The sequence below is a fragment of the Mustelus asterias genome, chromosome 4 (genome assembly GCF_964213995.1).
Source record: "Mustelus asterias chromosome 4, sMusAst1.hap1.1, whole genome shotgun sequence".
NCBI classification, from domain to species: Eukaryota; Metazoa; Chordata; class Chondrichthyes; order Carcharhiniformes; family Triakidae; genus Mustelus; species Mustelus asterias.
This window is the reverse complement of record NC_135804.1, coordinates 49,362,910-49,484,805: the sequence shown is the minus strand read 5'-3', so window position 1 is coordinate 49,484,805 and position 121,896 is coordinate 49,362,910. Positions and strand designations below refer to the sequence as shown.

The 121,896-nt window shown below is 42.3% G+C and overlaps 2 protein-coding genes across 12 annotated transcripts; both read right to left on the bottom strand.

Annotated features, from left to right (window-relative positions):
• Window positions 1-908: 908 nt before the first annotated feature.
• On the bottom strand, window positions 909-57,387 carry nutf2 (nuclear transport factor 2). Of its 11 annotated transcripts, none has more exons than XM_078210975.1 (8): window positions 57,259-57,381; window positions 39,056-39,180; window positions 37,548-37,625; window positions 36,397-36,515; window positions 35,069-35,140; window positions 28,713-28,811; window positions 23,924-24,077; window positions 5,059-5,568 (listed from the first exon to the last, which is right to left on the bottom strand). In XM_078210975.1, exons 4-7 carry the CDS (start codon window positions 36,493-36,495, stop codon window positions 23,967-23,969), a joined length of 381 nt encoding a protein of 126 aa, XP_078067101.1. In that variant the 5' UTR covers window positions 36,496-36,515; window positions 37,548-37,625; window positions 39,056-39,180; window positions 57,259-57,381; the 3' UTR covers window positions 5,059-5,568; window positions 23,924-23,966. The 11 variants fall into 11 exon arrangements, with proteins under 11 accessions (XP_078067095.1, XP_078067101.1, XP_078067103.1 ...); XM_078210977.1 differs by lacking the exon at window positions 57,259-57,381 and adding an exon at window positions 40,044-40,166; XM_078210976.1 differs by lacking the exon at window positions 37,548-37,625 and having other exon boundaries at window positions 57,259-57,340.
• Window positions 57,388-114,073: 56,686 nt separating this feature from the next.
• thap11 (THAP domain containing 11) lies at window positions 114,074-118,441 on the bottom strand. Its single transcript, XM_078210950.1, has one exon. It carries the CDS (start codon window positions 116,970-116,972, stop codon window positions 116,304-116,306), a length of 669 nt encoding a protein of 222 aa, XP_078067076.1. The 5' UTR covers window positions 116,973-118,441; the 3' UTR covers window positions 114,074-116,303.
• Between the last annotated feature and the right edge of the window lie 3,455 nt (window positions 118,442-121,896).

Here is a 121,896-nt window from a genome sequence, read left to right as displayed (position 1 = left end):
TAGATGTTAAGAAAACTCTATAAACAGAAAGTGTACCTTGTTTATTTCTGTATCAGAAACTGTGATAATCAGCACTTTTACAAAAATACACAATATTTGTGGGGTAGTCGGTGCGGCATACAATATTTACTTATCAAAATACTTTCTGGAAGGGACAAAGCAAGATTACTCGAGTGGGAGAGGCAGATAAAAGAAGTCCTAATTCTCTTCTGCTGCAAATCAAATAGAACTATTTAATTTCACCCATAGTCCTTTGCATCCTATCCTATATTGCACATGTGACATATTACCACCATTCGGATTTTGGAAACATTTGGATGTTTGGAAAAATAATTTAGATTTCTTCCCCTTGCAAAAGTTTCTCCTCTTCTGTGGGCTATTGTTCTCATGGGTAATTATAATTCAGGTGCATGTTTGAACAATAAATTTCAGTAGGCTATTTAATCATGGGGAGAATAATCTGGGTCACTAGAGAGCAATATTTCCATTATCCAGACATTGTACATCACAAACAAACAACTGAACTTGTATATTTAAAGAAAATACATTTCACTTTCTGCTTCAGATTTCATCTTGAAATGTTCGCAATTACTGTCAATTTTTGTAAGCTTGGTTTAATCTAAACTGCACCACAAATTCTAGCCTCTTTGTCAAACTAATCATCATAATGCAATATATACCATAATTAAAAATCAATTTTACACATTTACTTATTAGATTGGGACAAATGACAGATTCCACAAAACCAAAAGTATGTATTATGATAATTAAAAATACCCCTTCAAGTGAATGGGAAATCTTTAAATGCCATCAATATTCAACATGTCGGTGCTCTATCCTGAAACTACCAGCTACAATGCCGTAATCCATTTTCAACTGAAGCAATAACGTTAAGTACAATGAGAAAGCTGTTTGATAAAGTTTATTTTAGAAACCAACAAAACAATGATTTTACACCGCAATAAAATCAATGTGTACCAGTTATTACTGAAAGCAGAGCTTTCACTTTGCTAAAATAGGTCATCAGAAGTTAGATTCTGCATACATAAGCCTGAAAAAGCATCACAGCTTCAGGAACATCAAATGGCCCAAGATTCTTAGTTATGCCTGGGACTGCGACAGCACCTGAAAGCTGTGTTCCTGTCGACCTACACCACAGCAAAGGAAAAAAAGACTAAATGGATATCTAAGAAAATACTTTTAGATCAAGATTATTTTTTTCAAACAGCAAAATATCTAAGGCAAAACAACATATCCTTAGTATGGCACAAAGTAACATAGTTAAATAATTTCCAAATGTAAGTCCTTTGACACAAATTCACAGTACAATAGGTGTAAGCTGCACACGGTGCTTTACAGTTGCCAAGAATTCTGCTGAAGGCAGCTTTTTGAGTTACATCCAGATGAAAGGCAAGATCAACTAATTCATCCAACTGTCAATTTTTTTTGCATGTTTGCTTTTGATATACTAGTTCAAACTATTATTTTCATATCTTTCATTATTTTTTCAGCAACTCCAAAACATTCCAAAATGTTTTTGATACTTTTGATTTATATAAATGTTAAGCTTCATGTTTTATAGTTCATTAAATTTTACAATGCAGTTATAATTCCAGTAAGGTATCCTTATAAATTACCATTTTGATTGGCAGCCGGTTTTTCACTCATTAAATGCTTATACTTAAATTGTCAGCTTTTTATGCATCATTGTAGCAGTGTTTCCAAAAAATGGTTGAAATAATGAGTTATTTTGTCATATCATAAAAAGGTTACACACCTTTACGTATTCTTAAATTTTCCTAAGTACAACAATGAAAGACCAGAAAGGAAACAAGCTTACATTAAAGCATAAGACAAACAAAAACCTAGGAAATATTTTCCCCAAACTGACTGAATACATTCCATAGCCAGATTGGAAATTAATAACTTTCAATTATGTTTTAATTCAAACAGGAACTCAATTGAGTTCTCGACTCTGAATAGAATCGATCGTATTAAGCATCATGGAGTTTATGACTATTTAAACTTCAGGGGCCATGTTATGAATACTGATATAGAAGCACCAATGATGAAGCCACCAGCAATCTCCCAAAAAGTTTACAAAAAATCTTATGGTTCAGCATTGCAGCAACAACCACGCGCAAATCTTCAGTGAACTACTTGAATCTGTCAACCTTAATCGTGGGGAAGTTCTTAGTCAAATTGTCACATACAAGAAACTGATATTCGGCATTGGGAAATTTATATGTACCACCAGCCAATCATGGAGTCATTTTGGTTTTGATCATTGTAAAACCAATGACCTCCATTGCACACCTATAGCTGAAACAGAATGGCACGGAACAGCCAGCAGAATGCAAAATAAGCTAATACAACTCTTCTCTTTCCAGTTCCTCAAGCGGAAATGGATCCTACAAATTAGAGAAAAACACGGTTACATCAGAATAGGTCTATAAGAAGTCTATTAAATGAGTCCTGGATTTACTTGCAGGTTGAGTTACTATTTTCAGCAGTGTCCTTTTATATTTACATTAGAAAATATTCTATCCACAGAATTAACTGTGCGACTACTGTGAGGATAAAAGCAACACTTCTATGGAACATATGTAATGTACCATGTTTTGACCATTTAAGAAATGTAAATAGACACAATTGAATCACAAATAGATTGCAAAAGAAACTGTTCCTTGATAAATAGTGACTCAATTACATCACTGCACATATGCCTTTTTAAAAAAACATTCACAATATGGAGACACAAAGTTCTCAGCTGAGTTAGACAATATTTGCTTTGTCACAAACTTTCCCCAGTACTCAACATGGTTAATTTCAGCTTGCACATTCATTATTGCAACATGTACCCAAATTGATTCAACCTAGGACAAGGCACAGAGTTGAGTTTTAAACTGTGATAGCCATAATCTTTAATTGGAATAAAACATCAACGAACTAGAAGCTATCAAATTAGAATTAACTGACTTTATTCATATTTTAGAAACTTTACATGCAATTAGGAAAACCAAACAACTTCTTATGGGACACTAAAGACTTCAAATTATTGTCCACAAAATATTAGATACCTCTGGATATCTAAATTTAGAATTATGTTTGGGATAGTCCCCTATATACTTCATTGTGTGTATCAAATTCAAATTTTAAAAAACTCTAATTCAGCACGTTGCTCTGTATAACATATTTGGTTAATGTAACTGCATTTTCTAACCTATGTTGTACAGTTGCCTTCATCATGTGAATGCTCACTTCTTAAAACGACAAACAAGAGGTTTAATACTTTACAGTCCAACTGCCAACATTACCAAATTGCACAAGAATGTTCAAGCTGTAGGAACAATCTGTAAATTTTATATTAATTTTCAGAAATGACTATGTCACTGTGTCATGACTCAAGATTTTTACTCTCTAAACATTTTCCTGGTGTTATCTATTAAACTGTTGCTTTTATGTTTTCAGTTCTGGATAAAAGAAATTGTGTCATCTAACAGGGTTTTGCACCACTTTGAATTTATTAGACATTAATCCTGTAAGTTCAGGAGAAAAGATATTGCCCCCAAAACAAATCTGCATTCTGACTTTCAAAAATAACACATTCTCAGAAAAGTCACACTGCCCTGTTAAAATCAAGAAGAGATTTCTCAAATTATTCAGATTCTATATCGGTGCAAATTGTCTCACACAAATGCAATTCCCATAAAACCCATAATGTAAATAAATCCAGTGTCAAAAGTTATTTTATAAATATTGTATTTAAAAGAAAAGCTTTCATTGTGAAACATACAGACCAAAAAGGTGCAGGCTCAAACCATGGCATGACTGAGAATGGAAATTCCTACTCCTTATAACTATTCAATTGTTGTTTTTGAAAATTAACTATTTCTAGAATTTAGGTGGGAAGAAAAATGGGTTGGGCTGGTGACACAATGCATGGCTACGTGGTGAGATGCCAGTGCCCCGGTGATCATGGAACTGTACTTCCAACATGCATCCCTACTCAAGAAAAAACAAAATCTGCAACACCAAACCTATGCATACTAAATAGAAGAAAGAAATCTAGCACTTTTAAAGACAACTGTACCAGTAACATTCACATAATTCTTTAAGATAAATGTGAGTTTTTATTTTGTTCACAAATGCTTATTGCATTACTAGTATTTTTTGCATTATACAGTAATCTATAGCTCTGGTACCAAGTGATAGTCTAATATGAATGAATGGCCTCCATTTTCCTTTTCAAATTGTGACAATTTACTTGGATCTATTTCAATCGTAAAATCCATAAAAGAAATAGATGATGCAATATTCTAACAGATCTAGTACAAGTTTTCCAATTTTATGATCATAAGATTAAATATTAGAGGAACGTGGTACTGGAAGCCACAACTGTGAAGAATTTCCAAGACATTCTTAATCCACTTCTAGCTCAACCGACAACTGACCACTGTGCAGCACTAGCAGCAGCAGCCATTGAAAAGGCCAGTTAACACTGCTTCATCCTTCAAGCTGAACGGAAATCACATGGTTACGAGAATAGAGAATGAGGGAGAATTAAAAAACAATGCACGAGTATCTCCAAAAAAATGAAAATCTAATGTTCCAATTACTGGCTTGTTTAATTGAAATCTTCAAAATTTGAAAAGTATAAGCAATGTGACTTTCAAGCTCAAAAACAGATAAATGTGTTGCTTTAAACCAATTCAACGTTAACACATCACGTTGAATATTGTAGGTCACAGCTATAAAAGACTTATGTCACTATCTTACTCTTTTATAGCTTCAATTTGCCAAGCAGAAGACAAAAATAGTCTTCAGTAGAACCAAACAAGTTAGATCATGATCTACAAGGTAGAACCCAAATAACTATGTTTGAGCTCGCTTATATTATGACTGTCCTTTGATAGGATAAGTGACTAAACCTTCGCACCAGCACAAACAACACCCAATATCAATGTTCTCCTTCAATTGGATTATATGGTCAGATGCATTTTTAATAAAAGAAACATCCTTAAACTTGCCAGGAAACTAAATGAAACAATTTCCATCTTAAGAAATACATGGTTTATTGTATCATGAGTCAACAAAAGGTATGAACAAATCAAAAAGTTGGACAGGTAGTTGCTGTTACTTATTTCGATTCTTTGGATTGCTATAGCAACTTACCAGTACACAGAGGAAAAAAATAAAGTGTGGTATGACTTATCTTCTAAGGCATGCTGGTACAACACACACTGGGGTACTGTCTTGCCCATGTCAGCTAAAGTAACATTTTTCCAAACATCATGCACAAATAGCTCAATTCAAGCAAACTGTGATTAGATACTACGCAGGTTGCAGACTTTACTGTTGCGTACACACTTGTGTATGATATTTGGAATCCAGTTATTGTGATTAATAGCAGATTAGAAGAGTGGATGTAGGGATGTGCTTGAGGCAGAAGTCTCAGCCAAAGTTATGCAGTGCTAGCCTGAAGACATCATTGGTGCAGACCCAAGAGTCGTTTATGTTTTTCAGTAGAAATATCTGGTGAAATCCCATAACGGGGTCTTCATCAGCCTGAAAGGAAACAAAAGAGATTTAGGTTCTGAACAAATGTTTCCTTTATTCGTTTGTACTTGCAATGTGAACAGCTAAAATCATTAGCGTAAAGCTCTGAACATCCCAACTGAGTCATATAAGTAAATTCATTACACTGGTCCTCTGAAGTTCCTGGTTGAACCTACCAGAAAACATTAGGAACCCAAACTGCGACTTCCCAAGGATAATGGCCTCAATGCTGGCACAAAGGAGTCATGTAGAGAGAGAAGCAGCCTGGACTCCAGAAAACTACCTTGTCAAACAATCCTCACCCTCCATTACAGGCAGGCAGGAATCAGAGATGTGATCGTAGTGCTGTAAGAGCCAACAGATCATATAAATTAAGAAACCTCCTGCTGACTCCACTAGAATTGTGGCCTGCAGGTCTTTTGGCCACCTACATTACCTAAATTGCTGATACGTTTAGAGCGCAAGGAACAATACTTTTTACTGTATACTAATACATGTGACAATAATAAATCAAATCAAATCGAATGAAGTCCAGTCCATCATTCAAACCAGCTTCCCACCCGTTGACACTGTCTACACTTCTGCTGCCTCAGAAAAGCAGCCAGCATAATTAAGGACTTCACGCACCCCAATTAATTTTCATCCAATCCATTATCTCTACTCTTGCTGATATTTTGGCAGCATCTTTTTCCTTCATATACACAGATAAAAAGTACTTGTTAAGGATTCCAGCCTTGCCCTGCACCTGATTTGATTTGATTTATTATTGTCACATGTATGGTTATACAGTGAAAACTATTGTTTCTTGCACACTATACAGACAAAGCATACCGTTCATAGAGAAGGAAAGGAGGGAGTGCAGAATGTAGTGTTACAGTTATAGCTAGGGTGTAGAGAAAGATCAACTTAATATGAGGTAGGTCCATTCAAAAGTTTGATGGCAGCAGGGAAAAGTCCTCAGACTTTCGACACCCCCACTTACTCAGCAGCCCCTCTTCCCAAACATCCTCCCTTCCAACTCACTCACTCAGCAGCTTGGCCTTTCCAACAGCCTCGCAGCAACAGCGAGTGGCTCTGGAACCCCACAGGTCCCTTCATGACTAGACACAGACTGAAAAATGGTGCAGCCAGACTCTGCTGCACCCTCCTGTATAGCTAGTTGCACTGTGTCAAAGCACATTGCTTAACATGTCAGTTCTATCCTATTTTAGCTCTTGTTTGAACTTAATTCAACCAAAAACTAAATTTCTCAGCAAGAAATTATAAGTCTGAATTATCAGCAGGGCAAGTTGTCAAATTAATTCTAGAATACTAATTAATCTAACAAGGTTGTTCCAAGTCAATTTCCTAAAAGTACATTGGTTAATAAATATCACTTTTCACAATAACTGTATGTTTAAGACCATAAGACCATAAGACATAGGAGCGGAAGTAAGGCCATTCGGCCCATCGAGTCCACTCCACCATTCAATCATGGTTGATTTCAACTCCATTTACCCGCTCTCTCCCCATAGCCCTTAATTCCTCGAGAAATCAAGAATTTGATTCTCAATATGCTGGTGTTGCATTAAGATACATTCTTCGATCTTGAAAAGTTTTCTTTTTTTTGCCATGGACAATTATTACAACATATTGTATTTTAAAGCTAACTACATTACAACATCTCGCTAAATTAAGAAAATAATGTTAGTGGCTTGAGCCTTTGTGAGCAATGATTGTCATTTATAGTTTTTGCTGGAGACCAGAAGTCCATAGAGCCTGAAATCCCCACAGTGCAGAAAGAGGTCATTCGGTCCATTGAGTTTGCACCAACTTTCTGAAAGAACATCCCACCGAGACTCTCCCCTCCACCCTATCCCTGTAATCCCGCACATCTACCATGGCCAATCCACACACCCTACACATCGTTGGACTGTGGGAGAAAACCGGAGTATCTGGAGAAAACCAACACAGACACAGGGAGAATGTGCAAGCTTCACAGTCACCCAAGGCTGGAATTGAACCCGGGTCCCTGACGCTATGAGGCAGCAGTGCAAACCACTGTGCCACCATCACCAATCTTCACAATTTCCCTTCCACAGCACAAGCTTAAATATCTCAATTCTTTTGACATGATAAATCAATAAATAACACTGCAGAATCTACCTCAGTAACTTCGGGAATTTCTACTTTTGAAATACCTTCATTTACATCTCTGCAGCTACTGTTTCCAAGTCTTCCAAAGATAAAAGAATTCTGCACCACGCTTGGCTCCTCTGCTCCCTTCCCACCTGCCAACCCCCACAGAGACTCAGGCTCTGCTGCTGACCAATCCCCCCCACTTCCTCTGAACCCCATGGAGACTCGGGCTCCACGACTCACCACCACCCCTTGCTTGCTAACCCTGTGGAGACTTGGACTCTGCTGCTCCCTCCCTGAGATAAGGTAGCCAAAGAAAAATGTTCCAATTAGCTAATGACAGAGGAACTAGCAGACATTAGTTTAAGATTTTGGCCAAGAGATACAAGGGATGGCATTTGAGGAAGAACATTTTTTTAATGCAGTAAGTGGTAATAACCTGGAACTCACAATCCTGAAGGTGGTAGAAGTGGAGATAACGAATGATTTTGAAAGGGAGTGGGATGGGCACTTAATAGAATTAAATTTACAGAACTGTGGGTAGAACCAGAGAATGGAACTGACCAAACTGTTCTACAGAGAGCCAAATGGCTTCCTCCAATATCACTATGAATAGAGAAAATCAAAATGTTAATTCTTTAATATCTAGCCCATAAGCAGCAGTGGATTTCTCATCAAAAATTAATGTCATGTAATAATGCATTAAATCAGTGTCAGTGAGATCTATGACCAGACTGCAAATTTTCTCAGTTCAATTAAAAAGCATGGTGACTTTCAGGACAGCAATTGATGTTGCAGTTAGTTACTAGTCAGACTCAGAAAAAGTGAGAGTTAATTTTTTTAACTTTGTACTGAGGATGCCTCAAAATGCTCTAATCATCATTGTGCATAAACAAGGTTTTACGCAGGTCAATAATGCCCAGTTAGCTTCTGAAGTAGCCACCACGACCTCACTATGAAAGGGTACTAATCAAACCTCAAATGAACTTATTACCTTGTAATGCTTTATCATTTGATGCGAAAACATAGTGGGTTATATGACTTTTATTCAGTTTCCTTTCAGCATTGTTCACGCTCTGATTTTTGAAATACCGCGGCAATCTGCTCGACAATAACATCAGAACCAACTTTTAAAAATTTACTCAAACAATTTTTTACATCCTTGAAGTAAACTTGATATGTTACCCTATCATCCACTTTAAAATAGCATGTTTCAGTCATTTTAGATATCTAATTTCAGATAACATGATGATGTAACAAGATCAGTGAGAAAGGTCTGAAAGAAAGACTTATTGTATTAAATCATACATTATGAATTGCACCAAAATTATCAATTGTTCAATCATTAATCATATCTGGCCATCTAATATCATTATAAAATTATACTTGGCAAATTTTCTTATTTCTAACATATGGCTTCACCTATGATTTTAGACACCTTATTAGAGACGTCTCAGCTAATTTGCCAGCAGATGGAGTAAAGTGACCTGAAAGCAATTCACCTTCTTTCAGGCATGGCCCAAGAATGTCAGCTTTGACCCATGAGGTAGCACTCTCACTTCTGAGTCACATGGTTCGGGACTTGGTTCCACTCCAGAGGCACGAGCACAAAAATCACAGCTGACACTCAAATACTGCTCCATCTATGCAAAAGATCGAATGGCACTATTTCAAAGAACTGCAAGAGGGGGATTATTCCCAATATCATGACCAATATTTATCACTCAATTAACATCACAAGCAGATCATTTGGTCATTATCTATTTGCTGTTTATCAGAGTTTGTCGTACACAAGTTGGTTGCCACAGTTCCTACACTGCAAAACGAACAAGAGAATAAAAGAGTGAGAGACTAGCAGCTAACATAAAAGGAAATCCAAAAGTCTTCTTTTGGCATATAAATAGAATATGCATATAAAAGGGTGATAAAAGACAATTATGGGCCTAAAAAGGGTTTTGCATATGGAGGTGAGGACATGTCTGAGAAATTAAATAAGTATTTTGCATCTGTCTTTACCAAGGTGGAAGAAGCTGCCCAGGCCATAGTGAAAGAGGAAGTAACACTAGAAGGTTTTAAATTTATAAGGGGTGGTATTGGTTGTCTGTACTTAAGGCTGACAAGGCACCAGGATTGGAAGCAATGTATCCAAGGGTTCGGAGGGAAGAGAGGGTGGCAATTCTGGAGGCACTGGCCAAAAGCTTCCTATCTTCCTTAAACTCAGGAATGGTTCCAGGGGACTGGAGAATTGCAAATGTTACATCATTGTTCAGAAAAGGGTGGAAAGATAAGCCCAGCAAGTACAGGCCAGTCAGTTTAACCTTGATGATGAAGAAACTTCTCAAAACAATAATTCAGGATACAATTAAGAGTCACATGGTCAAATGCAAGTTAGTTAAGGAAAGCCAGCACAGGTTTGTTCAGGGAAAATCATGTTTAACTAACTTGGAGGTTTTTTTGAAGAGATAACATTGATGGGTTAATGAAGGCAATGCTGTTGATGGACTACCAAAAGGCATTTGGTGCAGTGGTGCACAACACACTTACGAGCGAAGCTCAAGATCATAAAATAAAAGGGACAGTGGCAACACGGATATGAAATTGCCTGAGTGACCAGAAATAAAGTCGTGTTTTTCAGGACAGAGGAAGCTTCATTGTGGAGTTCCCCAAAGGTCCTGATATATATTAATGGTCTAGACCTTGGCGTGCAGGGACAATTTCAAAATTTTCCAAATGATACAAAGCCCGGAAGCATTGTGAACTGTGAGGAGGATAGTGTAAAACTTCAAAGGAGCACAGACAAATTAGTGGTATGGGTGGACAAATGGAAAATGAAGTTCAATGTAGAGAAATGTGAAGCGATTCATTATGGTCAGAAGAACATGAGCGACAATACAAAACAAAGGGTACAACTCTGTATATGCACATAAATCACCAAAGGTGGTAGGAAAAGCTGAGAGATCTGTTAATAAAGTATACAGAATCCTAGGCTTCATTAATAGGAGTACAAAGTAACAAAGAGCAAGAAGGATATATTGAACTTCTACAAGACACTAGTTTGGCCTCAGCTGGAGTGCTGCTTCCAGTTCTTAGGTGTCGTCGTTTGGGAAAGATGTGAGGCCTAGGGAGAGTGCAGAAAAGATTCAAGAGAACGTTCTATGGGATGAAGTCAGTTGCATGGATAGATTAGAGGGGGTCAGGTTGTCTTCCTTGAAGAGAGGATTAAGAGATGATCTGATAGAGGTGCTCAAAATCATGAAGGGTCTGTACAAAGTAAATAGGGACAAACTGTTCCCATTGGAGGAAGAACCTAGAACCATAGGACATTGACTTATGGCAACTGACAAAAGCAATGTCAACATGAGGATTTTTAAAAATGTAGCAACTGGTTATGATCTAGAATGCACTGCTCAAGTGGGTGGAGGCGGATTCAAATAAGGTCTTCAAAGGAGAACTGGATAACTATCTGAAGAGAAAAGATTTGAAGAGCTACAGGAAAAAGGCAGGAGAGTGGGATCAGGTGAGTTGCTCCTGCAGAGAGCCAGAACAAACATGGGCTGAATGGTTACATTATGGAAGGAAGCCAGTCTATTAAATAATGATTACAGTAATGGCAATATTTCAAAGGTACTTCATTGGCTGTAAAATGTTTTGAGGTATCTGACAGTCATGAAAAATGCTGCATCAATGCACATTTTTCTTTCTTTAATTTGAGAATGTTAAACTTAGGGCACTATTTATTGGATTATATTTAGCACATTAAGTTTGGAAAGCATGCAGTGTAGTCATATTCCATGCACTTACAATCCAAGAAATAGTTTTACTGTTCTATTTCCAATGATTATACTGAAGATGAATACAATTGTGTAAGTGGATATAAAGTGGTCAGGAGTACAATACATTGAAGACAGGTCTTGATATCTACGGTGTTGCACTGTACTCACTGCCTGTTTCTGACTGAAGAACAAATGAATTTGTATTCATATAATCTCATATGCTGTCACTACAGCCAATAAACCATTTCTGAAGTGTTATATTGCCTAACACAGCATCCAATTCGTACACAGCAAAATCCAAATGACAATGAGATAAATGATCAGCTATTCTATTTTGTGAACTTAGTTGAAGGATAAATGTTGGCCAGAACATTTGGAAAATGACCGTATAACTCTGCTCTTCTTCCAATAGTGCAATAGTAGATCTTGCGTCCACCACAACAGACAGTTTCAATTGCTGAGCAAAAAAAAACTGCACCCCTAACAATGCAGCAGCCCCCCACAATTCTCAACTTTCAGCCTAGCTTTTACATTCTAGTTCTGCTGCAGGATTTGAGCCCATTGTCTTACTGAGAAGTGAGAATACCATAACCGAGTCAACCTGCTAACTAAATTAAATCAAACAACATGCATGCCACACACATGCCAGACAATGACTATCACTGACTAGAGAAAATCTAACCATTGCTCCTTGACATTCAATGAGATTACTATTGCTGACTCGCACAATAAACAATCTGGGGGTTACCAGAAATCCAATTGGACTAGCCATATAAATACTGTGACTACAAGAGCAGGTCAAAGGCTGGGAGTTCTGCCCCAAGTAACTCACCTCCTGACTGCCTAAAGCCTGTCCACTTTCTACAAGGCACAAGTCAGGAGTGTGATGGAATACTCCCCACTTGCCTAGATGAGTGCAGCTCCAACAACACGCCAGAAGCTTGGCACCATCCAGGTCCAAGCAGCCCACTTGATGGCATATCCACCATCTTAAATACTCACTCCTTTCACCACCGATGCACAGTAGCAGTAGTGTGCACTGCAGGAACTCATCAAGGCTCCTAAGACAGCACCTTCAAAATCCATGACCACCACCATCCAGAAGGTCAAGAGCAGCAGTTACCTGGGAACACAGCCATCTGGAAGTTCTGCTCCAAGCCACTCAGCGTCCTGACTTGGAAATATTTCGCCATTCCTTCACACTGGGTCAAAATCCCAGAACTCCCTCCCAAATAGCACTGTGGGTGTACCTATACCACATGGACTGCAGTAGTTCAGTTAGGAAAATCATCATCTTTGCAAGGGCAATTAGGGATGGGCAATAAATGCTGGTCTAGCCAGAGAAGCCCACATCAATTGAATGAATAAAAACTAAAAGGTGGAAAGCTCCAATCCTGAACTAATCTGAGGTAATGCTAGGCAAACGTTACATAATTTCTCCCTTATACTTGTCAAAGGCAGTTCAAGCAATTGTATTACCAGAATAATGCTGAGAGGGGAACTTATCATAACAGGGTTAAATTGTGTGGTACATGTGCAAACTTAAAATATATAGACTTCTCTTCTTCCTTCTTTGAGGCAAAGACACCCATGTCCCTGATCTGGGGTGCTTGGATGGGTATGTAGATGACTGCTGAAGCTGATCTGCGCCCAGAAAGCTCTACTGCAAATAGGTGAGGATACTGCAGGCCTTTGAGCTTTGGACAAATTGCTGGCTGGCTGATTTCCTCTCCTTGTGTTTTCTCTCTACCTCTGATATGCACTTGCTTTCAAAAGGAGGCCACATATTTAATTTGGTTGCACCAGGCACAGAAAACCTGGCTGAGCTTCTCCCAGGACTCCCAAAGTTGATATCAAAACTCTTTCCTAAGTGAATGCTTCAGACTGTCCTTGCAGTGCTTCCTTTGACTCCCATGAGAGGTGCATCCCAGACTTGAGCTCTTCATAGAACATTAATTTTTGTAAGCAAGTGTTGGGCATTCTAGCACAGTGGTTAGCACTGCTGCCTCACAGCAGGAGGGACCCGAGTCCAACTCCCAGCTTGGGTCACTGTCTGTGCAGAGTCTGCATGTTCTCCTGCAGGTTTCCTCCGGGTGCTCCGGTTTCCTCCCACAATCCAAAAGACATGTGGTTAGATGGATTGACCTTGTCAAATTCTCCCTCAGTGTGCCCGAGTAGGTGCTGAGTGTGGCGACTAGGCGATTTTCACAGTAACTTCATTGCAGTGTTAATGTAAGCCTACTTGTGAAACTATTAAATAAAATTAAAACTTTGTGACCGCCTCAATATGGCGTGAATGTATGGCATGCCAGCTGGGGTGTCTGGTATGTTGTTCCACCATTCGAAGCTTCCAAAGGCAGGTCAAGTGAGAGTGGTTGAGCTTCTTGTCGTGACGCTGGCACACAATTCAAGTTTCACATGCAGACAGCAGAGAGGGCAGGACCTTTGCTCTAATCTTTCAGTTTGGCAGGCAGATTTATTTCTCTGCTCACAGACCATGTTCGAAGTCTACAAAGGCTACACTTGCTTTGGCAATTCTCATGCATCTTATCATCAATATAGACAACTGAAGAGACAACTTTGGCCTAATGGTCAGCACAAAGAAAACGGAAGTAATGTACCAGCCTGCCCCAGAAATGCTCTATCACAAGCCCAGAGTTTCAGTCCATGACCAAACTTGTCAGCAGTGGACAAGTTCACTTATCTCAGCAGCACACACTCTGGAGCATGCTCTCAGTACACAGTAATCTCACGGTGCCAACTCTATCTGATATCCAATATAATTTGAACTCATCATAATACGAGGGGGCCATGCAGATTTTAGAGGCAGTGCCAAATAAAGCAACAAGACTGATTCCCCATTTTTAAAAAAATTAATTAAAAAGAATGTGTTTCTCTCAACCATAATATTTGCTGCACACATCATTGCACTAACCCTAAACGTATGAAAAAAATGGAGGTTCCACAACAAAACTAAATTTGGTTATCATAGAAATTATACACATAGGGTGTTAATTGCCTGGTCGCAGGTTTTGGTGCCAATTCTTCAAATGGAGTTATGTACACCAATGCCATTTTCCTGTCCTTTCACATTATTCCTCAACAAATTCAACTATAAATGTTGTAACCATTGCTTGAATAGCCATGTCCATTTTCAAATGGTTCAGGTGCTAAGAAAGCATTTAATAAAATTAAGGCATATGGTATTAAAGGGAACACTGCGACAGCCACTACCAAGAGTTTTGTCACAGGGCAGAAACTGTGGTAGACAACGGATGTTTTAGCAATGTTGGAACGACTGCTCTTCTTTATTAACTAATTTACTGGAATTCTTTGAGGACATTACGAGCGTGGTGGACAACAGGGAACTGGTGGATGTGGTGTATCTGGATTTCCAGAAGGCATTCAACAAGGTGCCACACAAAAGGCCGCTGCATAAGATAAAGATGCATGGCGTTACGGGTAATGTTTTAGCATGGATAGAGGATTGGTTAACCAATAGAAAGCAAAGAGTGAAGATAAATGGGTGTCAGTGACTAGTGGTGTGCCTCAGGGATCGGTGTTGGGACTGCAGTTATTACAATTTACATTGATGATTTGGAGTTGGGGACCAAGTGTAGTGTGTACTAAGATGAGTGGTAGAGCAAAGTGTGCAGAGGACACAATGTCTGCAAAGGGACATAGAGAGTTTAAGTGAGTGTGCAAAGGTCTGGGAGATGGAGTACAATGTTGGTAAATGGGAGGTCATTCATTTTGGTAGGAATAACAACAAAATGGACAATTATTTAAATGGTAAAAAAAATGCAGCATGTTGCTGTGCAGAGGGACCTGGATGCCCTTGTGCAAGAATCACGAAAAGTTGGTTTGTAGATGCAGCAGACAATTAAGAGGCAAATGGAATTTTGTCCTTCATTGCTAGAGGGATGAAGTTTAAAAATAGGGAGGTTATGTTGCAGCTGTACAAGGTGCTGGTGAGGCCACACTTGGGAGTACTGTGTACAGTTTTGGTTGCCTTACTTGAGAAAGGATATATGGCACTGGAGGGGTGCAGAGATTATTCACTAGGTTGATTCCAGAGTTGAGAGAGTTGGCTTATGAGGAGAGACTGAGTAGACTGGGACTATACTCATTGGAATTTAGAAGAATGAGGGGGGATCGTATAGAAACATATAAAATTATGAAGGGAATAGATAAGATAGAAGCAGGGAGGTTGTTTCCATTGGCGGATGAAACTAGAACTAGGGGGCATAGCCTCAAAATAAGAGGGAGCAGATTTAGGACTGAATTGAGGAGGTACTTCTTCACCCAAAGGGTTGTGAATCTGGGGAATTGCCTGCCCAGTGAAGCAATTGAGGCGACCTCATTGAATGTTTTTAAGGCACAGATAGATTTTTGAACAGTAAAGGAATTAATTGCGGGGAGAGGGTGTTCTGGATGCCAATCATCGCCCAGAGAAACCATCACTATCTGCTTTTTATTTTATTGTACAAAACCTCAATTAGATTGATCCTTAATCTCTGAAAAGCTCCACATTTAAGATTATGATCCTAACAAAAACTTTACATTGTGGTATAATTTGAATGAATATTTACTTACCAAGGATTCCAATATCAGTGTGCATTGAAGAATCAAGTATAGCACAGAGTGGCCATTTGACTCATCAAGTCTACATGGTCCGAGAGGAACAATCAGTTCCATCCCCCTCCACAATCTTGTAATTTTTCTCTTTTTACTTATCCAACTTCCATTTGAAGACTACTATTGGATATGTACCCACCACCCTATCATGCAGTATATTCCAAATCCTAACCATTAGTTGTGCTAAAATACTTTTCCCCATGTTACCTAATGCAAGCCATATTCTACCAGCTATTCAAAAATTGAGGTAGAGAGAAAACAGGGAACTATAGACCAGTGAGCCTAACGTCAGTACTGGGGAAGTTGCTAGAGTCTATTACCAAGGATTTCATAGCTCAGCATTTGGGAAGCAGTGATATAATCAGACAAAGTCAGCATGGATTTACAAAGGAGAAATCATGCTTGACGAATCTATTGGAATTCTTTGAGGATGTAACTATTAGAGTTGACTGAGAAGAACCAGAGGATGGGGCTTATTGAGACTTTCAGAAGGCTTTCGATAAGGTCTCACATAACAGACTACTATGTAAAGTTAAAGCGCATGGGATTGCAGGTAATGTCTTGAGATGGATAGAAAGCTGGTTAGCAAATAAGAGGCAAAAAGTTAAAGTAAAGTTTATTTATTAGTCACAAGTAGCCTTACATTAACACTGCAATGAAGTTACTGTGAAAATCCCCTAGTCGCCACACTCCGGCGCCTGTTCAGGTCCACCGAGGGAGAATTTGACAAGGTCAATCCATCTAACCGCACGTCTTTTGGACTGTGGGAGAGAACCGGAGCACCCGGAGGAAATCTGCAGGAGAACATGCAAACTCCGCACAGACAGAGAGGGAGAATTTAGCTTGGCCAATCCACCTAACCAGCACATCTTTCTGACTGTAGGAGGAAACCTGAGCACCCAGAGGAAACCCATGCAGACACGGGGAGAATATGCAAATTCCACACAGACAGTGACCTAAGCTAGGATTTCAAACCCGGGTCCCTGGCACTATGAGGCAAAGATGCTAACCATTGTGCCACCGTGCTGCCCAGTGAAAAAGACCCATAAATGGGTCTTTTTCTGACTGGCAGGCAGTGACTTGCGGGATACCATAGGGATCTGTGCTAGGACCCCAACTGTTCACATTATATATTAATGATTTGGAAGAGGGAACTGAATGTTTATATCCAAATTTGCAGATGATACAAAGTTAGGCGGGAAGGTATGCTGTGAGGAGGATGCAGAGATGCTTCAGCAGGATTTGGACAGGCTGAGTGTATGGGCATATGCATGGCAGATTCAGTATAATGTGGATAAATGTGAGGTTATCCACTTTGGTGGCAATAATAGGAAGATAGATTATTACTTAAATGGATGTAAATTGAGAGGGGTGGATACTCAGCGAGACCTTGGTGTCCTCGTGCATCAGTCGCTGAAAGCAAGCGCACAAGTATAGGAGACAATAAAGAAGGCAAATGGTATGTTGGCCTTCATAGTGAGAGGATTTAAGTAAAGGAATAGAGATGTTTTACTGCAATTGTATAGGGCATTGGTGAGACCACACCTGGAATATTGTGTGCAATTTTAGTGTCCTTATCTGAGAAAGGCTGTCCTTGCTATAGGTGAAGTACAGTGAAGGTTTACCAGGCTGATTCCTGGGATGGCAGGTCTGTCAAATGAGGAGAAACTAAATTGGTTAGGATTATATTCACTCGAGAGGATCTCATAGAAACTCATAAGATTCTAACAGGGTTAGACAGGGTAGATTCAGAAAGAATGCTCCCAAAAGTGAGGGAGTCCAGAACTAGAGGTAATAGTTTGAGGATAATTTCTTCACCCAGAGAATGGTGAATGTGTGGAATTCACTAGCACAAAGTAGTTGAGGCCAAAATGTTGTCTGGTTTCAAGAAGAAATTAGATATTGCTCTTGAGGCTAAAGGGATCAAGGGATTTGGTTTTTTTTTTGGGGGGTGGGGGGGGAGAGAGAGAGCGAGAGAGAGATATCAGGATATTGAATTTGATGATTAGCCATGATCATAATGAATGGCGGAGCAAACTCGAAGGGCCGAATGGCCTACTCCTGCTTTTAGCTTCTATGTTTCTACCCACGGCCTAAATATTTGATGTAAATTCAACAAAATGCAGGGGAGTGAGACTAGCTCAGTTGTTCCGAACAGGTGCCAGAGTGTGGCAACTAGGGGATTTTCACAGTAACTTCATTGCAATGTTAATGTAAACCTACTTGTGACTAATAAGTAATAAAAAACTTTGTAGGGAGCCGTCACAGATACAACAGGCTGAGGGATGTCCGTTTCTGCTGTAACCATTCTATAAAAGTCAAGAAGTCTTATTACATTGTACCAAGGATTTGAGAGACCATACATGGAGTACAGTGTTCCATTTTGGTCTTTTTATCTAAAGAAGAACATAGTCTTCCTAGAGCAAATACAACAAAAGTTTCACTAGACTGGTTCCCGGGATGAGGGATTGTCCTATGATCAGGGATTGATTAGAACAGGCCTATTTTCCATTCTTTATTGTTATACTCTAATTCCTTTTGTGATGTGAAAGTGAGAACAAAGATCATAAAAAGTTAATTCACTAGGGTACAGGGAGCTAGTGGAGCTTGGAAAGCACAAGGACAAAGGAGTAATGTATCCAATGTGTGTGTAATGTTTAGAATATTGAGAAAAAAGGTTAAGAGTGCATAGGGCAAGTCAAGGGGGAAAGTAAAAGTTATGATATGGATGTTAAAAACACCATCCACAGGCAAAATCCGGTTTACCTGGCCCAATCAACTCCCAGCAGTTCCTTACTTCTTTATGGGCAAAGTTTATTTCAAAGTCTGTTCATCTTCAACACTTGAAAAATCGGCATTTGGATCAGTGTCAATTAGGAACCCGTACTCTCACCAATCAGGAATTAGCCTTTTTATTTGTTGTCCAAGTCTAGGAAATTACAAAGTTGAAGTTTCCAAGATAGGCAAAGAATGGATAGGAAAACTGGAAAGTGCGCTAGAAGAGGCATGGAAAATCAGCAATTTTTGTATGTGCTCCAGTTTCTCCCACAGTCTAAACATGTGCAGGTTAGGTGGATTAGCTATGGTAAATGCTCGGGGTTACAGGGATAGGGTGGAGGCGAGGACCTGGGTAAGATGCTCTGAGAGTCAGTGCAGACTTGATGGGCCAAATGGCCTCCTTCTGCACTGTAAGGATTCTGAGTCTAAGTGGCAACTCAATGTTGGTCTTGACCCTCGCAATCAAGGTTGGCCAATGTGATTTTGGAGAAATTATGCCATGTTGCCTCTGGAAAGAGAGTGACCTCTGACAATCTTTCTTTCTTCGTAGCTTTCCACTGAGGTAAAATATCACAAAATGAGCAATGAAACATTGAAATTTCAATATTGGATTTACTGATTTCATAATCTAGTGCAATAGATGGCAGTTCGATTATATTTTTTGTACTGGAGGTAATTTTATTGGCCCTTGTTCATAAGCTCTCACACCAACCTGGGCAGTAAGGAGGAAGAATGTTCTGAAGTGCTTCAGAGCCAATGAAGTATTTGAAATGCAGGGAAATATGTCCACAGCGCTAATGACATAATCACCAGATTTTGTTTTATTCACTTTGGAGGACTGAAAATATTGGCCAGGACACCAGGAGAACTGCACTGCACTCCTGTATAGTGCACCTAGGATATTAGACATTTCATATCACACTTCTCTCATAGGAACAAAGAATGAGGATACACTCAACAGAAAATAGGATCTGGGCATCAATTAGATGTAAATTCATTCACAGGTATTATTACTCAACACATTCAAGATCACAAGAATAAAGCGCCACTGCGGGAAATCACAAATCATCAACTGTTAAATTACATCTAATCCAGAGATTAAGTATACAAAAAAATGTAATAAATATTCATTTATTTTGTGCATCCTCTCTTTTGGTCACCATGCATTATTCTCCATGGTGTTTGTGAGCTAGTTGCCGAGAGGCTTCTATAATGATTACGGTGCTCAGCTATTCTCACTTTCTTTTCCTGTAGCATACCAGGAAATAATCACAATCATTCGGTAAATCATACCCCTTCATCTACACTGCAATTTCCCCAATCAGATAGTGAGGAGCATTGTCAGAAGCTACAGAAGGATATAGACAGGCTGGAAATTTGGGCAAAGAAATGGCAGATGGAGTTCAATCCTGATAAATGTGAAGTGATGCATTTTGGTAGAAATAATGTAGGGAGGAGCCATACGATAAATGGCAGAACCATAAAGGGTGTAGATACGCAGAGGGACCTGGTTGTGCAAGTCCACAGATCCTTGAAGGTGACGTCACAGGTGGAGAAGGCATATGGCATGCTTGCCTTTATAGGACAGGGCATAGAGTATAAAAGTTGGGGTCTGATGTTGCAGATGTATAGAACGTTGGTTCGGCCGCATTTGGGATACTGCGTCCAGTTCTGGTCGCCACACTACCAGAAGGACGTGGAGGCTTTGGAGAGAGTACAGAGGAGGTTTACCAGGATGTTGCCTGGTATGGAGGGGCTTAGTTATGAGGAGAGATTGGGGAAACTGGGGTTGTTCTCCCTGGAAAGACGGAGGATGAGGGGAGACTTAATAGAGGTGTATAAAATTATGAAAGGCATAGATAGGGTGAACGGTGGGAAGCTTTTCCCCAGGTCGGTGGTGATGTTCACGAGGGGTCATAGGTTCAAGGTGAAGGGGGGGAGGTTTAACACAGATATCAGAAGGACATATTTTACACAGAGGGTGGTGGGGGCCTGGAATGCGCTGCCAGGCAAGGTGGTGGAGGCGGACACACTGGGAACGTTTAAGACTTATCTAGACAACCATATGAACGGAGTGGGAATGGAGGGATACAAAAGAATGGTCTAGTTTGGACCTGTGCTGTATTGTTCTTTGTTCACAATGATACCATTAGCCTCTACTGATATTTCACTATTAAAAACAGATGATGATGATTGCAAACTTGTTTTTTTAAAAAAACCTTTAGGGGGATCAATAGGTGGATCAGCTCAATGAGAACAAACAAATCTCAGTCTTTCGTCCCTGAAGAAATTGCTTTGCTTTTCCAAATATTTCCCCTCTTACCCTACCCATGAAGTCAAAGCCAGAACATCTGCACTTCAGTTGCTCAGCAATTTTAGCTGGTTGGCAGCCGGAAGATTGCAAACACATACTGAATTGGTTGATGTGAGACAACAGGAGCTTCACAAATGGCTTCAGCCCTCTTTGTTCAACCAGGGCTCTCACTCCATCATGCTGGACTATCCCGACACATGGATAGATAGGACTGCATTCTGCTACATGGATAGATAGGACTGCATTCTGCTACAATGGTCTCTTAAATCAGTCACCTAATTCAACTTCAAAACTTGTACATGAAAATCTTTCCTTCGGTATGTTACTGGAGAACATCTGGCACTCATGGCAAATCTACCCTGGATAATCTGAAGAAATGAGGAGAAATAATTGAAGAAAAACAGATAAACTTTCAGCACTGGACGGGTCTGAAATACATATGACCAACTGGCTTTGAAGTCAACACCATTACATTAATACCAGTAAGTCATTGATATACAAGTCGATACATATGTTAAGTTTTGTAACAACTGGTATCCACTGTCAAGATAAAATTACTGCTGGCACTGCAAATTGCTGTCGATCTTGTGTTTCTTTTACATAGTTAATGCTTTCCAATGTTTCCAAATGGGTAATGATTCCCATGGATGACAAAAGCTTCTACTTCAGACAGGAATGCATAGAAGGCTAATTCGGCATAAATTTTATATACAGCTCTGGTGTTTCCTTTGCATTCTTGCCCAGATCCATAAATTAAAAAAGGGATGCAATAGACTATTTAAGACTGAGATGAGGAGGAATTTCTTCACCCAGAGCGTATGAACCTTTGGCATTCTCTACCCCAAAGGGCTGTGGAAACCCAATAATTTAGCATGTTCAAGATAGGAATCGACAGATTTCTGAAGACCAATGACATCAAAAGATATGGAGATAGTGGCATTGCAGTAGATAATCAGTCAAAACCTAAATGAATGACAGAGCAGGATCGACGGGCTGAATGGCCTACTCCTATGTTCCTATAAATTGGGTACAATCTAATTAAGTGGCTTAAAAGAAATCATGGAATTTTAGGCATTAAAAGGCAAAACATTTGTAATTACAATATGACCAAATCTCCTGTCTTTTATGCCTGTCCATCAAACCTTCCATAGGAACAAATCTCCATCCACAAAACTGACCATGTCCTGGACTAAAATGAGAGTATCTTCCAAACATGCTTGTTTGGGTAATAGTTTCATTACCGAGACCAGTTTTTCAGGTATGGCAAGCAAAATCATTTAATCTCATCTTTTAATTGCAATTTTCAAAGCATTTTAATAAAATGTATCCTCACCTGAAACATTAATTTATTTAAATATACTTTTATCACAAAGAATAAATCACATTAAAAATTGAAAAGCTCCCATTAGGTTTTATAGTTGAAATGAGTTGAAATATTTTAAGAATCAGACTCCAAGGAGAAAGTCTAATCACCTGCCCATGACATTCAATGGCATCATCACTGACCAGAAATTCAACCATAAATAAAGGCTCTAAGAGCAGACAGAGGCTACATGTTCCACAGGAAGTGACTCACCTCCTAACTCCCCAAAGACTCACACGATGTACAAGGGGCAAGTCAGGAGTATATTGGGATTCTTGCCACTTGTCTGGATGAGTACATCTCCAACAACACCCAAGAAGCTCAACACCAGATATCCCTTTGATTGACACCCCATCCACACCTTAACATTCAATTCCTCTACCACCAGCACACCATGGCTGTCATGTGTACCACCTACAAAATGTACTGTATGCAACTCACCCAAGGCTTCCTTAATGGCACTTCTCAAACCTGCACCCACTGCCTCCTTGATGGACAAGGGCAGCAAATGAAAGAGCATACCACTGTGAAGTTCCTGCCCAATTCTCATACAATTTTGTTGTGGAAATATATCGCCATTCCTTAATCACACACTATCAAATTCCACTTCCTGCTTATCAGTACTGTGGGAGTGCCTTCACCACATGAACTACAGTAGTTCACCATTACCTCCAGGACAATTAGAGATGGCAATAAATAAATGTGGAGCTTCCAGTGTTGCCCACAACTCGAGAATAAAAATATGGCTACCAATACGGATTTAAATTCAAAGTTTGCACATATTCTGATGAGATTGAGAGAATATTTATGTGCCCCTTGACATTATCAAAATGGGCACAATTTCAGGTTGCATCATAAAAGACAAACTCAAAGCCATTGTGGACAATATCTGACACTTTACAAACAGCACATCTTTTTACCATTATTTTTTGATTAGTCGACAACTGCACTCTTTTATATATGATTCATATTACATTGTTGCATGTCTGCAAAATCTCCCATCATGCATGAGTAAGTATACTTACACAGCAGTTTATTTAAGAACAAGGTTTAGATTCGTGCAAAATATCACCATTCTAATTAACACAGTCAGCAACCATACACAAAAAAACACTTGCAAGTTAGCTGAACTGGAAAGGATTGAGTGATGCAATGGTATTAAACCGACACAGTACGTATACACATCCCAAGGTTTATATTTTGCACACTGTAGGTCCAAATTATATTCAGTTATATTCAGAGAATTGGGCAAACGATGAAATCATTAAAATTAAATGCAATACGCAAGACAAGAAAAACTCACATGGGTTTATAGCAAGAACATGGTGCAACGTCCTGCAAAGGCCACACACATGCAAAACTGCAAAAAGTAATCCTTACTGGGAAGAAGGAAAGATAGAGAGAGGAGAGAGGTGTTCATTTTTTAAAAGTTGTGAAGTGCTAGCCTGAAGACCTCATTGGTACACACCCAGGTATCACTAAGACATTTCAACAAAAATGTTTGTTGAAAGCCTATAACTTGGTCGTCATCTGCCTGGGCAAAAGATGAAATAACAAATGGTTACCAAGTTTGATTTCATATTCCTGCATTCAATTTCAAAAGCTAACAGGTTTATGACTTTGCCCTCTATAAACCCCAAATATATTTTGAAGTATTATCCATAATATTCACACTGAACTAATACAAATGGCCTATGGATTTGATACTACATGCATACGGTTTTAAGATACTGGTGGGGAGTCGTGACTGAATTTTCCCTGCTGCACCTGGCCAATTCTTTCACTCTGCCCCTGGATTCTTGCTATCTTCTACAATTCCTGCTATTTTAATTGAAAAGGTTAAGTATTTTTTGCAGTGGTGATGAACAAGCACAAGATAAAATTACAGTAAAATATCAGTTGAGTAGCTGGCCTATTGCAAACCTCAAGTCAAAGTAAGACAACATCATTCTATCTATGCAAGTTTGCAATATGTGCAAGAAAAGAACCACCTCTTGGTGTAGATGCAATTTGTTGAAAGGAAATAACACATTTAGAAAAGATCACAAAAAGGCAAAATCATTTGTGTTTTCCATTTGGGTGCATTGAATATAAAAGCAAGGAAATTATATTACATTTCTATAGAACATTGGTTAAATCACAGTTGGGAATAGTGTCTGCAGTTCAGGGCATCTTATTACAAGGATACTACGGTCGAGGAAAGACTGCAGTCAGGATTCATTGGAATAATACCAGGAGTAAGAGATTATACTCTTGAAAAAAAAATTCAAGAAGTTGGGGCTTGTTTTATAACTAGAAGTTTATAAGAAATCTAATAAACTTTTCATATATGAATTACGTGATTTTGAAATGTTTGATGCTGAACACCAAAGGAAGTTTCTACTGGTCAGAAATTAAAAGGAGAAAATAGACCTATTATTATTCCAACAAAAAGAGGTAAATTTAGAACTCTTCTCACACAGAGGATTATTAAACATGACTTTTCCTATCTTTCATTGGATGTAGATGTCACTGGCTTGGCCAGCATTTATTGCCCATTCCCAAGTCCCCTCAAAGTGGTGGTAGTAGCCCACTGCAGTTCATCTGGTGTAGATATACTCAAGTGTCCTTCGGAAAGGAGTTCCAGGAGTTTGACCCAGTGACAGCGAAGGAATGGCAACATAGTTCCAAGTCAAGATGGTGAGTAGTTTGGAGGAAAGCTTGCAAGTGGCGGTGTTCCCATGCATCTGCTGCCCTTGTCCTTTTTGGTGGTAGAGGTTGTGATTTGGAAGATGCTTTTGAAGAAGCCTCCCGTTGCTGCAGCGCATTTTGTAGATGGTACACACTGCTTCTACTGTGCGGCAGTGAAGGGAGTGAATATATAAAATGATGCACGTGTTAATCAAGTGGACGGCTTTGACCTGGATGGTGTCAAGCTTCTTGCATGTTGTTGGAGCTGCACTCACCCAGGCAAGTGGGGAGTATTCCATCACACTCCTAACTTGTGTTTTGTCGTTGCTTTGGGGAGCCAAGGAGTGAGTGACACACAACAAAATTCCCAGCCTCAAGCTGGTCCTGTACAGTTTCAGTTCATGGTACCTGCCAGGATGTTGACAGTGGGAGAATTGAGCATAAACAATGCCACTGAATGTCAAAGGGAATGGTTCAATTATTTTTTGTTGGAGATGGTCATTGCCTGGTACTTATATGGTGCCAAAGTTACTTGCCACGTATCAGCTTAAGTCTGAATGTTATCTAGGTCTTGCTGCATATGGACATAGACTCCTTCAGTATGAGGAGTCACAATTGAATGTTCTACAATTATCAGCAAACAGAAGCTAAGAAGCTCTGGTGGAACTCAGGCTATACCATGAACATGAGCATCTAATGAGGCAGAGATTGGAACCGCATTAAAATTGGTGTTTGAAAAAGGAAGTAGAAGGATACTAACGCAAGAAAATAGGATTAGGGTAGAGTGCAGTAGTTAAAATACACAGGTGTTATCAACCACTCCAAATAGCTCCTGCTCTGTAAGTTCTATGATTATTTACCTACTGAGTTCAAAGTAGCCTGTGCCTAGCCAAGAGACCATGGCATAAAATCAACTTTACTTCACACAAAATTTAAAAACCAAAGCAAAATAATAATAAATTCTTTATTATGAAATGATCCAGAAAGAAACTATTCAAACAGCCTGGTTTGCTATTTTTATCAAGAAACACAAACCACTTCAGAAACAACCCATCAGCAGTTCATTTCTTTGAATTCTACACAACTTAAAAGCTTCACTGGCCAGATCAGAAAATGTACCATGACAAAAACATTATATTTGGCATAGTGCACAAATTAGTAATTCATGGTACAATCTAAATTATTTCCAACATGTAACTTATAGCTGCCCTTGACAGTGACATAGCAATTACAAAAGTCTAATTGAGCCACAAAATTATAATAAATGATTCTGTCCGCGTAGGTTTCCTCCGGGTGCTCCAGTTTCCTCCCACAGTCCAAAGATATGCGGGTTAGGTAGATTGGACATGCTAAATTGCCCATTAGTGTCAGGGGGATTAGTAAGGTAAATAAGTAGGGTCATGGGGATAGGGCCTGGGTGGGATTGTCGTCAGTGTAGACTTGATGGGCCGAATGGCCTCCTTCTGCACTGTAGGGATTCTATGATATCCTATGATTCCTACGAGCAATTTAAAAAGTTACTTTCAGCAGAAATTATCTACATCAAACCAAAACACTACTCAATTCATCTCCTTGGTTATTCAGAGGTTGCATCATTTGCTAATCATCGTTAATAACAATGGTCTGAAAAGATGGCAGTATCTAACTTACTCTAAGTTTACAGTGGAGCATTCTATTCATGCAACTGTACTGAAAATAGCCACTGCTGCCTACTTCCCAAATCCACTCTCTCATACAACCAATTGCTTCTTCCCGTCAGATCTCCTACACCAAGCAAAATTCACTTGCTAAGACAGACTTCCTCAGTTTTGTAGTTGCAAACCATTCGGGTGCTTTGTCCTCCAGTTACCCCAAATACAATTTTCCGTTGATTCTTCCTGGTTTTCCTTATTGCACATTTGTAGGGTATTAAGTTGGGTCATTTCTAACTCATGGCAGTGTTCTGTTCCATGAATTGACAGGCTCCTGTGAAAGTTAAATTTATCTATCCACCCCTACTTGGTTGAATTCAGTTGATTCATCTATGATTTTTGTTTTCAACTCAGTCCTTTCTGGACCTTGTCTACAATGCTCCTGCTCCAACGTGATATGGCTATGTTTGATGCACACTGTACGATCATTGCACAGTTCACTTTAACGCCATTGGTAAGATACACTTCTTCACTCTTTTATTGCAGTTTTTAATTGCATTTTGAAAATAAGACAGTGAGCGAACAACTATTCAAAGGCCTTTATGACAATGGTACATGAATGGAACAGAAGAATCTACCAGACTATGAAAGATCAGTGCATTCCACAGAATTGTTACAGCGCAGAAAGAGCTCATTCAGCCTATTGAGTCAGCACTCCAAACGAGCAATTCACTCAGTACCATTTGCCCATCTTCTCATTGTGACCCTGCACATTCTTCCTTTTCAGATAACAGCCCAATTCCCTTCTGAGTACTTTGATTTAACCTGTCTCCATTGCAATCTCAGCCAATGAATTCCAGACGTTAGCCACTCAGAGTGAAACGTTTTGTCTTATCATTTTTACTTATTTTTGCCAATTATGTTAAATCTATGCCCTCTTGTTCTCAATCCTTTCACTAGTGGGAGCACTTTTTCCCCCGGTCCACTCTGTTTAGACTCCTCTTTATTTTGAATACTATCTCACTGTATCCAGTAGAAATGGCTTCAGAGCACACGGCATCATCCTATTCTGTTTCCCAAACCTCAATTGTCCGGAATATTAAAAAATGGCCAAGTGGGGTTTCTGAAAAAAATAAATTTCACCACCATGATATATTTTAGTTGCACAGGTCCATCATAGCACTCACAGCTACCAGTCCTTTCATACATGCAGAAAGTCCGCAAATCAACTTTTTCAGTACAGCTACATATTCAATTATGGTGCAGAGCAAGTTAATGCAAATCACCTGTCACTTTTAAACACCATTTCTTGCTTGTGCAGAAACATTTGTCACATGAATAAGAGCGGTAACTTGAGTTTGAATCTTCCATTAGACTTTTTGTTAGATTGAAATTTATTGGCACACTAAATACTCCACTACAGAATATCACATTTCTGCGAGGTCACATTTCCTCAAAGTGAGAAAGGAAAAGAAGAGAGTTCCCGAATGGCAATGACAGAGATTTGAAGCAGGCTGTCCATCAGGGGCTAAGAACTCAAACCAAGAGAATTCTAAAACTTATTTCAAAAGATTATTGCAATAACTAACAATTAGCAGCATGAAATTTAATTCAAAGATTGAACGCAGGTTTTATTATTATGCTTTTGGACCTTCCTGCTATTTATGAACGTTTTCAGAAAAGTTGCTTGAATTTCCTAACGTGAATCCATGCAGGTGAATGCAAACTTTTTTTAAAATGGTTTAGGCACCATTCTCTTTGCATAATAGGAAACGGATGTACAAGGCAGAATAAACATTCTCATTGAACATCAATGTGGGTTAAAGATTGAAATAAAACTCAGAGACCATTAACAGAAACACTCTTACCTGAAGTTGTCCTACTACCATACTCAGGATGCAACTATCTGGAGTGGGTTGGTGGTCTTGTGCAGTTATGCTGTGCTGTATTTTACGAAATGGAAGGCCCTGTGTTTAAAAAGATAAAACCTACTGAGAAGAACTCCAATTTAATTAGCTGAAAAATATCATGGTTCATGGCAAACTGTGAACAAATGTCTGAAAGTGCTACTCCTGCAAGCTAGACATTATTTTTAATATGCAAAAACATCAGAAAGCAATGTATTAGTCTGTTTTGTCAACAGTTCAATGCAATCAAAGTGTTTGGCAATTACCCATTGTTTACAACCTTATGGACAGTACTATCTAAACTACAGCAAAAGCATTTTATGTCCAAAATTGCTTGATACTATACAGGAATGTATTCAAGAGAAGTTTCAGAAGAGTTTTCAGCAAATGCTGTGTGTTTTACAACATACAACAAGTACTGTATAATACATAAAGACTAAAATTACATTCAAATGAAAGATTGCACTGATATCACCATTCTAACACTTGAGAAACATATTTTTAAAACTCAAACTAACTGCTACTTTCACATTCAATTAAAAGGGCTTTCCATAATAACAGGTTCAATCTTTTGTTTTGGGATGCAACTACATAGCAAATAATATTTATCACATTAATACATCCCAAAATTTCATTTTAAATGGTATTTAGAAAAAAAATAACCATGTGTCGTCCACCCTCACACGTGCTTTGCATTGATACAGCTAAGTGCAAGATGATCAGATTTTGTCACTTGCTTCAGCCAACAGAAACCCTGCCCTGCTCAAAGGTTTTATCCATGGCTTCAATTAAGATGAATACTGGAAGCCAGTGAGGGCATTGAGGGGTGGAACACTTCAGCACGTGGCCTTAAAAACCTAAAAAGATAATGAAGGCCAGAAGTTACGTTTCAAAAAGTTCCATTTGTTTCTTTTTTAATATTAATTTGGGGGATATGGGTATCACTGGCAAGGCTGGTATTTATTGCCCATCCCTAATTGCCATTAAAGAGGAGGTGGTGAGCTACCTTCTTAAACCGCTGCAAATCCTGTGGTATTGGTACACTCACAGTTCCAATCGGGAGGGAGTTCCAGGATTTTGACCCAGTACAGTGAAGAAACGGTGTTGTATTTCAAAGCCAGGATGGTGAGCAACTTGGAGGGAACCTCCAGGCGGTGGTGTTCCCATGTGTCTGCTGCTCTAGTGCTTCTAGATAGTAGCAGTCATGGATTTGGAAGCGACTGCCGAAGGAATCTTGAGAATTTCTACAGTGTATTTTGTAGATGATAATCACTGCTACCACTGTTTGTCAGTGGTGGAGGGAGTGAATATTTGTGGAAGGGATGCCAATTAAACGGGCTGCTTTGTCCTGAATGATGTTGAGCTTCTTGAATGCTGTTGGAGCTGCATTATTCAGGCAAGTGGAGTACATTCCATCACACTCCTGACTTGTTCCTAGTGGAGGATGGACAGGCTTTGGAGAGTCAGGAAGCGAGTTACTCGCAGCAGGATTTCTAGCCTCTGACCTGCAATGCAGCCACAATATTTATATAGCTAGTTCAGTTCAGTTTCTGGTCAATGGTAATCACCAGGATGTTGAGAGTGGGGATTTCAGTGATGGTAATGCCACTGAATGTCAAGAGGTGATGATCATTGAGATAGTCATTTCCTGGCCCTTGTATGGCACAGATATTACTTACCGCTTGTTAGTCCAAGCCTGCATATTGTCCAGGTCTTACTACATTTGGACATAGAAACTAGAAGCAGGAGTAGCCCACTTAGCTCTTTGAGCCTGCTCTACCATTCATTTTGATCATGGCTGATCATCAAATTCAATATCCTGATCCCCCTTACCCCCTATCCCTTGATCCCGTTAGCCCCCAGAGTTACAAATAATTTCTTATTGAAATCAGACCACATTTTGGCCTCAATTACATTCTGTGGTAGTGAATTCTACACATTCACCACCCTCTGAGTGAAGAAATTTCTCCTCACCTCAGTCCTAAAAGGTTTACCCCTTATCCTCAAACTATGACCTCTAGTTCTGGACCTGGAGATTTATCCACCTTCAATCCCATCAATTTCCCAAAACCATTTCTCTACTAATGCAGATTTCCTTCAGCATTCATTATCTGTGGAGTCACAAATAGTGCTGAACATCACCACTTCTGACCATTGATGAAGCAGCTGAAGATGGTTGGGCCTAGGTCATTACCCTGAGGAGCTCCTGCAGTGATATCCTGGAGCTGAGATGATTGACCTCCAACCACCAAAACCATCTTCCTTTATACCAGGTATGAATCCAACCAGCAGAGAGTTCCCATTGACTCCAGTGTTGCTGGGACTACTTGATACCACACTCAGTCAAATGCTGCTCGATTTCAAGCGCTCACTTTCAACTCAACTCAGCTCTTTTTTCCATGTTTGAACCAAGGCTGTAATGAGGTCAGGAGCTCAGTGACCTCACGGGACCCAAATAGACCACCTTAAGCACATTACTGGCCGCTTGGTAAGCACTGATAATGACCCCTTCCCTCACTTGACTAATGCTTAAGAGTAGACTGGTAGAGCGGTAATTGGCCAAGCTGGATTTGTCATGCATTTTGTGTACAGAACCTACCTGGGCAATTTCCCACATTGTCGGGAGATGCCAGTGTTTTAGTTGCACTTGGGGCACGGCAAGTTCTGGATCACAAGTCTCCAATACTATTGCCGGAATATTGTCAGCACCCATGAACTTTGCGGTATCCAGTGCCTTCAGCTGTTTCTTTATGTAGAGTGAATCAAATTGGCTGAAGATTAGTATCTGTGATGCTAGAGACCTCTAGAGGGATGGATCACTCACTCGGCACGTCTGGCTGAATATTGTTGTGAATGCTTCAGCTTTATCTTTCGCTCTGATGCGCTGCACTGCTCCATTGATGAGGATGGAGATATTTGTAAAGCCTCAGTGAATTGTTTAACTGTCCACCACCATCTACGACTGGAAGAGGCAGGACCGCAGAGCTTAGACCTGATGTGTATGTTGTGCAATAGCTTAACTCTGTCCATTAGTTGCTGCTTATGCTGCTTGGCATGCAAATAGTCCTAAGCTTCATCAGGTTGACACCTCATTTTTAGTATGGCGGCTGCTGCTGCTCCTGGCATGCCCTCCTGCACTCTTCAGTGAACCAGGTTTGATGGTAACGTTAGAGTGGGGGTTATGCCGGGTCATGAGGTTACAGATTGTGTCGAGTACCACTCTGCTGCTGCTGATGGCCACAGTGCCTCATGTCCAGCCTTGAGTTAAGTTGAGTTGATCTGCTCCATCTATCCCATTTAGCACGATGGCCCTTATGTGGTCCATATTAAATTAATAGCTTTTTACTTTTCCATCTTTCATAGCTGAGCATTTAGTATCAGAAGGGATGCATTACAATCAAATAGAAGTGAGGGTAATATGTGCTAATGGGGGAAATCCTTTAGGAATATTCCCAAGCTCTGAAGATCCCTCAATCTGATATGCATCAGCAGAGTATGTCAGTTTCTATTCCACTTGTTTGATAGGTATTTCTTCCTGGCTGTACAGACAAGCCTTTGAATTATAATTTATCAAGTAGAATTTCTGCAGAAATCTTGTTGGCCTAGAAATACATCACATCGTACCTTACAGACAATGTCCCAGTGAGTATTCATCTTAAGCTCAGTGTAAACTACTTGGAGAATTGATGGTCAGAAGTGTGAATTTATCCTGCTAATAGATAACATGGCATGCTTTGTTTTTCTACGTCTTGAGCATTATGAAATAGATTAAAATCACGAAAAAAACTAAATGTCCAATTCTGCTGACTTCAAATAACTAGTGCCTGAAATTTGTAATGGTAAATTGTTTTGTGGTTCAGTTAAAAGAGAATAATTCTATGTAAATTGATTTTTGTTCATTTAGAAGTAATTGATTAATGGCATTTTAAGATGAACACTCACTGCCTGTACCTGACTTCTATTCCAGATTACTGTAAACTGTCTTGCCAGCTTGACAGGAAGCTGAAGATTTGACTGCTGATCTTCCTCCAGCTCTTCTGGATTGGTCAATTAATAAAATAAAATAAGTGTGTGCTGTCCTGGCAGCTCTCTTATTTCGTCCACCTCTTTGCACCCCTGCACCTCACGACGTTCGTATAAACTCGAGCACTTCCAAAACTCAATTTTCTTTCTGGAATGTGTCAAATTAACTTTATTGTCTCAAGCTGAAGTAAAATAGGCTTCAAGTGGAACTCATTTGAATTGCAGAAAGTAGAGATAATCTCTTGTGAACTGATTAAATCTTAATTATCAACATTGGAACAAAAAGTCCTCCAAATTCCTCCAAAGACAAAAAAAATCAAAAATCTGGAAACCTGACAGTCTATATATCATTAATTTTCTTCAAGATCATTTAATTTATGGTCTAGAACTTGCCTGTACAGGTGGGTTCACCTGAAAATGTATACATATTATTCAGTTCAAATTCAATTGTTTGCTCTTCATGTTGTGAAGCGACTATTTCATACTTAAAAAGCACAAGAGAACTAAGCTGCCTGAAGTTCCAACTATCCAACACTGAATATTGTGACAGTGTTTTTAATTCATTAGATTGAATTATTGCCCTAAAGAAGCAATCATTCCCTTACCATCACTAAATTTAATAGTCCAGGCAGAGAGATTATGCCTATGGGATACAATCAAGTGCGACAATTTTTGCTCATAGGTCTTCACGAATCATAATTACATCACTGGACCATAATTTGCTGCCAAAATAATAGTGAGGCTAATGACGCTGGCCATTATTGATGTGCAAATGGTGCAGAAAATTCAGGTGAGAGCAGGTGCAAGGTAATACATGCAAATCCAAAGTTGCTGATTCAAGTGTTTTGTTCGAGCATTAACTTCACAAATAGGGCATCTCACTGTCTGACTCTCCATTGAAATGTACCAAATGCTGTGAAGTTGCAATATTTGTGCAGCAGATACAAACTAAACTCTCCAAAAAAAGTTACATCTTGTCATTTCAGAGCAAGTACGCTTTTAACAATGTAATAAGTACTAACAATCAACTTTGGCACTGAAAATTAATTATTACAAGTGTAGAATCTCATTTCTTGAGCTTCAATTGTTTTGGTGATTTTTTAAAAAGTCAAGCTTACTTTTTTTCCTGCATCTTTCTTCCTCTATCCAATTTTTCTTTGTCTCTATTTCTCTTCTACATCTGATTTGGCACATTGAATTCAAGCACCCTAATTTACATGTCCTTTTCAATCCATGCACTATTAATTTCACAATACTTCAATTGCATTGGTAAGATGTTTGCCTTCCTCATTCTTGTACTAATTGCCCAGTCTTTCACGCTGTGGTACAAAATATATCTGCGGTCAAATAAATAAGGGTAAATCTAACTGATTCATTGTCCTGCTACAGCAAATTATGCCAGTGTTTTTTAGGTTCTAATTTCCTCACCAAATGCACTCAAGAGGGAAGGTTCCACAAGTGCGGCATATTTCTCAGTCTTTTGGCCAAGAAATCAAAGCTCACATGTGAATATTGACAATGGATATCATTAGGCTATTACTGGGGTAATCACTAGCAACCTTGATACTGTCCTCATCTGACATCATGTGTGCAGAATTTGTTTGACAGCAACTAAATGTGGGAATTCAAATGATTTTCTCCTGTCCCCAGTCCAGTATATTTTGGGAAAAACTGAAATTTCAATCATAAAATAATGATCTATGGCACTGACATTCATAAATTTAATCCACGATTTCACCTGGAAAAAGTTATAAAGAGAGCAAATGATTTTAGATAACTCTTCGAAATGACTTTTCTTCATTTAAAAGCCTACCAAGCAAGATAATTAAATTGTGGAGGCAAGCTGATCCTCTTCAAATATCCATACACATGCATTTTTTAGGAGAAATCAAACTGGTAACCTTGTGGTCTATACAGTACAGTTCAACACCAAGAATTGCCTACAACCATTCATCACCTGGGTGCTACAAAGTATTTTTCGTGAAAAATACATCTTGCTCTACGAGAATTTTGGAATAAAATTCAGAAGGAAAATCTGTTAAAAACTAACACTCACCCCTATTATTTTCTGAACTATACTACGTGTAGTTCAATTTTCTGTTCCAATATCAAAGCAGCAACTCAACAATATACCATAGGAAATGAATAAAATGTGTGATTTGCCACTGATAAATCTGAAGCAAAAAAATTGAATTTATCAAATGGTTTAATTCAAATTCACAGACATCCAAATGAGGGATTAGTCAAACATTATTACTGCTATGAACAGAATTATTTGATCACAATATACTTACAATTATTTTTTCCACAATGGCAGTTTTACCTTGGAACTGCTGTCCTTCCCAACTTAGGCATGATGCGTCAATCTAAAGTAAAAATTCACGCAAGAAATTAAATATGTTTATGAATCTCGCTAGAAGTTCTCAAAGTAACATTCGCTCTCAGAGTAGAAAACACTCCATGGAATACTAGAAAATTCCAAAATTTAAGCAAAGGTCTGGGACACCTGCTTTCTAAAGCCCTGCAATATCTGAAAGTCCTTTCAGATAGCCTAGACTTAAATTAGGAAATTAATCTGGTTTAAGTAGCATGGTGATCGGGCAACAATCAAGTTAAACACTTTCCGAAATGTGGCGGCTAGGGGATTTTCACAGTGACTTCATTGCAGTGTTAACGTAAACCTACTTGTGACACTAATAAATAAAGTTTTTCAGTTATTAGTCACATGATTTTAAAATTATATATAGTTACCAAGCTGATATAAGAATCACTTGATTAGATCAATGGCCGGGACACAAAACAGCTAATAGCGCTATTATTATTCACCCCACAGATCAGGTGTTTCAAATATACTGTTTTTCATAATCACATTGTTCTCTTACGTGAACCTGCAATTGATTCAGCATTAAAATATGAATTCACTGAAAGCCCCAGGTCTGGATCAAATTCTAATGGCACTTGCAACCAGGATCTCTTATATGTAGCAAGTAGAGAAATTAACCTTTCTTTGGAAAGAGACACTGTGCTTAAATTGAGATTAAGTTTAGAAAATAAACACACTGCTTGTTACCCAAGAATCAACACTAAACATGCCTAGATTAAGCACAAATTAAGCCAAATATAGAATAAAACTTGCTGTATAATTTGCCAACTATGTAATTTAACCTGAATCTCATTAAATGCAAGGGTCCAGCTGCTGTCCAGTGACAAAAAGTCTTACTTTCCCATATAAAAGTATTCTGTTTAATTCAAGTTGCTTAATTCAAATTATCTGACAATCCGCACTGTGCTAATTACATTACTTACTATATAACCCAAAAGCACAAAAAATGATTTATAATTATCAGGAGTACACTGCTACACACTAAGATCACAAACACAGAAGTAAATCATATGAACATAGGACAGTAACAGTGTTGCAATTGAAAATGTCTGCTAAGAAATGAAGGTTGACTTGAAAATAAATTCCATCAATAAAATCCTTTAATACAGCAGTTTCAATTTTTTATTGCAACGCAACACTTACTTTCCTGGCATCTATGCAGAAGTGTTACATGTGAAAATGCCTCCATTTTTAGAAAATGTAAGGCAAATGAGTAGGTAGGACTCAGTTCATACTTACATATAACGATCCTAGTTGGCTCCTGTCTGTATCAAAAACTTGATAATAATGTTGTACAAAGCCACTTCCAATCTGCTCCCAGAGAGGCTTGTCACCCATTCTGATCACAACCCCAGGCACTAAAAACAAATCAGAACAAAGATTCAGCATGCTATTAACTTAAAATTACTAATGTTCTTTTTTTGTTACTACACTTTTTTACCCAAGAGTCCATGAAAACTATAGGCCACAGGCTTTTCCAGTGTTGCCATTAATGTAATACAATAATCTCCTGAAAAGATGGACTGGGAAATCGACCCTAATAGTCTTCCCTTTACATATGCATAATTCTAAATCCATCACTGCTACAAATAGGACAGGCAAGTTGTAATTGCAAGTAAACACTGCGATCTAAATGCAATTCCCAAACCCGGGAATGAAAAGATACATCCTTACAATTAAATACTCAATATTTATGCGAATTAAGATGTTTACAAATAAAAATTACGTCAAATTGAAAGAATAAAAATGCATGCAAATATCATATCCCCAGGAATGAGCAAAACCAATATGGCACATGCACTTCAGCTTGAAGGGAATATTTAAATTTAGGAGCAGCTAGACGGAAAAATAGTTTTGCCTTCTACTCAAGTTGCATGATACAATGACAACAAAGTTACTGACTAATCACAACGATTAATCTTTGTTAATTAATCTGCAACATATCCAGAGAGGAGGTGAGAAAATCCTCAGTGGTGGAAAACATTTGGAACCATAGGTCGGTCCAACAATAACTTTTTTTATTGTATTTGGATTGGATTGTTATTACATTTTATATGTTGCCTTTAATTTAGTACAACATCCCTCTGCACTGCACAAGAGCATTATCAAACATCTGACATCAAGTCACACAGGGGAATACCAGGGCAGAAACTTGTTCCGATGCAGGATTTAAAGCAGCATCTTAAATAGAGAGAGCAGTCGAGGGATACAGGGAGGAAGTTTCGGTGCTTAAAGCCAAAACAGGTGCCTTGCTGGTGACACCAACATCCCATGAACAAATAGAGAAAAAGGGAAATAAAATCATTGCTCCTAACCTGCTTTGAACAGTTTGCTGTATTAACAACCAAACAAATGGAATACATTTGAGACAAGGAAAAATAATCTCTAACCAGGAATGCTCTTATTCAACTTCTGTTGTGTGGCAAGTATTTGGGACTTCAGACCCAATTTCAAAGGCTTCAAATCTTCTGAAAAATGTAAAAAGTTTCCAAAATTTCCAAAAGTTAAAATCAGATTTGAAGCAAACCATTTCAAACTAAAAGAAACACTGATCATTAAAGGGAGATGTAGGCCTAGACATTAACCTCACGTATCTTCATTAGTAATTTTTATTCTTACTGATTTTTCCCCCTTCCAGTGGAAATGATCCCATTCCCACCTCCCTGTAGGTGCCCCTAACTGGCCATTACTCACATGCGCTCTGACATTACTGACAGAAAATTCAATCACATGGGGCAAGGAGAGGACACAACAGCTAAACTGGATTCCATCTCGAAACACATGCAATTGCAGAAGCTCCTGGGGGATGACCACAAGTAAAACATGATGATGTTTCTCTCCCCCAATTTAGGGACACAGAAAACTAATTCCAGAACCACTACTACTCCAGTGGATGTCAACTATTTCAGCAGACACAATATACAGAACCCCACAGCATAACCACTAAATCATGGAGAAAGCTGCACCCAATTTGGCCCTTCCTCATCTCTGGTCATCTGCATTCAAGGCCAAAAGATAACTAGATGTTTATATTTCCCAATTAAGACTGTCGATTTTGTGGCAAATCATGGGCACTATGCTACATCAAGCTTACCTCCGTACGCCCTCAGAAGCCGCAGATTTGGGATGGAAACAGAGAATGCTGGAAAGGGTGTTTTCTCTGTCTACAGATGCTGCCAGATCGCTTAGTTTTTCAAGCATTCTGTTTTTGTTTCAGATTCCAGCAACCACAGTATTTTGCTTTCATGCTACTGTAGATTTGGGAGGCTTCCCCAAAGCTCGTCACATCCGTGAAGTTGTTTTAAAGTTCACTCATGATTGTAATTTGGAAAATCCAACAATCAATTTTTGTGTAGGAAGCACCCACAAAATGCAATATAATGACCAGATAATGTTTTGGTTTATGTTGATTGAAGGCTAAATATTGGCTTGGACACAAGGATAATTCTTCTCTAAGGGAGTGCGATTGGATCACTTACATGCACTCGAGAGGGCAGACGGTGCCTCAGTTTAACGTGGCATCCTTAAGATTGCATCTTCAATAATGCAACACCACTTGATGCTGTACTGGATTGTCAGCTTAGACAATTGTGCTCAAACGTGTGTTGTGTTAAGTTAACCCCCAACTTCATAGTTCAGTAGTAACAGGCTAGCTAGCCACTGAGTTGTGGTTAACAGCAATAGGATGCTGGAAGCAGCAAATGGTAGTACATTGAAACTCACTTGGAAAAACAGATAAAATGATCTTGAGAATTTTATTTTCAGAGGAGAACTGTGGCATGTGTGTTGAATCAAAACACATATTTTGTCAGTTGGATCTAGATATGGACAAATGACCTGTTGGTCAATCTCAGCCATTTCATTGAAAGATGGTGCAAGAAGAGAAATATTATTTTACCTTAATTTTTTTCGCTGATTTACATCCACAGGGATTGTATTTCTAACATAGGCCAACACTAGGTTGTGCAGCTGTGCAGGATCTTCAATGGCATTCTCAAAGCCCCAGATTGTGAGAGAGAGAGACTGGATAGAAGAGTAGAAGAGAGGGAATGGAATAGGAGTAATAGACAGTTTCTCAGAATGGATGGAGAACAGTAGCAGTATGTCAAAGGATTCAGAGATCAGTTCTATTCACTGCAATAATCACTGATTTAGATACAAGCTAGAGGGAATAGTCTCCAAATTTATAGACAATAAGAAAAGATGCACAATAAGTAATTTTGAGGATCAAAGGAAGCTGCATGAGATGACAGGATGGTGGAATGGACAAAATGCGGCAGTTGAGAATGGAACATTTTGATAGTAAAAATTGAATTGTGAGAGGATGGAAGACGTGGTAAAATGGTAAGATTTAGGGAGTAAGAAGTTTAACAACACCAGGTTAAAGTCCAACAGGTTTATTTGGTAGCAAAAGCCACACAAGCTTTCGGAGCTCTAAGCCCCTTCTTCAGGTGAGCATCTCCACATCAAGATTTAGGGATTCAGGTTTGCAAAGCTATTAATGGTAGCATCTCAAATACTGTCACTAAAGCTGGTAATGGATTTGGAATATACTATCAGAGCCAGTGATCGTATACAAGACCACGTCAACACTGAATAATAGAGAAATGGTTGAAGGAAAGAGAGGTAAAGGAATATGGGAACATGGAAAGCATACAGGGTAAGTATTACAAGATTACACAAGCAGGGGCTGCTTGGGCCATATGGCCTCCTTTATTGTTGCAATTTTCACACAATTCAAATAATTAAATTCTTGATGCAGCAATGACTATGTAAAATAGGTTGCAACCTTGCTGATTTGTAAAGAGAATCCTAGAATAAAAAAAATATCCTAGGCACTATCATTTACAAACCAGGAGATAATTCTGCAGTTCATACTTGCATACCTCTCTATGTCTTGTGCAAGAAATACTTGTACATCAGCTGAACAAAAATGCTTCCAGCCCCAGAGAGTGTTGCCCCAGCTCTGCATGCAGCTGTCTATCCTCGGCTTCTAGCCATTCCCTGTCTGCCGGTTTAATAACAGCATAGAATTTCTTAGTAGTTGTCATGCACAGCTGTGGTAACCTCATCTGAAGTGTGGTCCAGCCACAGTCCCAGCAAAGTTACGAAGATCAGTAAAACCAGTTAGCCACGAGAAAACTGCTAATAAACATTAAATTAAACCATTAGATTAAATTAAACCAAGCTATTAAATGTACAAAAGTACAGCCTGAAAGTTCCGCAACTGGTAAGCAATTTAACTGAAGTCTGGAGGCGTCAGTCTCTACATTACGCAAGATCCAATAACTGTGGATACTGCACTGTTCATTCTTTTTAAATGAACAGTCCAGGGTGCCAAGCAGATTTCTTATTCCTTTTATTATCCTTTTTGTCCTCTTTCAAAATTTTTGAAGTAGCTTTGGACAATGTGTAACTTTCATTTGGAAATATTTTTTACATTTCACAACAATGTTATAAAAGATATGCTTGTACGGCCAAATTAACTGAGTTACAAGTGTCTGCGAATATAGGGTTGCCAACTCTCCCAGACGGTCTGGCATAAAACCATGAGCAAAGATACACAACTGCAGGAATCCAAGTCTTTACAATATAAAAGTAATAATATTTACAAGTTACAGACAATGACCAAACAATCAAATATCATGTGACCAAATGTCACTCAATGGAACACCTCCAGAATTGCTAACGCTACATAGTACATAATGGCTTTCAAAGTTTGAATGAAAAAATATTACTGGTTACTTTTTGCAACAACTGGATCATGCGAAATTCTATTCATCCAAATAAGGCATCGTTAGCTTCAAATAGAAATGGATGTTGAATGATGAAGATTGAATTTAAGATAATTAGCTTCACGTAACTGTCTGTGTGGTTTGCACATTCTCCCCGTGCCTGCATGGGTTTCCTCCGGGTGCTCCTGTTTCCTCCAACACTCCAAAGATGTGCGGGTTGGATTGATTGGCCATGCTCAATTGTCCCTTAGTGTCAGGGAGATTAGCAGGGTAAATACATGGGGTTATGGGAATAGGGCCTGGGTGGGATTGTTGTAGGTGCAGGCGTGATGGGCCGAATGGCCTCGTTCTGCACTGTAGGGATTCTATGACAGATGCTCCAGCGCTGAAAACTGGAGATGCTTCTTGCTCCCATGCAAAATGAGCATTTAATTAGTATCAAATGAAATGAACCTGCCTCAACTTTTTCGAGTGTTAGGATATCTGTATTTCAATTGCTGCACACAACAAATTGGTTGCTGGCATCTTTCAGTTATGGCCACAATCTGCTGTCAGATCCCATGCATCACTATCTTTTCGCTGAGTCAACTCTTCATCCCTCATCCTGACTAACCAGAAGCTGTATGAGCTCCATATTATCGACAGTAGCATGGAGAAAATTGCTACACTGATCAAAAACACTTATTGCGACTAGATTATGCAAACTTCAGTTTGCAAAAATCACGCGAAAAATTTAAGCGAAGCAGCAAATATTAAGAGCTCAAACAAATTTTTTAAATTCTTGAAAACATGGAGACAGGAAAATTAGACTATTAAAAAGGGGGGAAAAAACAGCAAAGGGATAAATAATAGGGCTATTCCAAGCTGTAGACTCAAGGAAGGATGGAAAACACAGATTTTCCCATTATCTGATACCCATGAACAGCTCAGCTTTAGCAACAACAGGATAATGCAAAATCAGAAATGGGCAAACTACATTTCAAATTGTCAGATTAGGTATAATAGTGATATTAACAGTGAAAGCTGCATTTGTTACAAACTCCAATTATTCTTTGCTTAATGCACTGCGCAATGATGTAACTACTGTCATGAATCCTATAAATTTCTCCACCCATGTTTTCTGACCCTCGTCATTCCTAATATCCATCCAAACGGATTCAACTTCATGATCATCTGAGTTAAAATCCTTTCTCACTACTGTAATTATGTCATCCTTTAGAATCAGGTCTCCTCCACCTTTTCTGAAATGTGGTATACCCTGGAATATTTATTTCCCAACCTAGGTTATCATGCAACTATGTCTCTGTAATGAAGATACCCCTCGCAATTCAATTCACCAGGACAAGTACAGCCCATTTTAAGTGGAGCCCATCCCAAAGAAACAGCTCCCTCTTTCCCCAGTCCTGGTGTCAGTGCCCTATAAATCAAAACCCCCTCTTTCTACACAACTCTGAGTCTCATGTTCAATTTCTGATCTGATCGACCCTTTGCCAATTGGTGTATGGCTCAATTTACTTCAAGATATTAGTGAGACACATGCTTCTCAGTGCAAGTCTGTCTGCCTTTGCACACTCCTCTCCAAAGTAAGACAGCGAGCTATATACTGCACTTAAGTGTCCTCATTCCACTCTAGCCTCATTTCATATTCTTTTGCAGACCCCAGGAAAGTCACAGGCCCCAGTTTGAGAACTACTACATTATCAAACAGAATCTGGTATCGATTCATATCAGGACATAATGAAACCAGTGACCATATACTCAAGGCATAGGATTTAAGGAGGAGAGTGTGAGATCAAGAGGCAGAGGGCTTTAGGTATGGAATTCCAGAGATGAGGATCTGGTTAGTGTTATATATTTAAGAAATTGCATAATTGCTTTAAGAGCTGGTCACATGATTTGATGGTGATATCATTCAGAGTTTCACAGACTCCTGCTTTTAGTTCCAATTTGTACTCTGAAGAGGCCACAGCTCTTTCAGTAAAATTATTGTTACTCCCATTGTATCTGTCATGAAACTAGATGGTTCAGTTCGTATTTGTGGTGATTTTAAAACAACCATAAATCCAGTGTCGAGAGATCAATGTCCGCTTCCTTTAATCAAAGATTTCTTTGCTGGGTTATCAGATGGACAGAAATTCAGCAACATTGATCTTTCAGAAGCATATTTACAGATGAATATAGCCACTGAATCTCAAACATTGCTTACCATCGTTACTCATAAAGGTCCTTCTCATTGTAAAAGATTGCTTTTTGGAATAACATCTGCACCAGCACTATTCCAAAGGTTGATGGATCAGATTTTAAGTGTCTCTCAGGTATACAATGTTTCCTGAATGATATTCTAATTACAGGGTCCAGTGAACAGAAGCACTTGAATATTTAGAAGTAGCATTGGAACATCTTTAAGCACATGGTCTGTGTATTAAGAAAAGTGCAACTTTTTCCAGACTTCAGTCCAGTGTCTAGGTCACATCACCGATAGTAAAGGCCTACATATAGCACCTAAAAAGATGGACACTATTTTACAAGCACCAAATCAGAAGAATATGATGCAACTGAGTTCCTTCCTAGGATTGGTAAATTTTTATGGCAAATTTGTTCCTAACTTAGTAAATTTTGCAATGGCTTCAATAATGTAGTTATGTATGAAATAGTTATGGGCCTGGACAACAGCATATGAGAAAGCATACAAGGATGTGCAGTTCTGGTCACCTCACCACAGGAAGGATGTGACTGCACTGAGTGGGTAGAGGAGATTCACCAGGATGTTGCCTGGGATGGAGCATTTGAGCTACAAGAAGAGAATGGATAGGCTTGGATTCTTTTATTTAGAGTAGAGAAGGATGAGGAGAGACATGACTGAGGTGCACATATTATGAAGGGCATGGAAGCAGCTGTCCCCCTTAGCTGAGGGCTCAATCACGAGGGGCATAGTTTTAGGGTGAGAGGCAGGAGATTCAGAGGGGATTTGAGAAAACAAATTTTCATTCAAAGTGGTGAGAATCTGGAATGCACTGCCTGGGAAGGTAATGGAGGCCAGAAACCGTAAAAAGTATTTGGATGAGCACTTGAAATATCATAACATTTAGCAAGTGCTGGAAAATGGGATTAACGCAACTTTAGTGATAGTTATTGTTGGTGCAGTGCTTTTTCTGCACTGTATGGCTCTATGTCAAAGATGCTTTGCCAAAGTCTGAAGTATTGGTTCATTTAAAGCCAAAGTTACCAATACTGCTTGCTTGCAATGCTTCACCTTAAGGAGTAAGGACAGTCGTTTCATATTTTATTCTTCAGGAGAAGAACAACCAATATATTTTGCTTTGCATATTCTGACTAGTGCTGAACCTAACTATGCTCAGCTCGGAACAGATGCACTGAGTATAATTTTTGGCATACAAAAGTTTCATCATTATTTATATGGTCATCATTTCACATTATTGACTAATCACTGAGCCTTAACTACTGCTTTTGGGCTGTTTAAAAGCATGCAATCGTTAGTCACTAGTCAGTTGCAAAGATGGTCACTGATCTTTTCTACAAACTCATACAATATAAAGTATCGTCACCATTGTCTCCTTTACACCCTCAGAGGTGGCCTAAAATGCCAGGGCAACAATTGAATGTAGAGTTTGCTAGTCTGTTTGAGGGTCACATGTTCTTAGTCCTAACTGATGCACACTCAAAGTGGCCAGAAGTCATTATCATGAGATCTAATACATCTGAACAAACCATTGAAAAATGTGACAAAATTTTTGCAAGATTCAGTGAACCAGAACAGATTTTTAGCAATAATGGTTCACAGTTTAGTTCGCAAGAGTTTGAGGATTATCTCAAAGTAAATGATATTCAGCATATAAAATCTGCACCTTATCATCCATCAACCAATGAATTATCTGAAAGATTTGTACCATCCATGAAACATTCTTTAAAAGCTTCAAAAGAGCAAGATCTGTTAGCACAGTGTGAATAGCTTTCTGGCATCTTATAGAAACACTACTCATGCAACTACTCAAAGTTCACCTGCATTACTGATCTTAAAGAGAAAGTTGAGAGGTACATTTAATTTATCAACAGAAACTTCAGAGATAGTAGAGCGCCAACAACATGTTGCTAGGGCAAAACAATGCTCATTTCAACAAGGAGATCGAGCGTCAGCGTGTAATTATGCCACAAGTGAGAAATGGGTACCAGTCATAATTTTAGCAAAAACAAGCCCAATTTCTTACAGGATTCAAACCGAAGATGCTTACCAATTGTTATCATCTTGAAATGATTTCTCAGAATCATCTCCAAAACCACCAACTTCTTTAGGCCCTGGTGTTGTGAACACTACTATGGAAGACTTAGCTGTATCTGGACTGCCTGATGATTGTGCCTCTGCCATTTTATCGAGTGAGAATGACACAGGATTCGTTCCAAGAGAAGAAGCATCTACTGAAGTTCTAATCATACTTCTAGGGTCAAGGACAATCAAATTCCAGAAGTCGTATACACCCAAAGAGGAATAGACTTCCTCCTGACTTTCTTATTGACTGTATATAATGATTAATGATGCAATGATGCATAATACTGGGTCAAGAGGATCACTGATCTTATGTATATCATAATATCATAATTTATCATGACCAAAGGGGGAGGTATTGTCATATATGTAAGTAGTTGCATGATTGCTTTAAGAAGCAGTCATATGATTTGATGGTGATGTCATTTGGGGTGTTTCAGAGGCTCCTGCTTCTCATTTCAGTTTATACGCTGTACAGGCCACAGCTCTTTCAATAAACCTGCTGTGTGTCACTTTGAACCTGTGTGTGCAAACCACATATTTTTATAGTTAGGACAGTACAATAGCTGTATGTACAGTCACCAACAGTGGAGTGATGGAAATAGGAATGCATAATCAGCTAGAATTGTTGGAGCACAGAGATCTGAGGGTTGTAGGCCTGGAGGAGGACATCAAGATAGGGAGGGGCCAAGCCAAAGAGTCACTTTTCTGCCTTATCCCCATAATCTTTTACTTTCTTTTTTAACAACTCCTTATACACCTGTGACTCTGTGGCCAAATTCCCCTCCAACTCGATTTTCAAGTTTGCTGACGACCGTGGTGGGTCGGATCTTAAACAATGACGAGACAGAGTACAGGAATGAGAATCTGGTGAACTGGTGCGGCAACAATAATCTCTCCCTTTATGTCAACAAAACAAAGGAGATTGTCATCGACTTCAGGAAGCGTAAAGGAGAACATGCCCCTGTCTACATCAACGGTTGATGTAGACCCTGTCGAAAGGGTCGATAGCTTCAAGTATTTAGGTGTCCAGATCACCAACAACCTGTCCTGGTCTCCCCATGCCAACACTATAGTTAAGAAAGCCCACCAACATCTCTACTTTCTCAGAAGACTAAGGAAATTTGGTATGTCAGCTACGACTCTCACCAACTTTTACAGATGCACCATAGAAAGCATTTTTTCTGGTTGTATCACAGCTTGGTATGGCTCCTGCTCTGCCCAAGACTGCAAAGAACTACAAAAGGTCGTGAATGTAGCCCAATCCATCACGCAAACCAGGCTCCCATTTACTGACTCTGTCTACACTTCCCACTGCCTCAGCAAAGCAGCCAGCATAATTAAGGACTCCACGCACCCGGTCATTCTCTCTTCCACCTTCTTCCGTCAGGAAAAAGATACAAAAGTCTGAGGTCACGTCGCAACCGACTCAAGGACAGCTTCTTCCCTGCTGCTGTCAGACTTTTGAATGGACTAACCTTGCATTAAGTTGATCTTTCTCTACACCCTAACTATGACTGTAACACTACATTCTGCACTCACTCATTTCCTTCTCTATGAACGGTATGCTTTGTCTGTATAACGCACAATAAACAATACTTTTCACTATGTTAACACGTGACAATAATAATAAATCAAATCTTTATCAGTTAACTTGGCTGAATGCTCCATTCAGTTTAGCAAGAATCCGTTCTTGTGTAAAGTGTTCCAAATTCTGATAACTGCATCAAAATCTTCTAATCTCACGACCTCCTAGAGCAACCTAATGGCCTTTGTGTCCTCTGATCACTATCCAATGATTTCTACTGGGAAAACATTCATATTGGTGACAGATAATAACATGACCATGGTTGGCTGCAATGTCTCTCATTGTAAAGTAGCCCGCATGACATACACCACTGGGTTCACATGACAGGGCAAAGCATTACCAGCCTGCATTGCTGCTGTATCCCTTCAGATGATATTGGAAAAGGGAGGATATTTAAGGAGTGTTTAGGCCCTCCTCCTCTTCTCTCCCATACCAATTATTACCATTTCCCTCCTCAATACAATCAGCGACCCTGCATTTTCAGCAATGGTCTTTATCTCACTTAAAAGCAGAGAGAATATATGTAACTTCATTTTTTGGAAAGTAATTAAGTAAGGAGACAAAAAGAGTGAATAAGAAAATGTTTGAAGAATGTAAGAAGTGTTATATTGTCAGGGGGGAATGTACATCATTTAATTATTTTCTTTAAAAACACCTTCAATACTGTCAATGAAGTTAAGGAGATACAACTGCCGGCTTAGAAACAAGCTAATTCCATAATCATATTCAGGGCATGGACAAAACCTAATCCAAACCATTCCAAATCCATCAATTTAAATCAATATCTGAGAATAACAGAACTGCTCATCAGGAGCAAACCTGATCAGCACCTATGAAAATAATGTAATAATGATCAATGTTTTGAGGAGACAGTACCAACCTCACAAACTTCCTTGACTTTAAGAGAGTGAAATTCCAAACAGACAATGGAAATCATGTAATGTGGTGCATGTCAGATTATCCATTGTCTGATTTCAAGAAGAAATTAGATATACTCTTGGGGCTAAAAGGATCTCAAGGGATATGGGGAGGAAGGGGGGGATCAGGATACTGAATTTAATGATCAGCCATGATCAAAATGAATGGCGGAACAGGCTCGAAGGGCCAAACGGCCTACTCCTGCTTCCAGTTTCTACCATAAAGCTTTTAAATATAAGGCTTGCTACTGAAACCAGTGGGAAATCATCATAAAACCTGCTATTAAGAAACTAAGTGAAAGGAAGACAGCTGCAAGAAACTGTCAACAATGTTGGGGAAGTGGAGCGTTACCCCAAAACATCATGCTGAGGCCACTACTCTAACCTACAAATATAACTTATGAAGAAAGATTTTATTCAATGACCTTTGGATGTCCAAAGCACTTTCTACAGTGGTGCACTGTTGCAATGCAGGAAGGAAATCACAGTGGCCAATTTAAACACAGTATGGTCCAACACACAATAACTCAGATAATCTTTTCAAAAAAGTGTCATTGGATCTTTTATTAGGACAGACAGAAGCCCGATTTAATGTCTCATCTGAAAATCAGCACCTCGAGCTCCCTCTATACTGCAGCATGTCAGCCTAGATTGTGTTGAACTTGAACCCACAACCTTCTGACTGACGGATAAAATCTTCAACAGGCTAAATCAGTGACAGATTCAAGAAGAAAATGCAAGATATTGCACACAAGTAGGAAAACTGCATGTCATGGGAAATAGTAATAGAACAGAAAAGGAATCTGGTTGCAATCGCAAACTTGGCATTTAACATCTCAAATGATTGTGAAATAGCAAAATAAGTGAATAGAATAATTGCAAGGGTGGTTTGGTACAAATTGAAAGACATCATGCAATAATGTTACAATGCTTTGGATAGAATGCACTGACTTATGGGCAGGTTTGGTCACCAAAATAGAAGGAAAACTTTCAAACAATGGAAGCAGTGCAGAGAAGAGTCACACCACTGATGACGTGTGAAAGGATTCAATTACAAAAACCAGACTTAAGAAATTGAGGCTCTTTAGTCTTGAAAGGAGAGTAAATGCGATCCTAAAAATAAACACAATGTTCGAAGTTTGGCCAGGGCATCAATAATGCGGGACATCTATAATGCAGGACATCTTTTTCTCTTACTCAACAGACTCGTGTTGGAATTTTATTAAAATGTTATCCAATTCCTTTTACAGGTGCTTTGCCTGCCTTAAAAATATCCCTTCCCTGTCCAACCAACCAAATCCCAATAGTGCCGTTTGTATTAAACTTTTGTACCATCATTAATATCAGCACAGCAATGATACCAACATCAAATCCTAGAATACTACTTCAAGGTTATCTCATGATCATAAAATCATTAGAGCACAGGAGGAGTTCAGCCCACTGTGCTTGTGCTGGTTCTTTGGTGAACCTATCCAATCAACCTCATTCATTACTTGTTCACCCTGTAGCCCTGTAAAATTGGTCCTTTCATATATTTATCCAGTTCTCTTTTGAATGTTACAACTGAATATACTTCCACCATTGTTTTAGGCAGATTATACGAGACAGATTTCAATTTACAACTCACTGCATTAAAAAAGGGCTCATGTTGCCTCTGACCCTTTGGCCACTGGAAACAGTTAAACTTCATTTATTCAATCAAAACCATTCATGATTTTGATTAAGTCTATAAAACCTCCTCTTAACCTTAATACAAAAGGACAATATTGTGGATGCTAGAAATGTAAAATAAAAACAAAATATTGGAAATCCTCAGCAAATCAGGCAGCATCGTGGAAATAGGGTCAAGAAATTACAAAGGGTCATGAATGTAGCCCAGTCCATCACGCAAACCAGCCTCATATCCATCCATGGAAAAGTAGCCAGCACAATTAAGGACCCCACACATGCCAGGCATACTCTCCTCCACCTTTTTCCATCGGGAAAGGGAAACAAAAGTCTGAGGTCACACACCAACCAACTCAAGAACAGTTTCTTCCCTGCTGCCATCAAACTTTTGAATGGACCTACCTCACACTAAGTTGATCTTTCTCTACACCCTAACTATAACACTACATTCTGCACTCTCTCCTTTCCTTCTCTATAAACAGTATGCTTTGTCTGTATAGCATATAAGAGACAATACTTTTCACTGTATACTAATACATGTGACAATAATAAATCAAATCAGTTAATGTTTCAGGCCTGTGGAAGTCTGATCTTTCCTCTTAATGTTCACTGCTTTAAGCAGAATATTCCCACCTTCTGAAGTCTCCCCATACAACTGAAGTCCCTCATTGCTGGTATCATTCTAGTCATTCTCTTTTACACCTTGGATCTTGTCATCCTTCCAAAAGGTGGTGCCCAGAATTTAACACAACATTCCAGCTGATGCCCAACCAATGTTTTAAAAAGGTTTAGGATATCATTCCTTTTGCATTCCTCTATTAATAAATCCAACAATGTTTTGAAAAAAAATTTATCTTCGCAACTTATCCTTGTATTCATATACTCCAGGTTGCTCTATTCCTGCAACCCCTTTAAAATTGTACCATTTAGTCGTATCGTTTCTCCTCAATGTTCCTACCAAACTGTATCACTTCACACTTCCCTGCATTAAATTTGATCTAAAATGTGTCTTCCCCATTTCACTAGTCCATGCCCTCCTCACTGTTTGCTACATTACCGAATTTCATACATTATTGGTAAACTTCATTATGTTCTGCCTACTCATGTGCAAGTCATTACTGTATCTCAAAGAGAGTAAGAGGTCCTCATACCAACTCCTGGAGAACACTATTGTTAAGTTTCCCTCCCGTCTGAACTAGGTCCAGCACTGCTTCCTTCCTCATTGGCTGGAGACATATTGATCAAGAAAAGTTATTTTGCAGACATTTCAGGAGTTCCCCCATCTCTTCGCCCTTCACATGATTACTATCCTAGTCTATTATAAGATAAATCAAGCCCCTTATTATCACCACTGTGTAGTTCATTCTGCAAATGCCTGCAAATTTTCTCCATTATTTCCTTTGCACTATTTGATGCCTGCAATATATTCCCAGATCAATTCTAAGTAACTAAATTGTGTGCATGTCCCCTCCCCCTTAACTACACCACCCTTCTCCAATGCTATAACAATTTATTGGATTAATTCTGCCATCACCCAAACAACCTTTTATTCCTTCCGTAGCTTCCTTGAAGGCCAGGAATGTTAAGACCTCCTCTAAGACACTGCTACTTTATTACCTCTTTACCATCAGCTCATGAAGGGGCTGGATAGGGTAGAGGTGGAGAGATTCTTTCCACTTAGAAAGGAAGCTAGAGCTAGGGGGCACAGCCTCAAAATAAAGGGGGGTCAGATTAGGACAGAGTTGAGGAGGAACTTCTTCTCTCAAAGGGTGGTGAATCTCTGGAATTCTCTGCCCACTGAAGTGGTGGAGGCTACCTCGTTGAATATGTTTAAATCACGGATAGATGGATTCCTGATCAGTAAGGGAATTAGGGGTTATAGGGATCAGGCGGGTAAGTGGAACTGATCGACTTCAGATCAGCCATGATCTTATTGAATGGCGGGGCAGGCTCGAGGGGCTAGATGGCCTACTCCTGCTCCTATTTCTTATGTTCTTATGTGTTCATATGCGCTTGTGATTCTTCACCCATATTTTTCCTGCATTTGCGCACATACAATCCAAACTCATCTTAGACTAGACTGCTGCGAATTTGCCCATCTGATTCTTCCTATTTTTGAACTATTCTTTGGCTGCATTATTTATTTGCCCCTCCTTATCCTCTGTGTGCACTTTGTTTCCCTCTCTAATATCTCATCCTTGTACATGCAAAACTAAACCTTCTTCCACGGTATTGATTAACATCCCTGCGAGGACTTTAGTTCTAGCTAGATACTGAATCAGGATGGGAGCAAAGGTTAAAACTGGTGAAAGAAAAACGTTCAGCAGGTATCAGAAAAAAACTTCACTTGGAGTAATTAACATGTCCAATGGTCTTCCAGAAATTGGAATCCTTTTCTGATCCCTTTCCATTTCAGTTCTTTCTACATAAAGCACATTCATAACATCAATTTTCCTCCATGCATACATTATTATTATTCAGGAAATAGATGGCATGGGCAAGGAATAATTTAACTTTAATTTAAAATAACTGAATCAAAACAAAAACTCTAATGCTAAAATAAAATCAAAATACTGTGATACTAAATATCTGACATAAAAACAGTGATGGAAAAACTCAACCAGTCTAGCAGCATCTGAGGAGAGGAAAACAGAATTAATGTTTCGAGTCCAATATGACTCTTCTTCACAACTGAGAGGCAAGGATGTGATGGGTTTATGCTATTGGATAAAGGAAGAGGAACAGGCAGAGCGAGAGAGATCAGGGATGGGAGAGGTCAGGGGAGATTGAATGACAAAGATGCCATGGAACACAAGGCAAAGGAGTAATAATGATGGTAATAGAGAAACAAAACATTTGGTCCAAACTAGGTGTTCATAACTGAATAAAGGTCAGCACTTCTCTGAAAGCAAGAACATGAGAAAAATACAGAATGGGACTAGGTGGGGGAGGGGTGAAAAAATTAAAATGGGGGGACATATTTCATAGAATACAAAACCAAAAGAGAAAATGCTGGAAAATCTCAGCAGGTCTGGCATCTGTAAGGAGAAAAGAGCTGATGTTGCGTCCAGATGACCCTTTGTCAAAGCTGAAATGCACAGAAGGTAGGAGATATTTATATTGTAGGGCGAGGGAATGAAAGAAGAATCATAGCCACAAAAGGGGAAAGGCTAAGAGGTGCTGATGGCAGTCCATAGAGAGAATAGATGGTGTGAATGGCCAAACGGCAGAGAAGCTGAAATCAGAAGGTAAACTGAGACAGATGAAGATGTGGGGGAAGGGGAGAGAGAGGTAACATTGAGAATAAGGGGAAAAGGGAAGCAAAGAGGGAGAAAATGTAAGAAAAGGGGGGATAAAATAGGGGAAAAGAGAGGGGGGAAAGAAAAATAATTTTGATCTGTTTATTGTCACATGCATTAGTATACAGTGAAAAGTATTGTTTATTGTGCGCTATACAAAGCATACTGTTCATAGAGAAGGAAATGAGACAGTGTAGAATGTAGCGTTACAGTCATAGCTGGGGTGTACAGAAAAGATCAACTTAATGCGAGGTAAGTCCATTCAAAAGTCTGACGGCAGCAGGGAAGAAGCTGTCCTTGAGTCGGTTGGTACGTGACCTCAGACTTTTGTATCTTTTTCCCAACGGAAGAAGGTGGAAGAGAGAATGTCCGGGGTACATAAAGTCCTTAATTATGCTGGCTGCTTTTCCGAGGCAGCAAGAAGTGTAGACAGAGTCAGTGGATGGGAGGCTGATTTGCGTGATGGATTGGGCTACATTCACGACCTTTTGTAGCTTCTTGCGGTCTTGGACAGAGCAGGAACCATACCAAGCTGTGATACAACCAGAAAGAATGCTTTCTATGGTGCATCTGTAAAAGTTGGTGAGAGGCGTAGCTGACATGCCAAATTTCTTTAGTCTTGAGAAAGTAGAGGCGTTGGTGGGCTTTCTTAACTCTAAACTAAGGATAATAAAGAAATAAAAGGTAGAGACAGTTAAAAATTAAATAAAATGAAAACAAAAGGGGTTAAGGTGGGGTAGAGCTAATCATCTGAAGTTGTTGGATTCAATGTTGAGACCGGAAGGCTATAACGTGCCTAGTCGGAAGATGAGATGCTGTTCCTCCATTTGCGCTGAGCTTCATTGGAACATTGCAGCAGGCCAAGGACAGACATGTGGGCATGGCAGCAGGATCGTGTGTTAAAATGGCAAGCAACAGGAATGGCAGGGTCCTGATTGCACACAGACCAAAGGTGCTCAGCAAAGCGATCATCCAGTCTACGTTTGGTCTCTCCAATGTAGGGGAGACAATATCAGGAGCAGCGAATGCAATAGACCAAATTGGAAGAGGTGCAAGTGAAACACTGCTTAACTTCGAATGAGTGTTTTGGACCTTGGATGGTGATCATGGAAGAGGTAAAGGGGCAGATGTTGCACCTTCTGCGATTGCATGGGAATGTGCCGCGGGTGATGGAAGTGTTGGGTATAATAGAGTAGACTAGATTATGCTGCAGCTGGTAGAAATCGGAAAAGTTCAGAGAATCATTGAATGCCAATGGCACAGAAAGAGGCCACTTGGCCGATCGTGTCAGCGCTGCCCGGAAAACGAGTCTCCCAGCCGAATCCCACTTTCCAGCATTTAGTCCATAGCCCTGCAGGTTACGGCACTTGAGGTGCATATCCAGACAACTTTTAAATGAGTTGAGGGTTTCTGCCTCTACTACCTTTTCAGACAGAGAGCTCCAGACCCCCACAACTCTCAGGGTGAAAATGCTTATCCTAATCGCCTAGTCACTTGCATCCCTGCTAAATAGGCCTTTCTCTATCCAGGTCCTTCACAATTTTGTACATCTGAACCTTAGTGTCAGGGGGATTAGCAGGGTAAATATGAGGGGTTACAGGAATAGGGCCTGGGTGGAATTGTGGTCGGTGCAGGCTCGATGGGCCAAATGGCATCCTTCTACACTGTAGGGATTTCGATGATTCTATGATCAAATCTCCCCTCCAACCTCCTCTGTTCCAAAGAGAACAACCCCACCCTACCATCAGTGGCAAGCACTGCTGCCTCTCAGTGTCAGGGACCCAGGTTCAAGTCGCTTTGGGCGACTGTCTATTTGGAGTTTGCACGTTCTCCCCGTGTCTGTGTGGGCTTCCTCCAGGTGCTCTGGCTTTCCTCCCACAGTCCAAAGATGTGCAGGTTAGGTAGATTTGCCATGGCAAATTGCCCCAAGTGCCCCAAGATATGTAGGTTACAGGGATTAGCAGGGTAAATGCACGGGGTTACAGGGATAGGGTGAGGGTTGGCCATGGGGAAGGTGCTCTGTCAGAGAGTTGGTGCAGACTCGACGGGCCAAATTGCCTCCTTCTGCACTGCAGGGATTCCATCCAATCTTTCCTCAATTTTCCAGTCTTATCAACATCCTCATAAATCACCTCTCTGATGCAATTACATCCTTTCTGTAATGAGATGGCCACACTCAAATTGTGGCCTAACTAATTTTTTTATACAGTTCTAGCATAACCTCCCTGATCTAATGTTCCATGTCTCAATATATGAACGGATTCCATTTGCCTTCTTAACCATCTCAATCTGTCCTGCTACCTTCAGAGATCTGTGGACGTTCCCTCCCAGGTCTTGATTCCTCTAAACCTCACCGTATCCTCCCATTTATTGCATAATCTTTTGCATTGTGTTATCTCCCCAAATGCATCACCCCACACTTCTCTGGGTTGAATTCCAGTTGCTTTTCAAAATTGTTGAACTTAACGTCAAGCAAACTGTGAACCAGAAGATGAGGTGCTGTTCCTCCAGCTTGCATTGAGCTTCATTGGAACATTTCTGCCATCAGGCTGCTGCAACATGAGCAAACACACGATGGTGAATTGAAATGGCAAGTCACCAGATGATCAGGGTTATGCTTTCTGACTGAGCAAAAGTGTTCTGCAAAACAGACACCTAGGCCGGAATTTTTCCCACAGAACCGAAATCTGTGTTGGCCTCAGGCAGGATTTTACAACTTCGCCCGAGCAGGGTTGTAATATCCCGCCCCTAGTCTGCACTCGGTCTCAATGTAGAGACGACCATATTGTGAGCAGCAAATACACTAGACTAAACTGAAAGAAGTGCAAGCAAATTATTGCTTCACCTGTAAGGTGTGTTTGAGGCCTTGGACAGTGAAGGTGGAGAAGATAAAGGGGATGAAGTGTTAGAGGTAATAAGAGGAAAGGACTAGGGAGTCACATAGGGAATGGTGTCTTCTGAATGAGAATAGGGGTAGGGAGAGGAATGTGTTTGATGGTGGCATCATGTTGCAGTTGGTACAGAATGATCCTTTTAATACAGAAGCTGGTGGGGGTGGAAAGTGGGGACAAGGGGAACTCTATCAGTGACACTTCCTCTCTCCACAGATGCTACTCGGCCAGCTGTTTTTCCAGTACACTTTTTTAAAAATTAAAACCAAATGCTAACTGGTTAAGTTCACTGGTAGTACAAAATTAAGTTGTGGTGTTAAGACAAAGTAGCTGAGGACCAACAAAAAATATACCCATTAACTTAATAAATATAACCAGATTTTGATATTAGGGAAAGTTTGGTGATCAAATACAACAGTCCCTTTATCAAAAAACTTGTACAAAGGAGTAAACCATTTTTAAACTCATTATATTAAAAAACCGTTCAGCTCAAAATAAAGTTAAAATAAGTAGATTGCCGTTCTTCAGAAAGGTTCATTTTTATTGGCTGGAGGGATCCCTTCTAATAAGGGCAGACATCAAACCCAACCCTCAAAGTCATCATTATGTTGAGTGGCATATAACTCCCGAATAAGATCAAGGGGGAGGTGCAGCTACAGACATTCAAATATGCATCGTTTCTTCGAAGTCTACTACAAACCCCAGTGAAGTGCCAAGAACTGGAAAAATATAAAAACGTGCAAAACAAAATCTTAGCGCATGCAATGAACGCACTTCAACATATTAGAAGTACAGAAGGGTTATGGTTGAACCGACACAAAGCGAAAATCCATCGGCGGCCCACTAGTGAATGAATGACTACTGTTCGTTGCGAAGCAATCACAGTAACAGGAGGGAAACCAAAATCCTTCCTTACATTGAAAAAAATCCAGCAGGCTTTTGCTGCGTTTGGGAGTGTAAATTTTAATGGTTTTTTTAAAAAAAAAAGAAACCGCGGCCTCTGAACAAAAACCTGGAGCTAAATAGATGGGTGAGAAGGTTCACTAATACCTTGGGGGGGGGGGGGGGGGAGACACACATCAGACTCGGCAAATACGTGGGAAAATAAAATAAATCAATTCCTTTTGGAGAGAAAGATGGCATTGTGGTGAGTGGAGAGGGGTGGATTCGGACTGAAGTGACCCGAGCTTGGAGCGAGGGGGTTGGTTCTCTCACACTTACTGAGGGGAGGCGAGAGGCCGCTCGCTCACCTCCGGCCGTTCAAAAAACGATTCAAACTTAACGGCGAGGTGCCTTGCTGCTTCAACTCGCTCTCCCGCCCAACCCAGGCCAGGCCAAGCGCCCCGCTTGTCCTTCTCGCAGCCCACCCCCTGAAGCTAGATTACTGCAAGTGTAGACTGGGAACAGGCCGCCCATCGTTCAGCCTTTTAAAAAAAATACCTCTGTCTCACTCTGTGCACCACCCGCCCCTTGACCAAGCCAGGCCCGACCCCCCCCCCCCCCCCCCTCCTCCTCCTCCCCTCAGTGTCGGCACGTCGGCCGCCTCACACCGCATTGTCATGTGCGCAGCGCGCCCAATAAACCCGCCCGCTCGCCTCTCCCTTACGGAGCGCCCCCTCCCCCCCTCTCCTCCGACATCGCGGCCATTTCAGACCCTGACCATCGCAACGCCACAGCGGCGGACGACTGAGGAAAAAGAGAAAAAATAGACAAACGCTTACCCCAGCGCCCCAAACTCCGGCCGCTCGCAGTATGGCGACCAACGGCACCAGGCCCCTCCCAGCCCCTGCGTGGGGGGAGGGGGGAAGCAGGGCAGGAGGTGGAGGCAACCCCCCCCCGGCCCCGCGGGGGAAGGCACGGCGCATGCTCGCGGCGCGGTGCACCGCGGAACTTGTAGTTCAGTCGACCAGTCCGGAGCTGGGAGCGGGAGGGTCAGGGGACTACAATACCCACACTGCAATGCGAGCTCACCGACGTGGGAGCATCTCTGGAAAGTGTGGACAAATTTGGATGGTGGAAATGTTAAATTGGAAATAGACAGGCTTTTACTGGCTTTTTGTCGTAGAAGATCGGTATTTGCAGTAATGTATCATCAAACTTGTTTTTAACCTTCATTCCTATTTTCCCCCCCTCGCACACCAATCCAACAATTCAAACTGGAGGGTTTATGGTTTCAGAGTTAATAATGGGCCTCTCGTATAACACCTAAATATCCACTCTTGATGTCTGATTGTGCATAAGGACATTTTTGATTGTGTATAAGGCCATTTTAACCTTAAACGACAGTTGTGTATTTCTATTTTCCCATTGATTTATTAATTAGCTTTAAAATTCGCAAATCCCAACTGTATAGTTACAAATGACAGTTGTGAGCAGTTCGGGATAGAACAGAGGGGGTGGGCCTGGGTAAGATGCTCTTTCAGAGAGTCAGTGCAGACTCGATGGACCAAATGGCCTCCTGCAGTGTAGGAATTCTCTGTTCAGTTCGCCTCATTTTAACTCCGAGCTGCTCATTCTGATATCCCAGTGAGTGTTCAGCCACAATATTTAAAATTTGAGGACTCTTAAGTGCCTTGGTTCAGGCTTCATAGAATACAGTCATAGAATTTCTACAGTGCAGAAGCAGGCTATTCTGCCCATTGAGTCTGCACCAACTCTGACAGAGCATCTTACCCAGGCTCGATCCTCGTAACCCCACATATTTACCCCTGCTAATCCTCTTAACTACACATCTTGGGACGCTAAGGAGTAATTTAGCATGGCCAACCCTCTTAACCTGCACATCTTTGGACTGTGGGAGGAAACCGGAGCACCCCGATGAAACCCATGAGGGAGAATGTGAAAGCTCCACACAATCACCTAAAGCCCAAATCAAACCTGGGCCCCTGTTGCTGTGAGGCAGCAGTGCTAACCACTGTGCCACCGTGCCGCTTACACATCTATGCACATAAAGTGAAAGAATTATGCCACAAGATTTCACATAAAAAAAACTATTCCTTTGTCAGTGTTGAAGCAGGTTCTCCAACATAACTAATTTTCATAAATAAAGGCCAAGAATGTCAATGGGAAATTGTTAGAGCAATAGAAATAGAGTCACCTGATGAAGAAGCAGCACTCCGAAAGCTCATGGTACCATATAAACCTGTTGGACTTTAACCTGGTGTTTTGAGACTTCTTGTATTAAACTAGAAAGAGTGCAGAAAAGATTTTTTTTGTGAGACTTCTTACAGTTAGAGGATTTAAACATGTATTTTTGAAAGTATTATTGAACAGACATACATCTTGGCTAATGGCACAGGGTTCTAAGACATCATGGGAAATAGGCCAGTAAAGTGAACCACATTCCTTATAACAATACAAACATAGAAGCATAGCTCTTATCAGCATGGATACCAGACAGCTCAGTGAAAGAGACATTGATTGAACAAGGACAAGCTAGTGATTTCAGACAACTCAATGAATAGGCAGAGTCTTCAACCAGATAAGAGAGTCTGGAACTGGCAATAGGTGGCCATGGGAAAATCAGGTAGAAACCACTGGAACTTATTGTTCCCATGCTGTCAGAGAATAGCTGTAATTTGTCAAGGTATATGACATTTACTAATGATGATTCACTTGTACTAACGATGATTGGCTCTTGATGAGCCAGAGGGCAGGTAAAATGTCTTTTGGAAAACGTATAATTGTAATGCCACTGTGATGTAATTTAAGAGAAGTGTTGGACTGTTCAGCCCTTTCTCTCCCAGCGTACGGTGGTCAATAAAGAACGTCTTTCATCAGGAGACTGATCGCGAGTCTTTGTATTAGCCAAAGTTAAGCTCAACACTTAGCCTCTGAAAAAACCCCTGCAGACATTCCCCGTTTTACTTTTATTTCCACCCAAGAGTTCCCCAATACTTTACAGGAACCCTCCTTGGGGTTTCTTCGTGGGACAAAGTCAAGGTATGCCACAGCTCTCAGACATTAACATTAATTCTCCTTAGCATTCCTGCTATTCACCGAGGACACTGAAGACTGAATCCTTGAAATTGCACCTAGCTGATCTAGTGCATGCAGGATTCACATGCAAAGCAAATGTTGCAAGGCATAAGACCAACCCAGACCGACACAGCAATAAACCTGACAAAAGGATGAGAATAGTTTTAAAGTCTATTTATTAGTGTTGCAACTAGGTTTACATTAACACTGCAATGAAGTTACTGTGAAACCCCCTAGTTGCCACACTCCTGTTCGGGTATACTTAGGGAGAATTTAGCACGGCCAATGCACCTAACCAGTACGTCTTTCGGACTGTAGGAGGAAACCCACGCAGACACAGGGAGAACATGCAGACTCCGCACAGTGACCCAAGCCAGGAATCAGGGTGGCACGGTAGCACAGTGGTTAGCACTGCTGCTTCACAGCTCCAGGGTCCCGGGTTCGATTCCCGGCTCGGGTCACTGTCTGTGTGGAGTTTGCACATTCTCCTCGTGTCTGCGTGGGTTTCCTCCGGGTGCTCCGGTTTCCTCCCACAGTCCAAAGATGTGCAGGTTAGGTTGATTGGCCAGGTTAAAAATTGCCCCTTAGAGTTCTGAGATGCGTAGGTTAGCGGGATTAGCGGGTAAATATGTGGGGGTAGGGCCTGGGTGGGATTGTGGTCGGTGCAGACTCGATGGGCCGAATGGCCTCCTTCTGCACTGTAGGGTTTCTATGAAACCCGGGTCCCTGGCACTGTAAGACAACAGTGCTAACCACTATGCCATCGAGCTGCCCTACTGTGCTACCGTGCTACCCTGAATAGTCATCCTTAATATGTGTGAATATACACCATTCTTAATGACGTATCCATTGGCCTGCCACTGAACTTGACTGGAGTACCTTACTCAAAAGTAAGCTGATAAAACACATGCTGGACTTGTGTAAGAGCGATAAGCTCCCTCACAACATGAACAACAGGATTTGTCCACACAATTTGCTACATCAGCATATGAATGGGCTGCCCAAAACACTCAAAAGTGACGTCCCTTCACATCTACGACTGGTTCTGCACAATATGAATTGGTCAAATGGGTGAATTTATGCAACCAGTTTTGAGTAAGCTTTTCACATACTCAGTGAAGGATTCCTTCACATTTGCAAAGACCATACAAGACTTCCATATTGGTAGTAATGCTGTATCAATGTGTTCATTTCACATTGCTAGCCTATTCTATTGCTAGCCTAGCTTCCACTTATGGAAGCCATAGATATTTGCACTGCAGCACTATGTCATGGTGATCGAGACCCACTACCATTGCTTGAATCAGTACTAGTTGAACATATGAACTTGGCTACTCGCACAGTATGGCAGCAGTTCTGATATTGTAGAGAACAAGAATGGAACTGCCAGCCACCTTCTCCAAGCAGATGGAACAGCTGAGCTTAACAGGCTGGTAAAACAAAAGTCAAGGAAAAGGAGGAGACTTGAAAGTAGAGAGTATCAGACAGGCACAGAATTTTCCTTATTAATGCACATTCAGCGTTGGCAGTGGAGGAACATTTTTATGATGCCATTTAATAACTGGTCACATTAAACCAAGCAAAATTGATGACATTTCCTGTTCACATATTTGCAGAAATTATATATTCAGTGCAACTTCAAAGAGATTTCTTTTCATTGTCTTTTGATACCTTTCTAATATTCAGTCCACCAAGAACCATCATTCACAGAGAGTAACATTGGAACGTTTGGTCATTCTTTTTTATATTTAGAAAAATTTTCCTTAAACCTTATAAGGAAGTACCTGATCTACACTTGGTACCTCCTCTGGCAGTGTGACCAAGAACTTGCCATTGGCTGATCACCAACTAAAATTTCTGCATCCTGCTGCTTTATGCTGCACTGTGTTTCTGCAACAGCTTGCTGCAAACCTATATACATGTTTAAGAGACTTCTAATATTGTCCCTGAAGTTAAATTAGACTCAACCAGGATTTGCACTGTGGGAATTTTCTTCAGTTGTCATTAAAAATGTCAATCTTTGTATCAATTGTCATAACGCCACCCCCCACCTCCTTGCCAGTACATTGGTCTGCTGCCACACACGTTGAGCACACTCTCAAACCCATCTAATCTTGGAAGCAAAACAATCAAGCCTGCTTTGGAGACTGCCTGGGAACAGTATGCATTATCTATCAGCAGATGCTGCTCCCTTGCACTTCCTTTTGCTACTTCAAGTTTGGATGGTGAGTTTGATGGCATCCTCCAAGGGAGTAAAATTCTAGTTAATTCTGAGGTATTCTCCTGTCTTGCCCTATTATGCCTTATTGAAGTAACATAGTCTTAAACGTGTCTGCGTGGGTTTCCTCCGGGTGCTCCAATTTCCTCCCACAGTCTGAAAGACGTGCTGGTTAGGTGCATTGACCCGAACAGGCACCGGAGTGTGGTGACTAGGGGAATTTCACAGTAACATCATTGCAGTGTTAATGTAAGCCTTACTTGTGACTAATAAATAAACTTTAAAAACTTTATAAATAAACTTTACTTTTATTAATTGAAAAAATGCCAAAACTGCAGCCTTAGTGGGTGCAGTTAAGTGAAAATATGTGATCCAGCAGTTGTACTGTATGTTTTGATGAAGCCCTTTTGTAGATGCATGCCATTGCCTATTATTACGTTCTCCCTGTGTCTGCATGGGTTTCCTCCAGTTTCCTCCCATACTTCAAAGATGTGCAGGTTAGGTGGATCAGCCATGTTAAATTGTCCCTTAATGTCAAGGCGATTAGCAGGGGAAATACATGGGGTTGCAGGGATAGGACCTGAGTGGGATTGCCAGTCCAGGCTTAATAGGCCAAATGGGCTCTCTCTGTACTGTAGGGATTTTATGATTTTAACACCATATATGCCCGAATAGATAGTGTTGCCATGGAATCCCCCTAAGCCCAGCTCTCACAAACATCTTTGTTGGGTTCCATGAGAAACTTGTCTTCAATAATCTCCTAGCCCCTGCATATTTCCAATATGTGGACAATACGTTTGCTATATTTAAATCTGCAGCTGCATATAATTATTTCCTTGTATGTCTTAATGGGCTCCATCCTGCACTCAAATTTACCTTTGAATGGAGCAAGCAAATTAACTCCGTTTCCTTGACGTACTGGTTGAGAAATCTGCCAGGGGATCCTCCATCACGGTCTACTGCTAGCATACCTTCACTGGTCAGTATACACTTTGTTATTCTGAGTGCCCACACACAATAAGATTAGCCTTTGGCAACCTTGTAAATAGGGCCCAAGCCATTTGCTCACCATACAAGCTTGATGCTGAAATAGGATGCATCACAGGCATCCTGCAAGATGATGGCCAACCTGATCAGATAATTTTGGGCTGTATATTGTGCAAACTCATGAACAGGCCTAAGGCCATCACTTTCAGCCCTGAAGAGTGCCCACTCTACATCAGATTTCCTAGGAAGGGCAAGATATCTCAAAAATGTGGGCAATATGTGAAGCTAGTTGTTTCACACTGTTACTATGCAGTAGCAACGTGATCGGTATTCTCTGTGAATAAGAAGCTGCTGTCAAGCCAAAAATACATTCTGCCATTTGTACAAATGAATAATGTTGTATATGAATTTTAGTGTCAATGTGATGCTAGGTATGCAGACCGTACATACCAAAGACTGGCGGATCATATCAAACAACATGCCCCTTCTGTGTTCACAGTGGGCATGGTACAGGCCATACCAATAAGCCTGTGTCTGCAAAACCCATAGCATCGTGTCCAACATGAGATGTGATTCCGTGATAGGACAACATTTGCTTAATAATCTCCAGTGAGCTAAGAATTAAACCGACAATCAATTTAAGATTGTCAGTTGGGTTTGCAGTGTGGTGCATTTGGGTGGACTGGAAGCTACATTTATTATTACACAGGGTCTATTCTTTGCAGACACAAAGAACATGTACACACATTGGGGGCGATTCTCCCATTCTAATCTGCTAATGTTTTGGCGGGTTAAGTCGGGAGACACACGAGTGCGTCGATTCGTGGGATTCGTGCATGCATTCCCGACGCATGCGCATCTCCCACCGCTGGAAATCCAGTGTTGTCGGGACCACGCAGGAAACCGGTAGGAAGACCAGGTAAGTACTTTAAATCTATTTTCAATATTATTTAAATGTGATTATTGGGCCCGGGACTGAATTCTCCGGGTCTGATAGCATCTCCCACTCCTCCAGTACAATTTCACTCTCGCGGGGTTTAGAGTAGCTCCCCACTTTCGGGGAACTAGCAGGAGACCCCGCTGGAGTGAAGAGGGGGGGCAATCAAGGTTCCTCAGGGGGTCGGGTGGTGGGACGGTGGTGCCCCCTGGCAATGCCAGCCTGTGCCCCGGCACTGCCCAATGGGTAAAGTGCCCATGCCCAGGGGGCACCTTGGCACTGCTTGGCATCGGGCAGTGCCAAGGGGGCAGGACCTAAGGGCTTCGGGAAGATCGGTGGGGGTGGGGGTTCATGCTGCCACTCTGCCATTTGGATCCAGTTGGGACTGGAGAGAGGCCAGTGATCGGGGTGGGCTGAGAGGTGTCTGCGGGGGGGGGATCTGCCTTCCTACGGGGAGGCACATTTAAATAACATTGAAAATAGATTTAAGGTACTTACCTGGTCTTCTTACCAGTTTCCTGCGTGGTCCCGACAACACCTGATTTCCGGCGGTGGGAGATGCGCATGCGTCGGGAATGCATGCACGAATCCCACGAATCGACGCACTTGTGTGTCTCCCAACTGAACCCGCCAAAACATTAGCAGGTTAGAATGGGAGAATCGCCCCCAATGTGTGTACATGTTCTTTGTGTCTGTAAAGAATAGGATCCTGTGTAATAATAAATGTAGCTTCCAGTACACGCAAATGCACCACACTGCAAACCCAGGGTAGGAGGGTCTGCCTCCCGTGGGAGGGTTTGCCTCCTGTGGGGGCGTGGATCTGCCGGGGTGGGGGAGATCGTCACTGCTGGGGAGGGAGCTGAAGATCGGGGGCACTCCTGGACGGGGGGTCACGGCTGGCCCAGGAATGGACGGGGGAGCCACAATCGGGCTGTAGAGGTGTCAAGAGCGGCAGCACTGCTGGGGTCCCGGGCAAGCCAGCAATCGAGCTGGCCAGCAAGCTGCAGGCTGACAGATCGGGGCCACTGCGTTTGCGCAGAGGCCTGGAACTGTCAGCCTCTGGCATGAATAGGCCCCGCCCCCCGAGCTTTTAATAATATTCCTGATTGTGACCCTGCATTGCACAGAGGGTGGGACATTCGAGTCTGAACTTCCACTGAAAAAACAATCATGATTTACACCATCTTTCCCACGAATTTAGCACTTAGAACTTTTTTGGGAGAATTGCCCCCATTGTGTCTGTTTCAGCTAAACAAAATAAGTGACTGCCATTCACTTGCTCATTACTCAGAGCAATACCATGACCAGCGTCAAGCTGCCTGTTTTAAATTTCAAACAATGCTTGGCAGTTAACTGTCAGCCATTATGAACTGGTGCATTCTCCATGGCAACACCACAACCAATCAAAATCTACTTGCCGACCCATCAGCACTCACTTCAAAGAGAATATAAATTTGTTGGTTCCCTTACATTGAACTTCTTGCAAATTATCCTGATGAGAGCAAAATAAAAAGCTTTAACAAAAAACTAGTTTTTTCAGCAATAATGAAAAGAACTTACCTTCCTGCAATCTATCCTTATGGCAATGTGGCACACATAGGCTGTCCCAGATTGAGATTTAAACTAATTAATTTTACTTTCCAAACCATCCCTTTGATACTGGGACCCACATGAATAATTTATATCTCTAATAGGGACGACTGCAATCCTACCAAATTCAGTGGCACAATTCCAAAGCTAAGAGATGATCATCTAGTGTTTGTTATTTTCCCACTTCCAACTCTAATCTTAAATAAACACGTTATACAATGAATTGCAATTACTTTAGGTTAGTTTACCAGCATCCCAAACCAGCTGCTTCTATTTACTTACATTTTAAAAAATCAATCTCCACAAAATGTTATACTCCTAAAAGATATAAATCATGAAACAATATTTTTGCAACAACCTGAATGTTTATGGTCAAAGATTTAGCAAAGGTAATGCCATTGAGAATTTCAAGTGAAGATGGTTAGATTCTCCCTTTTCGGAAATGGTCATTGTCTGGCAGTTTTGTGGTACAAATGTTACTTGCCACTTTTCAGCCCAAGTCTGACAGTTGCCCAGGTCTTGTTGCATGCAATCGTTAATCATTCTCGGTCATCTTAGAAAGAAAAGGTTATATCAAAAGAAGAGTCAGAGCAGTTGTGGAGTTAGACCATAAGACCATAAGATATAGGAGCAGAATGATACTATTCGGCCCATCGAGTCTTCCCTGCCATTCGATCATGGCTGATATGTTTCTCAACCCTATTGTCCTGCCTCTTCCCCGTCACTTTTGATCCCCTTACCAATCAAGAACTTATTTCTCTCTGTCTTAAATAAACCCAATGACTTGTCCTCCATAGCCTTCTATGGCAATGAATTCCATAGATTCACCACCCCCTGGCTGAAGAAATTCCTCCTCATCTCGGTTCTAAAGGGTCGTCCCTTTACTCTGAGGCTGTGCCCTTGGATACTAGTCTCTCCTAACAATAGAAACATCTTCTCTATGTCTACACTATCCAGGCCTTTGTAAATTTTTGTAAGTATTCTGTAAGTTTCAATGAGATCCCCCCCTCATCCTAAACTCTACTGAGTACAGACCCAGAGTTCTCAAATGCTCCTCATTAATCAAGTCTTGAATTCTTGGGATCATTAGAAATAGAAATAGAAACCCTACAGTACAGGAAGAGGCCATTCGGCCCATCGAGTCTGCACCGACCACAATCCCACCCAGGCCCTACCCCCATATCCCTACATATTTACCCAACTAATCCCTCTAACCTATGCATCTCAGGACACTAAGGGAAATTTTTAGCATGGCCAATCAACCTAACCCACACATCTTTGGACTGTGGGAGGAAACCGGAGCACCCGGAGGAAACCCACGCAGACACGAGGAGAATGTGCAAACTCCACACAGACAGTGACCCAAGCTGGGAATCGAACCCAGGTCCCTGGAGCTGTGAAGCAGCAGTGCTAACCACTGTGCTACCGTGCCGCCCATTCTCGTGAACCTCCAAAGCCAGCAGATCCTTCCTTTGATATGGGGCCCAAAATTGCTCACATTACTCCAAATGTGGTCTGACCAGAGCCTTATAAAGCCTCAGCAGCACGTCCCTGCTTTTGTATTTTAGTCCTGTCGAAATGAGTGTTAACATTGCATTTGCCTTCCTAACTAGCAAACTCAACCTGCAAGTTAACCTTAAGAGAATCCTGAACTTGGACTCCCAAATCCCTTTGTGTTTCCGATTTCTGAATTCTCTCCACATTTAGAAAATAGTCTATGCCTCTATTCTTCCTACCAAAGTGCATAACCTCACACTTTCCCACATTATATTCCATCTGCCATTTCTTTGCCTACTCTCCTAACCTGTCCAAGTCCTTCTGCAGTCCCCCCACCTCCTTAATACTACCTGTTTCTTCACCTATCTTTGTATCATCTGCAAACTTAGCCCCTATGCCCTCAGTTTCTTCATCTAGTTCATTGAAGTGAAAAGCTGTGGTCCCAGCACTGACCCCTGCAGAACTCCACTAGTCACCGTCTGCCATCCTGAAAAGGACCCCTTTATCCCCACTCTCTGTCTTCTGCCAGTCAGCCAATCTTCTATCCATGCTAATACCTTGCCTCTAACACCATGGGCCCTTATCTTATTCAGCAGCCTCCTGTGCGGCACCTTGTCAAAGGCCTTTGGGAAGTCCAAGTAGATAGCATCCACTGGCTCTCCTTTTCTAATTCTTTGGACTCTGAATAGGTTCCTACAGATTGAAGGGTAGCAAATGTAAGCCCGCTACTCAAAATGGGAGGTGGAGAGAAAACAGGGAACTATAGACCAGTAAGCCTAACGTTGGTACTGGGGAAGTTGCTAGAGTCCATTATCAAGGATTTCATAATCTGCTTGTTACCTCCTCAAAGAATTCTAACAGATTTGTCAGGCATGACCTCCCCTTGATGAAACCATGTTGACTTTTTGCCCTATTTTATTATGCACTTCCAAGTACTCCAAAATCTCATCCTTACTAATGGACTCTAAAATCTTATCCACGACCGAGGTCAGGTTAACTGGCTTATAATTTCTTATCTTTTGCCTTCCTCCCTTCTCAAACAAGAATGTTACATTCACGATTTTCCAGTCCTCTGGGAGCCTCCCTGACTCCAGTGATTCCTGAAAGATCACCACTAAAGCCTCCATAATCTCTTTAGCTACCTCCATCAGAACTCTGGGGTATAGTCCATTTGGTCCAGATGATTAATCCACCTTCAGACCTTTCAGTTTCTTTCACACCTTCTCATTAGTAATTGATTGGCTAGTTAAACTAGTTTAGCACTCTGAGTAGACTGGATGGTGATTTTGACGTGTTTGTGTTAAGTATTATGATGAAGCACCCTAAAGTAGAGATGCACTGCAGTAACTCCGAAAGGCTTGTTAGGCAGCAACTTCCTAACCCCCGACTTCTACGGCCTAGAAGGACAAGGGTAGCAGAGGCTTGGGAACACCACAACTTGCAAGTTCCCCTCTAAGCTACACAACTGGCAAACCTGGAACTTCATTATCACTGGGTCAAAACCCTGGAACTCCCTGCTTAACAGCGCGGATGTGTGATTGTACCTACACCAAATGGATTGCAGTGTTCGAGAAGGTGGTTCACCATCACCTTGGTGAAGACAATTAGGGATGAGCAAGAAATCCTGGTCTGGCCAACGTTGCTCACATGAAAGAATTTTTCAAATGTTTTAAAGGTAAATAAAACATTATAAATTTAAATCTGGATGATAACACACTCAAGTTCCCATCCTTAGAAGATTCAAAGAAATGAAGCTCGTCATTTGTATTGATCCTTGACTTGCTAATCTTCCTAATGGGTGTTTTAGTGCAACTGGTTTCATAATATTTCTGATGGGTGAGAATGGGAAATTTAGCTTAGGAAACTATGAAAATAACAAGGTGTTTTAAAAGTACTCTAACTGCTGAAACAGTAGCTCTTGTAGAGGCAGTGGATATGGGCTTTATCAAATATTTTAAGGAAGATTCTATACAATGGGTGTACTGAAGATAGTATATCCATTGAATATTATGTAGATAATCATTCCCTGTGAGATAATACAGACATACATACAAACATATAAATTAGGAGCAGCGATAGGCTGCTCCGGCATTCAATAAAATCATGGCTGATCTGATTCTGGCCTCAATTCAACATTCTACATAACCCTGAAGGGGGCGACCTTTATGCTTAAGACGACTTTTATGCTTAATATCATGGACATTTTTGCGCGTGTATATCAAATTTATTTTAAAATATTGTCAGCAGCTCACAGCAATGCGATGGCTCATGGGCACCCCTTAATCACTTCAGACAGCCTTTAGTCTTCAAGCAGGGAAAACATAGACAATAGCTCAACTGATTAGATTATGCAAGAAGCTCAAAACACAAAGGGAACCCTCCAGAAAGAGATCAGCCCAGGGAAATGGGTTCACATCATCATCAGCCACAGATCAATTCCACCTATCTATAATGGCTTTTTAATATCTTGCTATTGTGCCACTGCTTTGTGTTATTAGCAGGCACTGATCATGTAACTGGTAGTAAATGATGAGCCTATCACCATACGTTTGGCGCGAAGTTCAAAACCCTATAAATTGTAAAGCGCACAATGGCCAGGGAGAGCAGTTGACTAGCAGCTGTCTCTCCCCAGGCCTGCGGTTTTTGTTATTTTAAACGGAGAATAAAGTTTGTGTTGCCTTTTTGTACTGTACTCATGTCTGCTTGTCTTTTATGCTGATAGGAAGCGAGAAACTTCCCCTTACACCCCCATGCAGGGTCCCAACTTTCAATTTCATAAGAAGTCTGACCTATCCAGAGGCCCCTGACTCAAAAACTTTTAATGAGTTAGTAGACAGAGTGAAACGCCACTACCACCCAAAGCCCCTTGAAATTCTGACATATCACTTCGACATGGCTGGGAGAACTCCTGGGGACTCTATCTCTGAGTTCTTGGTTAGGTTGCAGAAATTAGCTGAATATTGCAAATTTAGACTGCCTCTTAATGAAATGTTGTGAGACAGATTGGTATGTGGCATAAATGACCTAACCACTCAAAATAAGCTGTTGGCAGAACCCAATTTGAACTTTAAAATAAAACATTGAAATAACCCTATCAGTTGATAACACAGAAGAAGGGGCTCTGGAACTACAAGAGGCATCAGGCAGCAATGTCCTCCAAATAGGGAAAGGGACCTCGTATAATCAGTCCTCAATGGAGAGTGCTTGTGTAAATCAGGTGCTCTTTCAATATAGGAACCTGATGTCACCACCAGACAGTCAAGGAAAAGCAGTGATGGCGTCAAGAGTATTAGAGAACATTCTCCACAAAGGTGCAGTTGCCAGATGATGGGATTACTGCAAGCATTGTCAAAAGACACAGTCATGGCAAAGTTTCAGGAACAGGCAAAAGGCATGCTGCCAAGGAAGAAAGCTGAGGCCAATACCTGAGCATACCATGCAGGTATCCCCTCTTTCAGAGACAGGGACACTGCAACCGAATCATTATTATAATGAAAGTTGCCTTGATAGTGATAGAATTATTAGTGAATGGCCATCCCCTGAAGATGGAGATGGACACGGGAGCTGCAGTCTCTGTTATCGGAGGACAGTCCTATAAGCACCTCCAATCGGGTAACCAACTCCTGAAGTTGAAAGATATAAAGGCTAGACTAGCCACCTACATGGGGAAACTGTTACAAAAAAAAGGAACTACAATGGCCCTGGTAACTTATAGGAAGTAATTAGCTCGCTTTCCACTCATTGTTGTATGAGTGCATGGACCAAGTCTTATGGGGAAAGATTGGCTCCAGCAGATTCGGCTGAACTGGTTGGAGATCTTCAGGCTAGGCGTGGGGAGACTACACAAAGTTATTAATGGATACCCTGGAGGTTTGCAAGAGGGAAAAATAAAAGTAGCCATGACCAAGATCTACATTGACCATGGTGATACATCTAGGTAATTCAGAGCAAGACCAATCCCTTACTCCATGCTGGAGAAGATATAGAAACTGAACTTGGGCACCTTGAAAGCTTGGATATAATAAGCCCTGTGCAATTTGCTGAATGGGCTTAGCCTGATACCCCCATGCTGACACTACAGTTAAGAAAGCCCACCAATGCCTCTACTTTATCAGAAGACTAAGGAAATTTGGCATGTCAGCTACAACTCTCACCAACCTATACAGATGCACCATGGAAAACATTCTTTCTGGTTGTATCACTGCTTGGTATGGCTCCTGCTCTGCCCAAGACCGCAAAAACTACAAAAGGTCATGAATGTAGCCCAATCCATCACGCAAACCAGCCTCCCATCCATTGACTCTGTCTACACTTCCCGCTGCCTTGGCAAAGCAGCCAGCATAATTAAGGACCCCACGCACCCCGAACAATCTCTCTTCCACCTTCTTCCGTTGGGAAAAAGATACAAAACTCTGAGGTCACATACCAACCGACTCAAGAACAGCCTTTTTCCCTGCTGCCATCAGACTTTTGAATAGACCTACCTCGCATCAAGTTGATCTTTCTCTACGCCCTAGCTATGCACTCTCTTGTTTTCTCTCTCTTTGTCTGTATAGCGCTCCAGAAACAATATTTTTCAATGTATACTAATACATGTGACAATAATAAATCAAATCAAAGTATATCAATGCTTCAGTATACATGGAATACTGGAAGTTTTGGTTTCCGATAATGGCACAGCCTTTACTAATGGTGATTTCCAGAACTTCGTGCTCTCCAATTATATCTGATACTTTTGAACAGTTCCTTATCACCCATTGGTAGAACGAGCGGTTCAAACCTTCAATATGGCATGAAGAAACACCCAGCGGAATCCATGGAGACTAAACTGGCACGATTTTTGTTTGATTATAGGACCACACCGCACATAACAACAGGTGTTGTCCCAGCGGAGTTGTTAATGGGGTGATGGAATCTGCCAGATTAAGCTTGCTATTCCCACTCTCGGTAGTTAGGATGGAGTCCCAACAGGAAAACCAAAAATGAAACTACAATTCTGCAAGGACAGGAATAACATTTGCAAAGGGTAACCTGGCTTACATAAGGAAAGTCAGGGATGGGCCCAGATGGGTCCCTGAGATAGTTATGGAGAAAATAGGACCAGTATATTATGAGGTCAAAGTTCAGGGTAAAACCCAAAAGAGGCACTTTGACCATCTCAGAGCCGGAGAGTCCCTGCCTGAGCGGACCCCACCACCAGCGGTGGAGATAGCTGCTGCCAGGGCCAGCCCTCAGCTTGAAGCTGGCTCCACATTGGCCCCCTCCAGACAGCGAAGCTACGGACTCAGAGATGGAGGCTGAAGAAGTGGGCCTCCGGGCTGAAGCAGAACCTGGGGAGGAATCCACATCTGTAACCCTGTGACCCTCCCTCCAGAGAAGAAGATCCCCTGTTCGGTTTACACCACCTGACCCAGCCCCACCTTCAATGGACCTCCAACTGAACACCAAGCAATGGAACAGACCTCCTCGCATTGGGGATGCTGGGAGAGAAATGGACCAAACTGGGGGAGGGATGATATCATGGTCTTGAAGGCCACAGGGGATCATCAGTAGATCTCTGTGTGGCCTTAGTGGAGTATGCACAGCCTTATTGAGTGAGCGAAGGCTTGCCCAGTGGGAAGCAGCCATTTTTAAACCTGCTACTCTACCACTGTTTGTAGGTCCCGCGGTGAAGATTACCTCAGTGCCACAGTCACGGCACTTTTCCTTGGTGCACGGAAAAGGGTGTTGATGATGGGAAACTGGCACCTGTCTGAAGTACTACACATATCAACAACAAATTATGCTCCTGATTTATGATTATGGGTGAATCACATCTACAAGATTTTTTCACTTTATATATATATATATATTGTGTTCAATGTCAATCCTAGACTATTCATTTAAAATACAACCAGGTACAAATTAAAACACAGAGACATGTGCACTTGCAGCCTTTCACATCATGTGACTGTATAAAGCCATTCAATTGTGAGCAACACTTACTGTTCAGTCAACCTGTGTTGTGAGTTTGCAATTATAATTTGCAGTTATGTAATCAGCCTTCTTAACAGATTCATTTGCAACTCTTTTCGCCTCCCCTAACAATGCATAAAATAGGACTCTTCTTTGGCAGAATATTAGTGCTATCTAACAATTATTTTAAAAATACAACACAATAATAACAGCATAGAAACAGTAGTAATTATGCTTTTACTTGAAAAAAATTCAGGCTGTTACATGGATGTTAGTGAAGATCCTTAAATAGGAGGTTTCAACATGATGGAGTTAGGTCAATGGCACAGTGGCACAGTGGTTAGCGTTACTGTCTCACAGTGCCAGGGACCTAGATTTGATTCCCAGTTTGGGTCACCATCTGTGCGAAGTCTGCACATTCTACCCTGTCTGCATGGATTTCCTTCAGGTGCTCTGGTTTCCTCTCGCAGTCTGAAAGATGTGCTGGTTAGTGCATTAGAACATAGAACATAGAAAAAATACAGCACAAACAGGCCCACTAGTTGCACCGGTCATGTCCCTACCTACCTAGGCTTATATATAGGCTTACCCATAACCCTCAATCCTATTAAGTCCCATGTACTCATCCAGAAGTCTCTTAAAAGACCCTATCGAGTTTGCCTCCACCACCACTGATGGCAACCGAATCCACTCACCCGCCACCCTCTGAGTGAAAAACATACCCCTGACATCTCCTCTGTACCTACTCCCCAGCACCTTAAACCATTTCAGCCCTGGGAAAAAGTCTCTGAGAATCCACCCGATCTATACCTCTCAACATCTTGTACACCTCTATCAGGTCACCTCTCATCCTTTGTCTCTCCAAGGAGAAAAGACCAAGCTCCCTCAACCTATCCTCATAAGGCATGCCAACCAATCCAGGCAACATCCTTGTAAATCTTCTCCGCACCCTTTCAATCATTTCCACATCCCTCCTGTAATGAGGCGACCTGAACTGAGCACAGTACTCCAAGTGGGGTCTGACAAGGGTCTTATAAAGCTGCATCATTATCTACCGACTCCTAAACTCAATCCCTCGATTGATGAAGGCTAGCACACCATACGCCTTCTTAACCACCTCCTCTACCTCCGAGGCTGATTTAAGAGTCCCATGGACCCGGAACCCAAGGTCCTTCTGATCCTCTACACTGCTAAGAGTCTTACCCTTGATATTATACTCCTTCATCCCATTTGACCTGCCAAAATGGACCACTACACATTTATCCGGGTTGAAGTCCATCTGCCACTTCTCCGCCCAGTCTTGCACCCTATGTATGTCACCCTGCAGCTTCTGACATCCCTCCAACCTATCCACAACACATGCTAAATTTTCCCTCAGTGTACCCAAAAAGGTGCCGAAGTGTGGTGACTAGGGGATTTTCACAGTAACTTCATTGCAGTGTTAATGTAAGTCTACTTGTGACACTAATGAATAAACTTAAAACTTAGGTAGATGTTCTTCTTAACTGTAAACACACATTCAAATATTATCAATTTATATCTTCCAACAATAAGGAAAGCACAGGCTAGCAAAGATCTTTTCTCAATAGTATTGCTGATTGAAATCTAGAATACAAAGTTATGATTGGTGAGGCAGAATACAATAGGTGCTACGAATGTGGTTCTTTTCGATTCATTAACTGCTCTTATTGTCTACATCAATGGTTCCCAACCTGTGGTCTGTGGACCACTGGTGGTCTGTGAGGGTACTGCAGATGGCCCGTGGGGTGAGGGGGTGGGGTAATACAAATACGTGTACCTTGTATGTATCATAATCAATACTATATAATGTTTTGCAATAGGACTGATTGGTCAAAATATGTAGGATTTAGCACTGATGGGGTCCATACGATGTTAGGCCAACATAGTGGGGTTGTTGTGCATGTAAGAGCAATGGCTCTGTCAGCAAAATCCATTCACTGCAGCATCCATAGGGAGGCGCTGGCTGCAAAGAAAATACCTGCTGATCTCATGACTGTTTTGGAACAAGCGGTTAAAACAGTTAATTTTATCAAGCGCCTGTGGTGAACCATCGTTGGTTCACCACTGGGGTTGTTATTGTATTACTGTTGGGCTAGGGTGTTGTTGTTATGGGGGTTGTACTATGTTGTTGGGATAGGGTGTTTACCTGTCCTGGGTGTTATCATGGCACACTCCAGTGGGGTCCCGCCTCCGGTGGCAGGGTATAAGACCCCCTGCTCCGGCAGGACCCCTTCAGTCTGAACGGGTGAATTTGTGTTAGTAGTTTCATTGTTAATGTATTAAAGCCTTCAGTTCTAAAGCCTTGTTTCCGGGTGCTCATTGAGGTGCATCAATTTAATACATTAACTGAGAATATGGAACAGATCCTAAAACCGGATCGTCTGACACTGGACCCACGTGCGGTCGGTGCAGCTAACACGTTCGAACATTGGTGGAAGTGCTTCGAGGACTACCTGGCAGCCTCGGTAGCTATCACTACAGACAGTGATAGACTCCAGGTCCTCCACGCAAGGGTAAGCGACACGATTTACATAGCCATTCGTGCAGCTTCCACTTACCAGGGTGCCGTCGAGCTCCTAAAGAATAGGTACATTACGCCACCCAACGAGATTCACGCTCGTTATCTCCTCGCTACACGACGTCGGCAGTCGGGCGAGACCATAGAAGACTACGCCAATGAACTCCTGCAGCTTGCCAGGGGTTGTGACTGTAAGGATGTCTCCGCCGAGCAGTACATGCAAGACCTCGCCCGAGACGCGTTCGTAGCAGGGGTAGGGTCCTCGTACATCAGACTTAAATTATTAGAAAAGGGGAAACTCAACTTGACCCAGGCAATGGGGATGGCCGTGAGGTTGGAGGCGGCGTCGAAGAGCTTGGCACTGTACCCCGAGGACCACGTGCAGTCAACGTGGTTGGAGCAAGCTCTGCTCCCTCCTCGCCCCGCGAACCCGCGCTCCCAGATCGATTCGACGACGGCGGCAGCTCCAGGTGGCCAGCGATGCTATTTTTGCGGTGGGGCCAAGCATCCACGGCAACAGTGTCCGGCAAGAACGGCAATCTGCAGCCAGTGCGGTAAAAAAGGCCACTACGGCAAAGTCTGCAGGTCCAAACCTAAAAACGGCAGTGCAGCTTGTAACCCTCCAGAACGGAGACCATCTCTTTCGGCGCTGCAGTACCCACGAGGTCCGACCACGTGCGATCTCAGGACGGCGCCATCGTGGCAGACAGAGGAGGAGGAAGACCACCAGGAGTCGCTGCGCTTGGAGCCCTCGGCCACATGCGATTCATGGGGGCGGCCATCATGGTCCACGACGACTAGGAGCGACCAGCAGGGGTCCTCAGCATCCACATCGGCAGCATGCAGCAGCGACCAGCAGGGGTCCTCAGCATCCACATCGGCAGCATGCAGTGACGCCCAGGGGCCAACGGTGGCGTCGATCTCTCTGGATCAGACCAGGCATTACAGACTGGAACATTCCATGATGGAGGTAAAGGTTAGTGGCAGAACTGTAAATTGTCTGTTTGACAGTGGGAGCACCGAAAGTTTCATACACCCTGAAACTGCTAAAAGGTGTGGACTCCGGGTTCTCCCTGCCAAACAGACAATTTCCATGGCATCACAGTCCCGGTCTGTACCGATCCAAGGACAATGTATGGTAACTCTTGAGGTACAGGGCACAGTTTACGAGCAATACAGGCTCCTTGTGCTACCTCACCTTTGCGCGCCAATTCTCCTCGGACTAAACTTTATGGCCCACATGAGGAGTGTGATCCTACAGTACGGTGGGCCACTCCCTTCACTGACAGTAGGGAACCAGCCGCAGCCTCCAAATTGCCCAAAGCGCCCCGCGTGCAATCTATCCACCCTGAAGATCACGACACCATCCCTTTTTAAAAATCTGGTACCTGGCTGCAAGCCCATCGCTACTAAAAGTAGGCGTTACAGCGCTGAGGACCGGATCTTTATTAGATCTGAGGTTCAGCGGCTCCTCAAGGAAGGGATCATACAGGCCAGTGCTAGTCCGTGGAGAGCGCAGGTCGTGGTAGTCAAAAGCGGGAACAAACCTCGGATGGTCATCGACTATAGTCAGACCATTAATAGATACACGCAGCTGGATGCGTATCCTCTCCCGCGCATTTCTGATATGGTCAATCAGATTGCGCAGTACCGAGTGTTTTCTACCATAGACCTTAAGTCCGCCTACCATCAACTCCCCATCCGCCCAGAGGACCGACAATATACGGCTTTTGAGGCGGATGGTCGTCTATACCAATTCCTCAGGGTTCCATTTGGTGTCACCAATGGGGTCTCGGTCTTCCAGCGTGCTATGGACCGAATGGTGGACCAGAACGGGTTGCGGGCTACCTTCCCGTACCTGGATAACGTCACCATCTGCGGCCATGACCAGCAGGACCACGACACGAATCTCCAACACTTTCTACGCACTGCATCTCGCCTGAATCTGACCTATAACAGGGAGAAGTGCGTATTCCGTACGCATAGGTTAGCCATCCTCGGATACGTGGTGGAAAACGGGGTCATTGGCCCTGATCCAGACCGTATGCGCCCACTCACTGAACTTCCCTTGCCCGCTAGCACGAAAGCACTGAGGAGATGCCTCGGGTTCTTTTCGTATTATGCACAGTGGGTCCCCAACTACGCGGACAAAGCTCGTCCGCTCATTAAGTCCACGACCTTCCCACTTACGCCGGAGGCCCAATTGGCCTTCAAGGTTTTGAAAAGCGACATCTCGAAAGCCACGATGCACGCGGTGGATGAATCCATCCCTTTCCAGGTGGAGAGTGATGCATCGGACTTCGCCCTAGCCGCCACACTAAACGAGGCAGGCAGGCCCGTCGCGTTTTTTTCCCGCACCCTTCAAGGCCCAGAGATTCGGCACTCAGCGGTGGAAAAGGAGGCTCAGGCCATTGTGGAGGCAGTCAGACACTGGCGCCATTACCTGGCAGGTAAGCGGTTCACCCTGATCACGGATCAACGATCCGTGGCGTTTATGTTCAGTAACACGCAGAGGGGCAAGATCAAGAACGATAAGATCTTGCGGTGGAGAATTGAGCTCTCCACCTATAATTACGATATTATGTATCGTCCAGGGAAGCTCAATGAGCCCTCGGATGCCCTCTCGCGCGGAACATGCGCCATCATGCAGGAGGACCGCTTGAAGGCTCTCCACAATGATCTGTGTCATCCTGGAGTCACCAGACTCTACCACTTCATAAAAGCCCGCAACCTACCCTACTCGGTGGAGGAGGTCAGGTCAGTTACTAGAAGCTGTCGGATTTGCGCAGAATGCAAACCACACTTTTATCGACCAGACCGGGCACATTTGGTCAAGGCCACTCGCCCTTTTGAGAGGCTGAGTGTAGATTTTAAGGGCCCCCTTCCCTCAACGGATCAGAATGTCTATTTTCTTAACATAATAGACGAATTTTCCCGGTTTCCGTTTGTTTTCCCCTGTGCGGACACGTCGACTGCCACCGTCATCAAGGCATTCAGTGAGCTTTTTACCCTGTTCGGGTACCCCTGCTATATTCATAGCGACAGGGGCTCGTCGTTCATGAGCAACGACTTGAGGCAATTCCTGCTCTCATTCGGGATTGCCTCTAGTAGAACCACGAGCTACAACCCTAGGGGTAACGGACAGGTGGAAAGGGAGAATGCTACAGTCTGGAAGGCTGTCCTACTGGCACTGAAATCCAAGGGCCTTCCAGTCTCCCGGTGGCAGGAGGTCCTTCCAAATGCGCTCCATTCTATCCGCTCCCTCCTGTGTACGGCAACGAATGCTACTCCCCACGAGAGGATGTTCTCATTCCCTCGGAAGTCGTCCTCGGGGACCTCATTGCCAGCCTGGTTGACGTACCCAGGACCCGTCCTTCTGCGGCGCCATGTGAGGGCTCGCAAGTCCGACCCCTTGGTCGAACCGGTCCAACTCCTCCACGCCAACCCTCAGTATGCCTATGTGGCATATCCTGACGGGCGAGAGGACACTGTCTCCATTAGAGACCTGGCGCCCGCAGGGGACGTAGCAACTCCTGTCGCTCCTATTCCCCCAGTCACAGATCCACTACTCCTCATTACTTCCCCAGACGTGGCGCGGTCAGCACCGGGACCAGTGCATAACACTTTTACTCCCATGTACAGCTTGCCTGAGACTCGGAGATCGGCGCCACCATCATCACCACCACCACCACCACCAAACGTTCCAGGATCCCCTACACCATCGCCTCATCAGGGCCGGCCGGCCCGGGAGTCTTTGAGGGGACAGCCAGATGTTGTTTTGAGAGAGCCACCGCAAGCACCTGCTCCGGTTTCGCAACCGGTGTTGAGAAGATCGCAGCGTCGGTGTGGTCCTCCAGACCGTCTGGACTTGTGAATCCTGTTATTTTTTTTGTCATTGTCTGTTTTCATCCACCCCGCCACCTTTGGTTCCTAAAGGAGGGGTGAATGTGGTGAACCATCGTTGGTTCACCACTGGGGTTGTTATTGTATTACTGTTGGGCTAGGGTGTTGTTGTTATGGGGGTTGTACTATGTTGTTGGGATAGGGTGTTTACCTGTCCTGGGTGTTATCATGGCACACTCCAGTGGGGTCCCGCCTCCGGTGGCAGGGTATAAGACCCCCTGCTCCGGCAGGACCCCTTCAGTCTGAACGGGTGAATTTGTGTTAGTAGTTTCATTGTTAATGTATTAAAGCCTTCAGTTCTAAAGCCTTGTTTCCGGGTGCTCATTGAGGTGCATCAGCGCCATACACTGAGTCCGTGAATATTTGCAGCTCCTTGTGATGAGATGGAGGTGATGGCCATCAACTACTTCTGCACACCAAGATCCACTGGCTCTCCTGAGGAAAGGTACTTGCACGTCTTTTCAAGTTGCATAACAAAGTGAGAATTTTTTTACTTGACTCAAAGTTTGAACTCTCACAACGCCTCAGTGATTTTCAGTGGCTTGCCAAATTGGTATATGTGGCAGATTTTTCGATCAGTTTAATGGTCTTAACCTGAGTCCTCAGGAAAAATCAGTAAGAGTTTTCACGTGCAGGACAAAATGGAAGCGATGATCAAGAAATTAGAGATCTAGGCCAAACGACTTGAACAGTTAAATTACAACCCGTTTGCGAATCTGTCAGATTTTTTGGTCACAGCAGAAATGCAACTACCAAACACTGTGAAACATGACATCAGCGAACACCTGCAAAGTTTGAAAATACAGCTACGCAAGTGATGCGCATCAATTGGACGCGAGGCTCAAAGCTTCGGTAAAAGAAGGCTTTTATTAACTAACAATGGAACTATCAGAACTTTAACACACTATCCCAGACTGAAGGGGTCCCGTCCGAGCAGGGGGTCTTATACCTCTCCCAGGAGGCAGAGCCCGACTGGGATGTGCCACAACAGTAACAACCACAGGTGTATCAATCCCACCCTAGCCCAACAACAACATTAGTACAATCCCACAGTAACCTATATACATTCCCATAGTGCTGGCCAGCCCTGGCCCAGTACTATCCAGTGGGAACCAACGATGGTTCACCACATTCACCCCTCCTTTGAGAACAAAGGCCGACGGGGTACGAAAACAGACTAAAATGTCAACAGATTATAAGTTCAGACGGTCTGGAGGACCGCACCGTCGTTGTGACCTCCTCAATACTGGCGGTGATACCGGAGTAGGCACTTGCGGTGGCGTTCTCCCCAAAATGGCGTCCAGCTGTTCTCCCACGGACTCACAGGCCGGTTGACCCTGATGAAACGGTAGTGCAGGGGATCCTGACACATTCTGCGGTGGCGACGATCTTCGGGGCTCAGGCAAGCTGTATATCCATCATCGAACAATCAAGCCTGTGAGGCTTAGCCTGGTCCAGGGTGATTGACGCCACCGTTGGTCCGTGAACGTCACTGCAGGCAGCTGAGGTCGATGCTGAGGACCCCTACTGGTCGTTCATGGTCATCATCGACCAAAATGGCCACCCCCATGAATCGCACATGGGTGAGGGCGCCAAACTTAGCGACCCCTGGTGGTCATCCTTCTCCGACTCCGTCGACCGCAATGGCGTCGTCCTGGACTCGCACGTGGACGAACCCCGTGAGTACTTCGACGACGATGGTGATGATCCCCGTTCCGAAGGGTCACAGGCCGCACTGCCGTTCCTGGGCTTCGATCTGCACACCTTCGCATAATGCCCCTTTTTACCGCATGCGGTACAGACTACCGCTTTAGCGGGACACTTTTGTCGGGTATGTTTGGCTCCTCCGCAGAAGTAGCACCGCGGGCCGCATGGGGCTGCAGCCGTCGTCTGGTCCACATGGGAGCACGCCATAACACTGCACTTCAAGCCCGAGGGGCGAGGAGGGATTTGCGACTGCTCCTGCCACGTTGTCTCCACGTGGTCCTCCGGATACAGGACCAAGCTCTTCGAAGCCGCCTCAAGCATTTCAGCTAATTCCATAGCTTGGGTCAGGTTGAGATTTCCCTTTTCTAGCAGCTTGAGACGGATGTATGAAGACCCGACCCCGGCCACAAACGCATCTCGGGCGAGGTCGTACATGCTCTGCTCAGCCGACACAGCTTTGCAGTCACAGCCCCTGGCTAGCTGCAAGAGCTCATTGGCGTAGTCCTCCATGGTTTCGCCCGACTGCCGACGTCGTGTAGCGAGGAGGTAACGAGCGTGGATCTCATTAGGAGGTTTCGTATAGCGCATTTTTAGAAGCTCGAGGGCCCTCGGGTAAGTGGTGGCCGCACGGATCGCGAGGTAGACTGTGTCGCTTACCCTCGCATGGAGGACCCGGAGTCTGTCATCATCTGTGGTGACCGCTGTGGAGGCTGCTAGGTAATCTTCAAAACACTTCAGCCAGTGGTCGAAGGTGTTAGAAGCGCCCACCGCACGTGGATCTAGCGTCAGACGTTCTGGCTTAAGGATTTGCTCCATACTCTCCTTTCTTTTTTTTCCTTCCGTCGAGAGTTTAATTTTAGTTAATAAAATTGATGCGCATCAATTGGACACGAGGCTCAAAGCTTCGGTAAAAGAAGGCTTTTATTAACTAACAATGGAACTATCAGAACTTTAACGCACTATCCCAGACTGAAGGGGTCCCGTCCGAGCAGGGGGTCTTATACCTCTCCCAGGAGGCGGAGCCCGACTGGGATGTGCCACAACAGTAACAACCACAGGTGTATCAATCCCACCCTAGCCCAACAACAACATTAGTACAATCCCACAGTAACCTATATACATTCCCATAGTGCTGGCCAGCCCTGGTCCAGTACTATCCAGTGGGAACCAACGATGGTTCACCACAGCAAGTATTTCCCTGTTCCTGACACAAAGTCATCCTCATAAGCCTGACCTCAAGAGAGCAAGACAGCCTTGTGTAATTGTCCAGTGACAATGCCAGAAAGCTGAATTTTCCTCACAACTGAAAGCCGTGCTGGTTAGGTGCATTGACCCAAACAGGCGCCAGAGTGTGGCGACTGGGGAATTTCACAGTAACTTCATTGCAGTGTTAATGTAAGCCTACTCATGACTAATAAATAAACTTTAACTACCTGACTGACTTTTGGCTCTAAGTTTCAGAACACTCAGAATCGTCTGACAAGGCAGTAAATTTTCTGTTGTCTTTCCCTGCAACCTACCCTTGTGAAATTGGATTTTCAGGGCTGGTCACACTGAAGACTAAATATCTTTAAGAATAAACTTAATGTTGAACCAGGTCACGGATTGAGACCGTCATCCCAAGACATCCAATATTTAGCTTCTGCAGAACAACATCAGCCTTCCCATTAAGGTAGTGTTATCTGTTTCCATTGGTAGGCCTATTCCAGGTGAATGTACTGCGACAAGTGCAATGTATTTGTGAGAGTGCATCATAAACTATTTGAAATAGCTGTGTTTTGCATACATACCCATTGAGATATATGTTTGACTCCCATCAGCCATAGGCTGTGAAAAAAAATGTTTCAAACGGCTTGCATACATTGTGGTCCACAAAAACTTTTGATGACAATCTGGTGGTCTGCATGAAGGAAAAGGTTGGGAACCGCTGGTCTATAGTATAACAGTAACTGCTTTGCAAAAGTAATTAAGTGAAGTATTTAGAGAGTTGTGGAGGACATTAAAGGATTTTTCATTCCTGCCACCACTTGAGCACTCTTGGTTTACAAGACATTTAGTTTGTGTGATCAATTAGATGAAATTTGAGAATAGTAAGGTAGTAATTAAGATTGTGAATTGAATTTGGGCCTTCTGGATAGGAGGCTGCAAATTTCAGTGTTGGAGCTGGAAGGAAACTTGACTAAAGTTCATTAATAACCAACTGTACATTCATTAGTTTTGTTTAAGTTACAGTTTCTATCTATAGAAAAGACAGAGATTGCCAGATCATTGGCTGTAATTATAGTTTGTCTACTCAGGTATTTGATTTGCATCTTCAAGAGTATAGCTTCAGTCTTTTTTCTTGCTTGTATTCACACTTTTAATCTAACTGATTGCAGATTTCTACGCAGTCAGCATTAATGTTACTCCATTTGTAAAAGAACTGGGCTCCTGCCGTGTTAACTCCATTACATATTCTATGGTGAGCCTTAAAAGTAATAATAGGTAGTGTTACAAATAGGGTGCTTACCATTTATTTTTTGTAAGTAGCACAAAGGAGCATTGCCACAGGTGAGCTCACATGTTAGCTGCAAAGGAAGGACAGAACTTCCATTTATCCAATGTCTTTAATGCCCTCAAGAAGTCTCTAAATACTTCACTTAATTATTTATGCAAAGTAGTCAATACCTACTCCATATTCTGCCTACCCTCGATAATTTTTCAAATTCAACAACAAGAAGTCTCACAGATTACTGAGGCGCCTGTGTTTACAAGACCTTTTCTCCATCCAAAGAATCAACTCATCTAAGAACCCACTACGAAAGAGGCTGGAATAATCACAAGTTGTAATTATACTTTTTTATTACACCTGTATTTAGTCATGATGTGTGTGATAGTGTGAGTGAGTGTGACATTGAGTTCCTTTAACATTTGGGCAATTGTGTGATGATAAATAACCTCATTTCAAAACTCACAAAAAAGCTTGATGCTGGAATCATTTTAAATTGGGTCAACCACTATGATGGTAAGAAAATACACACACCTCACATGCAAAACACATTGATTACGGACAGTAAAAAAACACATAAATTTGGCCATGTCAGAAGAAATCTAATTTTCTATTCACAGTGAGCCACAGATGTGCATTTTACAGCTGACAAAATATGCTCAGTCTACAATAAGCAAGGAACCAAGATTCCATTGAGAAATATTTAAAAATAATATTCTCTATGTAAAGAAATGAGACATGTTTCTTCTCTCAATGATGTATCTACTTAGTGTTAATATTGTGACTGTTCATGCCATTTTCTCAACAAAGGAAAGTCTAATAAAGCATGAGTCAACACTTCCAATTTCAGTGCACTTTATTAAACTTCAGAATGCAAAAACATAACAGAGACAGATTTGTGCTTCAGAGTCTCAGCAGCACAAGAAGTCAGGTTTGTGCAGGTTTATAATTTGTCTATGAATTGGATGTACATTTTTTAAAACAATCAATGCACGTTCAGGATTATTTTTGTCATGTTTTCTGCAGAAAGGATTTTGGAAAAAAAAAAGTACTTTTAAAGTGTTTTTAAAACATCACGTATTAATTCAAATTCGCCAAGTGTAATGTGGTTAGTATGGTGGTTCACATTGTTTTCCCCAAAGATTAAAAAGTTATCAATTAAATATTTGTTTCAAAAATTAACAAATACTGCAGACCTATTGGGGAATGATTTTGAGCCAACACTCTTTGTCTGCGGGAATGGCGGCATGCTCTCAAAATCCAGAGAGCACGATTCGCGCTGACGAGTTTCTGAGTTTTGATCTTACCGGCCCCTCACTGTGAAACACACCATGGGACCACAGAAAGCTCATTAGTATGTCATTAGAGAGCACTCTCTCCAGGACTTCCGCCCTCATCAGATATTCAGCGGTTACCGGTGTACCACCGGCACCATTTACAACAGGTTCACCAAGATGTGAACCTGTCATGGGGTCTCCCTGGGGTCGTCAAGTTAAGTATAGCCCTGGGGGAAAGTGACATAACCAGACAGTGGCCTGGCAATGCCCCTGGACACAGGTTGGCACTGCCAGGTTGGCAGTGCTAACCTGTGCCTAGGGGTGAGCCTCATGGGGGGGGGGAGGGATTCCTTTAGATGTGGTGGGCGGGAACGGATAGAGGAGCAGGGGATGCCAGTGATGGACATTGGTGGGGGGGTGAAGGGATTGGTGGAGCTGGGTGCTGGCTCAGACTAAGGAGGGTGGGGAAAGAAGTTGGGAAGGAGCCGATGATTGGGGCGGGCAGGCGAGCGGGTGGACGGAGGGGGAGGAAGATCCGATGATCATGGTGGGGGTGGGGGGCGCAGAGAAGTACCCACTCCGGTCAGGGGTGGAGGGGGAGGCCACTGAGACCTCTGTGGTGGAAAGGGTGCCAGGTTTATTCATGTTCTGATGGGGGCACCCTTTAAAGATGGTGCGCCAATCTCTGAGCAGCAGGTTTTTGCCAGCATATTGAGGCTCTGACCCTGCATGACAACGTGAAACACCCCCAGAGTGTCCTAAGATCTGGAGAGAAAAGCGATCGGTTTCTCTAGAGAGAAGCACAGCTATTTTTTCGACAGAAACAAAACTCTGCCTAGTTTTGATAAGATTTCGCCCATTGTGCCCTCTAAGCAGCTGGTTCCAGAGAGTGAGCGGCTTGAGGCCAGTCTCGCAGGCTGAGATTGATGAAAAAGAGACAGAATCACAGCATTTGGATCCAGTAATTGCATTTTGCAAACAATTCGGAGGCCATCTTACCGGTCAATCGGTCAGCTGGTCAATCGGCATGGCGAGCTGGTAAGATCGGGCAAGAAACGAAAATTCAGGTTGGTGCCCCCATTTCTCACCTCTCACAATGTTACTGGCACTGAATTGCCGGCGAAATTGGCTTTGCACCCGTAAAGGCTGCAAAGCTGTTTTCATTTATTTATGAGCTAATTTAAATATAATTAATTGGTCCCGGACGCTCATTTGCACTTACCCTGCTCGCTGATCGAGGTCCTCACTCTATGGTCCCCACCAACGGGGAGGTGAGGGAGGTGGAGCCTGAAGGGGGCGGTCCCATGATGGGGGGAGGGACCATGACAGGGAAGGCAGGGGGCAGAGCTCCGGGGGTCAGGAGGGAAACGGGGTATTCTGAACAGGGTGCTGGGAAGGGGGGTGGGGATCGGCCGGATCAGCACTGGTCGGGGCAACAATCGAGAATGGTGGGGATCGGCATCAGCTGGATTGGCCAGCTTGGCAATCAGGGTAATGATGATTGGCATCGGCCAGATCAGCATCGGCCGGGACAGCAATCGAGGGGGGGGGCGGTGGGGATTGGCCGGGGCGGCGATCGGTGGGGTGGGGGGTGGTATGTGATGACTGGGGGTGGGGGGGAGGATGTGACATCTTCCAGTGTGTACACATTGCCGTATGCTTGCATCTCGGAGCTCACCTAAAAAATAGGCGAGATTCTCTCCCATTTTCATGCTCGTTCGGCACTTAGAATATTTTTGGCAAGACCACCCCCTTAGTCTGTGAAATGCCTGGTGCAGAGAAACACAGTTCCTACAAACTATGTTCACAGAACTTGAATCATTTTCCCTTGTGTTTCCTTCTGAAGTTCCTATTGACAACATAATTACGTTAATTCAAAATAGAAGTGGCATTGTGATATCTTCATGTCAATTTACAAATTATGACTGAATGAGAATGTCACAAGTACATGAAATCCAAAATCAATGAAGTGTCTACGATGAAACCATTGCAAAATAAACATGTCATAGTATGACAGGTTGTTTTCTTCAATTTATTTGATATTCTTTCAATTCAGGTCTATTTTAGTTACCTCACTGGTATTTAACACTGTTCATTGGTGCAGTCTAATAAACACTTTTATTATGATGTGTTTTATTTATGTTTCCAATTTTATCCAAGAAAACACAAATAAAGAAATCAAAGGTTCCATGTGACCAATCTGCTTGAGAATCTAACTGTGAAGTGTCTCCATTTGGAATGGGTTGGAAGCAGAGATAACTTTGAACATACACACCCCTTTCCTATGCGCACAGACGGAGTCCAGAGGTGATAGCAAAGTGGTGAATGGATTCTGGTGCAGAAAACACAATTGTACATCAGCTGCTTTTCAATGTGCAGCATTCAAATGGATCATTTTACTGGAACACTGTGTTGAGATTAGTTAAAAAAAGGCCCCAGCTACAGATTTGGAACCAACACACTTCACTTCTAGGAGTTGTTATAGGTATTGCTGGTGCCTTGATGGCCCCTTGGGTGCAGCCAACAACCCCCTGGCCTATGGAAATCCTGTGAGGGAAGCAAACCAACAGCCTTCTGAGTTTGACTGCCCTCATCTACTCAATGTTAACATAGTTGAAAGCCTTTGCAAACAAAGCATTGGTAACTTAGGTGATGAAATAGTGAGGTACAAACTGTGAAATCCGACATACATCAGCAACTGGGCACTGCTTGGATACAAAGGAATGGACAACTATGGTTATCCTGGCCCTCTTGAACTGAGGTCATGATTCAAGAGGCTACAGCTATCTGTGACCATCAGCTCTTAGGGTTAAGGTGTCAAAGGCATTGCTGTTCAGAGAGGTTGAGGAAGCTCACCTTAGGTCTATAAACTCTGTGCTGAAATTATGGCCTCCTTTGAGATGCAGCACTGTGACTAACCCCTCTGTTCTGTACAGCTGCCCATGGATGTGGAGAAGGCAACAGGAGTTGCCTCTGTCACTGTGGCTGCAGAGCTGGAGCAAGCTGCACCTCCTCCCTTAGAGAACCTCGCAATTACAGACCATGTAGGCCCCACATCACAGGGGAGTCTCACAAACAGTAGCCTTCAGTGGAATGCAAAGCACATGATAGCGGTGCACAAAGTTCCTATTCCCAACAAAATCAGTGCATTTAGGCTCAAAGAACTGTTCCTATAACTGCTGTAACAAGTCTCTAAGCACCAAGGGGTAGATTTTTGCCTTCACTCCCTCAGTAATAATCTAAAAAAATGGATCATCCACACAATTTTCATTCTATTGAGCATTAACACATTAAAAGGATAAAGAAATGAAGGATAGACAATCAACTCTGCTAGATTATCTCTCAAGCAGTGAAGATGAAAATTTACCCCATATAGTTTGGTTGTCTGTTCTAGAATGATTCTGGAAGTAAGTTTTGTTTTAATATTCAGACTCCCACGAACTGCAGATGTAACACACCATCTGCACTCCCATTTCTACTTAACATGTTCTCTACATAAAACTCCTGTTCCTATATTCTGACCAGTGTTGAAGGGAAAAAGAGCACCCCAATTCCTCTACATTGAATTCCCATTCTCACCAAATTCCCAACCTCCTAACCTGTTAATAATGCATTCCATTTTTGTTGGAATTGGTTGCAATCTGTGCCTTAGCAGGCACTTTATACTTTTAATGCACCTTCTGTCATAATTAAATTCTATATATTAAGACCATGGCCAGAATCTTGTGCTGTTACTTTAAGGCGGGAAAGGCATTTACTTCAGTGGAATGGTGGCAGAACAGAAAACCCCATCTTCCTGCCTCTGCCAGAATTAAGTTCTGGGTGGGAAGGCTTACGGTCGACCTTCCCACCCTGTTATCTACTGAGCCCTTAAGTGGCCAGTTAATAACCACCTAATGGCCTCATCCCACCACCACTGGTATTAGCTCAGCTACAGGAAGGTCTGTCTCCATGCGGTGTGCATGACAGATAAAAATGGCTGTCTAGCTTGTCACCTCTATAAAGGATTAACAGATGGGATATGTTAATCTATGACATAGATGAAAAGGCATCACTGACATCAATCAGTTATGCATTAGACTCTTGAGAGAAACATAGAAACTAGGAGCAGGAGTAGGCCATTTGACTCTTCAAGCTGCTCCGCCATGCAATACGATCATGGCTGAACAGCTATCTCAATGCCATACTCCAGCACTCTCTTTTTGACACCTTTGGCATTTAGAAATCTTATCTATTTCCTTCTTAAATATATTCGGTCACTTGGTCTCCACAGCTTCCTGTGGTAACAAATTCCACAGGTTCACCACCCTCTGAGTGAAGACCTTTCTCCTTACCTCAGTCCTAAATATCCTGAGGCTGAGAGAGGTTGGAATCTTGACCAGGAGTAACGTGTTTAGATGTAGTACTAATGAACAAGTGTTAAGCAGATAGCTGAGTATGTCTACTGTCTGAATAAGAATCAAATCCCATGCTTAAAATCCTAGTAGAAGGACCCATCTCAGAACACAACAGGAGGGGGCAGGGTCCCTCGATCAAAAGCACTCAGTGCCTGATTGAGGGTCTGCACATTGGGAAGGGGGGGCCCCGCAAGAGCCACCCCCCTGCCCTTGCTGCTGACCCCTCTGCAACCCTCACCCTGTGAAACCACTTTCATTTCTCCCCACAGCCACCATCTCTCCCCCACATTACCTACTGTGCCCTGGTTGTTTTGCGGCAGCAGGCATGGCCTCCCCAGTGGGGCTGCTAAGCACTAGAGCTGCTGACCTCTGCTTACTTGACGGCTCTTGTTAGGCAAGACTTCTGCCACAGGGGTCACACTATTCCCTTATTTAGTTCATGCCTATATACTGGATTAGCAAATCTGCATTTATTGCGTTGGTTTAATTAATTTAGGATAATGCACACATTGCTCTGAATACATTAGTCTATTATAAGTAAAATCTAATTACAGTCTATGTATATAGCTGGCCTGTTTACCTAAGTTATTAAAGCTTTCCTTATTACGAGTGATTGCAGTTTTTATTTCTATGTTAATATGACATGTAATTTTATTTTATTTATGTACTGTCACAAATAGGCTTACATTAACACTGCAATGAAGTTACTGTGAAAACCCCTAGTCACCACACTCCGGCGCCTGTTCACTGAGGGTACACTGAGTAGAATTTAGCATGGCCAATGCGCCTAATCAGCACGGCTTTCGAACTGTGGGAGGAAACTAGAGCACCCAGAGGAAACCCAAACAGACATGGGGAGAATGTGCAAACTCCACGCATGTAAAGGTCTGTATACAAAGCTGTTTTAAACAGATATTCATTGATCTTTCTTTTGAGTACATCAATATACAGAGGGGTAACTTCCTCTGTGTATTATGTGACAACATTGCAAACTTATTCTTCAAATCGAAATTCAGTGAGTAGTTAAAATATATTAATGAATCTACAGTTGAGAATGGGGGTAGGATAGGGATTTCTTTCATTATATTGTTTCAATCAGCCTGCACTGGCCTTCACTCTTCTCTGTCAAAGCCAACCACTGTTCCAGGATTTTCCTTCAGGGCAAAGATAACTTCCTGATTTTTTTTCTTCTACCACTGACTACTTCCAAACCTTCCTCTCCCCCGTGCCCTTCATCTTAACAACAAGTGCGAGGAATTCAGGGTTCGAATCCCACCATGGCAGATGGTGAAATTTGAATTCAATAAAAAACAATCTGGAATTAAAAGGCTAATGATGACCATGAAACCATTGTCAACTGTTGTAAAAACCAATGCATTTTAGGGAAGGAAATCTGCCATCCTTACCTGGTCTGGCCTACATGTGACTCCAGATCCAGAGCAATGTGCCTGACTTTTTAAAATGCCCTCAGAGTTGGTCTTAAATCCTCTTAGAGAGGGCAATAAATGCTAGCCCAGCCAGTAATGCCCATATCCCATAAACAAATACATTTTCAAAATCACAGTAAATCTGTGTCCTCTGCTTACCAGTTTTTTTTGCCACTGGAGAAAGTAATATAAATCAACGACAATGTGGTCTCTTAGACTTTTCTTCCTCTTTATTCAGTTGTGAGATATGTGCATCATTGGCTCAGCCAGAATTTATTGCCCATGCCTAATTACCCTCAAGAAGGTCGTGATCTGCCTTCTTGAACAGCTTCAGTCCATGTAAGCTGTTAGGAAGGGAGTTCCTGGACTTTGATCCAGCAACAGTGAAGGAATGGTGATATAGTTCTAAGTCAGGATGGTGGATGGATTGGAGGAGAATCATAGAAACCCTACAGTGCAGAAAGAGGCCATTTGGCCCATCGAGTCTGCACCAACCACAATCCCACCCAGGCCCTACCCCCATATCCCTACATATTTACCCGCTAATCCCTCTAACCTACGCATCTCAGGACACTAAGGGCAATTTTAGCATGGCCAATCAACCTAACCCGCACACCTTTGGACTGTGGGAGGGAACCAGAGCACCCGGAAGAAACCCACGCAGACATGAGGAGAATGTGCAAACTCCACACAGACAGTGACCCAAGCCGGGAATCGAACACAGGTCCCGGGAGCTGTGAAACAGCAGTGCTAACCACTGTGCTACCGTGCCGCCCTAAAAGGAGAACTTGCTGGTGGTAGTGTTTCTCTGCACCTGTTTCTTCCCCATGTCCTTCTTGTTGGTAGAAGTTCCAGGTTTGGAAGATGCTATTGAATGAATCTTGGCGTGTTGCTGCAGTGCATCTTGTAAATAATACACAAATGCAACAACTGTGTACCAGTGATGGAGAGATTGAATATTGAGGGTAGTGGATGGGCTGCCGATCAAGTGGGCTGCTTAGTTTTGGATACTGTTGAGCATCTTAAGTGTTGAAGCTGGACTCATCCAGGCAAGTGGAGAGTATTCCATTACATTCCTGACTGGAGCCTTGAACAAGATTTGGGGAGTCAGGAGGTGTGTTACTCACCACAGAATTCCAAACCTCTGAACTGTTCTTATAGCCACTAGTTTCTCCTAGGCTAGGTTGCCAGTTGAAGGATTAGAGAGGAAGTAGACAGATTTTTTTTCTATCCTTAAGATTACATGGTGGATATGGAGTATTTGAATCAAGATGCATCAGACATGAGGGGCAGGACTGTATGAGACAAGCTAATGGACCAACTTTCACAAAAGGTCATCTGGACTCAAAATGTCAGCTCTATTCCCTCCTTACAAATGCTGCCCGACCTGCTGAGATTTTCCAGCATTTTCTCTTTTGGTTAATGGTTCAACTGGTCATTCCCCATCCATTATTTTCATATAGAGATTCATGGAGGAAAAAGGAAGTTTCTGTACAGCCACTTGGTGGCCAGGTGTAGAATTGCAGGAGGACTTAAATCAGGTGTTTATCACGAAGGAATGCCATTATTCTGTGTGAGAGAGGTTAAGAGCAATTTCCCATTGATAAATATTTCAATAACCTACCAAGAAAGAGCTTAAAACTGTGCTGGCCATTCTGGGAAGTGGCAGCTAACATTCTTGCAGCTGGAATCAATGCACTATCCAGGTGGATGGAGTCATGAAGTGTGTCCCACCATCATATCTGGGTGCCATATTTTAAAGGTGCTCAACATCACGGACCCACCATTGTAAAAAGAAGATGGACCCCTTGAAAAAGAAGGTGGTTCTGCAGGAACGCTCTGAGGCTGGAAGGTGGATCTCCTCAATGAGACAGAAACTGCAAGATCCACCAATGGATATTTCTCCCTCACAATGCTGTGATGTTCCGGGGCCCAGAGTTGCTGGCGGCTTCTGTCCCATACTCCGAGGCAGCCCCAGGCATTGTTCAGGTAAATACTGACCTATGTATGTCACTTTGTTCCAGACATGTTCTGACTGGCCTGTTTTCCAGCTGGTGTTAGAGAATCAGGCGTGTGGGGGAGGGGGGGTTTAGAAGTTTCTGGTTGATCCTTCATTTGCATCCCATTAGTGGGATGCAAATCAGTTTCACACCGACCCGCAGTGGGATTCTGGATCCGCCATGGCAGGAAGCATCCGGAGGCTCCGGTTGTGAATTCACACCAGCATGAAACTGATTTTGGGATTGCCCGCTAAATTCTCACCCCATATCCACTATTTATCCTGGCGGGGGCATGGGAGAATTCTTTTTTAAAGTAAAGTTTATTTATTACTCACAAGAAATGCTTACATTAACACTGCAATGAAGTCACTGTGAAATTCCCCTAGTCGCCACACTCCGGCGCCTGTTCGGGTCAATGCACCTAACCAGTACGTCTTTCAGACTGTGGGAGGAAACCGGAGCACCCAAAGGAAACCCACGCAGACACGAGGAGAACGTGCAAACTCCGCATAGACAGTGATTCAAGCCAGGAATCGAACCCAGGTCCCTGGTGCTGTGAGGCAGCAGTGCTATCCACTGTGCCACTTTCTGTCCCTAATTTCTCCACTGGGACTCTCAGTTGGCCATCAAATGGATCGCCAAACTAGACATCCATTGTAAGCTTTTCCCATTGTACACAAGTTGTAGCAATATTCAGGAATGAAAACAGGAAAATGTTGGAAACACACAAGAGGTCAGTCAGCGTCTGTGGAGATAACAGGCAAGTTGAGGTTTTGGATATGAAAACCTGTCTGTGCATTTCACAGATGCTGATGGCCATTTACAGTATTTTCTGTTTGTAGATTTTGCATTTCAGTTTCAGATTTCTAACACCTGCAGCATTTTACATTTTCTTCAGGAATTGTGCCGAGTAACAAAATAACAGAGAAATACACAACAAAGGATTCAATCCTGTAAATGGGAAATCCTTATTAGAATGCCATCCACATGCGTCAATAACAGCAACAAATCTAACATGGGGGGGGGGGGGGGAGGTGGTCAAGAAGGATGGCACACCATGGTCACACAGAACACCCTTGGTGATTTTGACTGGCAAACTCGGTACTGTGAGTGGAACAAAAGTCAAGTCACAGGTGAGAAATGTACACATAGAACTGGATGACAACGATGGGTTCTGGAATCTCAGAGAGGAATGGAACATTGGAAATAGACTGATACTTAGATAGACAACTAAAGGGTCCTGTGGAGGCTTTATAAGAGTAGATTGCTTACAGCAGTTTTTAAAGTTGTGAGGGAACAATTCCTATGGAAAAGGAAGCAGTTGCTGTTTTGAAGCTGAGTGGCACATTAGTGAATAGACTCACAATGTCAAACAAGCAAATAAATATGGCATTGCTATCGATATGTAGGTCGCGTATAGACTGTGCAAAGCTGAAGGAATCCTTCATCGTGTATGTGGAAAATTCACTCAGAACTTATCGTAGCAACTCACTCAACTATTTGGCTAATTTATGTTGTGTAGACCGTCATAGACAAATAAGAAAGGGCATAAAGTGATATCACATTTTTTGTGTCTCTGATGTGGTGAACCATGAGGACAAATCTTATCATAAATGCCACAAGGCAGCTTGTTACTCTTACACAAGTCTAACAGCTGCTTTTGTAGCTTGCTTTCAAGCAGGGCTGTGCTTGGCGGTGGGTCCAATGGATATGATTTGGAACCATCATTAAGAACAGTGAACATTTTGTCAATATGGGACGCGATTTTATGAAAAAAATTCTAAGTGCCGAATGAGTGAGAAAACGGGAGAGAATGGTGCTGGTCCCAAAGATCTCCTGCCGCCTTCCTACACCTGCCCCACAGACATCGGGTCCCCCTCCGCTGATTGCCCTCCCCCCCCCCCCCCCACATCTGCAGAGATCCCCCCCTTCCCCCACCGATTGCCACTCCTGCAGAGTTCTCTCCTCCCCAACCCGATCGCCACCCCGGCTGAGTTCACTCCCTCTCTCCCACCCCAATCACCACTCCTGCACAGCTCCCATTCCCTCCTATAGCTCCACACCACAGGCTCCACCTCCACTAAGGCCCCACCTCCACTAAGGCCCCACCTCCTTGGCACTGTTCTGGCACAGTTATGGTGCCCAGTGGGCAGTGCCAGGGAGCCTGGTGAGCACTGCCAGGTTGGCATTGCTCCATGGGCACTGCCCTGCCCTGCTCCCAGCCATCCAGAAGGATTCAGTGGCCTCCCATCCCCCTGACAAGGCCATCACATTTGGTCTCCCGCTGGTGGAGACCATATGTGATTCTCGCTGGCGAGAACCTCAACCGGTGAAGTTTTTAAGGTAAGTAAACCTGGACTATAACATCCAGGACTAATTAATGACATTTAAATGATGTTATTAATGTTAAATTGGCTTTGCACCCCTGATTTCATTGGAAAAACAGGGCTGGTATGATTGGGGGAGGTAAGAACCAGGCACATTTCTCGTTTTTCGCCTCTCACCTGATCTTGCCACCTCACCTCACTGATAGTGAGGCAGGACAAGGTCATAAGATCATGCCCATTGTCACATTTATGACTGCACTGCCTAAGAGTGTGGTGGAGCCATATTAAATTATGGCTTTCAAAAGAGACTTGGATCATTAACTGAAGAGGAAACATTTACAGGGCTATGGGGAAAAGGCAGGGGGATGGCACTCGGTGCCAGAGAGCCAGAGCAGACATAACAGGCTGAATGGTCACTTTCCATGCCCATTCTGTGATTCAATGATTCTGTTGTCTGTTCCAGTTCTTTTATCAGGCTTGCAGATATGTATGTCTAGGCTGGGCTTAAATGCACCGCCCTGGTGCATTTTCCATGACAACACCTTGGCCAAAGAGAACTGAATTGCCAACCCATCAGAACCCTTCATTCATGCAATATAAATTGTTGCTCCCTTTAAAATTTGGCATTCTTGTGTCTATCCTGCTGAGTGCGAGATGAAAAGCTTTGACAGCTTGTCTCCTTTTTCAGCAATACAATGATGAATCAGTCACTCTCGACAGGAACATAGTCACACATAAGGCAGACAGGAGAAAAAGAGTAGATTTCCTTCACTCATTTGTGAACCAGATGTGTTTTTAACAGCTTATTTCCAGGTAATTATAAATTTGAAATTTTTCATATTTCAATGGAAGGATTTGAATTCTCTGGTTTATTTGTCCAGTCCTCTGGATTCCTAGTCCGGTAACAGAACCAGTATACTCATCAGTTGTACTTGCATGAGGTGATCAGGGTGTGGTGACCCACTGTAACTATGTATTATATGCCTGGACACACCCCTGCTGCACCTGACCCGAGACTCCTCCCTTTCCACCTGATCGAGGTATAAAGGTGATGGTTCCTCCCCCCTGCCTCAGTCTGGGCCAGGCTAGCTACAAGGGTGTGTTCCAGTTCTTTGCGATTAAAAGCCTGTTATTTTCACTCACTCGCTGGCGTCCTCGTAAATTGATGGTGCATCACGGGGAAGAACAGCTGGAGTGGAGTCAGTTGAAGAGTGAACCAAGGGGTCCAGAAAGAATAGTTCCGTCAGAAAACAGAGATGGGAGAACATGCTTGATGATACAGTCATGTTGTCATTGGCAGAAATGGTAGCGGATGATCTGGTTTACGTGGGCCTTATTGAAGACAAAGTTAAGGACAAGGAGGGAGTGATGTCATGTTCATAGGAGAAAGGGATCAGAGAATGCAGAAGCACGGGAAATGGGATAGATCTGCATCAAAAGCCCCATCGAGGTACAGTTCTGCTGAGGAATAAGAGATATTTCTGGAATGGAAGGTGGAATCATTGGAAATAATAGAGTCAATTCCAGAAGATAGCATGCATTACCTGTAAGACATAACGTCGACTTTAACTTGGAAATGCAAGCTCTGCCACACAGGCTGGATTTTGAAAAAAAACACAAACAAATACAGATAATATTGGGAACATTACATTCAGCACTTGTGGAGAGAACAGAGAGGCTCAAATATTAGTGCTGGACGCTTTGCAAACAAGCAAAGGACAGGCAAAGGAGCAGCCAAAACCTTGGCCCAAATCTTCCGGTGTGCTGATCATCAGAGAGCAGACGTATGACCGAAGGTGCATGTCAGAACCTTGAGGATCTTGAGCGCGGACCTGCGTTGGAAATGCCCGAGAAGTTTAAACTTCTTATGGGCAATTCCCTAGCATCCCAGGATCCTCTGTGAATGTCTCTGACTCTGATCTAGAATTGGAGACAGGGCCTTGGGGGGGGGGGGGTAACTCCACTAACAGTCCCCTTTGATCACCTGACTCTGCTCCTGACCACCCAGCGAACCTTCCGACCCAACCCAACTACCCTCCAAAACAACGACTAACCCCCAACCACAAAATAACCATCAGAACCAACCCAACAACCAATTGGCCACCCGATTACCCCCTGACCTGACAACACCACTACCCTCTCCAAATCGACTACCCTCCCAACTCAACCCAACCCAACTCCCCCTGACCACCTGACTACCTACTCACTCACCTCACCCATTCACTCACCGATCCACCTCATCCAGCTACCCAATTCACTCATTCATCAACTTACCCATTCATTCATCCATTCACCAACCCACTTACAAGAATATGGCAGCTGTTTCCACAAAAAGGGGCATGTCTTTGCGCCAATCCTTTGCGGGTTTTTGCATGGATTCTTATGCTAAGGGAGTTCTTCTGGATGCTGTGTTGGAGGTTTGGCATTGTTGAATGTAACCAGCTAAGTATGCAGTTTTCTGCATGATCAGTGTTCAACACAATGGTTCTAACACTGATCGGAAGATTCGAACCATTAATTGAAATGTTTTCACCAAAAGATATTGCCTGGCCTGCTGAGTGTTCCATATATTTCTGTGTTTCTTTTCCCTTTGCATTCTTTGTTTATTGGTTGTTTGATTATTTGTCTGGCAAAAAGACATGCATGGTCTAAACACTTATTTAGTGCTCGGGGAATTGGAAGGGATGGGGTGCAAAAAAGAATTCAGAAGAGTTGGGATTTCTGAAAAATGGAACACATCCATTCTAGGCGCCAATAGTCAGCACTGAACATTAACTGCTGTAAAACCAGGTGAATGCAGAGCAAACTTTCCATTTCTCTGCTACTAGGTATCTGAACCACAAGCCCAAGAGCACCCTCTGTAGCAGTTGCTCCTTCCATTTCAAAGAATATCCATCCTTGTGGTAGCCAGGCAAAATTAGCAAGTCATGGGCAATTCCACACTATCGTCAGTTCAAAGGCTAAAATTCAGGCATGTTGTGTCAGGTCAGGAGTAGCTCTATTCTACTTCTGGGCACTAATACCCAAGAGTAGCTCCTGGTACCTCCATTAATTAGATAACTAACATAAAAAAGCAATTCCAAAGCTCACTAACAGCAGAGCTTATATTTGATAGTTTAACCATCAGGGAATAACAATCAGACACAAGCAAACTGCTGTGGATGCTGAAAATCTAAAATAAAAACAGAAAATGCTGGAAATGCTCAGCAGGTCAAACAGCACCTGTGAAGAGAGAAGCAGAGTTAAGGTTTCAGTCCAATTACCCTTCATCAGAACTATTAAACATTCAAAGTGAACAGCTCTTAAACAAAAACAAATTCAAGAAAATGGGAGAGCATATGGAAGCACAAAAGAGAGAGACCTGGAGAGCAGGAGTCATTAAATGAGAAAAAGGGTGATGATGAAAGGCTAAAAGAGATAGTAAAAGACTAATATATAGACAAAAGATGAGCGCAGAGGATGTATAAACAGTACAGCAAATAGCAGAGGGAGAGGGAAACCTGGTAAAGTGGAAAGGGTTGCTGTCTATGACCCAGGTATATGGTAAAAGCAAGACAGGTAGACCCCCAACATTGTAGGCCTCCCTGTTAGTCAGCTACTGATAAAATACCAATATTGTTTCCTCACAGGACAAGGTTTTTTGTTGCAAAAGCACCAGCTTCTCTCCCAATTAGTAGTTAATCAATGATAGATTCCCCCAGTGACACAGGCATTATGAAAAATGCTTTTATTTTTCTCACAATAGCCGACCTACATGCAACTGATGAGGCAATCCAATTGTTTCCTTCTCAACGGTCCTCTCAAAGGACAATCACTGTTTGCAGAGAAAAGACGTGCGATTAATTCACAGAATCATATCATAGAATCCATACAGTACAGAAGGAGGGACATTCAGCCCATCAAGCCTGCACTGACAACAATCCCACCCAGGCCCTATCCCTGTAACCCCATGTATTTACCCTACTAGTCCTCCTGACACTATGGGGAAATTTAGCATGGCCAATCAACATAATCTGCACATCTTTGGACTGTGGGAGGAAACCAGAGCACCCGGAGGAAACCCACGCAGACCTGGGGAGAATGTGCAAACTCCACATCTGAGGCCGGAATTGAACCCGGGTCCCTAGCGCTGTGAGGCAACAGTGCTAACCATTGTGCCACCTTACCGCCCCTAGTTCCATTCCAGAGTTGAATCCAGAATGGTCTTTTGCCTCCCTTGATGCCAGAGTCAATGATGTCACTGAGTGGTTGTGAGCACTCTGAAGAGGGAAGGTGGACAGCCAGCGGTCATTGTCCAAATTAATACCAATTGTATAGATAGAGATGGGGTTGTGATTTTGCAGTTAGGGTTTAGAGAGCTAGGAAGGAAATGAGCAAGCAGGTCCTTAAAAGTAGTAATCTCCAGATTTTTCCCTGTACCACAGGCAGAAATAGGAGAATAGAGCAGGTGAATGCACTGCTGGAGAAATGATTCAGGAGGGAGAGCTTTAGACTCCTGAGACATTGGGACCCAGTCACAGAGAGATGAGTCTTGTAAATGCCAGATAGGTTGTACCTGAACAAAGTTGGGATCAATTTACTTGTGGGTCAGTTTGGGGAGGACTTAAATGAATACAAAGAGAATGGAAGGAAACAGATAACACTCGAGTATGTTGCGACCAGGTGAGTAGGAATGAACTGGCTCCACTCTATTCAGCTTCCTTGCTTGGTCACAGCAAAGGTTTCTAAAATGTCCTTTCCCCATAGATGCCTTATTCAAATCCAAGTGTATTTTTACTACCTACGCAGTGAACAATAAGCAGCCAATCAATGAGTTTCCTTGAGCCAAGGAGAAAGCAAGGTTATCAGCCACTAACCTGAGAAAGAAATAATAAAAGACACAACATCAGACACACACAAAGAGGTATCAGAAGTGAGGAAAGTTAGAGTCCAAATAGAAGTTAAAAGAATGTATGGTTAGAAGTCCTTTGCTTGTCTTTGAGGTGTCAATTGTTAAATATTGCGGCCGATTTTACTCAGCCGGTTCCTTTAAAATCGCGGAGTTGAATTGAAGTCCAGGTAACTGCATTTGCTGGAGACAATTTATTTCATTTTAATCCATAATCCACCTTCCAGCAATCGGTGGGTTCTCCTGAGATTCTTTCTGTTTTATAAAACAACAAAAAACACAATCACACCCATTCACTCTTTTAGTCAAAATGCAGTCATTCTCCTCTGCTGTGTTAACCTGGTGTTGTTAAAACTCTTACTGTGTTCACCCCAGTCCAACGCCGGCATCTCCACATCGTGGTCTTGAAACCCAGATGACATGAAATTGTGTTGGGCTCTGGATAACCTGTTCATACATTGCTTTTTTTCCCTTTCAGATGGTCAGTTACATTCGTTTGGAATGATTAGGCTGGCGTCAGGGTTCTGAAGTTGCTTTATTTTTGGTGATAGCCGTGACAGATAATTTTGTCAGTAACCCTGTTCCTGTCCCTTGCTGTAACACTGGATTAGGTTGGAATTTGGTTGGTTTACCTGACTATTAGCTCACAGAATGTTACTAATTGAAAGCTAATCTCAGTAATCATGGCCATGAAACTATCATTGTCTGATAACCTTCTGAGAGAAAAATCAATCCTCATCCAAGTGTAAATGGGTGACCCCTAATTGTTAAACAGTGACCCCAGTTCTAGATTCTCCCGCAAGAGGAAACATCATTTCCACATCCACCTTGTCAAGTCCCCTCAGGATCTTATTCTTTTAACCAAGTTGTCTCTTATTCTTCTAAACGCCACTGGATACAACCCTAGCCTGCCCAGACTTTCCTCATAAGAAAAGCTACCCATTCTAGGTATTAATCTATAAACCTTCTCTGAACTGCTTCCAATGCATTTACATCTTTCCTTTAAAAAGGAGACCAATACTCTACTCCAAGTATAATCTCATTCATGCCCCGTATAACTGAAGCATAGCTTTTAACTGCCCTCTGAAATGGCCTAGCAAGCCACTCAGTTCAAGGATAACTAGAGATGGACAACAAATGCTGTTCTTGCCAGAGATGCCCACATCCCATCAAAGAATAAAGAGAAAAATAAGGACCTGAAAGGGGACTAACAAATGGAGACAAGGGACATGGCTGAAGTTAAATGATAACTTTGCACCCACCTTTACCAAGGATGATGGCAAAGTCGCAGTGAAAAATAGGTAGTTGAGATTCTGGATGGACTACAAGTTGACAAAGAGGAGATATTAGTGTTTAAAGTTAGTGAGTCACCAGGACCAGATCAGATGCATCTGAGGACATTGAGGGTAGTAAGTGTGGAAATTGCAGAGACACAGGCCATTATCTTTCAATCCTGCTTAGATAAAGGGATAATGCCAAGAGGACCGAATAATTGCAAATGTCACACCTATTTTAAAAAAGGGTGTAAAGATAAGCCTAGCAACCACAGGTTGCTTCATTTAACTGCAGCAGTGGGAAAAATTAAGAGTCACCTGGACAATACGGATTAACCAAGGGAAGTCAGCACTAATCTGTTAAAATCAAATCATTTTTAACTGATTTCTTTGAGTTTTTAAAGAGGTAAAGGGTGGGCTGGGGGCAATGCAATTGATGTGGTGCATATGGACTTCCAAAATGCATTTGATGAAGTGGCATATAACAAGCTTGTCGGCAAAGTTAGAGCTCAATGAAGAAAAGAGAGAGCAGCTGCACAGCTACAGATTTGGCTGAGAGACAGGAAACAGGTGGTGAAAAAAGCAAAATAAGGTGGATGCTGGAAATCTTAAATAAAATCAGAAAATGCTAGAAAAACTCCGCAGGCCTTGTAGCATCTGTGGAGAGGGACACAGAGTTAACATTTCCAGTCTGTATTGCGGCAGCATGGTGGCAAGTGGTTAGCACTGCTGCTTCACAGCTCCAGGGTCCCGGGTTCGAATCCCGGCTTGGGTCACTGTCTGTGTGGAGTTTGCACATTCTCCTCGTGTCTGCATGGGTTCCCTCCGGGTGCTCCAGTTTCCTCCCACAGTCCAAAGATGTGCGGGTTAGGTTGATTGGGCATTCTAAATTGCCCCTTAGTGTCCCAGGATGCATAGGTTAGAGAGATTAGCAGGTAAGTATGTAGGGATACGGGGATAGGGCCTGGGTGGGATTGTGGTCAGTGCAGACTCGATGGCCCAAATGGCCTCTTTCTGTACTGTAGGGTATCTATGATTCTATGACCTTTCTTCTGAGTGTGAATGGTTGTTTTTCAAACCAGGAGGAAGGTATTTTGTGGCATTCCCCACGGGTCAGTGTCAGGGGCTCCTCCCACCTGATCCTTTCTCACCTGACACCTATCCACACAATCAATGCTGGCACCTACCCAGCTCCCCACCCCAAAAGGCCATTGCCGGCATCCATGCCTGCATCCACCACACATAAGTGAATCCCCCCCACCCTCTCACAAGTACCCCTGGCACTGCTCTTTGGCACAAGTTGGCACTGCCAGGTTTGCATTGCCAGTGACACATAGGTATGATGCAACTTGGCAGTGCCAATCTGTGTGAGGGAGCATTGCCAGGCCACTGCCTGGCCATGTTCCTCCCTCCCAGAGGTTATACTCACCTTTACGCCCCCAGAGAATCTTCACGACAGGTTCATGTCTGGGTGAATATATGGTAGGGGGAGTCAATATACTGCGAGGTGTGTGTTAATTATATTTAAATCCATTGAAATGTATGTAAAGCAGGTTCACGTCCATTGTGGGCATGAACCTGATTACGTTGCTGGCAAGAGGTGGCAAAGAAGTTGTGACCTCACTGGCAAGATTCCCAACTTCCGGCTTTTGCTGGATATTGAGCCCCTGAAGCCAATCCCCCGGATGGCAAAAGCATGCTCAAGTTCCCGCACAATATAAAGGATACAATTCTAAAGATGCTGCAGGATCAGAGAATCTGGGGGATAGAAATATCCAAAACATTGATGGTTGAGAGTGTGGTTCATGAAGTAGACAGTATCCTGGACTTTATAAATGTAGTCATGGAGTAGCAAAGCCAGGAAGTTATAGTAAACCTGCATAAAACACTGGTTCAACCTCAGCTGGAGTACTTTATCTATTTCCAGGCATCACATTTTAGGAAGGATGTGAAAACATTAGAGAGGGTGCAGAAAGATTGGTTCCAGGGATGAAGGTATTCTGTTTCTTGGATAAGTTGAGAGAAATTGGACGAACTCTCCTTGGAGAGGAGAAGGTTGAGAGGAGGTCTGATAGAGCTCATCAAAGCCATGAGGGGTCTGGACAGAGTAGATAAGGAGAAACTGTTTCCATTGGTGGGTGGACTGAGAACCAGAGGACACTGATTTAAGGTAACCAAAAGAACTAATGGCTACCTGATGAAAATCCATTTTGCACAGTGAGTGGCTAGGTTCTGGAGTGCACTGAAATCATAGAATCATAGAAACCCTACAGTGCAGAAGGAGGCCATTCGGCCCATCGAGTCTGTACCGACCACAATCCCACCCAGGCCCTACCCCCACATATTTTACCCGCTAATCCCTCTAACCTACGCATCCCAGGACTCTAAGGGGCAATTTTTTAAACCTGGCCAATCAACCTAACCCGCACATCTTTGGACTGTGGGAGGAAACCAGAGCACCCGGAGGAAACCCACGCAGACACAAGGAGAATGTGCAAACTCCACACAGACAGTGACCCGAGCCGGGAATCGAACCCGGGACCCTGGAGCTGTGAAGCAGCAGTGCTAACCACTGTGCTACCGTGCCGCCTGAGAATGTCCAGGGGTGGGCAGATTCAGTCATGGCTTTCAAAAGAGAATTGGATAATTATCTGAAGTGGAACATTTGCAGGGCTATGGTGAAAAGGTGGAATGGTGCAACTAAGTGAGTTGCCCTTACAGAGAGCTGGCACAGACACAATAGACCAAACAATCTCCTTTTGTGCTGTAACCATTATATTATTTTATGAAATCTGAAAGAAAAGCAAAGAATTCTGGGAAAATACAGTATGTGAGCCCACATGATTAAGAGAAATGACATGTTATGTATGACATGTTAGGGTTGTACTCTTCATCAGTGAAGGGTATAAAAACCTACCATGACCTGTTAAAAGATTCAATCTTAATTTGGCTTTCCAAATTCCATAGTCCCACACCCTCATTCTGAGGCATTAATTACATTTGTTTTCTCAGCTATGTAAGACTTAAATGAAGTTTATGGCCCTAACTTTGCAAAATCCTCCGCCACCATCAGGATGTTCATGTCACCATGGGCCACTGAAAAATCTGACACATGGTTGTGTGCCTGAGGTGTTTTACACCTGATTTTCTGAGCTGAGTATTTAAGATATCTGGGAGGCTCATGTTATCAGAAATTGCAAAATTCTTAATTCCTTACAAATAACACCACAGCACGGTGGCACAGTGGTTAGCACTGCTGCCTCGCAGCTCTAGAGACCCGGGCCTTGGGTGACTATCTGTATAGAGTCTGCATGTTCTCCCACTGTCTGCTTGGGTTTCCTCCGGGTGCTCAGGTTTCCACCCACAGTCCAAAGATGTGCAGGTTAGATGGAGTGGCCATGCTAAATTGCCCCTTAGTGTTCCAAGATGTGTAGGGTAGGGGGATTAGTGGGGTAAATGTGGGGGATTACTGGGATAGGGCCTGGGTGGGATGTTCTGTCAGAGAGTTGGTGCAGTTCGATGGGCCAAATGGCCTTCTTCTACACTGTAGGGATTCTATGGTTCTATAATGATGGATTTGATCACCTCTGCTCTAGCCCCCATCATGATATACATCTTGGCCTTTGAAGTTGGCCCCAGTATGCTCATTAGTTTCAGGAAATCTCCTAAAAAGTCCATGAAATTATATTTTAAATTAAAATGTAATATTTATTTACATTTTCATTTTCCACTGATGTATTATCATATATCTCTTCGTTTGACTGGTACCTTGTGAAAAAGGGAGAGGATGAATACACTTCTGCGGGCTCCACACGTTCTGTATAAGTGAAATAAGGAAGAGATTAACAATCCAAGTATAACCACTCTTGAGACCTTACCTGTTACCAACACCTAGAAGCTGCATTTGGACATGTCAGAGGAGTCCTACCTTTCGCACCTCAGCCTTCAAGGACAGGCTGGTTGTTCCAACTTCTGCCCAGTGACCTAACCTGGATCAAGGATCCTCCTGAAGAAATGAACCTTACTATCCCAAACCAATCAAGGAGACACTTTCCATATCAGTCAGTCTGCAATATACACATATCAGGAAATTAATAACTGGGAATGTCTACACCTCAACTGCTTGAGGAAATAAGGCACCAGCTGGAAAGGACAAACAGATTTCACTGGATGCAAATGGTTTCATGTGGAACTATGTAGGAATTAGATCTGTTTATGTCAACTCTATGACTTTCGTTAAGAGGAAGGGTTTGCAAATAATTAAAGTGTTATGTGACCAACAGAATCTGTCTGTGCTTTATACTTGGGCAAATAAATGACGGGATATATACACTAGTGAAGTACTGACACACACACTTTGCGTGGCTGTGGCAGATTTTTGAAGCATCCTGTGGCAGCAAATTAATCAGTGAATAATGGAGTCAACATTTCCATTTATCTGATTACCAATTGTGAATCCATAGGTCAACACAGATTTTCTATTGCTGCTTGGAGGGTTCTTGCTGTGTAGAAGCTGGCTGTTTTCCCATGCATTACAACACTTCAGTAGGACATTATTGCCTCCGAAAGTCATTGGGATGGTCCTGGCATTGTGAAAGCTACTATACACAAAAGTTATTTCTTTCTAAGTTGGTTTTACAAATGTTTCTCCAGATGCATTTCTATAGCAATAAGATAGCACAATTGGACATTTTCAAACAGTTGTATGAGATAACATCTCTGTGGTGTGGCATGGATGTGCTGCTGGCGATATATTAACATACTGGACAATTCCCCACATGGCAAGATTCTGAGATTTTAAAGTCACCAGGGGTAAATATTAAGCAGAGAGCAGCATATTGTTTCCTGCAAGGCTGATAAACTAAGTGTAGGTTTCCCTTTGTGATTTCTTTCAATTTCCTTGTGGGAGCTTGTGAAACTGCCTTTGCAAAGACTAGGAATGGTACCAGTCCATCCTGTTATCTGACAATGATTTGGCTTGTGGTGACAACAGAGGGAAGGTTAAATAAACTATGAGGTTTCCATTTGTTAAACAGAAAAATTAATTGCTCTGCATAGAAACATACATAGAAAATAGAAGCAGGAGTAGGCCATTTGGCCCTTCGAGCCTGCTCCACCATTCAATCAGATCATGGCTGACCTCTCCTTGGTCTAAAATCTACCTCCCCACCTCTCCATATCCCTTATCCCTTTTTATTACAAATATCTCCTTCTTGAAACCATTCAATGATTCAGACTCTACCACACTATGGGGCAACGAGTTCCACAAATTCATCACCCTCTGCGAGAAGTAGTTCCTCCTCATCTCAGTCTTAAATCTATCGCCTCTCAACCTATACCTGTGACCTCTTGTTCTAGATTGTCCCATAAAAGGAAACATTTGGTCTTCATTTACTTTATCAATCCCTTTTAAAATTTTATATACCTTGATCAGATCTCCTCTCATTCTTCTAAACTCCAGCGAGTATACCCAAACTGTTTAACTCTCCTCATATGTCAGCCCTTTCATCCCTGGAATCAATCTGGAACCTCCTCTGAACTGCCTCCAATGCCACCACATCCTTCCTCAAATAAGGAGACCAAAACTGGACACAATGCGCCAGATGTGGTCTCACCAACACCCTATACAATTGCAACAACACTTCTCTATTCTTATACTCCAGTACCTTTGAAATAAATGCCAGCATCCTATTTGCCTTTTTTATTACATGCTGCACCTACGTACTGACTTTCTGTGACTCATGAACATAGACACCCAGATCCCTCTGCCTAGATGCATTTTGAATCTGCTTTCCATTTAGGTAATAATTTGCCTTTCTATTTTTACTGCCAAAATGGATAACCTTACACTTATCTACATTAAACTCCATCTGCCAAATTTTGGCCCATTCTCCTAGCTTATCTACATTGTCTGTAAAATCTTTATACCTTCTTCATTGCCTGTTTTCTCACCTATTTTAGTATCATCTGCAAATTTTGATATGTTATGGTCTGTCTTTGCTTGCAGATCATCTATATAGATTGTAAACAGTTGAGGTCCGAAGACTGACCCCTGTTGCACCCTTCTAATTACATTTTGCCAGGCAGAGAAGGACCCCTTTATCCCGACCCTCTGCTTTCAGTCAGTCAGCCAATCCTCGATCTAATCTAGTACTCTACCCCCAATCTCCCCTGATCTCACCCTCTGGATCAGTCTTTCATGTGGCACCTTGTCAAACGCCTTCTGGAAGTCTTGATATACCGCATCCACAGGTTCTCCACTATCCACCTTGCTGGTTAAGTCCTTAAAGAACACAAGGAAGTTTGTCAAGCATGACTTACCCTTCATAAAACCATGCTGATAATGGTGGATTGAGCCTTGTCTTTCCAAATGCTCATTCACCTCCTCCTTAATGATTGATTCTAGCAACTTCCCCACCACAGAGGTCAAGCTAACCGGCCTATAGTTTCCTATTTTTTGCCTCTCTCCCTTTTTGAATAGGGGTGTCACATTAGCATGCTTCCAATTCACCAGAATCCAAGGAAATTTGAAATATCACAACCAATGTTTAACTCTCCTCATATGTCAACCCTTTCATCCCTGGAATCAATGTGGAACCTCCTCTGAACTGCCTCCAATGCCACCACATCCTTCCTCAAATAAGGAGACCAAAACTGGACACAATGCGCCAGATGTGGTCTCACCAACACCCTATACAATTGTAACAACACTTCTCTATTCTTATACTCCAGTACCTTTGAAATAAATGCCAGCATCCCATTTGCCTTTTTTATTACATGCTGCACCTACGTACTGACTTTCTGTGACTCATGAACATAGACACCCAGATCCCTCTGCCTAGATGCATTTTGAATCTGCTTTCCATTTAGGTAATAATCTGCCTTTCTATTTTTACTGCCAAAATGGATAACCTCACACTTATCTACAGTGTGATATAGCTGATCACCAAATTCAATACTCTGATTCCCCATTGCCCCCATTTCCCTTGATCCCTTTAGCCACAAGAGCAATATCTAATTCCTTCTTGAAATCACACAACATTTGGCCTCAACTACTTTCTGTGGTAGTTTCCTCTTCTGGGGCAATCTAGGACAAGAGGTCACAAGTTTAAGTTGAGAGATGGTAGATTTAAAACTGAGATGAGGAGGAACTATTTCTTGCAGAGGGTGATGAATTTGTGGAACTTGCTGCCCCATAGCACGATGGAGTCTGAATCATTGAATGGTTTCAAGAGGGAGATAGACATATTTCTAATTTTAAAAAAGATGAGGGATATGGGGAACAGGTGGGGAGGTGGATTTGAGTCCAGGGAGAGATCAGCCATAATCTGATTGAAGATGGAGCAGGTTCGAAGGGCTGAATTGCCTACTTCTGCTACTAATTCATATGTTCCTATGTTTGTATATAGTAAATTCCACAGATTCACCACTCTCTTGGTGAAGAAATTTTTCCTCACCTCAGTCCTAAAGGGTTTACCCCTTATCCTCAAATTATGTCCCCTAATTCTTGGCTCCCCCACATCAGGAACATTATTTCTTAATCTACCCTAATACTGTTAGAATCTTATACGTTTCTATGAGATCCCCCTCACTCTTCTAAACTCTGATGAATATAATTTGAACAGATTTAGTCTCTCTTCATATGACAGTCCTGCCATCCCAAGATTCAGCCTGGTAAACCTTCGCTGCACTCCCTCTATGTAAAGAACATCCTCCTCAGATAAGAACACCAAAACTGCCCACAATATTCCAGCTGTGGCCTCACCAACACATGATTTCCCTTCTGTAGATCCATGTTGACTTTGTCTGACCACTGCTTTCCAAATGCTGTGCTATGAAATTCTTGATAATGGACTCCAGCAACTTTCCTACTACCGATGTAAGGCTCAGTGGTCTATAGTTCCCTGTTTTCTCTCTACCTCCCTTTTTGAATAGCGGGCTTACATTAGCTATCTTCCAACTTTGGAACTATTCCAGGGTCCAAAGAATTTTGGAGAATGACCACCAATGGATCTACTATTTCTAAGACCACTTCCTTAGCAGTGGCACAGTGGTTAGCACTGCTGTCTCACAGCACCAGGGACCTGGGTTCGATTCCCGGCTTGGGTCTGTGTGGAGTCTGCATGTTCTCTCTGGGTGCTCCGGTTTCCTCTTACAGTCCGAAAGATGTGCTGGTTAGGTGCATTGGCCATGCTAAATTAAATACTCAGGCCTTTGAGATTTATCTGTCTTCAATCCCATTAATTTTCCCAAAACTTTTTCACTGCTGATGCTGATTTCCTTCAGCTCCTCACTAAAACTTGTGCTTCTCAGAGCTTCTGATACATTATTCATGTCTTCCTTTGTAAAGACAGAAGCAAAGTACGAATTTAGCTCCTCAGCCATTTCTTTGTTCCCCATTATGAATTCCCCTGTTTCTGACTGTCATGTTCTGCTTTAGCTAATTTCATCTGCTGCACCAGAAGATGTACTATATTTGATGATTCATTTACAGCGAAGAGAATTTTGGGCAGGGTTCCTAATCCCGAAACCAGTGAGCAGGAATAACCACTGGGTGAGAATAGGACCTGGCCTTAGTCCTCCACAGACAGATAACTAGCTTATAGTTATCTAGTGAATAAAACCTACTTGGACAAGGCACAAGTGTAAACTGCATCAGCTAGTGAGCTGATGCCTTCAGTAAGAAAAGGATTAGGGAAGGGAAACCAATGATTTGCTTTAAATCTGTTATATTTCTTAATTATGTCTAAATTTAATAGAAAAAGAATTAACACCCACAATTTCTCGTTTGTTGAAATGTTGAGTTGCTGAGACAAGTCAAGCTTTCAAGACTCAGATTTTCCATTAAGCAAGGGCATCACGGGTTGTAAAATTATGGTGGGTAAATGGGGTTGAGTCAACCATTGCAGGCACAGGCCAGAGGGGCTGAATGGCCCTGTCTCTATTCTGCTTTACTATTAGCTTGCTAAGAAGTGATTTCAACACACATTACAAGACACTGCAGTCGAGTGGTGGAGGGTGCAAGAAACCCCTAAGGAGAAGAAAGTAACTAGTTTTTGAATAAGGGGTAAAGATCTTTTTTCTGGCTCAGATCAAGCCCAAGATCGTGTCAGCTTGGATTTTGTTTGTATCTCTCTTGTGGGCATCATGATTTGGATTCAATTGAATTTTGAACTTGTTTTTTGGAGTAAGCGAGGAATGGATCTGGGTTTGCCTGGTCCATTCTGAGCATTGGTTTTGTAATTTAAGGATGGGGTAATTTTAAAAAAATAAGGGAGAAAAAAGTCACAAAAATAAACAAATAGCTTCTAAATGGTGATCTGGGTCCCCGTCGCTACGCGGCAGCAGTGTGGAGCGAAGCTACTTTGGTTGTTCTGACTTGCTGGAAATAGGCAGCTTACTATTACATTATGTACTCAACGTTTCAATAAGTTGCATTCTCTTTTTTCTTGCTCTATCCATAGTTAAGATGCCGTGTTTTAAATTAATGATAAATCATGTAATCACTGTCCCTTAAAATTTTCTGTCACGCATAAAGCTTCTAAAGAAAATATGTTTTGCTACTCAAAAAAACTTGATTCAGCTGATGTCTAAATGATCCTTGCCGAGTATTATTTGTCACCGTCTCCGAGTTGTATCTATTTAATATGCGGAGCTCAAGTTATTCTGCTGGTTGAGCAGAGTGCATTGAGTTTAGTGAGCGTGGAGTTCTACACTTGTATGGCAGAGTCCGCTCTATAAAGGTTGTTTTTTTCAATATTAGCAACAAGGAGAATAAGCTTCCCGCCGATGAAAACTAAGTTCCTGGTATTCAGGAAGTCCTATGGGCTGCTGGGGCATTTTTTTAAAATGCAACTTCCCGCCAATTTTACAGCTACTCTGTTGTCGCTCTGAATCCTGAACACTCTTGAAATTACACCCACAAGTATATTTGGAAATTAGGTCATTGATTGCATTGATACACACCAGAAGCTTTAGTCTGAAAGTAAAATTATAACTGCAGTCTGTGGTGCCACAAGAGATAGAACCATAGAAAATTACAGCTCAGAAACAGGCCTTTTGGCCCTTCTTGTCTGTGCCGAACCACAGACAAGATGGTTTAAGGATCTCCACTAACCTTACATTTTAGATCAAACATTTTGTATTTGGACCCAGTTTACCAACGTTTGGGGTGTTATCAATTTATTCACTCTCTATATCATAGAAATCATAGAAACCCTACAGTGCAAAAGGAGGCCATTCGGCCCATCGAGTCTGCACTGACCACAATCCCACCCAGGCCCTACCCCCACATATTTACCCACTAATCCACGCATCACAGGACTCTAAGGGGCAATTTTTAACCTGGTCAATCAACCTAACCCGCACATCTTTGGACTGGGAGGAAACCAGAGCACCCGGAGGAAACCCACGCAGACACGAGAAGAATGTGCAAACTCCACACAGACAGTGACCCGAGCCAGGAATCGAACCCAGGACCCTGGAGTTGTGAAGCAGCAGTGCTAACCACTGTGCTACCGTGCCGCCCCATATTATGTGTGATGGTTTTTTTTAAAATTGTAATCAGCAAAGTTTATGCATTTGCTGGGGTTTCTGACATATCGCATATTGCATGCCTGGTTCTTGCAGATGGACATTGTTGAGTCCTACATGAGAGTCTTTTGGAGGAGAGAAGGATAAAAGGTTATGTAGAATAAAGCATGTATGTGTTTGAGATTGCTGTTCTACACAGTCACCTGCCGCCTGCATCAATAATCAGATACTATGGGTTGATTTTTTTCCAACTCCAGAGCTTAGAGCTGGAGGATGCAGGGGTGGTTTGGAAAATACTGGGAAGCCCCACAGGTAAGGCTCAACATATTCCCACCGCTGGGGAAGTTTTGTTTGCTGCTAAACAGAGGGGGGCAACCAATTTGCATTATTAAAGGCCCCAATTGACTGATTTAGAGGACTCACCAGCAGCAAGTGCCCCCACCCCAGGCCACCAGCTCCAGGTAGCTTTCCTGCAGTAAAGGCAGCAGTTGCGACTCAAATAAAAGCAAAATACTGTAGATGCTGGAATCTGAAACTAAAACAGGAAATGCTGGTAAATCTCAGCAGGTCTGACAGCATCTGTGGAAAGAGAATAGAGACAATGTTTTGAGTCTGGATGATCCTTTGTCGGAGTGGCAAAGGTTTTTCTTCTCTGCTCTACGGGTACTGTCTGCTTGGCCTCTCTGAATTTTAACTTTACATTTATGCCTCTAAGGACATCTCCATTTTGAGGCACCTTCCCAGTCGTGCCCACCTCTCTCTTGGTGGGGCTGCTCAGATTCCAGAGCTGCTGCCCCTGAGATTGGACCTGCAGCATTGGGGGGCCACCATCCTTTGTGGGATAGACAAGCATGCAGGCTGCCATTTAGGAAGTTGTCTCCGGGAGAAACAGCTATCCCAGTCTGCTTTTAAAAATTACATTTTGAGCCACTTCACTGCGACTGAAGAGTCTTAACCACAGAAACAAGTAGTTAACCTAACAATGGATCCCCCTTTTCTTACCTTTCTCCCCCTTTGCTTCCCTTTTCCCCTTTTTTCTCAATTTTAGCTCTCTTCCACCCATCTCCCCCCTCCTCCCACATCTTCATCTGTCACAGCCTACCCTCTGATTTCAGCTTCTCTGCCGTTTGGCCATTCACACCTTGTATTCTCTCTATGGACTGCCATCAGCACCTCTTAGCCTTTCCCCTTGTTTTTGTGGCTATGACTCATCTTTCATTCCCTCACCCCACAGTATAAACATCTCCCACTTTCAATGTCTTTTAGCTTTGACAATGGGTCATCTGGATTGGAAACGTCAGTTCTTTTCTCTCCTTACAGATGCTGCCAGACCTGCTGAGATTTTCCAGCAGGTTTACATGAGGTTTACCAGGCTGATTCCGGGGATGGCGGGACTAATGTATGAGGAAAGATTAACTAGGTTAGGATTGTTTTTGCTTGAGTTCAGACAAATGAGGGGGAATCTCGTAGAGACTTATAAAAATCTAACAGGACATGGCTAAATAGATATGTGACCCCCCGAGCGGTCCGCATCCAACTTCTTAGAGGGACAAGTGGCGTACAGCCACATGAGATTGAGCAATAATAGGTCTGTGATGCCCTTAAATGTCTGGGGCTGCACGCACGCTACACTGAATAGATCAGCATGTGTTTACCCTACCCCGCCAGGTGCGGGTAACCAGTTGAACCCCACTTGTGATGGGGATTGGGAATTGCAATTATTTCCCATGAACGAGGCTGTGACAGGGTAGATGCAGGGAGGATGTTCCCGATGGTGGGTGTGTCCAGAACCAGGGATCAGTCTGAGGATTCGGGGTAGACCATTCAGGACGGAGATGAGGAGACATTTCTTCATCCAAAGAATGGTGAGCCTGTGGAATTCATTACCACAGGAAGTAGTTGATGCCAAAACTTTGAATGTACTTAAGAGGTGGCTAGGTCTAGCACTTGGGGCAAAGGGGATCAAATGTTATGGGGAGAAAGCAGGATTAGGCTATTGAGTTGGATCAGTCATGATCGTGATGAATGGCAGAGCAGGCCCGAAGGGCCAAATGGCCTCCTCCTATCTTCTATGTTTCTATTTTCTCTTTTGGAGTTATTCAAACACTACTTGTTCATTGTGACCACATCAGAGAAGTGAACATTAAAAATGTTTTCCACATCTGCATAGATTCACCACATTAATGCTGTGCTTCATGTATGAATAAAATGAGCGGCACGGTAGTTAGCACTGCTGCCTCACAGCGCCAGGGACCTGGGTTCAATTCTGGCCTCGGGTGACCGTCTGCGTGGGTTTTCTCCGGGTGCTCTAGTTTCCTCCACACTCCAAAGATGTGCAGGTTAGGTTGATTCACAGAAAAAGCTCAATATTTGTGACAATATCGCTGCAAGCTTCAAGAAATAACCTCCAGTTAATTATTGGGATGTTCTACTTCCAGAATACAAGCAGTTATTATTCTCTTGTCATCATTACATGGTATTAATATCTTTTTTCAAATGTTACCAGTACAAATGAATACTGTTGGTTAGCAAAACATGAATTACAAGTAGAATAAGAGTGGCAAAACTCTTAACAGCTGTATGTATTATAAACAGAATCAAGAGAGAGAACAGTGAAATAAGAGACTTTATTTCATTTGAACATGACTTAATTACAGCAAAGCTCAAGTGGTTGTTAACATTGGAGGCACTGTCAGTTTGAATTGAACTTACTGGCAGCAACTGGTTATTTTAAATGATATATATTCAATTTATCACTGTTGCTGGCATGGTAGAACAAATCCGCATTAATGTAGCACCTTAACATGTGCTCTGGATATCCCAAAGCATTTTACAACCAATGATGAATACCTTGGGAATTAGGATGCAGTACAATGCAGGTAAAAGAATAATAAAGCTGATTGTAATGGCTATATTCATGGCATATGGCACACCATGATACATACAATTCCTAAGTAATCAACTATAGATTATTTCAAGTAAAGCTGCAGTAATCATGTCACAACCATTAATCCTTCAGTTTGAGCATCCTCGCATAACAATTGCTGCCATTGGATTCAATACTTTAAGTAATCAAAAAGAAAAAAAAACAGAAAATGCCCAGAATATGAAGCAGGTCAGACTGCAACTGAGAGAGAAAGCAGATTTCTGACATTTAAGATAGATGTCCTTTTTTTCTGAACAGTGATAACACCATCACAAATAAGAAAGGCCAGAATCAGCAATGATGGACAACAGGATGAAAGAGACCAATGAAATTCACAAGTGATGAATGGAACTGTTTCAAAACTGACATTTCTGAAAGAAAAGTGTCAGTAATTTCCAGCATTTGCTTTTAAAAATACAAATACTTGTAGTGAAAACTGCTGAAGTCATAAATCAAACCTTGAAACTAATAATTTAAAAAAAACTCTCTTCTCTCCGTCACTATAATTGCAGAGACCACAAGATAGCAAGAAACTGTTTGAATTTTGTTTGTGGTTTATTATCTAAAATATCATGAAGAATGTTTTGTGCTCACAGCAGGTATCTATTATTCTGCACACAACATAGGGCTATTGAAATAATTCTTTACAATAATTCTTTAATTGTACCATGCAAGGTGCTCACTATGCATATTAAGTAATGCATTATTGTAATGTTTGAGACTCATTTCAGGTCTAGTATTGTAGGTTCCAGAATTGTTTTGATGCTTATTCCAACATGTCAGATGGGCATCAACACAATTGTGACATTACTTAGCCTGTTTAAATGCAGCTGGTACATTCTCATGAATTCCATGATATCTTTCTGTAGTGATTACATTATAACTGGTTCTTCCAGTTTTTTAAAATCAAAAAACAAATATTTTATCTATTCGCATGGTATTTTAGTCAAATTCAATTTAAAAATGTTTTAAACAGTAAATGACTAATGAGTCTCCATGCATTATCAAATCATGAACAGATCTAGATCAGACTATAGGAATTACTGATCTAAAAAATGTTCCAAAACACTTTTATAAGAAATGTCATAGACATATGGGCACAGACCAAAGACGATATTAAAAGGGGTGACTTAAAGCTTTGTCAGAGTTGCGTTTTAAGGAGAATCTAAATGAGAAAAGTCAGATGGAGGTTTACAAAAGGTTTACCAACACCAGTCTAACCCAGCTACTGTTTATGAGCATTTAAATATTGTTCTATCTCTTTGCCTGTTCAATGTTTATAGTCTCACAATCCTATCAAAAACACTAAAAATTCAAAAAAGTAAAAATCTTATTAAACCAATTTACAAAGTATTTACTATACTTGTATGGTTATTGTTATACAGGAACTTCATGGAGAGGGCAATATACAAAATCATGTGGAGCTACGAAATTTATAGCATCATTATACTGAAACAAAAACATTGATTCATAACATATATGTTGTGTTCGATATGAAATGTTCGCGCGTCATTGTTGTGATATATTTGGGCTTTCTTTATGTGAAGTCAGATGAGACTTGACACGCGAGTGGGAAATGAATCCTTTTCGACATCTTGTTGCTTCACTACTTCTAATGTTAATTTTGGTACTGCAACATGCAGAATGCACCCTGATGTGAAACAACCGACAACCACGGGTGAATCTCGCCTGGGACGTCTGGCACACACACGCACACACACACAGATGAAGCAAGTGGTTGTCACAGTATGTTAACACATGTTCACACGGATATAAGTCCTAATATCCCATGCCATAATGGGACATGATCCTTGTATTTTTACTGTTTTGTGCCTTTTGTTTTGAATTTATCTCCCTCCTTGGGTCGAGTATCTGCAAAATGTCCATGTAATATATATATATATATATAAACAAGCCGTCACATGCCGTGTTTCTTCCTGATGACCGACATGGATAGTAATTTCTCCTTGTTCCTCAGCTCCTCCCGCAGGATGGCCTCGCTGACCTTCAGCTGCCGGATGGTGCCTTTCATCTCCTTGATCTTCACCTCCATCAGGGCGATAATGTCCTTCTGCTCATTGAGCTTCCTGAGCAGCTCCTCGGAGGTGGTGGTGGAGGAGAGAGAGTAGGAGTGATCCAGGCACTCGGGAGCCTCCGGGCGAGGGACAGCGGCGGAGGCCGGGAGGGAGGGCGAGGAGGAGGAGGACGAGGAGGAGAAGAAGTAGGGTCCGGACAGGTCGATGGGCTTGACATCCTCGGGCCCGGGGCCGGCCGAGGCGGCGGCAGTGCTGGCCGGCGGCTTCTTGCGGGAGCGCCGGATCTTCCTCTCGTTGACCCCTCGGAGCGGGAAGATGGTGGGCACGTTGACCGAGTAGGTCTTCCTGCCGCCGGGGAAGTGGGCGCTGCACACCCGGTGCCCGGTGGTGGGGTAGAAGGTGCTGAAGCAGCCCGTCACCCCGGTGCGGGAGATGTTCTGCAGCCAGATCCGCCGCTGCTCCTCGTCCTTGGGGAAAGTGTAGAAGCGGAGCTCCCGGTCCCGGTGAGAGTTGTTGTAGCAGCCGGGCACGCAGCAGGTGAAGCCGGGCATCCTCCCGCCGCGATCCCCGGGGCCCAGCGCCGCCCCGCAGGCCTCTTTAGCCCAGGCCCGGCTCCCCGGACTCTCCTGTTCTCACGGTGCCCACTCTCCCCCCTCCTCTCCCCCCCGGGTTGATTTATTTTTCCCCCCAAGCGCCCAGTTGGCTGCAAAGCCCAGGCCGCGCGGCGGAACTACATCTCCCAGAGTGCAGCGCGCCGCCCCAGCCACTTCCGGTCAGACAGACAGCTGCTGCTGCTGCAAAAGTTTTGAATCAAAGTAAACTTTTCTTTCCCCAAAAAAGTGCAAACCCCACTTACAACTTGTGCTCATGCTTGTGCAAACTTATATTTTCATTATTTGACTATTACTTCTGCAAATTCTACATTCATTTGTGTTTGCATTGTTATCACACAGTACTTTTTTTTAAGGGGAAAAAAACAGAAAATGCTGGAAAATTAAAAGCAAAATACTGCGAATGCAGGAATCTGAAACAAAAATCAGAAAATGCTGAGTAATCTCAGCAGGTCTGACAGAATCTGTGGAAGTCAGGATGACCTTTCCTCAGTGCTCTGACAAAGGGACATCCTAACTCAAAACGTTGGCTCTATTTTCTCTCAGTAAGAGTTTTAACAACACCAGGTTCAAGTCCAACAGGTTTATTTGGTAGCAAATGCCATTAGCTTTCGGAGCCTTGCTCCTTCGTCAGATGGAGTGGAAATCTGCTCACAAACAAGGCACACAGAGACACAAAATCAAGTTACAGAATACTGATTAGAATGTGAATCTTTACAGCTAATCAAGTCTTAAAGATACAGATAATGTGAGTGGAGGGAGCATTAGGCACAGGTTAAAGAAATGTGTATTGTCTATTTTCTCTCCACAGATGCTGCTAGAAATGCTGGAAAATTCTTCTTCTGCATCCATTAACTGTTAATTCCGTTTGTTAAAAAAATGCTTCCGAAATATGTGATTTTAAAGCATTTATTGGGTGGCAGTAGGGTGAAAGCTTAGTGCTTAGAGCTTTTCACAGTAACTTCATTGCGATGTTAATGTAAGTCTACTTGTGACACTAATAAAAAATTAAGCTGATCTTTCTCTACACCCTATCTGTATCAGCAATACTATATTCTGCACCCTTCTTCCCGATGTACTCTATGAATAGTTTGTTTGTATCGCACGCAAGAAACAATACTTTTCACTGTAACGCAAAATACAGTTCAGAGAAATTACAATTAAGATTACTGTGATGTTTTATTGTCATTTAAGAGTGACCACTTAAAAGCAATTTTTAAAAATGAAAAAATACTAATATTTAAAATCCTCAATGAAGTTGCAAAAATACATTTCTGCTAACAGTTATAAAATAAATATGAGTGGAATATTTGCAATGCAATGAAAAGCGAAACAAAATCCATGCATAATCACTGAAGATAATTGTGTGACCTAAAGATATTCAAATAAACTGGTTCAAAATCTCACAATCTGACAAAAAAATTGTATTTCATTCTTATTGTATGAGAAAGCACTCTTTCTTGTTCATTATTTACAATTCAAGTTGATCAAACACTTGTGCATTCCCAACTGCCTGCAGACTTGCACTATTTTACAGGATGGCCAGACAGAATCAATAGTTGACTGGAGCTGTTGCAGAGGGAGGTTACACTGCTTAGGTTTGGAAATTATGAATGAAGGGCTGACCTCAGTATAATTTAAAAGCCATCAGTTGCTCTAAAATCAAAGCACGTCTAGAACTTGAATATATATTTACAAATGGGTATGGTCGTCTTGTAGATGTGATACCTAACAAACATTGTGGAGGGTGCAGATTTCAAATCTCACCATGACACATTCAAAATTAAATATAAGTAATCTGATAATTTGTGGAATGCACCACATGAAATAACCATGAAAATGCTGGATTGTTGTGATAAACCAACTGTTTCAATAATGTTCTATCTGGTTACAAATATTTATTATCTTTAGGGCAACTGTGAATGGGTAAAATAAAATGTAATATTACCCTGAGAAAAAATTGTATGTATAAAGATGTTGGTCTGTCAACAAATGGAAATATTTATTTATGGTGATCATTATAACCATCCAGGCAGGCTAGTGTGTCATGGATTAACAATTTTATCCCAATATTTTATGTTTGAGATTGCATAGGCAGCCCAACAGGAACTCCATATTGTCAGACTGCTAAAACTTGCACCAACATTTATTGGTATGATTTTGTAATTACACAAAAGCTAAGTGTGGATGATCAGCATTACAATTGTTTATACAGCACTTAAAAACCACCCTGTGATGACAAAAAAACAAGCTATCTGTAATGCAATCTTTTAGCTGAGATGTCAATGAACATAATGGAGCTCTTTGTCATGTCACTGAATTTGGCCGCATTGCCACAACACGGAAACAAAAGGTTGAAATGGGTTAACTGCAGAACCTGGATACCCAGTATCACAAATACATCTCCAAGGCTTCTTTTGAAACTCTAGACCAGAATTGTCCTTACACAATAGGGATGTTTCTTTGGAGTTGACCAAGATTCATTGTCAACAAAATTGTAGCTAAATATTACTTATTTCTATTGCTTCAAGGGATGGGAAGAGAACAGTAGCACATTATTTATTTATTAATTAGTGTCACAAGTAGACTTACATTAACACTGCAATGAAGTTACAATAAAGTTGCCACACTCTGCCTCCTCTTCGGGTATGCTGAGGGAGAATTTAGCATGGCCAATGCACCTAACCAGCACATCTTTTGGGCTTTAGGAGGAAACCAAAGCACCCGGAGGAAACGCACTGCAGATACAGGGAGAACGTGCAGACTACGCACAGACAGTGACCCAAGCTGGGAATCGAATCCGGGTCCCTAGCACTGAGGCAGCAATACTAACCACTGTGCCGTCCCTGTCTTTATTTTATTTATTAGTCACAAGTAAGGCTTACATTAACACTGCAATGAAGTTACTGTGAAATTCCCCTAGTCGCCACACTCCGGTGCCTTTTCAGGTCAATGCACTCAACCAGTATGTCTTTCAGACTGTGGGAGGAAACCGAAGCACCCGGAGGAAACTCACGCAGACACGGGGAGAACATGCAAACTCCACACAGAGTGACCCAAGCTGGGAATCGAACCCGGGTCCCTGGCGCTGTGAGGTAGCAGTGTTAACCACTGTGCCACAGTGCCGCCCTGGAGAATTGTTTGGTAGAACAATGCCAATTGCAATTTTACTTTACCTTAATGATTGTAACAATAACAGAGACCAAATTCTGTCTACCATATGACAACTTGCAAGTATTGTTATTTTAAGAAACTAAGGTACGAAGGGCCTTAGTTTGTACAGTGGTCAGCACTGCTGCCTCACAGCACCTGGAACCCAGGTTTAATTCCCGGCTTGGGTCACTGTGAGGAGTTTGCACATTCTCCCCGTGTCTGTGTGGGTTTCCTCTGGGTGCTTCAGTTTCCTCCCATAGTCCAAAGATATGGGGTTTAGGTGGATTGACTATGCTAAATTGCCCCTTAGTGTCAGAGGAACTGGCTAGGGTAAGTTCATGGGGGTAGGGCCTGGGTGGGATTGTGGTTGGTGCAGACTCGATGGGCTGAATGGCCTCCTTCTGTAGGGATTCTATGGATACTGTACTAATTAAGAAAGCTAGATATGATTAGATCCTGATAACTGGTGGCATTGACTTTGGTGAGCCACCATTCCTTGACACCAACAGTTATTGCCAAGCGATATTTGTGCATTCATCTATTTTTCCTATCATGAGACAAAATAATTCTTTCCTACAATTCAACATAGTCATCCTCTCTACCATTCCACTACCTCTCTGTATCCCGCCATTGCCTGGATAAGCTGCGATTTCTGTCAGTTAAACATTGGACAAAGCACTGTGCAATTAGTTGAGTTCTCAGAATGATGGCCCAGAACTTCCAATCCCTGGAGGGGGCGTATCTGGGAGGTACGCCTGAAGATGCGCTGCGGGACCCCTGGAAGTCCCCATCACACTGACTGCATGGGAATTGTCTGGGAAGTTTAAACTCCTGATAGACAATTACCCTGCACAGGGAACCACGTAAAACATTGATTAAAATTGCAGACTTCAAATGGTTCCAACTCTCTCAGCTGAATTGTTACACGGGGAAGTTAGAAGTTATAAAAGCACTTCTAATTCCTGGTTAACTATGGTACTGACCACCCTTCATTGGAAGCCCCCCCCATGACTACTCTCCCACCCCCTGACTGACTACCTGCACCCTCCTAATCTATCCTACTCTCCCAACCCAGCCTAACCCCACCCAATCCATTATTGCCCAGCCACCCCCCCCTCCCCCCCCCCCCATCCTATCCGCTTCTCAAAGTGCATTTAAATACAGGGACCTTTAAACTTAGCCAGTTTACAGCAGCTGGAGCCATAAAGGACTCCACTTCCCACAACACTGCTGCATGGCCTTGGGAACCAGGTAGGCCTCACGGGTCTCACCAGGCCCAGGTCAGATACTCAGTCAAGAAGTATGCAGCTCCCGACCTGGGTAATCTGACTGTTCCACTCATAGAATCAATCAGAGAATCCCTACAGTGCAGAAAGAGGCTATTCGGCCCATCAAATCTGTCCCAACTCTCTGACTGAGCATCTTTCCCAGACACAATCCCTATCCCTGTAACCCCACTCTTTACAGTGCTAATCCTCTTAACTCACACATCTTGGGGCACTAAGGGACAACTTATCTAACCTGTACATCTTTGGACTGTGGGAGGAAAACAGAAGAAATTATAGAATGAGAGAAAGCTAGCTAGAAACATAAAAATGAATAAAGTTTATTTATTAGTCACAAGTAGGCTTACATTAACACTGCAATGAAAATCCCCTCGTCGCTAATCTCCGGCACCTGGTCGGATACACTGAGGGAGAATTTAGCATGG

Bases quoted from the DNA above. Each gene is read 5' to 3' on its own strand.
- nutf2 (XM_078210968.1), bottom strand. From the start codon at position 51,758: ATGGAAAGGGATCAGAAAAGGATTCCAATTTCTGGAAGACCATTGGAC. The intron at 35,141-36,396 runs GTAAGTATGAAC...TTTTTACTTTAG, and splicing joins GCCAACTAGGATCGTTATAT to ATTGACGCATCATGCCTAAG. The intron at 28,812-35,068 runs GTAAGTATATTG...TTTTAAACACAG, and splicing joins CCATTGTGGAAAAAATAATT to GGCCTTCCATTTCGTAAAAT.
- thap11 (XM_078210950.1), bottom strand. From the start codon at position 116,972: ATGCCCGGCTTCACCTGCTGCGTGCCCGGCTGCTACAACAACTCTCAC.